Below are 138,100 nucleotides of genomic sequence, written 5' to 3'. Positions count from 1 at the left end.
TGACGCATGCGCAACTCTCTCTTACAGGTTCATATTTTTGGCGGTAAAAAACTACACGGAATTCTCTTTTAAAAAGTTGTTATTAGTTAAAGAAAAACAAATATACGTATTAAAACTGTGATATAATACATAAGACATATTGTTTTCATGAAAATGGTTACGGGGGCGGATTACGGCAACGCAACCTTGAGAAAATGGCAACGCTGCGAGCATAAGGCAAGCATTGTACAGTGTTTCAAGGTCGAGCTAAATAACGGTGCAGTAATCCGCCCCACTAGCGATTTTTATTGAATGAATAATAGTGGTATTCAAAACATTGAAACCTTGTAAGTAAGTGGGATATTTGTCGCCCCCGAAAATCTCGAAAGTGTATTCCATCATAGGCATATAAAATTCCTTGAGATTCTGCAAGATTTCGCGTCGTTGAATCCGAGCAGTGACGGTGGCGTTGTCGCTGAAGTCAATTTTGTACAGGACAATGCAGAGATCTTCAAGAAGAGGCGCTGACAAAATGCTCGAAAAAGCGACGACATCGAGGGAATAACTGCAATGATTTAAAACAATAATGAGAGAAAACAACGAAAAATTGGTCAAAAAATCAAATTTTTTTTATGAAACCTTTTCCTTTCTCTTCCTGTTTTATTTTTAAGGCCGTCTTTGACGGTGTTACTCAGCACACCAATCGATTCTATAGAGCGTCGAATTAGGTAAAATATGGATATTTTTACCGACCAAAAAGGCGAGCGCTACATATTGCGAATTTTTTTTCCGCCAAAACAATATGAGCCTATTCGCGAGAAGTGCGCATGCGTGAGAGCTGGCTCGATCTGACAAAGAAGTCATTCGTACGGGTGGTCTCTCTGCAAGAGCTTAAACCCAGCTCTTGCGCATGCGCATTTCTCGCTCATATTATGTTTTGGCGGGAAAAAATTTGCACGTCACGCTGGACTTTTATGTCGGAAAAATACCCACTCTAACTATTTTGAACCTCAAAAATCGATTAGTGTGCTTAAATTAAATTATTTGGACTGTTAAATAAAAACAGGCTTAATTAATATTTAAAAATTGGGAAATTTAAAATAAAAAAAAAGATTTTGCATGGTTTAAAACTAAAATTAGCAAAAGAATGAAAAAAATTCACATTCACGTGTTAGAAGCATAATTACCAACCAGGGTAAAAAGAAAGTTTTGTACGGCTTTCTAAAAATTCAATTTTTTTCTATAATTTCCATACCGTTTTCCAAAATTGCTCCATTCAAATCGTTTCAGTTGTTGCATCGCATCAACAGGTGCATCATTCCCAGATAAATAGCAATCAAATAATTCCAAGCACTGAAGATGAGGGCAGAAGCTGAAGATTTCGCTGAAGGTCATGTTCTCCTCGCTGTGAATACCACTTAGATGCAACACTTGAAGAGTCTCTCCGTTTCTTTCCAGGAAACACCTTAAGGCGTGTGCAGATTTACTATTGCAATCAATCCTTGCGTATTCTATTACTGGAAGGTGCGGGAACTCGACCATTTCTTCAGTATCCTCTAGGAGAATGCAATCAATCTGAAATATTAATTTATTAAAATTTACTGAAGTAAAAGGGAAACAAATTCTTACATGTATGCCCTGTAGTTTTTTAGCAAATGGTAGTGCCAAAGAAAACTCTCGAATATATCTTGGCTGATGCCTCAAAGTAATGGAATAATTCTTAGTTGAATTATCTTGGTTCTGATTTGGTTCTGTAGTATCCATGTGCAGGGATACCAAACCAACGCTCAATAACGCCTCGATGTGGACGTACGCAAAGTCATCCCTGACGAGGGTAGGAATTGAAGGTTCTTCGTCAATTCTGACAGATTTAATCACTCTGATTTTCATTAATTTTTCGCATCGTCGGGAGATGTCCAAAATTCCTGACAGAGAAACCTGAACTCTAAAAATGTCAAGGATGGTCAAATTCTTGAGCTGAACAATCGAAGCCACTTCGCGCTCTTCGAGTGAATTTTCAAAATTGCTGGAACCAATCATTTTTAATTCCTTCAGGTTCGGAGTGTTTGTCCCTAAACACCTGATGAACTGAAAAATTAATCATAAATATTACATAATGGAATTTTTAATTTAAAATGCAATTTACCTCTTGAAAGCGATAGTTGGGCCAGGTACAGTATTTGCAGCCCGTGAACGTCAAAGAGCTGATGTCAATTTTTGTATAAAATTTGGACTTGATCAAGCAAGGCAGAATTGCCCATATTTTGTCATTATGATTTGTTTCGCCGTAATGGCATTTTGAATAATGGTCCTTCGCCTTTCGGAACATATCTTCGAGCATCTCCCGCCGCACAGGTCCTTAAAATTAATTCGTCTTTAAAATTCATCATTGTGATACAGTTCAACATAATATATATTTCATTCATTTTTTGAAAGACCCTGTCTTTGACGAAGTTTCTGAGCACACCAATCGATTCTGGAGGGTCAAATTAGCTAAAGTGGAGATTTTTCCGACCAATAAGTCCAGCGCGACGTGCGAACTTTTTCCCGCCAAAATCATTTGAACGTCTTAACGAGAAGTGCGCATGCGTCAGAGTTGAATGGGTCTGACAAAGAAGTCATTCGTATAGGCAGTCTCTCTGCAAGTGCTCAAACCAGCTTTTACGCTTGCGCAGTTCTAGCATTCATATTGTTTTGGCGGGATATAAAGTTCGCAAGTCGCGCTGCAATATTTGGGCGGAAAAAAAATTATCCACTTTCCCCAATTCGACCCTCAAGAATCGATTGGTGTGCTCAGAAACTTTGTCAAAGACTGTTTTCAAGAGCAACGTTTTGAAATTTTTTTATTTTTATGTAGAAATTGCTAATGCTTACCAATACAGGTCTTAAGTAATTCCTCGTCAAAACTATCGATGTTGTCATAAACAGCTTTGATAGCCAGGCCCACTAGGCTGGGTGGCACCTGTAAGAAAAAATTAGAGGTTTTTAGCAACAAAGCGCATAGTGTATGTATAAAAGAGGAAAATAACAATTTAATTCAAGCGTTTTTGCAGTTTTTCTGCTAGCATCTGTTTGCCCATTCTTACCATGTCTTAATTTTATGTATTTAAATTTTGTAACTATGACAGTAGGAATAAACAATTAATAATAATTACGGCAGTAAAAATATTTTCTAATGGCAACGAGAATGAAAGGCCAAAGTGCAGAAATAAAATTGTTAGTCGACATTGTTTGGTGGGATTTACCAGTTGTATAAATCCTCAGTGTACGTAGCTGCCATCAGCGCAGATGGCGCCATCGTATATTTTACTTAAAAATTTAGTTTCTTTGCCTGGAAATGACTGTAAACTTCTCCGGCTATGCCCGAGTTGTAAGCCCTCAGGTGGAGGACGCCTGGCCTGGTCCAGAACCGCGAAATGACGCGTGTCTGACTCGGCCTTGCACTTATTTCATTGAAGGCTCGAGTCTTTGCCCGCCTGTCCAGTCACCGGCTGCTGCAAGCCAGTGAATGACTTGGGTACATGCGGTCGGCTTCGACCAGCCCCGGCTCTGTAGCGCGCCCGGCCCAGCTTGCAGGGCCCATGGCCCCGCTTGCGGTGCCGCCGGCGCTGCCATCGATGCCGAATGAGGGATCTAACCCGATGTTGGATGAGGAGAGCCGTGAACTTACAGAGGATGAGTGCAGGCTTTACATCCTCGAGTTCAACTGCCTGATGGCTGCTCCAGTTAATGGTCTTCTTGAGTTACAGGCTCAAGAGATTAAACAAACGGCTTTGGCAAGACCGGCGGACGAAACTAACGCGCGAGGAACGTGAGCTTATGGACCGTTATCTCTGGTGGATCTCCCCTGAGCGCAGACGGATGGCTGAGAGCCTGTCCAAGCAAAGGTCGGATTCATTAGAAATGAGACTGGCTGAAGTTAGGCAGCAAGACCCGGCTTTCGACATGATGGACGGACCGGGATGACCTGATCAGGGGCCGACCTTGTGAAGGTCTGGGCAGCGCGAGACGCGTTTGCTGAGCGTGTGAAGCGGTCGCAAAGTGTTATCCTTACGTCGCTGATGACGGTGCTGCACCCTGAGCCGCGTGGTACGCCACCTGATGTAACAGTGTGGCGCCGCGTGAGGTGCAGCGCACGGCGCAGCCTGAAGCGGCTTTGTGCGTCGTGCCCCCTGATCCTGAGATGCGTGACACGCCCCCAGCTGTGACGCTAGTGCGCCTGTTGAGGTGCTGCGCGCTGCGCAGCTTGAAGCGTTGCCAGAAAAGGAACCAGATGTTGCGCCACCAGCGCCCATTTTTCAGCCGCGCTCAGCGCCACCTGTTGTGACGCTGGCTGCACCACCTGAGACGCCAAGCCACGACCCAATTGAGGGGCTCTCTGAGGTGCTACATGTAAAGGTGCCACCTGAGGCGCTATTCAAAGCCCCAAAATGTGACGTCAAACTGGCGGAAGTGTACGCCAGGGCGAATTAAAAAGTCCCCTGCCAAGGAGCAACAGAGCCGCGGTGTCTAAAGCGGCCGCGCTCGAGCAGTGCGTCTGCTCAAACCACAGGAAGAAGACAAGACGAAACCGAAGCCGACGTGCGAAGATGACGCGTCCTCGAAGGACCTGGCCTGCTCTGGAGCCGATGCAGGACGAGCTTGATGGACGTTTGCCCAGGAGAAAGAGAAGCACCAAATCCTGCAGCCGTGAAGGAAGGAGGAGGAGTTGCAGACCACCCAGAGGCCAGCGTCAGACAAGGACGGCGGGGTCGGTGTCTAGGGGGAAAGGGTTGTCCTCACTTGGGATTCTTCGCTCGCGGCACAAATAGCTAGCTTACTAACAATCTCTAACCTGACTTAAAGCGCTACTGGAATTGAAGAAACAATTCTACCTTGTCCTGGTTTAAGGGTAAATGATTCAGAAGGGTAACGAGCAGGGTTTGGCAAAGCAAGGAAACTGATTTATTGGCAAACTAATTTAATTACAAAAAGTGAAAGAGACTCAACGTTAATGGGTAGGATATTGGGTTTGGTGTGTTCGCCGGTGACGTCCAACTGGCGGGCGCCCAAGTCAGGCGGCGGCCTCCTCACGGAGAGGCCATGCCCTGGACTTGGTGACAACGCGTCCCACGCAGGCCACACCGACTGGCACCACAGTTTCCCAATTTACAAGCCAGTCGCGGAATTCGCGGGCTTAAAACTGTGACAAAACGCGACAAAGTCACGACAGAATGCCACGATCAGTCCCGCAGCCACGCAATCTGACGCAATCTTATGCAATCCGCCGCCAGAAACAGCAGACACTTAGTCAATCATCCACGCTATATCTCGCTTAAATCGGTGAGTGGCACCCTCCCTGCTCACCACACAGCGATTTCTCTCACAAAACATAGGAAAATTCCAAAGAAAAACCGAATAATTCGCCAAACTCGCGCGGGACCACGCCAAGTCGCACTTACTTGCGTGCTCTGTCCCGCGCTATTCTCGTTTCACAATAACTCGCCAAATCCCACCAAATCCCGCTAACGTTTATCTCGCCTACGCCGGTCAGGATTCCTGGACCAACACACTTTTTTTTCGAAAATTCTTGGAATTTTATATTGGAAAAACCATATTGGGTCTTTTACAATTTAAAACGCCATTCTATTTCTAATCATTTGAACGATGAATCCTGTGAATTTCAGAAACGTTTATCGTCTATAAATCTCAATATTAAAAATCGACCCTTTTTCTAAATTTTTGGAAAATTTTCTTCCGAAATTTTCCGTGCTTAAATGAGCGAGCAACAAAAGCTTGTTTGAGCGAGCAGCATTGAGCGAAAAAGAGCAGAAACGAGTCAGAAAGCAAGAAAGAGCGCGCGAGAAATAAATGTCCAAAATACGCGTGTGTAAAATGAGCGAGTAAGAAAGAGCGGCAAAAATCCGCTCAGGATTTTCTGCTGGGTTTAAGGAACGGATTAATTTTCATACGATTACTAAAAATTAATCTTTACCATTTTCTTGTTGCTTTTTGTACACAGGGTGCGCAGGAGAAAGAACACACAAGTGGTGAGCGAGCGAGGGTGAAATCACGACTGCGAGTACGACTGCTTTTAGGATAATCCAGGGATATATTTTATGTATTTCTGTGCGCATGACGGAGTCAAGAAAAGGTTGACATAGGTGTAATATGCCGCCGGCGGTGTCAAACAATATCGCAATTAATGGTGAAATATCTTCCCTGCTCTCCTTTATCTGAGCAACGCTCACCCTGTCATTAACCCCCCACGACGTCGTTTCTTTTCTTGTATTGCACAGTGTATTTTTTGTGATTTCACAAAAACAACAACAAAAGAACGTCTTGACACAATGCGACTGACTCCTGTGGGGAATAAAAGCAGGTGGCTCGCATCCTCTCCCGTATTTACAGTCGCATGAAGGTGAGAGGGGCGCAAAACAAATTAATCTGTAAACAAAACTATAATAAATTACCGCTTATTGTAATTAAATGTGATCAGAGGGTAATTAATTTAAATTATGTTGTGAAAGGACAAGGAAAAATTCATTTGCAAGCAATAAAATTTATTTAATGTGAAAGCACTAGTCAAAATAAAATGTTTGCACAATTAATGAAAAATTGGTGATAGTTTTTTTAAATTTGATAGCGCTGAAGGCAAATAAACCGCGACTCGAGTAGTAGAAAACGATGCACAATTTTTGCAGAACTTTTTTCATTAAAAATTCGATCCAAATCAATTTTGCGTTAGAGCAGGATGCAAAAACAATAATAAATAGATATGCCGCCACTAGACATCTGAGCCGGCCGCGCCGCGCCGCGCCAGCCGATCATTTGCACGAGCCGCCATGCAGCCGCCGCGACCTTTATTATCGGCTCAGCCGCGCCAGACAGCCCAGCCACGTTTGTTTTTGATGATTTCTCAAATGGTCTGCGTTGCATATTGAATAGCATCCCTTAGTATAGTACGAATATCTTTTAACCGCCAACAGATGGCGCAACCACAGACTTTCTTAAAAATTCTGTTTTAATTAAGCGGTTTTAAGGCATTTCCGCTGCGATTTCAGACTCAATCTATCTATTTTGCTTTTTTTTAAATTAATTTGCTAATTTTAGACGTGCTAAAAACCAAAATCGGCCACCGAAGAGGGGGGCGTAACCGAGGGAATGCAATATGGTGGCGCGGACACAGCAGGTATAAGCTCGCTGTAAACTGCTCAACGGTCATAGGGGGCGTGGTAAGTCACCAAATTGTAATCACTCGGTTACGCCCCCCTCTTAGGAGGCCGATTTCGGCTGTTTTGACGCCGAATATTTCGGTTTCATGCACATCAAAAAATCGACCAAATCGACCGAGAAATCTAGTATTTTTAAATACCAAAAATAACTCGGTCGAAGGGAACATTTTCCTGTGCCGCCATTAACAAATTAGAAGAATTTTGTGCAAAATAATTTATTTTGAGGTTAATATTTTCAGATCAGATTTTGAAAATTCACGCCGTTTTATGAGGATTTTAAACAATTTTTCATTTGAAATGTTTACACTAACAATAAAAGATGGCGCCACTGTTCATTTCCCACTTTAACGCGGTTCCGTTGGTTCTGCTTCAAAAGAAAATTCTTTGCATCATCTGGGATGCTGAGGTCTTCAATTTAAATGCTCTAGCACCATCAGTTGAATACGTTAGAATATTTACTTAGTAATAGTAACCATCCATTCAGAAAAATATTTGTTTTTGCTGTCAAGGTGAGTTTGATAAAAAAAATAATTCGTGGCACCACAATATAAACTCTCATCAGCGCCAAAAAATGGCACTGTTTAACTTTGTAGTATGTAGTAATTGGCGCTATCAGGAGGTACGGCGAATTGAGGCCAACTTCAGCAGCGATAAGGAAACAAGGTCAAGTTCTTAACGGGTGTGTGTCAATGAAACCAAGGTCAATTATTATAAAGTATGCAATTTAATCATCCGTAATATTCTAGGTAACTTAGCAAGATCCAAGTAAAAATCCAGGACGACAAAGAAATTAAGGCCGAAAACAACGATCGTGCGAGTTTCAGAGTGTAGCGACCGAGCAAGCGACACTTACACAAAAAAGTAGTTGCCTAGCTTGAGGAATAATCATTGGAAAAACAAGAGGAGGAGGAGTAGTAACTTGTGAGGTTGATTGAGTCCCACTGGCTGTGATGATGAAAGCAATAAATAATATCGTTTACATAATATATTGTCGAACGCAAAGAGATTGCCGCTTGGAAATACATCATTTTTAATTTGTGTGTCGGTGTGTGTCAGTGTGGTGGTGGTGGTGTACGCGTGTTTTCATTATATTGAGATATGGTCCAATCAACACAGAGGCTTCTTCGTTCTTTCCAACAGAATTATTATTGCTGCTTGCACTCGTTGGGGTTGCCGGCGGCGGCGTTGCGCAGCGACGCCTTGTTCACCACTCCGCCGCCACCCTCGTTCTCGCCCTCCTCTTCGTCCTCGTCCTCCATCTCCTCTTCCTCCTCGTAATCCTCGTCTTCTAAAGCCTCGCCTGAAAGACAAAATAGCATTGATCAGATATTGAAAAAAATTATTATTTAAAAACGATGGGGATCATACAAAAATTGTTCCTTGGGTTTACTCTCAAAAATTAATTTAAATATTAAGAAGGTAGTTTCTGACTCAAATATAAAAAATTATTCGCGAATTTGAAAAAATTGTAATTTTTGTTCCGAATTTTCAGTGTTCCTAAACTGTAATTCAGCCGTTTCTAAACCTGAATTTAACTTAAAAACACCAGAAAACTGTTACAAACACATGTCGAAGGGTTAAAAAGTCACTTTAGGTTCAAAATTTTAAAATAATTCGCAAATTTGCAAAAATTTCAATATTTTATACAAATTTTTTGTGTTCCAAAACCTTCCTTACACTTAAAACCACCAGTAAACCAGTTAAATACAGAGGTTAAATGTTTTAAAAGGTGGCGCAAGGTTCAAAAATGAAAAAAAAATCGCAAATTTGCCAAAAATTAAATGTTTTCAGTGCCCCAAAAAGTAATTAAACCGTTTCAAATCCCTCCATTCACTATAAAATACCATAAAAACACAGTTTGAAGATTTAATAAGGTGGTGACAGGTCCAAAAATTAAAAATAATTCGCATATTTGCACAAATTTAATTTTTTCAGCGGCCAAAACTGCAATATAACCGTTTTAAACTCATTTTTTTGACTTAAAAACACCAAAAAAGTTTTTAAAAACACAGCTCAACGGTTTAAAAATGTTGTTTCAGGTTAAAAAAAATTAAAATAAGCAAATTTGCAAAAATTTAAATTTTTTTGTGGTCGTAACTGTAATTTTACCGTTCCAAAACCCCCCGAAAAATTGTTAAAAACACAGATTGAAGGTTTAAAAGGGTCTATTCAGGTTCAAAAAATAAAATTAATTCGCATATTTGCACAAATTTAATTTTTTTCAGCGGCCAAAACTGTAATTTGACCGTTTTAAATCCCTCCCTAAATTTAAAACCACCAGAAAAACAGTTACAAACAGTTTGAAGGTTTACACAAGTCTATTCAGATTCAAAAATAAAAAATAATTCGCAAATGTGCAAAAATAAAAATTTATGAGTGTCCCAAACCGTAATTTAACCTTTCAAAAACCCTCCTTTCACTTAAAACCACCTGAAACACAGGCCAAAAGTTAAAATTAGTTGTTTGTGGTTCAAAAATAAAAAAATAATTCGCAAATTTGCAAAAATTAAATTATTTCGGTGTCCCAAACCGTAATTAAACCGTTTCAAATGGCTCCTTTCGCTCAAAACCACCAGAAAAACAGTAACAAACACAGGTTGAAGGTATAATAAGGTCTGTTCAGGTTAAAAAACAAAAATAAGGCGAGCGACAGGGAGCAGGATTCGCGAGTTGACGACGTGCCACCTGCCAGATTGCGCATTTAGCCAAGCAAAACAGTGGAGATAATAAAAAAATATTCCCTGGGTGTCTATTGATAATTTTCTCGAAGTATTTAATTTAATATTATTTTCAAGTGCTTAAAAAATACTTAAAATTTATGAAAATAGTCCAAAATGTAAACAAAATTTAGCTTATAATATTCTAATAATTACTTTCAACCAGTTGATGGTTGAAAAACTAATTGTTTCCGTTCATCAGCTGATCAGAGTGAAGTTAGCTCCATCTCCGAGTACTAACTTCAATCCGATCGACTGACTCCGAGAGTTACAAAAGTGGGCGAGGCGACCAATCGGCCAAATTTCGTCGGCTCTTCAACTACTGACCTGTGAAGAATAGGACAGCGTTGGGGACAATCCTCTCGCGAATATAGTGTCCAATTTCAAAGTCGGCAGTGAGGAGCGACTGAATGTGGTCGTCCATTTCATTCTCGTCTTCGACTGCAAAATTAATTTTAATTTTAAACAAAATTGGCTTTTCTGTGAATTTCATACCGGCAGGCGGGTCGAAGAAGTTGAAGAACGAGTCATTTTGGACAGTTCTGGTGACGGTGCGCACCGAGCCTCTGGAGCGGTGCTTCTGCTTCTTTTTCACCACCTTCACAGTCACGTTCTTTCCCTTTTTCCAGTCTATTGTGCAGCCCTGCGAGAGAAAATACAAAATTAGATTTTCAAGACAATTATTTAAAACGACCTACCGTGCACTTGACAATTTCTGGGCCTTCAAAACTGAATGGGTCGCCCTCGTCGGGCTCGCACTTCATTTCATAATGCTTGGTGAGCACTGCATTGTTGAAGAAGTCGTTTGGCGCAAAGTAGAAGTCGAGGTTGAAGCCCTGAGAGTTGAATTAATTAGCTAGAGATTATTTTAAAAATAAAAGTCGCTCACCATTGGCTTGTCGGTGAGCGTAACAACGATGTCTTTGAGGTTCTTGAGGATGGGCTCGTCGTGTTCCTGCACCATTTCAGAGAGGATGCCCACGTTCTTGAAGATGGTGAGCCAGAAGTCAGGAATGCCCTTCTCCGGCTCGTTCTTCTTGTTCTTGTCCTCGGCGGCGGCGGCCGGCTTGCTGTCGGCGGCCACGTCCTCGATTTTCATCTTGGTCGTCTCCTCGCACAGATCGTCATCCTTCTCATCGTCCGACGGCCACTCCGACTCCTGGTCGGTCGGCTCGTGGGCACCGTTCACGATTTCCTTTCGCTGAAATGCCAAAAATCGAGAGTTTAAATTTATTTTGAAGCTTCAGGACGTTTTCTTTGACAAATACTATATTTTTTGTGCGTGAAACTGAATTGTTCGACGTCGTAACAGCCTGAAGGGGGCGTAACCGAGGGAATACACCATGGCAGCGCGGTCTCTGCAGGCTCTGCGCTCATAGGGGGCGTGGTTCGCCGCCATATTATATTCCCTCGGTTACGAACCCTGAAGAAATAGCCTAAATCAGCCTTCCACAAGGGGGCGTAACCGAGGGAATACAATATGGCGGCGAACGCTCCCTACGAGCAGCATATCCCTTGGTTACGCCCCCCTCTCATGCAGTTTTGACGCCAAACATTTAAGACAGATGGCACCACCACTCAATTACGACTTAGAAATTAATCAAATTTATCAAAAGGCCAAGAATTCTTGCGTTCTAGGTCTCGATTTATATTTAAAACGCGTTTAAGAGCTTGTACAGTTCAAATATTTGATGCCAAGAAACAAGAATGTTCAAGAATTTTCGTTCAAGTGCCAGAAAATTGTAAATAAACGGTGACGCCATCTGTTTGAGGCTCTGAACTGAGAGAATTTTCCAGAATTTATCCAACATTTGAAAAACGACCCTCAAGAATGTATACCTTGTCCCTGATGGGCTGGTAGAGCACCTCGTACTTCATCTCGAGCTCGTGGTACTCCTGGTAGAACTGGGCCTCCACCTTGGTCGCCTCGAACTGCAACCGCTTGAGGGCCTTGAGTCTGCGCTTGACCGACGGAGACAACGCCTGCATCATCTCGATGACGTTCTGGTACTGGTTGAGGGCTCCAAGGAGGCTGCGCTTGGACACGACCACTCCGTCGCCGGCGTCTTCTTCGTCCTCCATCTCGTCCAGCTCGACGTCATCCTTCACTTTGTTGGCAGCCATCTGCATTCACGGATTAAAATTAGAATGTGAAGCGTTGCATCCGCGATTCGCGAGCCATGCACAACAAATTATTATTTCTGGCTGGCTTCGTCGCACGTGACGTAACGAATTTGACATTGCAATGCCGGCTCGTGTGTCGAAATGACACGAATTCTGCGCCGCTTTCGACAAGAATCGGCAGAGGAATTCGGCCCGACGCGCTTTGCGCCAGACATACCTTCCACTCCGGCGGCGAATCGCCCTCGTCTCGACGGTTTTGTGGCCGAAAAAGGCCAGCCGAATTTTTAGTCCACATGGCCTTGCCAGTAATGAAACGACCCGATTCTCAGACCTTTCTACAACGAATTCCTACTGATTGTGGCTAAAAATTCCACCCGAGCCAGCCTAATCTCGAATTCTTTACGTCTGAACGGAAAGACAAGCTTACTGTGATTGATATTACCTGAATTACAAGCGCAGATTATGCGACGTAAATTTTGCCGCTCGATCTGTGATGAGAAATCAAAGATGGGGCACTTTAGCTTCCGGACTTGGCTGTTGGCTCCACTAGTCCTTGCCGCACGGCTGACGTAATTTTGTTACGTCACGTCACGTTGGTTCAAATCAACAGACCGCACCTCCAATAGTACCGGTGCTTGCAGCGCCGGTAACATATTTTACGTAGGCCTTGTTGCACCTAAAGAATTTTTTGTTTCGCGCTGGCGGTAAACAAAATAAACCTGGATGAATTTTCCAAAATGAGCTTAAATTCTTTGAGTGTTTCGAATTTTAACGCTCTTTTGAGTCAATACCATAATTACTTGCTACTATTAAGGACAATTTCTTTTATTTGAGTGTTCTCCCGTCTGATCTTGAGATTGTTTTATTTTACTTTTAATTTATTTCGTCCCTGCTTATTCTCGCTGTAAATATAAATGCATGGGGAGAGAATTCGAGCCACCTGCTTTTAATCCGCGCAGCTGCGGAGAGCTGGCTCGTGGCTCGGCCGAGGGGTTAGTCGCATTGTGTGATCTTTTGTCGTTTTCTTGTAAAATCCCAAAAAATACTCTGGAATGCAAGCAGAGAAACGATACGTGGGAGGATACAGGATGAGCGTCAATCATTGTCAGATACAGGAGAGGGAAGATTTCTCATTATATTCATTGGGAGAGCGTTTGAGGCACGCACAAGATTTTCCACCTGTCAACCCTTTTCACGACTCATGCGCACTGAAAATTAGCCCCTAAAATCTCCTGTAAAGGCTTAAGGGAGACTCGCATTCGTGTTTTCGCACTCGCTCGCTCTCTATACGTGTGTGTTCTCTCCTCTGCATCCTGCAAAGCAATTAAGAGACACAAAAATGGTAAAGATTAATTTTTAAAACTATCGCGGGGAAGTTCCTTTCCTTTATTTCTCACTGCTAATAATTTTGAGGCGTATTTTTGTACGAATAATATAGCAGCCGCGGGCTTCGATTTCAAAATTGGCTAAAGCATGAAAGGCCAAACAATCGAAAAAGTCGAAATACTGCGCTTCTTGCTAGAAATACCTCTAATATTTTTTTTCTTACAGGTGCCACCCAGGCTAGTGGACCTGGCTATCACAACTGTGTATGACAACCTCGATTATTATGACGAGGAATTACTTAAGACCTGTATTGGTAAGCATAGCAATTTCTAACATAAAAATATAAAATAAATTTCAAAATATTGCTCTTGAAAACAGTCTTTGACGAAGTTTCTGAGCCCACCAATCGATTCTTGAGGGTCGAATCGGGGAAAGTGCATATATTTCCGGCTAAATAGGTGCAGCGCGACCTGCGAACATTTTTCCCGCCAAAAGAATATGAACGAGAACTGCACATGCGTCAGAGCTAGCCGCAGTTAACTTGCTGCAGTTAACTTGTGCTAGCTCTGACGCATGTGCAGTTCTCGTTCATATTCTTTTGGCGGGAAAAAAGTTCACGTCTCGCTCGAAAAAAATATCCACTCTTAGCTAATTCAACCCTCCAGAATCGATTGGTTTGCTCAGAAACTTCGTCTAAGACGAGGTCTTTAAAAGTGAAGGAAATAATATATGTACAACCGTATCATAATGACGAATTAATTTAAAGGACCTGTGCGGGAGAAGATGCTCGAAGAAGTGCTTCGAAGGGCAAACGACCATTCTTTAAAATGCCGTTACGTTGAAAAAAATCAGAATGACAAAATATGGGCAATTCTGCCTTGCTTGATCAAGTCGAAATTTCGTACAACAATTGACATCAGTTTTTTGACGTACACGGGCTGCAATTACTCTATCTGGCCCGACTTTCGCTTTCAAGAGGTAAAATGCATTTTAAAATCTTAATTCCATTATGTTATATTTATGATTTTTTTGACAGTTCATCAGGTGTTTGGGAGCGAACACACCGAACCTGAGGGAATTAAAAATTCAAGGTCCGTTCAAATTTGAACATTCAATTGAGGAACGCGAATTGGCTTCGATTATTCAGCTCAAGAATTTGACCGTTCTTGAGATAATTCGAGTTATTGTCCCTATGTCAGGAATTTTGGACATCTCTCATCGATGCGAAAAACTAAAGAAAATCATAGTGAACTGTGTCGAGTTTGACCATATACCTTCAATTCCTGCCCTCATCAGGGATGACTATGTCTACGTCCACGTCGAGACGTCAAGAATGTTCCCTGGTGCGATATTCCTGCACATGGAAACTGAGAAACCAAAATGGAACCAAAAGTTTTCAACATATAAGGAGTATTACTTTAATATGTGGCTTCAGCCAGAAATAAACCTAGATTTTTCTTTGGCTCTACTGTTTGCTGAAAAACTGCAGGCCATACATGTAAGAATTTGTTTACATTTTACTTTAAGTGAATTTTAATAAATTAATGTTTCAGATTGATTGCTCTCACCTAAAGGATCCTGAAATGGTCGAGATTCCGCACCTTCCAGTTATAGAATACGCTAGGATCGATTGCGGCGGTAAATCGGCACACGCCGTAAGGTGCTTCCTAAAAAGAAACGGAGAGACTCTTCAGGAGTTGCATCTAACCGGTATTCGACGCAAGGAGAACATGGCCATAGGCGAAATCTACAGAATCTGCCCAAATCTTGAGCCCTTAGAAATTGGCGATGATTGCTTTTTTTATGGGAAAGTCGCTCCTGTTGATGTGATTCGACGACTGAAACGATTTTTACTGCGTAAGAGTGAGTGTTCAAGGTAAGGAAATCATAGAAAAATAATCAATTTTTGGAAAGCGCTATGCCCAGACACTTTCTTTTTACCATTATAGTTGGTAATTTGTGCTTCTAACACGCCAATAATGTACACGTTTTTTTATTTATTAGCCAATTTTAATTTTAGACCATGCAAATTTTCTTTTTGTAAGGTTTTAATATTCCCACTTTTTATTCATGAAGCCTGTTTTTTATTTTATCCTGCCAAAACAATTGAATGCGAGATGCAGTGCGCATGCGTCAGAGCTGGTTTAAGCACTTTGCAGAGAGACCGCTTGTACGAATGTCTGATCTATTAGCTAGATCTGACGCATGCGCACTTCCCTAGTTTCCCTACTTATTATTTTGGCGGGAAAAAGGTTCGCACGTTGCGCTCGAAAAAAATTGTCCATCATCAAAGATGGTCTTAAAAAATTAAAACAGGAAGAGAAAGAAAAAGGTTTCATAATGAAAATTTGATGATTTTTTGACGTTTTGTATTGTTTTGTCTTTTTATGGTTTTAAATTATTGCAGATTTTCCATAAAGTCGTCGCTTATTCGAGCATTTTGTCAGCGCCGCTCCTAGAAGAACTCTTCATACACAAAATTAACTTCAGCGACAACGCCCCCGTCATAGATCTGATATTCAAAGACGCAAAATCTTGCAGAATCTCCAGGAATTTACTGTGTATGATGGGACGAGATTTCACTTCCGAGGATTATAATTCCTCTCAATTCAAAAGTTTGAAAATGAGTTAAAAAACGCCATTCGTTCAGTAAATCACGTAACCATTGTTTTATAATCGATGCCTTTGATATATATCACAATTTTAATACATACTATAGTATGTTGTAATTGTTTTTTTAACTAATAAAAAGATCATTAAAAGAGAATTGCGCTAGGCTTGACTTGTTTAGAAAAAATTTCCAGGAATTTCCGAACAAAATAAATATTCTTGTAAAGGCTAATGAGGTAATTGCAGCTGCCTGCATGCACTTCCCAGCTATATCACGGCCGGGGGATCCTCCCCCCGGCCGTGCGGGCCTGCGGGGGCCCGGCAACGCACCGAAAAATTCCTGGTGAGTGTTCCTCGTTCCTCGTCCTCGTTTCCCGGCGACTTTTGGCTCCACTTAGTCCCTGTCCGTGCCGTTAGGCTGACGTAATTTTGTTACGTCACATTGACCAGCCAGCACCACTGGTAGTACCGGTGCCTGCAGCGCCAGTAAAATATTTTACGTAAGCCTTATTGCAAATAAAGATTTTTGTCTCGCGCTGGCGGTAAACAAAATAAAAAACTGGATGAATTTTTCAAAATGAGAATAAATTCTTTGAGCGTTTTGAATTTTTACGCCCTTTCTCGTCAATAACTTAAATATTGTCTACAATTATGGGCGGTTTCCTTTAATTGAGTGTTTTTTATGCTGATTTTTAGGTATTTTCTAGACAGTGATGACGAGAAAAATTTCAGGGTTATCAGTATTATAATTTTTTTATATTACAAAAAACTCATTAACAGATTCCATAAAGCAAAATGAGAGAAATAACAAACAGTAGAACTCCTCCAATAAACTCAGTTCCACGAAACGCATTATTTTGATTAGTGCTTTCGCATTTTTATGAATTTTTCCTTGTCTTTTCACAACATATAATTTAAATTAATTACCCTCAGATCACATTTAATTACAATAAGCGATAATATTACAATAATTTTGGTTACAGATTAATTTATTTTGCCCCTTTCCCGCCTTCTCATCACGACATGGGTCACGAATCCTTCTCGTCGGCCTCTTCTGCTTTTTGTATGGAGCCAAACTGCGTCGAAATCTGCACCAACTCTCGCAAATTCTAAAAAAACACTCAATTAAAATAAAAATCAATTTAATCATCTAAAAATAAGTACCCTGTTTTCCGTGATGAGCCTGGCGACCAGCTCTTCGTCCCGATTTGCGTCCTCCTCGTCCAGTTTGAGGGCGTGCTGCATCACGGCTGCCATTTCGGATATTTTGTCCGCTTGGTCCACGGTTTTCTGTGTTAGTTGGCTGTTGGACATTTTTTCAAAGTCGACGTGCGAGTTTCTGATGAGCTGCGAGACGTGCTGTCTGTACTTGGACATGATCAGCTCGAGGGCGTTCTGGTGCTCCTCGAGCAGGGCGCGCAGCTCGCGGTTCTCCTGCTGCAGCTCGCGCAGCTGCCGGTTCTCCTGCTGGATGCTGGCCACCAAGGCCCTCTGCGGCCGCGTCCCCGAGATCTCGCTCAGGTCGCACAGCTCCTCTTGGTACTGAGAACGGGGAATCAGTGAGGAATTTATTTTTTTATCGAAGAGAACGTATGGTTCAAACCTGTTTCATGGCGTCGATTTGCTTGAAAACGCTCTGCGACTGGGACAGCAGCTCGTCGGCGGCCGAATCGTGCTCCTTCAGCCGACAAGCCAGCCGCTTCGCATCCTGCAGGATTTCCTGTATGGTGATGGACATCTGAAAATTAGACGGGCGGCTCTAATTGATTGCGAAGGACGATTTTTAGCGTAGGCTCAAAAGAGAGAGGCCTCAATGTATGTAAACACAGAAATTCGTAAATAAATCGGTTGAAAGGCCGAGACTGGAGGAAATTATGTACAATTTTAACGAATTCGCCGAAAATTCAGGGTCGGCATACCGTGGAATCAAGCTAATTTCGGTCGAAAATCACGAATCAAAACACATGAAGAGCAGCGACGATTTATTTTGGTTCTCCAGATGATGTGTGGGAATGGGAATGGGCATTCAAACAATACCGGTAACACTCCTTAAGAACGGTTATTTTTGCCATTACAACAAGTAGTAGTCATTATTTGTGAAACCGGTTAAACAAAATGTCTGGCTATTATACCGGTTTCTCTCACCGCACCGCCTGGGCACCGCCCACCGCTGTTTCTGTTGTTGACACCCGGTCAAAGATGGCGCTGGCAAAACAGCTGAGTTTTCAAATTGCGAGATGGCTGCCAAAACTATGAGAAGATTTTAATTAATGCGTCGATTTTGTGCAAAATAATGCCGAATGTGCGGTTCATTGCGCTTGAATGCGATTTGAGTGCGATGAGTGCGGTACAGAGCTCCTAAAGTGCGCGTTAGCATGGTGAGTTGGGCCGGCGGGGCCGAATACCGGCCGGGTGACACCGATTCGTCGGTTTGTCGCGGCTTTGCTGACAATTCGCGTGTGTTTCAGGGCACCAACATCTCCCAGTTGGAGAGGGACATTGGTTCGGATCAATTTCCCCCTAACGAACACTACTTCGGCCTTGTCAACGTGAGTTCAAAACACACACCCTGCGACCGAGTGTCTTAATTAATTTTGTTTGTTTGTTTGTTTGCAGTTCGGCAATACCTGCTACTGCAATTCGGTGCTGCAAGCGTTGTACTTCTGCAAGCCCTTTCGGGACAAGGTCCTCGAGTACAAGGCGCGCAATAAACGTCCCAAGGAGACCCTACTCACCTGCCTAGCCGACCTCTTCCACAGCATCGCCACCCAGAAGAAAAAGGTCGGGTCCATAGCGCCCAAAAAATTCATCGCTCGTCTGCGAAAAGAAAAAGGTTTGAATCGTCCAGGTCGCCATGTTTTGTTTTAACTAATTAATTTGTCCGGTCTGCAGAGGAGTTTGACAACTACATGCAGCAAGATGCGCACGAGTTCCTCAACTTCCTGATCAATCACATAAGTGAGATCATTCTTGGTGAGATTTAAAATTTAAATTTCGACCTGATTTTGATATAAAACAAATTTTGCAGCCGAGAGGAATCAGCAGGGCAAGGGCAAAAGCCAGTTGACTGCCGAAACTCCAAACTCACAGCCTGAGCCGACATGGGTGCACGAGATATTCCAAGGTATTATGACTAGTGAAACTCGCTGCTTGAACTGTGAAACTGTAAGTTGGATTTGATTTATTTTAATTTTAAAAATTCTAACGGAGGAAATTGCAGGTGAGCAGCAAGGACGAGCATTTCTTTGACCTGCAAGTAGACGTAGAACAGAATACAAATATAAATCACAGCCTTAGGTGTTTTTCTAACACTGAGATTCTGTGCAGTGATAACAAATTCAAATGTGATAACTGCCGCAGTTATCAGGAAGCACAGGTTCGTCCTAAACTGAAATACCTCCTTGAATAATCCTAAAATTTTAATTCTTTTTTAGAAATGGATGCGAGTCAAAAAGTTTCCTATGATCCTAGCTTTGCACCTAAAACGGTTTAAATACGTAGAGCAGTACAACAGGCACATCAAAGTCTCTCATCGAGTAGTTTTCCCCTTCGAATTAAGACTCTATGACACAGTGAGTGTGACAATAAAGTGTTTGGACGCGATTGCCGAGCAGTAAATGTAGCCAATTCCGCAGAGCGAGGACACGGCGAACCCTCCGGAGCGGCCGTACGACCTGGTAGCGGTCGTCATCCACTGCGGCAGCGGACCCAACCGGGGCCACTACATCAGCATAGTCAAAAGTCACAGCTTCTGGCTGCTCTTCGATGACGACATGGTCGACGTAAGCGCAAACTCCATCTTGCATTAATAATTCCTCTAGAAAATCGCTTGATCTCTGTCCGTGCCGCGAAAATTTGGCCCATCAGACGCCCCGCCCACTTTTATCTCTCTCCGTGTCAGCTGATGTGGGGTGAAGTTTGTACCTAGAGAGGTCTACCCCATGGAGCTAACTTCCCTCCGATGAGTGGGCTTTGTTTAGGGATTTAAAAGTGGGCGAGGTGAACGATTGGCCAAATTTCCGCGCCAAGAATGTGATGGTTTATCGAATTATAATCACAGAAACACTTCTTTTAAGCCGATTTAATAGTGTTCAAAGCCGCCAACAGATGGCGCCACTGTGTTCATTCAATTTTAAGGCACTTCCGCTGCAATTTCAGACCCAAAAGAATGCACAGCGGCAGGATTTGAGTCTCAAATTGCAGCGGAAGTGCCTCAAAATTGAAAGAACGCAGTGGCGCCATCTGATCGTGGGCCTTCGAACACAACAACAGCAGCAAGAATTCTTTGCCTACAAAATTCTCGAATTCGCAAGTCAGCAGTTCCCGCGGTTGCCTAGCAACAGAACAACAGCGTAAAATTATATTGTAAATTGTGCGTTTTGCGGCAGCCAATCAGCGTCGAGTCTTTAAGAGCATAGAATTCTTGCTGTTTTCTGCTAATTTGCGCCTTTTTAATCTTAATGTGCGTGAAACCGAAATTTTGGGCGCTGAAACAGCTGCAGAGGGGGCGTAACCGATAGAATACAATAAGGCAGCGCACCACGCCCCCCTACGAGTTGTGAGCCGTCCAATCTTGCCTGCCGTGTCCGCGCCTCCATATTGTATTCTCTCGGTTACGCCCCCCTCTCTGGCTACAGATTTCCGCTGTTTCTTGAGGGGGCGTAACCGAGGGAATACAATATGGCGGCGCGGAGAATGCACTGCTCGCTTCTCGTAGGGGGCGTGGTGTGCCGCCGTCTTGTATTCCCTTGGTTACGCCCCCTCTTTGGCTGTTTCAATGCCGATTATTTTGGTTTCACGCAGATAAATAAATCGGCCAAAAATTCTAGCATTTATTAATACCAAAAATTCGTTTTTTAATCAAAGAGTACTGGATTTCCTTGTTAATAATTCATTTTCGGCCCTAGTGCGCATGTTTATTAAAAATGGCGTCATTCAGGGTCCTCAAATCTTTTGTGCTGCGGAAAACTGGAAGCTTTGGGACAATTTTCTCCGGAATTTCTGATTTTTGGACCCTGATTGACGCCATTTAATTGCTTAGAAATTTCGCTAATGATGGAATGAATTTTATTTTACCAGAAAATCGACGCAGCCACGATCGAAGACTTCTACGGTCTGACGTCGGACATCCAAAAGTCGTCCGAGACCGGCTACATTCTTTTCTACCAGTCAAGGGAGTGCTCCTCGTAGTGCACGAACCGCGCGAGTGTTGAATTCTTCTCAACTGTGATTGTGTTACACGGCAACTTTTGGAAATACTTGTTTCGTTTTTATTCTTTCGTAATTATTATATAGCTCACCTTGTAAATTGTACATACTGCGATTCCGATTATTATTATCACACATGGAAAAAAATATTGTTCTCCTCCTTGTTATCGTTGTAGTAGCTGGATACTACAGTTTTAATAAATTGCTGAATAACTGATCGAGTACGTAATAAATTTTCACAGCTTCTTTCCGTTGGCGTTAGCAATAAAATAAAAATATTCCCTTGTTAAAAATCTTGAGTTTTCTTTAAACCTCATAATTATTGGTTTAAATATAATAAATTAAAGGAAACTCGTAGAAAGTTACATAATAAAGTATTTTATTAACTTAGGCAATGAACTCGTATGGGATGGGCGCCAACATAACAGGCTCGACCTTGCCGCTGACAATGTGTGCTTTCCTCGGAGGAGCAGGCTGCAACAAACCAAACGAAAATATTCATTAAATCCCTTATTTATAATTATATTATTTAAAAAATTACCTGTCTCTTGAGCAGGGCCATGGTGCCCTTTTCCTTGGCCTCCTTACGCTTGAGTTCGTTCTCCTTGACGCGCCTCAAGAAGTCCTCTCGGCACTTGGAGTGCTTCACGTGCTCAATGCGGATGTTAATTCTGAGAATTCAACCAATAAACATCCTTTCTAGGGTTTTAATAAAAATTAATTACCTCTTGGGAATGATTCTGCCGCGCACCCTCTTGTTGACAATGACGCCGAGGGCGTGTTGGGTGACGTTGTAAACACGGCCGGTCTTTCCGTGGTAGATTTTGTAGGGCATGCCCTTCTGCACGGCTCCGTGACCCTGAGAAATTAATTATATAAACTCCTTTAAACCGGTGTATGTAAAAACGCTCACCTTAATGTCGACGATGTCTCCGACCTTGTAAACCTTGAGGTATGTGGACAGGGGGATGACGCCGTGCTTCCTGAAGGGCCGCGAGAACATGTCGCGGGTGCCCCGCCTGTATCCCTTGGAGTTGGTCATCTTTGCGAGCTGGAAATGCGAAATATGAGTCGGGCGAGTTGCGAGTGTCACACATGGAGCGGCGGCCGGGCGACACGTGGATCGCGGCTCGACGTAAATAAAAAGGTTCCGAGCCGATTTCGGCCCTTCCTTGACTCGAATTACGTACTCAAATACTCAAAGGGTCGGAAAATTTGGTATTTAGGGGCGGATGTGCACTAAATCTGCGGGAAAACGGGGAAAATACGGCAATGTTTTACCTGGCGGAGTTAACAAAGCTCACGGCTGTGATGGAGGAAGAGGAAACAAAACAAAAGAGCGCTGTTAACACTACCAACTTGATAAACTTTTACTTTATTTATTTTCTTTCTGTATATGGTGAAATTGAACAGAATTTCAGTTTGAACTAACTTATTTAAAAGGATTTTATGTTCTAATATTTATTTTTAGGATTTCATGCAAGACAAATCTTTAAAAGAATTAATTATTTAGTTTCTCGTTATGAGTTTTGGTTGGTACTTCTCTTTGTATCATTTTTTAAATGGGAGTGGCGCCCTGGAGGATTTGGAGAAGTAACAGAACTCAACTGCAGCTCTCAAGTGGATTATTATGGAGAAATAACGAGAATTAATTTGAATTTTTGACTAAAATTAGCCAATGACCATTATATTTTATTAGTAACACAACCAAATCGGGATCAAGTGACGGTTTTATTGCTTAAAACAACGGTTATTTTGACGAAGAATTTTTTAAAGCCCCTGTTATGATACAAAAAAAATTGGAATGGAGACGTGTTCGTGTTCACGAGACTGTAATCTGTACAAAAGTGACCTATCGTGACCTGAGTGCATATTCTGTGATAAGACCATTTTGACATTGGCCAAAGCAAAAATGAGCAGCGAACAGAGATAAAAAGTCATTCACTCGCCAGCTCTCTTTAACCATCGCTGCTTTTTTAGCGCAGGTAATGCAATTTTCGTGGCAACAAGCCGCCGAGATGAATTAGTAACGACGAATTTCCTCCATTTATTTCCAGAAATGTTGAAGATGTTGGTCCCAGCGAGATTTGTATTCCATACCCTATGCATCACGCAGTCACTAGCTCAAATACGTAAGTAAAAAAACGCGGTTTGGCCGCGAAATATTAGGCGGCGGCGTGATTTTGAATTTTTTTTTCATTGGAAGCAATTTAGAAATTTATTAATTTTGAGTGTGTGGACATTAAAACCATTAATAAACATTTATTTGAGAAATAAAATTGACTTCTTGTTAAAAGCAGTTTTAAAATTTAAAATTTTAATTCTGCGCAAAGATGGCTGCCATTGGCGTTTTTTTAAAGGAATTTTATCTGAATAATGGTCTCAGCCACGAGTTTTAAAGCAGCTGACCATTTTTACTGAAGGCTGACAATAATTTAAACGTTGAGTTTATTTTTTAATGATTTTTTTCGATTTTTTCAAAGGAAAAAAATTAGGAAATTGTTTATTTTGAGTATGTGGCGAATACAAACCATAAATAACCAGTTATTTGAGCACTTAAAATAAAATTGACAAGTTTAGAGCAGTTTAAAAATTTTATTACTGCACAAAGATGGCTGCCATTGGCGTTTTTAAAGGAATAGAGGTCTCAGCCGCGAGATTTAAGGCAACGGCTGCCCACGTGACCCAAAATTTGCCGGCTGGAGACCTTTTTGACACATTTAATTGTTCCCTGCAGCACAATCACTGCAATCTCCGCCGAGGATGGTGAAGCAGCCGCCGACGGACGAGATCCTCTTCCACGAGGCCGTTCGCCAGAGTGATCAGGACAAGCCGATTACAATCGAGTGCGAGGCCGAGGGAGTGCCGGCTCTCAAGTAAGCAGAAAATAATGCTCTCAACTCGCCCGTTGGACGATTTTTGCTAAATACAAAAAATAATTTTATTCATTTCAGATACCGGTGGATAAAGAACGGAAAGCCATTTGATTGGCGAAACTACGATGACAGAATTTCGCAAGAGCCTGGTCGAGGCACGTTGAACATCACGGTCCCTAGACACGAGGACGTAGGTGAGTGTAATATTTTGAATCTGATAGTTTTATTGCTCGTCTGAAAATTTCAGCTGGCCGTTAGAGAACCTTCAAAATTAAAATACCCAAAATTAAGTTAATTTATTCGAGAATCATCTCAGAAAAATTATTTGTAACAAAGCGAGAAGCGACAGCGGGAAATGCGTGCCACGCCCCCTCTTTTGGCCAATCAGATGGTTTTTGTCAGTTTTTTTCCGAAATTCCCATGGCTTGACCATGTTTTCTCACACGATTTGGAATCCTCTGATCGAGTTCTATCTGAAAGTGTGAGTTTTACTTCCGGGAAATCCGAAATTTAATAAAAAATCGCGAATGCAAAATTCCTTAGCGAATTCTCCATTTAAAACAATGGCTATTTCTGAAAAATTTACACCGCTATACCTAATGATTTTTTTTAAACTGAACCTAATCTGAATGCGTCTTTAAATGTTAACTCTGTCTGACAGGCCAGTACCAATGCTTTGCGACGAACGAGTACGGAACCGCGACTTCAAACTCCGTGTTCGTGCACAAAAGCGTAGAGCTTGAAAATTTCAAGACTGAAGCAGACAACGAACCTCAAAATTACGACACAAACGAAGGCGAACCCTACGGTCTCAGGTGCGACACTCCTGACGGCTGGCCGAAATCCAGCGTGTACTGGCTGATTCAGACTCCGGAAGGCGACAAGAGCATCAACAGCTCGCGCATCACACTCGATCCGGAAGGAAGCCTCTGGTTCTCGAGTGTCTCCGAGGAGGATGCGAGCGTCAACTCGAGCTATGCGTGTTCTACGAATGAGCGCAAGATTATTGGAAAGAGGGTGAAGCTGAATGTGTTGGCCAACTCCGCGTCGCAGAATCGCCACGAACCCATCCGGCAGTATGTGACGAGGAAGAATGAATGGGCTTATTTGGGCAAGAAGGCTGAACTCTATTGTATTTTCGGTGGAACGTAAGTAGAACAAATAATTAGTAAAGCGTATTCAAAAACAGATTTCCCAGTTTCGGAAAAAAAATTATTCCGGCGGTTGTTTAAGTATTCCGGTTCCGTGGGAAAAACTGGATTCCGGTTACCAGTTTCGCCGGTCTCTGGTCTCACAAAAACCTGCTTTTTCCAAAACTATAGTGCATCGCAAAAACTCTGTTTTTTTCGCGTTTTTTCGCAATTTTTCGCAAACGTTACGAATTCTTTATATATTTTAGCAGTTTTTCCTGCGTGTATTTTAGCTAGGGGGTTGAAGGGCTGGAGAGTTAGCACCCCTTAAACCCTTCAGGTGTTTAGGGTAGGTTTAGATGTGTCCAATGGTGGGTAGTTTTTGCAATTCTGATAATTAGAACCCGAGATTTGGAGTTATTAAAACATAAACAAAAAACTTCAAAAATCCCAAATTTTTCGCCTTTTTCGTATTTTACAAACTCCAAATCTCGGGTTCTAACCATTAGAATGGCCAAAACTACCCATTAATAGACACATCTTAAACTACCCTAAAGAGCTTAAGTGTTTTAGGGGTGCCAACTCTCCACCCCTTTCAACCCCCTCGCAAAAGGTATTGCAGAAAAATGTTCTCAGAAGCATTTTTCCGCGGGTTTTAAATTATTCTGGCAATTAGTGGGTGGGGGTAAACACCTCCTAAGCCCATTAGATGACAAAGGGAGGTTGAGAGGAATCAAATGGTATGCAATTTTCGGAATTCTGGTGGTTAAAACCCAAGATTTAGAGTTATTAGCAAAAAAACAAAAATCACAATTTTGTCGATTTTGTCGTATTTTGCAAACTCCTAATCTCGAGTTCTAATTATCAGAATTCCTAAAACCACCCACCATTAGACACATCTCAACCTACCCTAAACACCTGAAGGGTTTAAGGGGTGATAGCCATCCACCCCTTCAACCCCCTTGCTAAAATACACGCAGGAAAAATGTACTCAGAAACAATTTTTCGCAGAGTTTTTAAATATTTCGCAATTAGTGGGTGGAAGCAGGCAACCCCTAAGCACTTTGGTTGGTTATTGGAGGTCAAGACGAGGCTAATGGTGGGTAATTTTTGATGATGAGAACCTTTTAGATTTGGAGGTGCAAAGAACCCCAAAAAAACGTCCTATTTTTAACAGTGGAAAATCTCAAAAACTAAAAATAACACACATCTGGAATTTAAGAAATTTTTATATGCTTTTTTTCTGCGGGGCATAATTATTATTGAAAAAGGAAAACCCGGAATTTTTTGGTATATATGTTAAAAATCTTGTCCTGTCCTGTTCCGGTTCCATATGTGAAAAACCGGATTCTGGTTTTCTGTCTTAGTGATACGCTTTATTTTATCAAAAAAATCCACGCAACCACATTTAAAAATTCATTAAAGGCCTGTTCCTGAAATCCAATGGAAGAAGAATGGAATTCCTATCCCACGTGGTGGCACCAATCACGTGACCATGAGAAACTACGGCAAGAGTTTGTTCATAGATCGTGTGATTGCTGATGACGAAGGTCACTACAGCTGTGAAGCGTCCAATGGCGTTGGCTCCGCGAAGAGTTATTCCATTGGGCTAACAGTTTTCGGTAAAATGGCATTAAAGACCGTCTTTGACCAAGTTTCTGAGCACACCAATCGATTCCTGAGGGTCGAATTAGGCAAATTGGATATTTTTTTCGACTAAAAAGGCTAGCGCAACGCGCGAACCATTTTCCCGCCAAAATATTTGAACATGGCTGGATCTGACGAAGAAGTCATTCGTACAGGCGGTCTCTCTGCAAGTGTGCTCAAACCAGCTCTAGCGCATGCGCAGCTCTCGCATTCATAATATTGTTTTGGCGGGAAAAAAGTTCGCACGTCGAGTTGGACTTTTTGGTCTGAAAAAAGATCCACTTTACCTAATTCGACCCTCAGGAATCGATTGGTGGGCTCAGAAACTGTCTATATAATTTCAAATTCGTATATATTATTATATTAGCCGCCCCGTACTTCACTGTCGAGCCTGAAATAGTGAATGCTGCCGAGGACGAACGGGTCGAATTCAGTTGCGTCGCCAAAGGTGTGCCAGAGCCTCAGATCAAATGGATGTACAACGGAATGCCCATAGAACAAGCCCCACTAAACGCCCGTCGTAGAATCCAGACAAACAAAATCATCATTGACCGCCTGAATAAGAATGACACTGGCAATTATGGCTGCAACGCTACAAACAGATTTGGATATGTCTACAAAGACGTCTACGTCAATGTCCTAGGTATACTAGTTTATTCGCTGTTTTATTCGCTAAATAAAACAGCGGGGGCCAGATGTGCGATAAAATTGGATCGCACTGCGCAGATCAAAGATGGCGTCTGAACGTGGGAAACAAAAAGCTCTCTTTGGATTGCCATACGAGTGTCAAGAATTTGTTTTTACGATCCAAAAGACACGATTAGTGCAAGTTATGCAAATTATGTTTTATTTTTGTTTGTTTTATTGTTTATTCTTGCCATTATGTCACGATATATTGACCAAAACTTGCTTCACGTGACCGTTTTTTCGCGCCATACTCCACCAGACGCCATATCTGCGCGTTGCACGAATCTAGCCCCCGCTGGCCTAAAAAAAATTCAAATAATTTCAATTGTCGCCCTGTAATGATCCATATATGTTATGTCCTCTATGTTTTATAATAGCTCTTGCGCCTGAATTCACTGATATATTTTATTTGACGGTCTCTGTCGTCGACGAGGCTGCGACCCTCAAATGCCTTGTGTTTGGTGCTCCCAAACCTCTTGTCAAATGGATCAGGTTGGGTAAAGAACTGACTAATGATAGAAGGTACAGGATCGAATCAAACGGTGACCTGATTATCAAGTAAGTTACGCGCCCTCTTGGTTTTTTGATGAGTTTAGTAATGAATTTTCCTAATCAGAAAAGCCAACTTTTCGGATTCTGGTGAATACACTTGCCACGCTACCAACAGGTTTGGAAGTAACGAAGGTCATGTCAAACTGAAAGTTTTGGAGGAAGGAAGATTGTGAGATGGACGGCTGTTAGGTAAGCCGCGGTTGGAGGCCACCGGCGTTAACCCTCTGCGATTGTAATTTGGAAATTAAAACCTTGTTATATTTAATAAAAATTCAACGTGTTTAATCGCATGTTTCACATCATTAGATAGCAGCCAGAAGTTTTAATTTTATTAATCAAATCGCTCGATCGTCGTAAAAATTGCTGGTTAATTCAAATGTGTATACAAATAATTAACCATGAAATAAGAAATTAAACCTATTTTAAAGTATCGCGATAAATTTTGACTAATCTTCCCGTAACAAACACAAACTCATTTTCAAATTTCTGATGGGTAAACGCCTAACTACGCCATAGTTCAATCTGCAAGTGCTAAATTAATAATTATTTTAAAAATAAAGCCGCGCAGCATGAAAATCGGAGTTCTTTTATCACGTGCGTACGGGTTTCAATAATTTAATCTATAAAAAAGTGACCCTAAATCACCCCTGCGCGCGTGAGGACTTTTTTTGTGTGCAATCAACAAACTTTTACCATTTCCCTTGAATGTGATAAGAACAATTTGACATTAGGTCAAGCTGGCAAAACAAAAATGAGCAGTGAACAGCGCGATAAAGTCACACTCGCCGCGCTCCACACACTCATTTTAATTTTCGTGGCAAGAAGCCGCAGAGATGAATTTTCTCCATCTCTATTTCCAGAAATTAACGTTGAAGATGTGGGTGCCAGCGAGCTTTGTATTTTTTACCCTGTGCATCACGCAGTCGCTAGCTCAACCGACCGTTGAAGACGTGCCAAATCCGCCATATCTGAAAGGCATCAGGTGCAAAGAGTTTGAGGCTACAATTGAATGGGAGTCGAAAGGTGACAACAAAACCCCCAACTTACGGTACACTATTCAATACAACACGAGCTTCACCCCGGACTCATGGGACATTGCTGCCGAGAATGTTTCCGCATCGGAATCATCTTATAGGGTAAAGCTGGATTTTATTGCATAAAGACCGTCTTTGATGAAGTTATGAGCACACCAATCGATTCCTGAAGGTCCAATTAGGTAATGTGGATATTTTATCCGACCAGAAAGTCCAACGCAACGTGCGAACCTTTTTTTCCCGCCAAACAATATGAATGCGAGAGCTGCGCATGCGTGAGAGCTAGACACCGAGGTCATTATTCCTACAGGCGGTCTCTCTGTAAGTGCTCAAACCTGCTCTGACGCATGCGCAGTTCCCGCATTCATATTGTTTTGGCGGGAAAAAGTTCGCACGTCGCGCTGGACATTTTGGTCGGAAAAAAACATCCATTTTACCGGATTCGGCCCTCAAGAATCGATTGGAGTGTTCAGAATATTCATCAAAGACAGTCTTTAAGCACTTAATTTAACCGCATTTCATTGAAAACCAGGTCCCATTGAGTCCGTGGTCAAACTACACCTTCCGTGTAATTGCCTGGAACAAAATCGGACAATCTCTACCCTCTGCGGTCTCCGGAGTCTGCTCCACAGAGCCTGATGTACCTGCGAAAAATCCCGAAATCGTTGAAGCACAGGGAGACAAGCCTGACAATATGGTGATCTCGTGGAAGCCAATGCCGGAAATAGAGCATAACGCACCGAGATTCCAATACCTCGTCATGTGGAAGCGTGCAATTGAAGGCGCAGATTGGCACGGCAAATTAATATCAGATTGGAAGGTTGACAGAATCACGGTTCCCGACCTGCCTGCCTACCAGCCATACAAGATCATGGTCTTGGCCATCAACGAAAATGGCAAAGCTAACGTGGCTACGCAGGAAATCACGGGCTATTCAGGAAACCCAAGTAGGATTATTTTTCATTTCACGCAACGAAACAATTATATTTATAAATTGCTTTTCCCAGATTCACTTCCAACTCCAAGGGATTTAACCATTACTGTGATTGACAGCAAAACTGGTTTGATTCGTTGGGAAACGGCAACCGATGAAAGCGTGATCAGCCAATTCAAAGGCTACAAGGTATTTACAGAATTCCAGCGGGGGCCAGATTCGTGCGATGCGCATGGCGTCCGTTGGAGTCACGGTCACGTGAACCAAGTTTTGGTCAATATTGTGACATAATTTGCATTACTTGTACTAATTGGATCGTAAAACCAAACTCTTGACACTCCAAAGAGTTTCCCACATTCAGACGCCATCTTGGATCTGCGCAATGCGAACCAATTTTATCGCACATCTGGCCCCCGCTGTATAATTCCTTTTATTCCTTTCTATAGACCCATGAAATTGTTTTGTAGATCCAAACATGGACTGACGAGGAGGGCATGGAGAACATGCGAGAAATGTTCTCCTCCAATGACAGCAGCCGCGCACTGATCAACAAATTCGTTCCATTCTCGAAAAATTATGCCAGAATCGTTGCTTACACTGATTTCTTCGATGGACCACCCAGCGAGACCATTTCCTTCAACACACCGGAAGGAATTCCTGAAGCTGTGCCGTCTCTTCAGGCCCATCCACTTGGCTCGACGGCCTTCCTCCTCAAGTGGCAAAAACCATTGCAAACCAATGGAGTCTTGACCGGCTATAAAATTTACTACGAGGATATCAACAGCACCAAAATCGAACCTTTATTTCAACGAAGGGAAATCGAAGATCCCAATCAACTTCATGCCAAATTGGCCGGTTTGAAACCAAACACCAAGTTCAGAATCACAATCAGAGCCGCAACACAAGCTGGTGAAGGAAATGAATTCTTTATTGAAACGAGGACGTTGCCGCCCATGGCCAAGAAACCGGACGTGCCTGAATTTACATGGAAGAATGAAGCGCCCGTCAATGGATTGGCCAATGTTAGAGTGCAATGGCTTCCGAATGTCCAGGGTTACTCAGGATCGTACTTCCAAGTGATGTACAAGCTCCGCGGCGAATCCGTCTTTGAAATCTCGAAACCAGAGTTGGAAGAAGATTACATAATTTTGAGGGGGCTCAACCGTGGTGCAACATACAAAATGAAAATGTTGGCTGTCGATGGTGACTACCACACCGAGAGCAACATTCAGGATGTTGAGACTTAAAGCGCGATGGTCCAATTATTACAACACATTAAAGTGGGCGGAGCAAGAGATCTGCCAAATTTCCGCGATCGTGCACGTTTGCATGTGCAGTTTTACAATCAAATTTTCTTTTAAAATTTGCCACATATCTGCTGGCTTTTCCGTTTAATATGTCTTTGTCTGCTGTACACTTTAGATGACTAATAAAGATTTAATTAATTGACCAGTTGCATAAACCCTTAGTTATTGAAGCCGCCAACAGATGGCGCAACCACAGACTTTCTTAAAAAATTTGTTTTAAGCGGTTTTAAGGCACTTCCGCTGCGATTTCAGACTCAATCTAGCTATTTTGCTTTTTTTATTAATTTGCTTTTTTTTTGACGTGCTGAAAACGAAAATCGGTTCAGCCATTCGCCGTAGAAACGTTGGAAAAGATATTTTTATTTCAAAAAATAGTTAAAAACCTGCTCAATGTGATAAAATTCCCCGGATTTGAAAATAAAATTCCCGTTTCTTGAAGAGAACACCTGGAGAATTGAGATTATAAGGACCGAACAGCTGGCAACGCTAGCCCCCATGCTCGCCAGCGCCACCAAGCACTCCAAGCAGCTGACTAGAACTAGAAGTGTGTTTATGTTTCCCGTCGCGATCAAACGGTCGTGTGCGTGCTCGCTGTTCTGAAATAAAAATTCTCAATTCCAACAAAATTCAAGGTGAGTTTGCACTTAAAATCGATGAAATTAACTCATTGAAATCTCGGGGATTATTTTGAACGTGTAGCCGCGGTTCAAATTGCGTCAAATATCAGCCGAATTTCAAGCTTAGTCTTTGGTATGAGTAAACTCGCATAAAAACACATAACAATAAATATGGCAGAAATACACCAATGGTATAAGCTCTTGGTGTTCGAAGCGACCAACAGATTGCGCCACAGTAATAAAATAAATTTTAAGGCACTCTTCCACTGCGATTTTAGACTCAATCCTGCCAATGTGCAATTCTTCAGCACTTCATATGCTTTCTTTTGACATGCTGAAAACCAAAATCAGTCCAGTCATTCGCCGTAGAGTCATCGGAATTTATTTTTTACTCCAAAAAATAGATTTTCACGGTTTTACGGCGGTTGGCTTATCCGATTTATCTTTAAAGCACGTCAAAAGAAAACATTATTATGGCCAGATTGAGTCTGAAATCGCAGCGGAAAAGCCTTACGAGAGTATGTATACGGTGGCGCCATCTGTTGGCAGCTTCGAAAACTATATATAAGGGCCTATTCTGCTCGTGTATTTGTTGAAATTACTGAATCAGTTTTCTAACAAATAATGCCATTTATATTTACAGATGAGAGGAAAAGACTCAGAAAATATGGTGAGGAGATCCCCTGCTGTTCGTTCCCTGCAAGATTCGGCGATCAACACAATCGTCAAAAATATTGGAGGCTACAGAGACCTCATTACGAAGAAGATTTGTACTGTATAATCGTCATTTAATTGAGCTTTCCAATAATTTTAAACAATTTTTAGCTCCTCCCATGCGCAAAATATTGTTTGATGAAGCAATGGAAAGGATCAAAGAAATCGGAGAAGACCAAGTTTGGGCTGCTCTTCCATACCTTGACCAGCACAGGACGACTGAAAGTTTCTCAACCAAGGTTTTCGCTACCATTTTCCACTTGGAGGGGAAAAAAGGAGATATTTCTGAAGCTTGTGTTTCCATGGAAGAGGTACAAAATAGCAGCATTGCCAATGTACGATAAATTGTCATTATTTTTTTTTAGTTCCTCCAATATCTGGCAAAATTTGTTCCTATGCTGCAAGAGCTTGATATTGAGGACCCAAGGATGCCATGGAACAAGAGGATATACAAAAAAATACAGCTACAACCACTTGCAACTGACCTGCTGTTAAAAATGGAAAATTTAACGAACGTCAGCATCTTTGATGTTTACATCAAATTTTCGGGATTTGCGAGCGTCTGTGAAGAGAGCCAAAATTTACAGGCAATTGAAGCAAATCATATTTTGGTCGATATAGAACCAAAATCTATAAAGAAGTTGCTGAAGACGCTCGACTCCAAGTTTGACCACCAGGCATACGATGCAATGAAATATCCAAGAAAAATTGGAATAACTTTGAAGAAAACCAACGCTGATAATCCTTTTCGAGAAGCAACGGTCTCTCTTTCAAATGACCTCCATGACCTCTTCCCGTTTTTGACGACACTAGATGTAATTTATCTTTTGCCCTGCTATATATGGACCTGAACATTCAATATATTTATGTTATTTATTTACAGATTACCGGTCAGAAAGATAAAGATCTGGGTGACGACGACATGCAAAGCGAGAGAAACCGTTTGCTGCGCATCCTGAGAAGAGAGGGAGGAACTCTAAAAATTCTAATCCTCGATTACGTAAGACCAGAATTAAAAATCACGTTCAAAGATATCTTTGAACACTGCTATGAGTTGGAAATCCTAGAAATTCATCACTCGAATGTCTTGGAAGATGAATCGATAACTTCTTTTGGCCGATTGAAGGAATTCATATGGGACAAGACGTAAAAATTTCTTTCGAAACGAAAGAATTTTTAACTAACTGGATTTTTTTACAGGTTTCATGACGGCGAGACCATAAGCCTTGACGGAGTCAGTTCTGCGCCACTCCTTCAAAAAATTGATATTGTTGCCGACAAATTCGGTATGGGTATAAAAGAATCACTTTTATGCCGGATTAGAAATCGCACAATTTTGACAAACTTGACTGAACTTTATATTATGGAATTCAGTCCCGATCAAAAAGACTTGCACGAATTGGCAAGAGTACTGCGCACTTTAGGCGTTCATGTAAATTTACAATGTCTTTTCTGATTATGCCAAGAGGGACATGGGGTTGTCCAATAATAGACGAGCGCAGGAATAACTTTGATTCCATATCTATTCCAGATATTCTTTGAAAACTACGAAATTTCAACTCAATCAATTTTGGGCAAACCTGGGGTAATTTTGGAATAATCGCTAGACCGGAATGAAAAAGTTTCCACAGTGGATGAAGGTTCTTGAAAATATTCCCAATAACATGATAAGAATATCCCAAAAAGTTATTTTTTTAGTCAGTGAGTAAGAACACGTATTTTAAAAGACATTTTCAGATCGAAAAAAATAATTTCAATTGTTATTCTTCATTTAGAATTTTTTTCTTACGAAAAAATTGCTTTTGGGAATTGTTTATTAAATTCACCAGTTGTATAAGAATAACCCTTATTATTGTTAGAAGCCGCCAACAGATTGCGCCACCGTGCCCTTTCGTAATAAATTACATTATAAGAAAAATACGAATATAGCGATGCTAGCAATTAAACTAATTACATATTGTAATTTACTTTTAAATAGTATTAGGTATTTAATTCAAGGAGAAACGCTCTCCTTTTGTAATTTAATTTGGTAAATAATAAATATGAAAATAAATAGATATCTTTGTTTCCCTTTTTGTAAATGAGATATCCTAGAAAATTATTGGTATATATTTAATAAAGAAGAGGATAAACGCGATTGAACGTAAGAGAGCAATTGGTTAAGATTCTGAACGATAAAATTTTCAATAAATAAAGTCTATTAATTAACCCTATAATAGATCTGCGTTATAATAATAATTATAACGATACGTGGTTGAATTATCAAAAATGAAATCGACCTTAAACAGTTATTTTATTTGAAAATATTTATTTTTTGCTTAAAGACTATCTTTGACGAAGTTTCTGACAACACGAATCCATTCTGGAGGGCCAAATTAGGCAAAGTGGATATTTTTCCGACCAAAAAGGACAGCGCGACGTGCGTAGCACAAGTAGAACATTTTTTCCTCTCCAAAACGACGATGTGAACGAATGTTGCGAGAGCTGCGCATGAGTCAGAGCTGGTTTGAGCACTTGCAGAGAGACCGCCTGTACGAATGACTTATTCTTTGTCAGATCCAGTCAGCTCTCCCGCATGCGCACTTCTCGCATGTATACGCTCCTTTTGTTTTGTCGGGAAAAACGTATCGCTGCACTTTTTGGTCGGAACAATATAATACCTAATTTTACCTATAATTCGACCCTCAGGAATCGATTAGCGCTCAGAATTCCGTCAAATAATACAATCTTTAAATGAGTCAAGTATTTTGTTTGTAGAGTTATTTGAAATTAAATTTTTTAGACTCTGCTCAGTGTAGAGAGGGAACCAGGGACAGGGATTACGGGATTTCCGTCCCGTCCCTGAGGGATTCCCTGAGGGACGGGACGAATTATGAATTTCGGGACGGAGACGGGACGGGACAGGGACAAACTGCAGCGGGACGAGGGACAGTTTTGTCGGCAGCAATGGCAGCATTAAAATTAAAAGTCCAAAGATTCTCAGTTTGTCTGTCTGAGGAGGAAAGGAAGCAATCAAAGTTCATCAAATTTGCTATACGAAAAAATGCACCACTGGTTTTTTGCGCAAAAAAAGAAGCTGGAAAACATTAGTTTTGGTTTTATACGAATTTTTTCGGGATTTAACTTCAAAAAAGTTAAATATTCCATGCCAAAAAAGTCAACATTTTGGAAAATTACAATGACAAATCAAGTAAATAAAAGTTAAAGTTTTTGGTATCTTAGTGACCAGTACAGCGTTCGCAAAAACCCGCATTTTTCAGAAAAATCCCACTGCATTGCACAAACTTTTTTCGGGTTTTTATAATTTTTTCCAAAAAATATGCATTTTTATTGAAAATAGAAAATTCACATGATGGATGACCAAAAAAATGGCATTTTTAAAATTCAGTAAAAATGCCACTGGTTTCCACAAAAGACAGAAATTAAACCGCAATTTTCCAAAGCGCAAAATGTGACCTTTTCATGTTAAAGTAAAAAAATGTAGAAAACCCAGAACTGGTGGTTTTTTAACTTTTATGTGCGCAAAAAATCCAGTGGTGCATTTTTGCGCATTGCAAAATTGGTGAACCCTGAACCAGTGGCTTTTATACAGATTTTGTAAAATCCCTATATTTGGTCATCCATCGTGAGAATATTTTATCTTCTACAAAAAAATGCACGTGTTTCTGACAAATGCGCAAAATTGCAGGAAAAAAAGAAAAAACTTTTTTTGTAATGCAGTGGTTTTTCCCCGGGAAAATTCAGGTTTTTGGGAACCGTTGAGCAACAAATTTCCCTGATAGTGGAAAATGGCGCAACTTTCAACAACCAAACGCGAATTTTCTTGTTGCAAGAAAAGGGCAACAATCAATTCGACAAATAAAATTTGCTGGGTGGTTGTTGAGCGATGCGCAATGTTACCGCGACCTGGACTAGTAATTAAAAAGTCACCGTCTCCATCGACCTATTTTTAAAATTGAGCACTCCTGCGAGGTTACAATTTACATGCAAATGTATACAATTTTTATTTACTGACAAAAAATGACCAATTTTAAAAGTTCAGTTAAATTTTGAAAATTTACTAATCTGGTAAAGGGGTTGAGGGGGGCGGGACCAAACAAGGACAAGGTTAAGAGCTAACAGGGATAGGGACGGGATTATTTTCTCTGGGACGGGACAGGGACGGGACCAAAAACCCGTCCCTGGTCCCCTCTCTAGCTCAGTGGATGTAAAAGCAACTGGGTTAATTTAAACCCCTTGGAAATTGCAGTCAGAAAGGCTAAAATTGCACTGCTAACATTATTTTATTTGATTTAGGAGACAGATAAGTCCAGATTTTAATTCGTGACTGCGAAAAACATAAGAATTTACTCCAAGCCCAAAAAGCAACCCCTGGAGACAGGGAGTTCCATCCCCTTCCCCCAACCGGCGCTACCTCTGAATAATATTTTGTCTTGCGGCAAATCGCATATGCACCAACATCAAATCTGGGAATGCTGGTTAAACATTAAATAACGGCAGATATATATATTCCTTTGGAAATTTCTCCCTTTATAAAAGCAAAATCCTGAGTTGGTTTACAGACACTGTTTGCCGACCAAAAGAGTGTAGTTTGGTCATCGCGGCCGACAAAACATTTGGCTAATTTATATCCGAAATTGAAATTCCCATGTTAAGCTTATGGGAGGCAAAAAACCCTTCCACGCCGTACGCCAAACCTATCTCCTCCGCGGTTTTTCGTCCGATCAGGTCGAATTTGGTCTTAACATGTTCCCAGATAAATTTCTCATCGTCTCAGACAATTTTTTCAAGAAATCTTGCCCAGGGAATCAGGAATTGTGATTTTTTTATCTTGTGTAAAATAATAATCATTGCTTTAATTGTATGAGGGAGCGAAATAATGAGAAAAATGAAATTTTATACCGACTTTGGTCTTCTCTCGTACAAGCCCGCGTCGATTCATTCAAGAGTGCGGCCGGATTTTATTTTGCGCCAGATCGATTTATATTTTCGGTTCTAATTGCCGTAAACGCTTTGGTTAGTTCAATTCTTAGTTTAGAAATTAATTGGTCCTGAACAATTTTCCGCTAAACTTATTTTAAACCGAGATATTAATTAAAAACACCAATTTTACAATATTTAAAATATCAAATCAACTAAAAACACGACAGTTGTTTATCTAGTAAAAGTAATTGTTGCCTTCATTGATATGGAAATTACCACTGTCAAAAGAAAAGTTTGATCGAAATATTTTCATTTTTTATTTAAACTTCGAACTCACCCAGTTGCAGCACCCTCCCCTATCGGCCCTCGTATCTCCGGCGCCGTTGGAACTGCTTGACGGAACCAAACAAGATTTTGTAGCTGATTGCAGCGTTTTTCGAATGAAAGGTAGTTGCAGGTCCTCTCGGCCTCTGGGCCCGCGTAAGGGTCCGCCGGAATAAATAATTAATGTCCAAACCACGTTTTTGCACCTTCCGACCCTTATCTCGGAATCTATCAATTTAACGGTCCAAATCTGGTGCTCATTAAATTTGCCGTAAAATTCTGCGGGTGATATGGCTGCTTTTTATAACCCCCATCTCTCCCGCAACCCCCCGTGCCCCCGAAAGAATCGCCAAAAGTCATTTATTTTTTTTTTAAAGCAATTGGCCCGTGAGGCCTATACTCTGGTATCAAAAGAAAGCTTCTTAAATTTTAATAAGAAGAGTACTCTGAAAAAAGTCGAAAATATAATCGGAAGTGGTGCAAAGTTAGCATTTTCATGCTGGCACCTTTTTGAGTGTAGCGCGCCGTTAGCGTGGTCACGTGACAGAAATATGGCCGCCGTGCATGACAACACATGGAACTAACCGCAACAGTGCTACTATGTACGCAAACCATCGTTCGAAGTTATAAATCGTGATAGAACGTTCATCTTTCCTATTAATTACAAGATAATTAATTTATCTCGTGTTCAACAGACGGTAAAAACAAAAGGAATGCTGGCATACGAAGCATTATGTGTTATATTATAATACGCTGGCGAATGGCGAAGCTTGGTCCTCGCCAAATTTTCTGAAAAGGTAAATTTAGACTAGACCAAAGCAGAGAATGAATGTGTTTATTGACTTTTCTCATTTCTAAGACGTGTGTGAAAGAGACGCAGAGCATATTTGGCAAATTTCTGCTGCCAGTTGAGTGTGCCGCATGAAACACAGATCAAAAAAAACCGTAGAAAAGCGGATGACATGCTTCGCCACCAGTTACAAGAAGAAGAAAGGAGTTGAGCAAGGCAGGGTTTCAGTTATCATGTACTGTTCTAATTTTTCAGGGGTGAGTGAAGGAGCAGAGAGTGTTTGTGGAATTTCTGATGCCAGTGCCTTTTGCCACATGAAAAGAGATCAACAGAAAGTGTCGAAAAGTGGATGACATGCTTCGCCACCAGTTACTAGAAGAAGGAAGGAGTTGAGCAAGGCAGGTTTTCAGTTATCATGTACTGTTCTAATTTTTCAGGGGTGAGTGAAGGAGCAGAGAGTGTTTGTGGAATTTCTGATGCCAGTGCCTTTTGCCACATGAAAAGAGATCAACAGAAAGTGTCGAAAAGTGGATGACATGCTTCGCCACCAGTTACTAGAAGAAGGAAGGAGTTGAGCAAGGCAGGGTTTCAGTTATCATGTACTGTTCTAATTTTTCAGAGGTGAGTGAAGGAGCAGAGAGTGTTTGTGGAATTTCTGATGCCAGTGCCTTTTGCCACATGAAAAGAGATCAACAGAAAGTGTCGAAAAGTGGATGACATGCTTCGCCACCAGTTACTAGAAGAAGGAAGGAGTTGAGCAAGGCAGGGTTTCAGTTATCATGTACTGTTCTAATTTTTCAGGGGTGAGTGAAGGAGCAGAGAGTGTTTGTGGAATTTCTGATGCCAGTGCCTTTTGCCACATGAAAAGAGATCAACAGAAAGTGTCGAAAAGTGGATGACATGCTTCGCCACCAGTTACTAGAAGAAGGAAGGAGTTGAGCAAGGCAGGGTTTCAGTTATCATGTACTGTTCTAATTTTTCAGGGGTGAGTGAAGGAGCAGAGAGTGTTTGTGGAATTTCTGATGCCAGTGCCTTTTGCCACATGAAAAGAGATCAACAGAAAGTGTCGAAAAGTGGATGACATGCTTCGCCACCAGTTACTAGAAGAAGGAAGGAGTTGAGCAAGGCAGGGTTTCAGTTATCATGTACTGTTCTAATTTTTCAGGGGTGAGTGAAGGAGCAGAGAGTGTTTGTGGAATTTCTGATGCCAGTGCCTTTTTCCACATGAAAAGAGATCAACAGAAAGTGTCGAAAAGTGGATGACATGCTTCGCCACCAGTTACTAGAAGAAAGGAGTTGAGCAAGGCAGGGTTTCAGTTATCATGTACTGTTCTAATTTTTCAGGGGTGAGTGAAGGAGCAGAGAGTGTTTGTGGAATTTCTGATGCCAGTGCCTTTTGCCACATGAAAAGAGATCAACAGAAAGTGTCGAAAAGTGGATGACATGCTTCGCCACCAGTTACTAGAAGAAGGAAGGAGTTGAGCAAGGCAGGGTTTCAGTTATCATGTACTGTTCTAATTTTTCAGGGGTGAGTGAAGGAGCAGAGAGTGTTTGTGGAATTTCTGATGCCAGTGCCTTTTGCCACATGAAAAGAGATCAACAGAAAGTGTCGAAAAGTGGATGACATGCTTCGCCACCAGTTACTAGAAGAAGGAAGGAGTTGAGCAAGGCAGGGTTTCAGTTATCATGTACTGTTCTAATTTTTCAGGGGTGAGTGAAGGAGCAGAGAGTGTTTGTGGAATTTCTGATGCCAGTGCCTTTTGCCACATGAAAAGAGATCAACAGAAAGTGTCGAAAAGTGGATGACATGCTTCGCCACCAGTTACTAGAAGAAGGAAGGAGTTGAGCAAGGCAGGGTTTCAGTTATCATGTACTGTTCTAATTTTTCAGGGGTGAGTGAAGGAGCAGAGAGTGTTTGTGGAATTTCTGATGCCAGTGCCTTTTGCCACATGAAAAGAGATCAACAGAAAGTGTCGAAAAGTGGATGACATGCTTCGCCACCAGTTACTAGAGGTAGGATGGAGTTGAGCAAAGCAGCGTTTCAGTTATCATGTACTTGTCTAATTTTTCAGGTGTGCGTTTGAATGAGCAATGAGTGTTTGAGGAATTTCTGATACCTGTGTCTTTTGCCACATAAAAAGAGATCCAACAGAAATCGTCGAAAAGCGGAGGACATGCTTGGCCTGCGCCGGCATCTCTTGGGGTAGGATTTAATTGTACCATTTGTGATTTTATGTAGTTATATTCTCTGTATAGTTATTGATTTGAAGTTTATAACAAGGACTGTCTAATGTGTTTGGGTTTTGATTAAATCAATTATATTGTACAATTTTAACAAGTTTATTGGTATAATTGAAATATCCTCCCTTACACTATAGATTCATTGCAAGCTGTCTCTCAGCAGCCAATCTTCTTAGATTTTGATTACTCTGTAGTTCCTCTAGCCCTGGTTTTGGAACACTTACAGTCGATTTTGGAATGCTGTATGGGGGTGAAAGGAGTTTTAGTTGCTCTTCCTCACTTCCTAGGAATTCATCGGGGTGTCCTGCATACTGAAGGATGTCATGAATTAGGTCATACCTCCAGGTATGATCTTTTGTTTCATAGGTATTTTCCAGGGAAAAGGCTTTTCGTGATTTAGAATATCTTGTGTGACTCCCAGTTACTGCCCTTCCAACGTTATTGTTGTGATCCAGGATGGCAAGTATCATTCTCAGTTGCATGTTTTCGAACATATAATGGAGTCTCTTAGGGGCATAGACCAAAATTTCGTTGTGGAAGGACTCAAGTTGTCCAGTGTGAACGTAGAACCTGCAGTGTGTCAGGTCTCGCAAAAATGATGGTTTGTGTGTTACCTAAAATGAGATATTATAGATAAGACAATAAAATTTTGTATTTATTACTTTTCTTAGAGCCAAAAGCGCGTCATCATCAGTGACCCAATCCGTGTTTTGCTGGCGTTCATGATCGTAATTTGGGTGCTCACAAGACAATGCTTTCCCCTCTTTTTGCCATTCATGTTCTCCTCGGAGATGATGATTGAGTGAGTCCCACTTCTCCAGCAGCACATCAGCGCTTCCCCCACAGGTACTACTGCAGTACCAAAGGTGCTTAATGATGGAATCAAGCCATGGCTCCAAACATTTATGGGTTTTTGCAGTTTTACTTAAACTCTTCCTAAGAGACTTCGCCAAGTGCCAGACCTGTGATTAGTTTTGGAGGTGCTCTATGACATTAATTTTGCCGCTAAATCGGGTTTGTAAACTTACATCGAAAGAATGTTCAATCCCTTTGAACTGCTCCCTCATCAGTTTTGCTACAGACCTATTTCTGTCAGAGCAAAATGTCTTGATTTTCTTGGACCCAATTTCTTCTACAACTCTCTTGAACGTGTGGTTGAAAGATTTGGACTCCATCTCACCATCTTCGAACCCTTTTTGAAAAAGGACAAAGTCAACAATTTTGCTGTCTTTGTTTGACATGATGGAGTAAAGGGAATATTTGGCACTAAACCCAGGAGAATCGAACCTAGCATCGCCAGAAAATACTAGATCTTCTTCTTTTTTCAACTCTTCATAAATCTCCTGTCTCATTTTGATCCATGAATGCCTCAATACTGGTGCGATAAATGTGCTGACATGGTTGTAAAATGTGGTCTTACCCATAAAGGCAAGACCAATGCTATCAGCAATCTTCTTGAAGGCCGTGAACCCGAGGCCTGTGCAAAATATTGCAGCACTCAGCAGCAAATTGACAATTGGCATTTTGTTCTTTGTCTTTGACGACGAGTTCCAAACTAACTCGTGCTTTGAATTTTTGGTACAAGTTGTTTTATATGATACACAAGCTCCAGTGCGCACTCGTTCAACTTCATTCATTGATCCACATGTTGAACAATTTGTGAAAAGTTGATCCAATTTGCAAACGTCTACAAGCACGTGTTTGATGCCATTCATACGAGCGTCGAATTCATCAGGATCATTGTCAAGAGAGGACTGTAGAGTCGATTCATTTAATGCGGATTTATCTGGCATGTATTCAGGGTCTTGATTGTCACAAATCTCATCTTCACTACAGTCAGGTGCTGGCGATGCTGGAGGGGAAAAACTTTTGGGTGAAGGTGGAGAACAATCCACGTCATCTGGCTGTTTTCTCTTTGGAGTGCTGACTTTGGACGGACTTGGAATAAATAAAACTTCTTCTACAGATTTTGCAGGTGACACTTCCATGGGAAGAAGAATTTGTTTCCTTTTTGAAGCTCTCTTCTCTCTTCTACTCATGGTCAGCGTTGCATTTGATTTCTCTGAAGGAGATTGGTCTGTACTTGATGGAACAACTCCTGATGCGGAGGGGGATATTTCTACTATTGTGCCTGGATTTGATTCCCTTGTTTCCGGCACTTTTTCCGAGGCACTCGACTTCACACCTCTTCTGGTGGTTGTGGCTTTCTTCCCTGTCACTACAATCAAATTTTATTTCCATCAGCAACTGTCCGTAGATATTAATATTCATTTTTAATTCAAAAGTGTTGATAGAAATTCAATTCTATTCATTTTTAAACGTTATATATCAATTGTATTTGTAAAAGATGAAATGAATATATTTTCGTGATTCTTATCATTTTGTTTTTTAATTTTACTAAACAGTCTTGGAAATTAACCTTTTGTCAAATTTTGGCTTGGTACGGCAAATTCAGATAATTTGGGCCTTTTTGCCGGCTTTGGTACATCGACTACTGCATGAAAATCTGCGGGGTTGAAGTGGTCTCCACAGATGTGTGAGTCTTTTTCAATTTCAAATTTGAGCCCACATCTTTCTTCCCATTGTTGAAGCCTATTTGATAAAAAAATAATTATTCAATAAATCTTGGAAACGACAAAATTATAATAAACTTTCAAACTTACAGCTGTGGGTTAGAAAAGGGAATTTTGTAAAAATGCTTTACTCCTTTGCCTCTCCCAGAAGAAGCTGAACAGAGTACACACTTCGTTCTTCCCATGGTTGGGCAAATTTAACTCATTTTCAGCCTTCCTAAACTATGGTTTTATTGAACATAAACAAAGATGGAGTTTGAAAACAATAAATGTTCCCCAAGTTCCCCATATGTTCTCCAATAACAAAGACTTTCGACCAATGACGTGACGAGGAATATATAAGAACAACAAAAATCTCTGCTAGAGCTTTTATAGAAACGAAACCAAAATAACCCACCAAAACAATAAATGAAAACACAAAACCATGGTAATTTTTAACCAAATTGCAGATATACTTGATTGTTTTCAAAATTTATTTTTTAATACAGGCTGAGTCCATGGCAAACTCATTACATATCTTACGGCCTTTTGCACCTGATATAGAACCTCAGATGACTGAAGAAAGAAGATTACAAAAAGAACATGAAACGAACAGAAAAAAGGCACTCTATGAACGTGGTGCTCAACATTTCAGCCTTTGGTGCCATTGTGATAATTGCTCAAATTCCGGTCTCCCAATGGAGAACATTTGCTGTCGTGATACAAATGGCGCTTTATCAAAATTGAAAAAGAGCGAGAAAAAATGTGTCACCCAAACTCAAGGATTTAAAAGCACAGTTCTGAACAAGGACGTTCTCAAGATGTTGAAAAACACTTTACTCTTGTACACAAAAAATGTTGAGCATAGGCGCAAACTAAAAATGAACAATAATTCAAGCAGGCGCTTTGTTGCATACAAAAGCTACATTTCATGGATATCATCTGGAAAAAAATTGGGAAAAGGAAATAGACAAACAATCCCTGCGTGTGTAGTCAATATCATTAGAAAAAAATGGCCAGAAGCATCAGGTTCCTACATAGGATTTCAACCAGCAAGAGATATACAATAAAAGTCATTTACAAGTCAAATTGAAAATATTTTATTGCTTCATAACTGGTGATACAAAAGCTTCTCTTGTTTTACACATCTGCGAAAAAAAGACCTACTAATCACTGATACTAAGCTTATGAAATTCACGAGGCACACAAATATGGCATCAGAAATTACTCAAACACTCTGCTCCTTCACTCACCCCTGAAAAATTAGAACAGTACATGATAACTGAAACCCTGCTTTGCTCAACTCCATCCTACCTCTAGTAACTGGTGGCCACAGCAGGCGAAGCATTACATCCGCTTTTCGACGTTTTCTATTGATCTCTTTTCATGTGGCAAAAGGCACTGGCATCAGAAATTCCACAAACACTCTCTGCTCCTTCACTCACCCCTGAGACATTAGACCAGTACATGATAACTGAAACCCTGCTTTGCTCAACTCCATCCTACCTCTAGTAACTGGTGGCCACAGCAGGCGAAGCATGTCATCCACTTTTCGACACTTTCTGTTGATCTCTTTTCATGTGGCAAAAGGCACTGGCATCAGAAATTCCACAAACACTCTCTGCTCCTTCACTCACCCCTGAAAAATTAGAACAGTACATGATAACTGAAACCCTGCCTTGCTCAACTCCTTCCTTCTTCTAGTAACTGGTGGCGAAGCATGTCATCCACTTTTCGACACTTTCTGTTGATCTCTTTTCATGTGGCAAAAGGCACTGGCATCAGAAATTCCACAAACACTCTCTGCTCCTTCACTCACCCCTGAGACATTAGAACAGTACATGATAACTGAAACCCTGCCTTGCTCAACTCCTTCCTTCTTCTAGTAACTGGTGGCGAAGCATGTCATCCACTTTTCGACACTTTCTGTTGATCTCTTTTCATGTGGCAAAAGGCACTGGCATCAGAAATTCCACAAACACTCTCTGCTCCTTCACTCACCCCTGAAAAATTAGAACAGTACATGATAACTGAAACCCTGCCTTGCTCAACTCCTTCCTTCTTCTAGTAACTGGTGGCGAAGCATGTCATCCACTTTTCGACACTTTCTGTTGATCTCTTTTCATGTGGCAAAAGGCACTGGCATCAGAAATTCCACAAACACTCTCTGCTCCTTCACTCACCTCTGAAAAATTAGAACAGTACATGATAACTGAAACCCTGCCTTGCTCAACTCCTTTCTTCTTCTAGTAACTGGTGGCGAAGCATGTCATCCACTTTTCGACACTTTCTGTTGATCTCTTTTCATGTGGCAAAAGGCACTGGCATCAGAAATTCCACAAACACTCTCTGCTCCTTCACTCACCCCTGAAAAATTAGAACAGTACATGATAACTGAAACCCTGCCTTGCTCAACTCCTTTCTTCTTCTAGTAACTGGTGGCGAAGCATGTCATCCACTTTTCGACACTTTCTGTTGATCTCTTTTCATGTGGCAAAAGGCACTGGCATCAGAAATTCCACAAACACTCTCTGCTCCTTCACTCACCCCTGAAAAATTAGAACAGTACATGATAACTGAAACCCTGCCTTGCTCAACTCCTTTCTTCTAGTAACTGGTGGCGAAGCATGTCATCCACTTTTCGACACTTTCTGTTGATCTCTTTTCATGTGGCAAAAGGCACTGGCATCAGAAATTCCACAAACACTCTCTGCTCCTTCACTCACCCCTGAAAAATTAGAACAGTACATGATAACTGAAACCCTGCCTTGCTCAACTCCTTCCTTCTTCTAGTAACTGGTGGCGAAGCATGTCATCCACTTTTCGACACTTTCTGTTGATCTCTTTTCATGTGGCAAAAGGCACTGGCATCAGAAATTCCACAAACACTCTCTGCTCCTTCACTCACCCCTGAAAAATTAGAACAGTACATGATAACTGAAACCCTGCCTTGCTCAACTCCTTCCTTCTTCTAGTAACTGGTGGCGAAGCATGTCATCCACTTTTCGACACTTTCTGTTGATCTCTTTTCATGTGGCAAAAGGCACTGGCATCAGAAATTCCACAAACACTCTCTGCTCCTTCACTCACCCCTGAAAAATTAGAACAGTACATGATAACTGAAACCCTGCCTTGCTCAACTCCTTCCTTCTTCTAGTAACTGGTGGCGAAGCATGTCATCCACTTTTCGACACTTTCTGTTGATCTCTTTTCATGTGGCAAAAGGCACTGGCATCAGAAATTCCACAAACACTCTCTGCTCCTTCACTCACCCCTGAAAAATTAGAACAGTACATGATAACTGAAACCCTGCCTTGCTCAACTCCTTCCTTCTTCTAGTAACTGGTGGCGAAGCATGTCATCCACTTTTCGACACTTTCTGTTGATCTCTTTTCATGTGGCAAAAGGCACTGGCATCAGAAATTCCACAAACACTCTCTGCTCCTTCACTCACCTCTGAAAAATTAGAACAGTACATGATAACTGAAACCCTGCCTTGCTCAACTCCTTTCTTCTTCTAGTAACTGGTGGCGAAGCATGTCATCCACTTTTCGACACTTTCTGTTGATCTCTTTTCATGTGGCAAAAGGCACTGGCATCAGAAATTCCACAAACACTCTCTGCTCCTTCACTCACCCCTGAAAAATTAGAACAGTACATGATAACTGAAACCCTGCCTTGCTCAACTCCTTCCTTCTTCTAGTAACTGGTGGCGAAGCATGTCATCCACTTTTCGACACTTTCTGTTGATCTCTTTTCATGTGGCAAAAGGCACTGGCATCAGAAATTCCACAAACACTCTCTGCTCCTTCACTCACCCCTGAAAAATTAGAACAGTACATGATAACTGAAACCCTGCCTTGCTCAACTCCTTTCTTCTAGTAACTGGTGGCGAAGCATGTCATCCACTTTTCGACACTTTCTGTTGATCTCTTTTCATGTGGCAAAAGGCACTGGCATCAGAAATTCCACAAACACTCTCTGCTCCTTCACTCACCCCTGAAAAATTAGAACAGTACATGATAACTGAAACCCTGCCTTGCTCAACTCCTTCCTTCTTCTAGTAACTGGTGGCGAAGCATGTCATCCACTTTTCGACACTTTCTGTTGATCTCTTTTCATGTGGCAAAAGGCACTGGCATCAGAAATTCCACAAACACTCTCTGCTCCTTCACTCACCCCTGAAAAATTAGAACAGTACATGATAACTGAAACCCTGCCTTGCTCAACTCCTTCCTTCTTCTAGTAACTGGTGGCGAAGCATGTCATCCACTTTTCGACACTTTCTGTTGATCTCTTTTCATGTGGCAAAAGGCACTGGCATCAGAAATTCCACAAACACTCTCTGCTCCTTCACTCACCCCTGAAAAATTAGAACAGTACATGATAACTGAAAACCTGCCTTGCTCAACTCCTTCCTTCTTCTAGTAACTGGTGGCGAAGCATGTCATCCACTTTTCGACACTTTCTGTTGATCTCTTTTCATGTGGCAAAAGGCACTGGCATCAGAAATTCCACAAACACTCTCTGCTCCTTCACTCACCCCTGAAAAATTAGAACAGTACATGATAACTGAAACCCTGCCTTGCTCAACTCCTTCCTTCTTCTAGTAACTGGTGGCGAAGCATGTCATCCACTTTTCGACACTTTCTGTTGATCTCTTTTCATGTGGCAAAAGGCACTGGCATCAGAAATTCCACAAACACTCTCTGCTCCTTCACTCACCTCTGAAAAATTAGAACAGTACATGATAACTGAAACCCTGCCTTGCTCAACTCCTTTCTTCTTCTAGTAACTGGTGGCGAAGCATGTCATCCACTTTTCGACACTTTCTGTTGATCTCTTTTCATGTGGCAAAAGGCACTGGCATCAGAAATTCCACAAACACTCTCTGCTCCTTCACTCACCCCTGAAAAATTAGAACAGTACATGATAACTGAAACCCTGCCTTGCTCAACTCCTTTCTTCTTCTAGTAACTGGTGGCGAAGCATGTCATCCACTTTTCGACACTTTCTGTTGATCTCTTTTCATGTGGCAAAAGGCACTGGCATCAGAAATTCCACAAACACTCTCTGCTCCTTCACTCACCCCTGAAAAATTAGAACAGTACATGATAACTGAAACCCTGCCTTGCTCAACTCCTTTCTTCTAGTAACTGGTGGCGAAGCATGTCATCCACTTTTCGACACTTTCTGTTGATCTCTTTTCATGTGGCAAAAGGCACTGGCATCAGAAATTCCACAAACACTCTCTGCTCCTTCACTCACCCCTGAAAAATTAGAACAGTACATGATAACTGAAACCCTGCCTTGCTCAACTCCTTCCTTCTTCTAGTAACTGGTGGCGAAGCATGTCATCCACTTTTCGACACTTTCTGTTGATCTCTTTTCATGTGGCAAAAGGCACTGGCATCAGAAATTCCACAAACACTCTCTGCTCCTTCACTCACCCCTGAAAAATTAGAACAGTACATGATAACTGAAACCCTGCCTTGCTCAACTCCTTCCTTCTTCTAGTAACTGGTGGCGAAGCATGTCATCCACTTTTCGACACTTTCTGTTGATCTCTTTTCATGTGGCAAAAGGCACTGGCATCAGAAATTCCACAAACACTCTCTGCTCCTTCACTCACCCCTGAAAAATTAGAACAGTACATGATAACTGAAACCCTGCCTTGCTCAACTCCTTCCTTCTTCTAGTAACTGGTGGCGAAGCATGTCATCCACTTTTCGACACTTTCTGTTGATCTCTTTTCATGTGGCAAAAGGCACTGGCATCAGAAATTCCACAAACACTCTCTGCTCCTTCACTCACCCCTGAAAAATTAGAACAGTACATGATAACTGAAACCCTGCCTTGCTCAACTCCTTCCTTCTTCTAGTAACTGGTGGCGAAGCATGTCATCCACTTTTCGACACTTTCTGTTGATCTCTTTTCATGTGGCAAAAGGCACTGGCATCAGAAATTCCACAAACACTCTCTGCTCCTTCACTCACCCCTGAAAAATTAGAACAGTACATGATAACTGAAACCCTGCCTTGCTCAACTCCTTCCTTCTTCTAGTAACTGGTGGCGAAGCATGTCATCCACTTTTCGACACTTTCTGTTGATCTCTTTTCATGTGGCAAAAGGCACTGGCATCAGAAATTCCACAAACACTCTCTGCTCCTTCACTCACCCCTGAAAAATTAGAACAGTACATGATAACTGAAACCCTGCCTTGCTCAACTCCTTCCTTCTTCTAGTAACTGGTGGCGAAGCATGTCATCCACTTTTCGACACTTTCTGTTGATCTCTTTTCATGTGGCAAAAGGCACTGGCATCAGAAATTCCACAAACACTCTCTGCTCCTTCACTCACCCCTGAAAAATTAGAACAGTACATGATAACTGAAACCCTGCCTTGCTCAACTCCTTTCTTCTTCTAGTAACTGGTGGCGAAGCATGTCATCCACTTTTCGACACTTTCTGTTGATCTCTTTTCATGTGGCAAAAGGCACTGGCATCAGAAATTCCACAAACACTCTCTGCTCCTTCACTCACCCCTGAAAAATTAGAACAGTACATGATAACTGAAACCCTGCCTTGCTCAACTCCTTCCTTCTTCTAGTAACTGGTGGCGAAGCATGTCATCCACTTTTCGACACTTTCTGTTGATCTCTTTTCATGTGGCAAAAGGCACTGGCATCAGAAATTCCACAAACACTCTCTGCTCCTTCACTCACCCCTGAAAAATTAGAACAGTACATGATAACTGAAACCCTGCCTTGCTCAACTCCTTTCTTCTAGTAACTGGTGGCGAAGCATGTCATCCACTTTTCGACACTTTCTGTTGATCTCTTTTCATGTGGCAAAAGGCACTGGCATCAGAAATTCCACAAACACTCTCTGCTCCTTCACTCACCCCTGAAAAATTAGAACAGTACATGATAACTGAAACCCTGCCTTGCTCAACTCCTTCCTTCTTCTAGTAACTGGTGGCGAAGCATGTCATCCACTTTTCGACACTTTCTGTTGATCTCTTTTCATGTGGCAAAAGGCACTGGCATCAGAAATTCCACAAACACTCTCTGCTCCTTCACTCACCCCTGAAAAATTAGAACAGTACATGATAACTGAAACCCTGCCTTGCTCAACTCCTTCCTTCTTCTAGTAACTGGTGGCGAAGCATGTCATCCACTTTTCGACACTTTCTGTTGATCTCTTTTCATGTGGCAAAAGGCACTGGCATCAGAAATTCCACAAACACTCTCTGCTCCTTCACTCACCCCTGAAAAATTAGAACAGTACATGATAACTGAAAACCTGCCTTGCTCAACTCCTTCCTTCTTCTAGTAACTGGTGGCGAAGCATGTCATCCACTTTTCGACACTTTCTGTTGATCTCTTTTCATGTGGCAAAAGGCACTGGCATCAGAAATTCCACAAACACTCTCTGCTCCTTCACTCACCCCTGAAAAATTAGAACAGTACATGATAACTGAAACCCTGCCTTGCTCAACTCCTTCCTTCTTCTAGTAACTGGTGGCGAAGCATGTCATCCACTTTTCGACACTTTCTGTTGATCTCTTTTCATGTGGCAAAAGGCACTGGCATCAGAAATTCCACAAACACTCTCTGCTCCTTCACTCACCTCTGAAAAATTAGAACAGTACATGATAACTGAAACCCTGCCTTGCTCAACTCCTTTCTTCTTCTAGTAACTGGTGGCGAAGCATGTCATCCACTTTTCGACACTTTCTGTTGATCTCTTTTCATGTGGCAAAAGGCACTGGCATCAGAAATTCCACAAACACTCTCTGCTCCTTCACTCACCCCTGAAAAATTAGAACAGTACATGATAACTGAAACCCTGCCTTGCTCAACTCCTTTCTTCTTCTAGTAACTGGTGGCGAAGCATGTCATCCACTTTTCGACACTTTCTGTTGATCTCTTTTCATGTGGCAAAAGGCACTGGCATCAGAAATTCCACAAACACTCTCTGCTCCTTCACTCACCCCTGAAAAATTAGAACAGTACATGATAACTGAAACCCTGCCTTGCTCAACTCCTTTCTTCTAGTAACTGGTGGCGAAGCATGTCATCCACTTTTCGACACTTTCTGTTGATCTCTTTTCATGTGGCAAAAGGCACTGGCATCAGAAATTCCACAAACACTCTCTGCTCCTTCACTCACCCCTGAAAAATTAGAACAGTACATGATAACTGAAACCCTGCCTTGCTCAACTCCTTCCTTCTTCTAGTAACTGGTGGCGAAGCATGTCATCCACTTTTCGACACTTTCTGTTGATCTCTTTTCATGTGGCAAAAGGCACTGGCATCAGAAATTCCACAAACACTCTCTGCTCCTTCACTCACCCCTGAAAAATTAGAACAGTACATGATAACTGAAACCCTGCCTTGCTCAACTCCTTCCTTCTTCTAGTAACTGGTGGCGAAGCATGTCATCCACTTTTCGACACTTTCTGTTGATCTCTTTTCATGTGGCAAAAGGCACTGGCATCAGAAATTCCACAAACACTCTCTGCTCCTTCACTCACCCCTGAAAAATTAGAACAGTACATGATAACTGAAACCCTGCCTTGCTCAACTCCTTCCTTCTTCTAGTAACTGGTGGCGAAGCATGTCATCCACTTTTCGACACTTTCTGTTGATCTCTTTTCATGTGGCAAAAGGCACTGGCATCAGAAATTCCACAAACACTCTCTGCTCCTTCACTCACCCCTGAAAAATTAGAACAGTACATGATAACTGAAACCCTGCCTTGCTCAACTCCTTCCTTCTTCTAGTAACTGGTGGCGAAGCATGTCATCCACTTTTCGACACTTTCTGTTGATCTCTTTTCATGTGGCAAAAGGCACTGGCATCAGAAATTCCACAAACACTCTCTGCTCCTTCACTCACCTCTGAAAAATTAGAACAGTACATGATAACTGAAACCCTGCCTTGCTCAACTCCTTTCTTCTTCTAGTAACTGGTGGCGAAGCATGTCATCCACTTTTCGACACTTTCTGTTGATCTCTTTTCATGTGGCAAAAGGCACTGGCATCAGAAATTCCACAAACACTCTCTGCTCCTTCACTCACCCCTGAAAAATTAGAACAGTACATGATAACTGAAACCCTGCCTTGCTCAACTCCTTTCTTCTAGTAACTGGTGGCGAAGCATGTCATCCACTTTTCGACACTTTCTGTTGATCTCTTTTCATGTGGCAAAAGGCACTGGCATCAGAAATTCCACAAACACTCTCTGCTCCTTCACTCACCCCTGAAAAATTAGAACAGTACATGATAACTGAAACCCTGCCTTGCTCAACTCCTTCCTTCTTCTAGTAACTGGTGGCGAAGCATGTCATCCACTTTTCGACACTTTCTGTTGATCTCTTTTCATGTGGCAAAAGGCACTGGCATCAGAAATTCCACAAACACTCTCTGCTCCTTCACTCACCCCTGAAAAATTAGAACAGTACATGATAACTGAAACCCTGCCTTGCTCAACTCCTTCCTTCTTCTAGTAACTGGTGGCGAAGCATGTCATCCACTTTTCGACACTTTCTGTTGATCTCTTTTCATGTGGCAAAAGGCACTGGCATCAGAAATTCCACAAACACTCTCTGCTCCTTCACTCACCCCTGAAAAATTAGAACAGTACATGATAACTGAAAACCTGCCTTGCTCAACTCCTTCCTTCTTCTAGTAACTGGTGGCGAAGCATGTCATCCACTTTTTGACACTTTCTGTTGATCTCTTTTCATGTGGCAAAAGGCACTGGCATCAGAAATTCCACAAACACTCTCTGCTCCTTCACTCACCCCTGAAAAATTAGAACAGTACATGATAACTGAAACCCTGCCTTGCTCAACTCCTTCCTTCTTCTAGTAACTGGTGGCGAAGCATGTCATCCACTTTTCGACACTTTCTGTTGATCTCTTTTCATGTGGCAAAAGGCACTGGCATCAGAAATTCCACAAACACTCTCTGCTCCTTCACTCACCCCTGAAAAATTAGAACAGTACATGATAACTGAAAACCTGCCTTGCTCAACTCCTTCCTTCTTCTAGTAACTGGTGGCGAAGCATGTCATCCACTTTTCGACACTTTCTGTTGATCTCTTTTCATGTGGCAAAAGGCACTGGCATCAGAAATTCCACAAACACTCTCTGCTCCTTCACTCACCCCTGAAAAATTAGAACAGTACATGATAACTGAAACCCTGCCTTGCTCAACTCCTTTCTTCTAGTAACTGGTGGCGAAGCATGTCATCCACTTTTCGACACTTTCTGTTGATCTCTTTTCATGTGGCAAAAGGCACTGGCATCAGAAATTCCACAAACACTCTCTGCTCCTTCACTCACCCCTGAAAAATTAGAACCGTACATGATAACTGAAACCCTGCCTTGCTCAACTCCTTCCTTCTTCTAGTAACTGGTGGCGAAGCATGTCATCCACTTTTCGACACTTTCTGTTGATCTCTTTTCATGTGGCAAAAGGCACTGGCATCAGAAATTCCACAAACACTCTCTGCTCCTTCACTCACCCCTGAAAAATTAGAACAGTACATGATAACTGAAACCCTGCCTTGCTCAACTCCTTCCTTCTTCTAGTAACTGGTGGCGAAGCATGTCATCCACTTTTCGACACTTTCTGTTGATCTCTTTTCATGTGGCAAAAGGCACTGGCATCAGAAATTCCACAAACACTCTCTGCTCCTTCACTCACCTCTGAAAAATTAGAACAGTACATGATAACTGAAACCCTGCCTTGCTCAACTCCTTTCTTCTTCTAGTAACTGGTGGCGAAGCATGTCATCCACTTTTCGACACTTTCTGTTGATCTCTTTTCATGTGGCAAAAGGCACTGGCATCAGAAATTCCACAAACACTCTCTGCTCCTTCACTCACCTCTGAAAAATTAGAACAGTACATGATAACTGAAACCCTGCCTTGCTCAACTCCTTTCTTCTTCTAGTAACTGGTGGCGAAGCATGTCATCCACTTTTCGACACTTTCTGTTGATCTCTTTTCATGTGGCAAAAGGCACTGGCATCAGAAATTCCACAAACACTCTCTGCTCCTTCACTCACCCCTGAAAAATTAGAACAGTACATGATAACTGAAACCCTGCCTTGCTCAACTCCTTTCTTCTTCTAGTAACTGGTGGCGAAGCATGTCATCCACTTTTCGACACTTTCTGTTGATCTCTTTTCATGTGGCAAAAGGCACTGGCATCAGAAATTCCACAAACACTCTCTGCTCCTTCACTCACCCCTGAAAAATTAGAACAGTACATGATAACTGAAACCCTGCCTTGCTCAACTCCTTTCTTCTAGTAACTGGTGGCGAAGCATGTCATCCACTTTTCGACACTTTCTGTTGATCTCTTTTCATGTGGCAAAAGGCACTGGCATCAGAAATTCCACAAACACTCTCTGCTCCTTCACTCACCCCTGAAAAATTAGAACAGTACATGATAACTGAAAACCTGCCTTGCTCAACTCCTTCCTTCTTCTAGTAACTGGTGGCGAAGCATGTCATCCACTTTTCGACACTTTCTGTTGATCTCTTTTCATGTGGCAAAAGGCACTGGCATCAGAAATTCCACAAACACTCTCTGCTCCTTCACTCACCCCTGAAAAATTAGAACAGTACATGATAACTGAAACCCTGCCTTGCTCAACTCCTTCCTTCTTCTAGTAACTGGTGGCGAAGCATGTCATCCACTTTTCGACACTTTCTGTTGATCTCTTTTCATGTGGCAAAAGGCACTGGCATCAGAAATTCCACAAACACTCTCTGCTCCTTCACTCACCCCTGAAAAATTAGAACAGTACATGATAACTGAAACCCTGCCTTGCTCAACTCCTTTCTTCTTCTTGTAACTGGTGGCGAAGCATGTCATCCGCTTTTCTACGGTTTTTTTTGATCTGTGTTTCATGCGGCACACTCAACTGGCAGCAGAAATTTGCCAAATATGCTCTGCGTCTCTTTCACACACGTCTTAGAAATGAGAAAAGTCAATAAACACATTCATTCTCTGCTTTGGTCTAGTCTAAATTTACCTTTTCAGAAAATTTGGCGAGGACCAAGCTTCGCCATTCGCCAGCGTATTATAATATAACACATAATGCTTCGTATGCCAGCATTCCTTTTGTTTTTACCGTCTGTTGAACACGAGATAAATTAATTATCTTGTAATTAATAGGAAAGATGAACGTTCTATCACGATTTATAACTTCGAACGATGGTTTGCGTACATAGTAGCACTGTTGCGGTTAGTTCCATGTGTTGTCATGCACGGCGGCCATATTTCTGTCACGTGACCACGCTAACGGCGCGCTACACTCAAAAAGGTGCCAGCATGAAAATGCTAACTTTGCACCACTTCCGATTATATTTTCGACTTTTTTCAGAGTACTCTTCTTATTAAAATTTAAGAAGCTTTCTTTTGATACCAGAGTATAGGCCTCACGGGCCAATTGCTTTAAATTCTGCTATGCGAAGGATCCGGGCTTGCTCACCTGAAAACACGTTTGTGGGCCACCCTGCGTCGACCTCCCAAGTTTCACCCTGATCCACCCCCTTTAGGCGACTTTTTTACACGGAAGCATAGGGAGGTGATTCCGTTAAAAGGGGCCCCTGGCCAAAGACCTCTCGGGCTTTGACTCGCCTCGACCCCTCGGCACCCCTACCCCTTTCGGAGGCCCCCCTGTCGATCGGAATTATCTAGGTAGGTTCCATATATCCATAATGGCACCAATTTGCATTAATAATTGCTAACAAAATTTTATTTTAATTAGTGCTTTCGCATTTATAGCTTGCAAATGAATTTTTGTCTTGTCTTTTCATTCACAATTTAAATTCATTGCCCTGCTCAGATCACATTTAATTACATTAAGAGGTAATATATTATAATTTTGGTTACATAACAGATTAATTTATTTTGCGCCCTTCTCGCCTACATGCGACCGTAAATACGGGGAAAGCATTCGAGCTACCTGCTTTTATACCTCGCAGCTGGAGAGCCGCTCGGCTGGGGGGTCAGTCGCGCTGTGTGGTCTTTTGTCGTATTCTTGTAAAATCCCAAAAAATACTCTGGAATGCAGGCATAGAAACGACGTGGGATGATAAACAGGGTGAGCGTCGCTCAGATAAAGGAGAGGGAAGATTTCACAATTCGTTGCGACAGCGTTTTGAGGCCTCCGCCGGCATTACCACCAGGCAACCTTTTTCACTCGTCATGCGCACAGAAAATAAGCCTCTATAAATTCTCCTGTTAAAGCATAAGGGAGACTCGCAGTCGTGATTTCACCCTCGCTCGCTCCCGACGTGTGTGTTCTCTCCTCTCTGCAACGTGCACAGCAAGAGCAACAAAAATGGTAAAGAATAATTTTTAAAACTCGCAGGGAAGTTCCGTTCCTTTATTTCTCACTGCTAATAATTTTGAGGCGTCTTTTTTGTACAGCCTCGCTTCGATTTGAAAATTGGCTAAAGCATGAAAGGCCAAATAGTTGAGAAAGTCCAAATTTTCGGAGACTTTCCGTCGGCATTATCCGATCCAGGGATCATAAATATTAACAAAATTGTCTCCTGAGTCGGCGCTTTTTATCTATGTGGCGACCTTTCTCTCTGTTACACCACCAAAAATGTTATGCGTGGCTGTTCCCTGTAACTTACGATCCACGCAGAGCCAGAGGGAGGGTTGTCCGACGTGCCGACCCTCCTCCTCCGCCGCCGCCGATCTCTCTCTTTTTAATTTCTCTGTCTGCTGCTGGGCAAAGCCATTCTCAAAAGCCTCTCCTCAATATTACTTATTCTTCCTCGCTTATTATAATATTTGCTCTCTCTAATTATGATTCCAACAATATAAAACTCACCTTTCTTAAACTGTGGTCCACTGAACCATATATTATTCGACTCGGCTGATTAATAATGCCAACAATCGGTCATAATTATTTCCAACTCGGCTGCTCATGCGCGGCAGCGAGTTGGAATAAATTTGAGACTTTTAGAAGTTTTAATTGCCTCACTGCCTGTGAACAGTCCGAAATCATTAGAATAAAATCTGAGTCTTGCTGGCCTGGCAAGACTAAATATTCTCAGCAACTTCTAACCTCAAATAAACTGTCCAGATTTTCCAAAAATTAGCAAACTATGAAAATTGCAAACTGATTGACTAATTAATCTCCTTTATATAAATTACGTTATTATCTTTAAATTCTCTGTATCTATCAGATTGAAACGTAGAAATTATACGCCACCGTTTAACTGCTGTATAACAATGGTTTATGATTTTATTGGAACGTAAGTGACTCTAACAATTATAAAATTATATTTACCGTTCCGTTAATTCTTAAAACGCAGACGAGACTTTACAAAAATGCTTACAAATTACTGTGGCTGGCTGGCGCGTACGCTAGGTGTTGCTCGGCAGAGGTCGGAAAACCTTTCTCAGAGGGATCCCAGGTGCAGCCTCTCCGATAACTTAGGGGAAAGGGTGCATTTGGCCGCCAGTTATAGCTACACGCGTCAGCCAGTGGTTTTGATTCGGACAAATCGTGCGCTGAGGGAAGTTAAACAGTGTTCGTCTTACGCTTCAATAAAAATGCCAATTCCGTAAAATATACGGTGCTCTTGACTGTCGATATTTGCGCCTGGTCATGGCGCCTCTAAGGTCACTAACAGGCCAAAGAGTGTCGCAACAATCTAGATAGATTTTAAGGCCGAAAACGTGCAAAACCAATCAAGCTGCTTGTAGAGGAGATTATTTTTAACTTTCTAACACCGGGGAAAGGATTCTCGTGACGCGCAGACATGGCGTCTGGTAGAGCTTGTCGAGAAAGCTACACAAACAGGACAACAATCAATGTTTTTGTTGTTATTTCTTTTTATCAACACCTGATTGGCCCGGTAATATTCAAATCGACCGATAGATGGCACATCAGGCAAATAGAAATGTAAACAAATTACGCGGGAATGAAAAATTATTAGGTCGGCACGCCTCTTTTTCGACGATTCTGATTGGCCGCTGGACTCTCTCCTGATTGGCATCCATTTTTTCGACGCCATATTGACTTCTGACCGATGGGAACCAACACAGATCAAAACCCGGGAATTACGACTGCGCAGAAGGTTTTAATTTTGTTCACGCATGCGCAGTAATGAGTTTCAGCTTCCCTGGGAGATGAAGAAGCGATCTGAACATACTGCGCATGCTTATGATGCGCACAAAATTACTGCGCGTCTTCAAAATGGGCGTATATTCAAACAATTATAAATTTCAGTGCCATATTGCCTTTAGCACGGGCGGGAATCATCAAAGATCGCAATCTGGCCCCCGTTGACATGATATTCACTAGTCGAATATTTTTATTGTTTATTTTTGGTCCACATCAGATGCCGTTCAGAAAGCATAGAGAGAATTGACCAGCTGTATCAACCCTTTTAATGTTTGAAGCTGCCAAGAGATATGGCGCCACCGTATACTTACGTAAATCTGTTGGAGACCTCGAACACTAAGGGTTCATACAAATGGACAACCACATCAAACTACGACATTTAAAATGTTATTTCTGCACTGTGGCCTTTCATTCTTGTAGCCATTAGATATTTACTGCCATAAGTAAACTGTTATTTTCCTTTTTTATATATACACTATGCGCTTTGTTGCTAAAAACGATAAAAACCTCTAATTTTTTCTTACAGGTGCCACCCAGCCTAGTGGACCTGGCTATCACAACTGTGTATAACAACCTCGATTATTATGACGTGGAATTACTTAAGACCTGTATTGGTAAGCATAGCAATTTCTACATAAAAATAAAACAAATTTCAAAATATTAATTGCCCTTGAAAACAGTCTTTGACGAAGTTTCTGAGCACACCAATCGATTCTTAAGGGTCGGATTGGGGAAAGTGGATATTTTTCCGGCTAAATAGGTGCAGCGCGACCTGCGAACATTTTTCCCGCCAAAAGAATATGAACAATAACTGCGCATTCGTCAGAGCAGGCACAAGCCAACCGGAGGCTGACGTTACACATCTCCTCGGCCTCGACCCTCCAGAATCGATTAGTGTGCTCGGAAACTAAGTCAAAGAGGGGCTCTTTAAAAAAATATATGTTGAACTGCATCATGTAATGATGAAATTAAGCGAAGAATTGATTTAAAGGACCTGTGCGGCAGATTCGGCAGAAGATGCTCGAAGAAGTGCATCGAAAGGCGAATAATAAGAACCAATTTTCAAATTGCTCTCACCGCGATGAAATTGAAAAAAATCACAATGACAAAATATGGGCAATTCTGCCTTGCTTGATGAAATCGAAATTTCGTACAACAATTGACATCAGTGTTTTGACGTTCACGGGCTGCGATTACTGTATCTGGCCCAACTATCGCTTTCAAGAGGTAAAATGTATTTTAAAATCTTAATTCCATTAATATTTATGATTCTTTTCAGTTCATCAGCTGTTTAGGGGCGAACACTCCGAACCTGAAGAAATTATTTATTCATGGTCCCTTCAAATTTGAATATTCACTCGAAGAACGCGAAGTGGCTTCGATTATTCAGCTCAAGAATTTGACCATCCTTGACATTTTTAGAGTTCAGGTTTCTCTGTCAGGAATTTTGGACATCTCTCGTCGATGCGAAAAATTAGAGAGAATCACAGCGGACCCTGTCGCAAATGACGAAGTACCTTCAACTCCTGCCGTCATCAGGGATGACTTTGTGGACGTCCGCGTCGATGCGACAATTTTGCACCGTGGGTTCATATCCCTGTACATGGTATCTGGGAACCCAATTTTTTCAACTGACAAGGATTCCTTTCATTTGGAGCATGAGCCAAGATATATTCGAGAGTTTTCTTTGGCTCAACTGTTTGCTCAAAAACTACGGAGCATGCGTGTAAGAATTTGTTTCCATTTTGCCTCAGTAAATTTTTATAAATAAATATTTCAGTTAATTTGCACCTCTCTAGAGGATATTGAAGAAATGGTCGAGTTTCCGCACCTTCCTGTGATAAAATACGCAAGTATTGAATGCGGCGGTAAATCGGCACACGCCTTAAGGTGTTTCCTGAAAAGAAACGGAGAGAATCTTCAGAAGTTGTTTCTAAGCGGCATTCACAGCAAGGAGAACATGACCTTAGGCGAAATCTTCAGCTTCTGCCCAAATAATCTTAAGTTCTTGGGATTGTATGATTGCAATTTATCTGGGAATGACGCACCTGTTGAAGCGATTCAACAACTGAAACGATTTGAATGGAGGAATTATGAAAAACGGTAAGGAAATTATAGAAAAAATTGAATTCTTGGAAAGCTATCCAAAACTTTTTCTTTTACCCTGCTTTGTAATTTACGCATGTTTTTTCATTTATTAGCCGATTTTAGTTTTTAACTCTGCAAATACTTTTATTAGAATTTGAATTGCATTCTTTTTATTTTAATTACTGTACTTAAAACCTTCCTATATAATATGTTTTTATTTTACAGTCCATATAATTAAATTTAAAGTCCGACTTTGTCGAATTTTATGAGCTCACCAGGGTCGAAATAGATCATTATTGTTGTTTATTCTGACAGATTGTCAAATACAATCATGTTATATAGCAAGTCATTAAAAATATTTATATATAAGCATTAGAGAAAAGGCAGCACAACTTACGAAAACCCTGTCCAGGAGGACAGAGCCGGAGTGGGCCCAGACTAGTATTGAAATCACATCACTAACACTTTAAAAATTCGAAATCGCGTGTTCCTTGCAGAGAGGAATAAACTGCGCCGCACTACATGTCTTCATGACAGGCGGAAGATCGTTCAAAAATTAAACCACTCGATAGTCGAACACATTTTTACCAAGATCAGTGCGGGTGCAGCGTGAGAGCAGAGTGGACGTTTTTTGTGACCATAAAGTGCAGCGCGACTTGCGAATTTTTTTCCCGCCAACGCCTTATGAACGTTTGCGAGAAGTGCGCATGCGTCAGAGCTGGTTTGAACACTTGCAGAGAGACCGCCTGTACGAATGATTTCTTGGTCAGATCCAGCCAGCTCTGACACATGCGCAGTTCATATTGTTTTGGCGGGAAAAAAGTTCGCACGTCGCGCTGCACATTTTGGTTGAAAAAAATATCCACTTTACCTAATTCGCGACCCTCAAGAATCGATTGGTGGGCTCTGAATCAGAAACTTCCTTATTGACAATGTTAAAATTAAAAAATAATAATTAAAACAGGAAGAGAAAGGAAGGTTTTATAATGAAAATTTGATTTTTTGACTATAATTGTTCGTTGCTTTGTCTTATTATGGTTTTAAATCATTGCAGATGTTCCCATGATGTCGTCGCTTTTTCGAGCATTTTGTCAGCGCCGCTTCTGAAAGAAGTCCGCATTTGGCTACCCAAAATTAACTTGAGCGACAACGCCACCGTCATTGCTCGGATTCAACGACGCGAAATCTTGCGGAATCTCAAGAAATTTAGTATGTCTATAAGGCTTGAAATCACTTCTGAGGGTGACAATTCCTCTTGCTTAAAAAGTATCAAAGAGTTAAAAAATGCCATTCGATCGTTGAATAACTCGCATAGAAGCATTTTAGTTCTATAAAAAATGCCTGTATACCATAATTTTAATTGTTGTATTTTTTTCTTTAACCAATAAAAAATCGTGAAAAGAGAATTCCACGATTTTTTTTTCCCGCGAAAAAATACGAAAGTATATGCGAGAACTGCCAGAATGTTCCAGAGCTGGTGTTGCCAAAGAGAGGAGCGGTTGGCGTGTGTCAGCTCTGACGCATGCGCATTTCTCGGTAATAAATAAATAACCTGTTGCGCTAGACTTTTTAGTTGTAAATAATATCCATTTCACCTAATTCGACCCTCAGGAATCGTTTTTGGTGTGTTCAAGGAACTTCGTCTAAGACATTTTTGCCCATTAATTGTCGTACCGTTAACCACAAAATCGATTATTCTGCACAATTTTCTTCTAATTTGATAATGGCGGAACAGGAATGTTTCCTTTGGCCGGGTTTTGGTATATATAAAATACTTGGCCGATTTTTTGAAGTGCGTGAAACCGAAATATTCGACGTCAAACCAGCGGACAGCTGATATCGGTCGCAACAGAGGGGGGCGTATCCAATGGAATTATGGTGGCGCACCACGCCCTCTATGAGCGGTGTGCAGTGTCAAGCGAGCTTTTCTGCCATGTCCACGCTGCCATATTGCATTCCTTCGATTACGCCCCCCTCTACGGTGGCCGATTTTAACTGTTTCGACGCCGAACATTTCAGTTTCACACACAACACAAAATCGGACAAAAAATCTAATAGTATGTTACGGAAAACATCACGCCAAATCCAAAATCAGAGCTGCTAACCATATAAACAAATTAAATTTAAAAAAAATTAATTACGATTTCTGCTATGACAGAATAGAACAAAGATTCTTTTAGGAATTCCAGCCGTAATCCGCAGGCTAAGAATTTCCAGTCGTAAATGAACAGTGGCGCCATATCTCTTATTGTTAGAATCTCCAACGCAAAATTGCTTTCAATCCTCATTTAACGAATCGAATTTCCTAAAAATAAATGGTCACATTCTTAAGAGGGGGGCATTAAAGCATATTTTAATGTAGAAATTGTTGTACTTTAACCTTGAAATATTTATTGCTGTGTTTTTCAAAAAATCAAAGAATTCTTTACACTTTAAGTATTTTAAAGAAATTTTTTTAAAAAAGTTCTTCTAATAATGTATATTAATATTTACGTGAGTCACGGTTTATTTGCCTTCAGCAATATTACAATAAAAAACAAAAGCGCTTTGCACTTCGCGTCGTATTTAACTCACAAATCTCCGTCAAATAAAAAAAAAAATCCGCTGAGTATGTCTCTTAATACAGGCAAAAAATTAAGAAAATTTTGCATTGTTTGAGCTAGAATGTTACTGTGGCTTCGGCAATTGCCACAGTTACTCTAAAAAAGTGTAGAATTTTAACTGTCGTGTAAATTGTATCGGGGGCCAGGCTGCGATGTGTTCGTTCCCGCCAGTCATAATGCAACCAACTCATTAATTGTGTATCTTTAATCTCAGGGGTTGAAAATTTATCTTTTAAAATCCTTTCCGATCAATATTAAAATTTAATTTATAAAGCTGTGGCAACTTTTACTTACGCGCATGATTTTAGTTCTGTTTGAACATGTTTTCGTACTGGGTCCAGTCATCTCCGGAGGCTGCAATGGCAGACTGGAACTGCCTTTTCACCTCATCCAGGTTTTTGGCCGACTCGGACTTATTTTCATCCTCAACACTATCCTTCTTTTCAACTTCTTGTTCCTTTTCAGCTGGATTTTCAGCCTGTTCTGTTTGCACACTCTTTTCTAGAGTATTTTTCTTCATCTCCAACTTGGAAAGTTCCTCTCTAAAATCAAAATTTAAATATTTTTCAGGGTTATTATCTTTTTAAATCACCTTAAAGAGTTGATTTCCATTTTGAGGGATTCTTCATTGCTGATAGTAGCGGCCAGTTTGGCTTCTGCCGCGCTTAACTTGGCACTTGCCTCGGACTCGAGCGCCTGCAGCGTTTCCTGCGACTGCACTGCTTTGCTTAAGATGTTCTTGAGCTGCCTAGAAATTTTCCTCTCGTTTTCCAAACGCTCTTCCATGACGTCAGACTTCCTCTGCAGCTGATTTATAAATTTAATTTATTTTTTTACGAAATAAAATCAATAAAAACCTCTGATATTTTGCTAATTAGCGGATCAGACGCGGCACTTGGCTTTTTCAGCTTCACCAAATTCATTTTTAGCTCTTCAATTTGCTCTAATAGAAAATGATTTTGAGTTAGATTTAATTATGAATTTAAAACTTACTCTTTCTGTCCATGAGAACTTGTTTAATCCTGGAAAACTCCTGTTCTTGCTTGTTCCGCTGGCTTTCAAAGAGAGACACAGTGGCCTCAAAATCCACACCGTTCCGGCAGGACTTCTCCGTCTCTGCTTTTAAATTGGACACTTCTGTCTTCAGTAAAGCGGTCTGCCTGGATTTAGGAAAATTTATTCTGATTTTGTATAAAACAAAATAAAAATATTACTTTTCCGACAGGGCCATGTAATTAGTCACCTTCTCCTGAAGCCCACTACACAATTCCTTGAACGCCGTCATATTTTTCAGCTTCTCCTCCAGTTCCGCAGCTTTCTCGTTCATGTCTAAAACTTGCACCTGAGAAAAAAATTCCAATTTTTTGTTCCTCAAATTACAAATTACACAAACCTCTAAATTTTGGCACTCGTTTCGGAGGACGCCGATTTCCTGGTTGGCCAGGCCGAGCTGCACTTCGAGCATCGTGGCCTTCTGCGTGGCACTTTCGGCCTCGGACTCCTTCTTGCGCACCAACTGGGTCTGGAAGTCGAGCTGCACCTGCAGGCCGGCTAGTGAGCGCCGTTCGCTCTCCAGCATCCGCTCATTCTCGCTCGCTTTCATCGTCCACTTGCTCAGCTCCCTTTGCGTCAAATTATATTCAACCTGGAATGTAAAATGTAATTTTTGAAAGAAAAAATGGAAATTAATACCCTTTTCTCCTGCAATTCCTTCAGCATGGTCGTCACTCGGAGATGCTCGTCTTGGAAGTCATCAAAGTCTTTGTGCGGCGGTGTACTTTCCTGAGTTTGATCCATTTTTCCTTGGGGCACATATACATAATTGCGTCATTTCTGTGTAATGTAGATGTTGAACATGTTTTCTGCGTAAAATTTTATATTTTTCACGTGTCAGGGAAGAAATTCTTAACTTAAAATCTGAAGTTGCACAATTAAAAATACGAAAAATACATACATACAACCAAAATTCTTACATAATTTTTGTGTCCACTTGCGTCTCTAGGTACCTGATAATTTTTTATAATGTGCAAAAAAATGCACAAATTGCAAAATCAGTTGAAAAGAAAACAAATTAAAGTGGAAAGAATTCCGGTTGCAGCACAAAAACAAAGGAAATTTTGATACACGAAGACGAGAATCTCCAAGAATCTGCAACGAAAACGAACGGCGGAGGGGGAAGTGGGGCTCTGGTTAATGGCCGGCCAATCAGAATGCAAACACCGGCCATTGACCAATAGCGTACCAGGAACGTAATTGAACATGCTCAGCAGCTCTTAGGCTTGTTGGAATTTGCCTGGATAATTCTTGACTCTCGCCGATGCAAGGAAAAAAGGAGGGAAACAAAAAATTGATGGAGCCGTAAAGTAAGAAAAGTTTTGCCATTCACCAGCTGATCAACATCATCAAAATTCTTCTCTTTTTCCCACATTCACATTCTCACGGCCAAAATAAGAAATCATTGCAATTTGTGTCGCAATTTTCAAAATCTGAATCATTTACGCGCTTCAAAGAATTTGCTGAAATGGTAAGAATTTTCCGTTGCTCCTGCTTCTCTCACATTCTGCTTCTTCTCTCCATCCGCCGCGCGGCACCTTGCTTCCAAGCTAATTACGGAACTTTTTCGTATCTGCGCTCACACTTCTTTTAAATAAGTGTGCTTGCTTCTGCGTGTAAAACACGCATTTTATGTATTTCATTAATTTATTGAATTTGAGTCGCGATCGAAATGGAAGCCGGGGCTGAGGAGGGTAGCCGTATGTCTATCAAGGTTTCCTTACACTTGCCGGCAGGATACAAGGACTGGGAGGAGTTCATGTCCCGCAAACACATCAAAAACGAGTTGAAAGGAGCCCAACAGGAAATTCTACAGCAGGACAGAGAAGGAACAGTTGCAGAAGAGGCCATGGAAAAATCAACAAGAAGTTAAAAAAGTAAGAAAAAAAACACACATGAATATTTTGAATGTTGCAAAATTTATTGAATTAACATTTAAATAATTAAAGCTCATACATAAAATCTGGAAAATTATTGTTAATAATACAGCAGCTTTTTACGTGTCTACGCTAGGCGAGTGGCTATTATTTTTAAACCTAAGAAATGCGAGCTGCGACTGAGTTGAATAATTGACCATTTTATTTCTTTCACAGTAAGTTTGGCACCGTGGCTTTCTCCATCTCGTTGAGTGTCCTGCGCAAATATCGGCGTCAGATCTTTGGTTTTCAGGGCACGGCGGCGGCGCAGCGTGACTAGAACTCGTCGTGCCTGTTGAGCGCCTCGCCGAAGTCGGTGGCCTGCGAGCCGACGAACAGGTCGTACTTGTCCAGCACCTCGTTCTTGGTCAGCTTGCCGTCCTTGTCGGCGTCGCCCTCGTGCACCAGGTGGCGCGCCTCCGCCTCGGCGTGGTCGAACTCGGGCGGGATGATCCATGACTTGACCTCCTCCTTGTCCATGAAGCCGTCGCCGTCCTTGTCGCGGAATCGCACGAACTGGTCCTTTTCGCTCTTCACCCACTCCGGCTCCTCCTCGCCAGGGCTGCTTCTGTACATGTCCCCTGAAAAAGGTTTTAGAGGTCGTTTTAAATATCGTTCCCAACGCGCATGCTTATTCAAAATGGCGGCAATCAGAGTCTCGGTCTGCAGTGCCGATTTATGCGTCTTAAATTGCTTAAATATTTCTGTGGAGTTTAATATTGCTCTTCTAGGGTCTTTTTGACGAATTTCCGCGTGATTGCATGCCCTGAGCTCAGGGTAGGCAGGTCTGGAGGGTATCAGAATACATTTCTTTAGGAAAAATCTAAAAAAATCACATTTTCATGCCATTAGAAATCAATTTTTGGTCTCAATAAATTATCTACTGCCGCGCGGGCTATTCAAAATGGCGTCCTTTAGGGTTCAGCAAATTAATGACACGATGAATCGTGGTTTTGTCTACTTTTCAAGAGCGAGGGATGTAAAAATTGAGAAAATGCTGTATCCAGCGGCCTTGACTTTTGGTCTAAATTTTGTTCCGACTGCGCATACTTATTCAAAATGGCCTTCATCAGAGTCAAAGGCTGTTATTGGCCAAAATTCTTTTAAATTGGCAGGAAAAATACGAAATTTCCCCTCAAAGTTCTTTAGGCGGCCATGATTGCGCAGAACTCACGAAATAATTGCGTGACCTGAGCTCAGGGTAGGCAGGTTTGGAGGATATCAGTATAGCTTTCTTTAGAAAAACATCTTCATGCTATTAGAATTAATTTTTTGGCCTCAAAATAAGTTCTCTTCTGCTGCGCAGACTACTCAAAATGGCGTCCTTTAGTGCTCATCAAATAAACGACTTAATGAATCCTATTTTTTCCACATTTCAAAAGTATGGGATGCGTTAATGAAGAAAATGCTGTAAAAATTGGAGATTCTTCCAGCGGCTGTGACTTTTTCTTGCGCACATTTATTCAAAATGGCGGCAATCAGAGACCATTTGATAAAACTCTTGTTAAAAATCACTTATGTTGACGGTAAGAGTTCAAAAGTTATTTCTGCGGCCATGAGTGGGCAGACCTTACAAAATTAATGCCTGACCTGAGCTCAGGGTAAGCGAGATTAAAGGTTAGTTTTATTCCTTTAATCAAATTTTCAAGTAAAATAATTGTTCAATCATGTCAAATTAATTCTAGGGTCTCGAGTTCGCTCCTGCCACGCCCCACTATTAAAAATGGCGTCATTTAGAGCTCAGCCTATTCGAAGCAAACTCAAAAATTCCCGCAAGAATCTACTAGCAGCCATTTAAGGGACAGTTTCCAAGATTATTACCGATATATTCGTCGATGGAGACCTTTCCGTCCTTATCCTTGTCGATGTCCTCCATTGTCTCGATGACGATGAGTTCGCGCATGTGTCCCGCTTCCTCTGGGTGGATGAAGCCTGTGAACTCGTCCTTGGTCAGGGCCTCGTCCTGGTCCTGATCGGCCACGCTCCAACGCCTTCTGTCCCTCTTCAGCATCTCCTTGTACGAGAAGCCGCTGTCGTCCTGCTCCATTTCCGCTTGCTTCTCCACGCTTGGGTCCGAATCTGATGAGGTTTTAAATTTAAATGGTGATAAAAGGAAATCAATTTTGTAAATTATTGCTAACCGTCCATGAATCCGTAGACGAGCTTTCGGTACTCCTGCCAGGTGATGGTGTCCTTGTTCTCCGGGTTGTGGGCCCGCCATTGTCTCTCCACGTCGTCGATGACGTACCTCTTCTGCGTGTAGGTAATCCAGGATCGCAGCTCCTCGGAACTGACGAAGCCGTCGCCGTCCTTGTCGATTTTGTCGTAGATCAACCTTCGGAGTATCGATTAATTAGATAATTTTAATTTTAATTATTGTGCTTACCCTAGACGCCGTTTGCTCTCCTCAGGGGACAGTTGGTCAAAGGTCTTGGCCTCGTCAGGGCCGAGGAAGGCCTCATGGTCGTATACCACGTCGTGGTCTTCCTCGTTCGGGAAGTGTTCCTTGTGGCTCAGATTCTGATTTGGTTTAATTTAAATTAAATTAAATTAAATTTTTAAGGAAAATACTCACATTATCGATGACTCTGTCCTTGCCCTCTTTCTCGTCCGGCTTCGGAATCGCCGTCGCCACCACGAACGCGAGGATGGACAGGGTGAGGGTGAGACGAAGCATTTTGGCACTTTCTGAAATAAATTTAATAAAATGAATTATTTCAACTGTAAGTCCTGTGAGAACCACCCTTTACAACCCCGAAATCTTACTCCTGAGTACAGATCCGATCCTGCGGCGCTCTTGTTTTGTTCCTTCTTCCAACTCAGCAATCGCGATTTTGAAAATTTAGCTCCCGCCAGACGAAACTCGCCGCAGATGGCAGCACCAATCGAGCCGCACCGGCAGACAGGCAGACGTTTGTTTGTTTATATTCGAAAATATGAGACTCCCCGTTTAAACTCTTTTTTTTAATTATTTTTAAATTTATCGATCATGTCATCTTCCTCAGCCATGCGATTTCTGGAGGAGAGACACGTCGCCATCGTGGTCGACCTGCTCGTTTGGTCCCACAGGATGGACCTGCTCGCCCTGTCCAACGTCAGGGGTAAGTCCGTAAATTCAGGGTGATATTCTTTAAAATTAAAAATTAAATTTTCAGGCGAGGTGACCCTGCACAGGCTGACCTGGCAGAAGGTTTGGACCCTGGCGCCGCCGAGCAAGGGCGTCAAGGTGACCGCCATGGCGTGGCGACCTGACGGAAAAATCCTGGCCATCGCCTATTCGAGCGGAGATTTTTTCCTGGTGGACGTTGAGAATGCCGATGTTGTGCACAAATTGCAGACAAATGGGGAAGTGTCCTGTCTTACCTGGCAGGAAAACAAGACCTTTGAGATAAATGTGGCGAAGAAAGAGATGGTTATTATTGTTTTTGATCTATCTTCCAATGTATAAAAGCAATTTTTGAGAGCGTCGGAGGGGTCGGTCGGGGGAGGCAAAAGGGTGAAAACGATGCAGAATTTCATGGCAAATCTAAACAACTCAAGTTTTTTACTTTACGTCCCACAGAAGCCGAGTTATAAATTTTTAAAGTCGAAATAGCGCGGTTTATGATATTTCAAACTTGTTTTTGGGGCCCAGGCGGGGTCTTATGGCCCGAACGGTGCCCATTTTGGTACCCATCGATGCTCCTCGGCGAGGCGCGTCCGCCCATGTGTGGTTTTCCAAAATCGCACCATTTTTATAATTTTTACGAATTTTTTTCTGCCCATTTTTTAAAAAAAGTCACATTGTTCAAAAAATGGTTTTATTTTTGTTAAAATTCGGCCGTTTTTCCGATCGTGGACCACGACCTCTCATTGGACAGCTCTCAGGAAGGGCTTTTACCTGTTGTACCCTGAAGACCTTTTTACAGGGTGTCCTGCGACCTGAGATCCGCTCCCAGGCCGGTTTTTTATGCTTTTCTGATGTTTTCTTTAATCCTACTCTGTCAAAAACCTTGCTCAGGTCGCGTGACCTGAGGAATTTGTAGCCGTCGAATTTGCAGGACCGCCGCTGGTCTGGAAACCAGTATTCAGATTTTTTTGCGCCCATTAAAAAAATTAAAATTAATTTTTTACGATTTTTCGGCACAGTGAGGTGAAAATGGTTTTATTTTTGTTAATATTCAGCCGTTGGTTCGATCTTGGACCACGACCCCTCATTGGACAGGTCTTTGATTGGGCTATTACTTAGGATACCCTAGCGACCTTTTTCAGGGTACCCTGACCTGAGATCCGCTTCCAGGCTGTTTTTAATGAATTTTAAGCACATTGAGCGATACTAGGTTGCTATTTTTCACCCTTGCCTATGACCGACCTTCCTCAGGTCGCGCCACCTTACATCGATCGCTTAAAGAGGAATAATAATATTTACTAATCCTTTAAGATCTCATTTCTCCAGGAGGAAAATCCACAGTTACTACCCCCACTGCCAACCCTGTCGAGGAGCTTCGGTCCAATTAGTAAAGAAGAAAACGCTGAAGACTCGAAGCAGATCAACAGCCAAACAAAACCGAATCTCCTCGTCTGCGGAACAGTGGACGGAGAAATCACGATGTTCGCCCTGGGCCTGCTGTCGTGCGGCACAATCAACCTGAGCAGCCACCTGGACGGCCAGAAATGCCACGTCCTGTCTGTAAAAATGGACCCGTCCTTCAAGAACCTGCTGGCCGTGGTCGCGGTCCAGAACCCTGACCTCTCCTGGGTCGTGCAGCTCATGCATTTCGACTTGTCCAAAATTGAAAAGCATTCTGAAGAGCTGCTTATCCTGGCCAAGCAATACGGCCTCATCCTCAGCCAGGTCGGCTACCTGGGACAGACGATGAGCTCCATCACCGAGGCCTGGGAGAATATTCTCATGGAGATGGACTCGAGCCTTGCCAACTACGCCTCGCAAGTCGAACCAGGCGCTGTTTCTGCTGATTTTCTCGAGCTGCTCATGTTTGGCACCGCCAGCCCTGAATTACAAGTTGGTCAAATTAATTTAATTGTTTATACACGAGTACTGCCAGTTCAAAAGATATTTTATTTTCAAAAAATTAAAATTTCACAATAAAAAAAATTGATTTAAAATAGCGGTGGGGGCGGGCGGGGGTGGCTTTAAGGACCATTCAACGCGAAATTTTACGGCGAGTGTAACAAACTTTGGTTTTTTACTCTACGACCCATAGAAGCCAAGATATTAATTTTTAATGTCGAAAAACGTGATTTGTGACATTTCCAACTTTTTCATTGGGGCCCAGGCGGGGTCCTATGGGCCCGAGGTCGCTGATTTTTGTACCAATCGATGTCCCTTGGCGAGGAGCGTCCACCCATTTTCGGTTTCCCAAAATCGGATCATTTTTCGAATTTTAACGAATTTTTTCTTTTGTTTTTTTGAAAAAGCCGAAATTCTGGTTATAATTTAATTAAAATTCGGCCGTTTGTCAGATCGTGGACCAATACCCCTCATCGGACAGGTCTTGGACGGGGCTTTGGCCTGGGGTGCACTTACGACCTTTTTTCAGGGTACCCCGACCTGAGATCCGCTCCCAGGCCGGTTTTCAATGCTTTTTTCACTAATTTCAAGCAAATTTGGCAATATTCGTTGGCGATTTTTCATTCTTGCATGTCACTGACCTTCCTCAGGTCACGCGACCTGACATCGTGTCCTGAACTGTTTTATGCTCATTATATATTTTTTTGTTAAATTTAAATGAAATCAAATCATTTATAATTTTTGGTTCCATATTTACAGAAAAATTTTATTTTTCCTTTCAGACGTTTCTCCTGAGCGACCTGACAGAAAGAGGTTTAAAGAAGCTAGGCAACTCAATTGAAGTGTCGTACATCAACATCCAAAAGCTGGTTCTGAAGCATCTGCAGGCCGTCTCAGCCGCAATCTACTTCCACGTGACCGGTCTGTCCGGCATGGCCAACGAAAAAGCCTACCAGGAAATCGGGCTGTGCCTCGATCTCGTGTCCGAAGCGTCCGTCTCGGCCGCCGCATTTATTTCCAAAGCGACCGAGGTGCAACAGGTGATCGACTCGTCGATGAAAAACTACAAAGCCTTCTTCCGGTGGCTGTACGCGGCCATCCTGCGGCTGTCGGACGAACGCGTGCCGCCGGAAATGGTCAAGATGCGGCAGCAGGAGCTCACCTTCATCGCCGAGTTCCTCGAGAAGTTCGACGATGCGCAGGAGGGCGCCGACGGAAAGCCCAAATTCAATTTGGAGCGGCTCGGACAGTACCTGGTCGACAAGGATCTGACCACGCCCAAGGACTCGTCAGGCAACCACTGGCACCAGTTCCTCAACGGCGACCCTGAGCTCAAGAATAATCCCTTCATCGTGCCAAAGTAGGTTTTTTTTATTTTTTATTCACGAATTTCAATGAAAATTTTAGGTTTGAAAACATGTCGTTGGTGCAGCAGCACAAGCACCTGCTCTCGGCCCTGACGCGCCTCTTTGAGCATCCGTCGAGAGCCTTCGACACGCCCATTTTGCAGACTAAACGGGTCCACGAGACGAAGGATCTGGCCCAGCTGCGACTGACGACGCACTGCTTCGATCACCGCTTCTACATGGCCATGATCGACAAGCAGGAGGCCGCGGACGTCCTCAGGTACGCCGAGGTCTGCCTCAGGTCCTTCCTCGACCCTGTCCGAAGAGCCTTGTTCAGGTAATTTTTATTTAATTTAAAATTAGTTAAAATAATAATTTTTAATTCAGATTTTCAGACGAGGTCGAACACAGGGTGCTGGACGTCCAGTTTTTCTCGGAAGAGACGATCTCCGTCTTGCTGGAGCAGCAGCAGGACAATAAAATGGCAGTTTTCCTGCAGTTTCCTCTTAAAATCGCCGTCGAGCAGGCCCTAGTCTTTTTCCCTAGAGAGGTAATAATTTAATTTAACAATAAATCAGGGTCTGAAAGTCGTTATCAGGGCGTGGAAGCCACTCGACTGCTGGAACCGAACTCGTTAAAGCCGCTCGAAAACATGGTCGGTGCTCAAATTGCGGTGAATGGCGAGCGAAAGGTGGCGGTCGTCCTGAGCGAGAGCAGACGCAGGGTCCGCCTGTTCGAGATGGAGGTTGAGGAGGACGACGAAGAAGACGAGACCACCCTTAACTCCACACGGGAAAGTGATAATACTGATAAATGATGCATTTTTGTAGTTTTCTGCACACTGATAAAAAGATTATAAACTTGAAACTCGAGTTTAACTGCTTGCACCCCTTTCGCACGTGTATCTTATCAATGGAGCGGCCTGTTTCCTTCACAAGGCACATATTTTGTTCCTCTCCAGATTGACTGAGTCGAGAATAGCGCAAAAAACACAATAGGCAGGTTTTGTTGACATTTAGCTGCGTATCCCTCCGCCGTGCAGATAAGGAATTCACAAGAGAAATACTCCGGTCTAACCCTTCAAATTTATTTAAAAAGCTTCTAAAAACACAACAAAATCAAAATTCCGCGAATTCAAACCGTGTTTGACCGCGAAAACCCGAAGAGAAACAAGGATCTACTTTCTCTGACGGCGCGCGGAGGGAGTTTTTTTATCGTGTGTGGCCGAAAATTAAAGATGGCTGGCGCAGTTGTAGATCCGTCAGTGCGTGAAGAGGATATTTGACATTATTAATTCGTGTATGGCGTCTTATTTTGGTGCAGCTGCGTGCACGGAGAGTGGAGCGTGTGCCGAAGCGAGTGGTGCGTTCTTCGGGCCTCCGCCGTGATTACTAAGTGCTTTCGCAGCGCGCAAGAATCAGTTGAGCAGTCGCCGCGCGCCGTCCCTCCGTCCGTCCAATCGTACATATGTGACACACATTTTCTCGAGTGCTCAGAGGTGCGTGCGATGTCGATAATTTCCGCGGCCTGAGCAGCATGGACTCTTCGCCGCCTTCCAAAGCGCAGGACAGGTGAGCCAGGCGCCCGAAAAGGGCCCTCAAAAGGGGTTTGCGCGAGTCGAGACGATGAGAGAAAGGGGGGTGGCAACCAAGGAACGCACCTGTAGCCTCTCTTGTGTGTGTGTGTGTTTATACCGAGGGCGTTCGTCTCTTGGCGCGACCTGTCGAGGCCGCCGCTATCTATTTCCAGGCGTGATGTCAATATTATAATTTATATTGTGTTGCAGCCGACGCAAAATGCGGCCGAGAGGCGCTCGACCCGTGTCCGCGGGCTCCACCAGCTCGACGGGCTCCGGCGGAGAGCTGCCGCCGTCGCCCCTCGGAGGCACGGTCGTCGTCATCACGGTGCTCATGGACCAGAAGACGGGCTACGGCATGAAGGTGTCCGGCGACAAGCCCGTCTACGTCCAGAGCGTCCGCCCAGGTCAGTCCCATGAGTCATCAACAAACCCAGCGAAAAGAGGGTCGAACGACCTCAACCAGGAAATAAAGTTTTATTCGTATAAATGAGGTTTCCATCGAATTAATCGAAATAATTTTTCTTAAATTTTTTCTCGAGTTTAATTTAGATTTTTGGTCCAAAATTACCCTTGTTGCCATATTTTAGCAACGTTTATGTAAAAATTTGGAGAAAATTCCAGTCAAGAGAAGAGAAATATTTCAAACACACACAAATTTAATATTTACAAAGTAAATTAAATATCACCACGATTTGTTTTCGCCTCTAAATACTATATGAGTAACTCAACAAATCGTTAAAGGATTGGGGAAAACCCTGAAACACATTATGGCGTCTTCGAGGGTCTTATCTAAAAGACGGAAACTGAATTGCCATTATTTTTTTATTAATTTATTGCCGATATGGATCAAGGAAAATTGAAGCAAAATACATTATTTTTGCCTCCAAGAATATTAAATTAAAATTGTCCCTGTTTTATGTCTTTTCTGCGCACCAAAATGGCGTCTTTCAGAGAACATCCATTCAGAGATTCATTAAATGAGTCAAAAAATTAAAGTCCGAAGAAAAGATAAACAACGAAAAACACTATAATTTGCTTTCGCCTTCTAAAAGTAATTTTAGCCCAAATTATCATTCAGGATTAACTTTTAATGCTAGAAAATTACCCCAGAAACCTTAAGATTGCCAAAATTTATAAAAATTTGTCCCCTCTGCGCGTCAATATGGCGTCTTTCAGTGTCCGACCAGTAGTGAAAGGGAAAGGGGACCGAAATTCTGGATTAAATTCAAGTCCAGAGAAGGAAAAGATTGAAAAACACTAGAAAAAAAGATTTAGAAATCACGTTAATTTGTTTTTCTTATCAAAACACTCATTTTAGCTCAACAAATCGATAAAAATTAACTCTTTAATGCTTGAAAATTTTCAAATACCCCGCCAGACACTTACGGCAGCCATATTTGCGCCAAAAATTAAAATCTTATTTTCTACGCGCCAATATGGCGTCTCTCAGTGTCTGGCTAGTAGCGAAATATAGAATGGGACCGGAAATGAGGAGAAAAACGTTTAAAAATTTATTCAAAAACACGAAAACACTAATTTTAGCTCTTAAAAATGCTAGAATTATTTTAAATACCCCGCCAGACACCTACGGCAGCCATATTTGCGCCAAAAATTATCCTCTCTGGGCGCCAATATGGCGTCTCTCAGTGTCCGACCAGTAGTAAAATCAAGATGGGACAGAAAATTTGGACAAGAGAAGGCAAATATTAAAAATCACTTTAAAAAAAAATATAAAAAACCATCTATTGTTTTTCTCATTCAAACACAAATTTTTACTCAAAAATGGATCTAAATAGGCTCGTAAATACTTGAAGACACTTACGGCAGCCATATTTGCGCCGAAAATTTGGATCAAATTCAAGCCAAGAGAAGAAAATCACCCAAAAGACTAATTTTAGCTAAAATAATCGTTAAAAACTACCTCATTAAAGTTCAAAGAATTAAAATTTACCCCGCCAGACCCTAGCCGCAGCGATATTTGCGCCTGTACTAATTTAAAAAAAAATGTCGTGCAGGTGGTTCAGCTGAGAGAGCGGGCCTGAAGCCAGGAGACAAGATACTTAAGGTGAACGGTCACAACGTGGCCCAGTCGACGCACATCGAGGTGGTCGAGCTGATCAAGGCCGACGCGCAGGTGGTGCTGACCGTGCACCAGCACCCCCACCACCGACCACCCACCCTTCCGTCGTCGCCGCCGGGACTGGGCGCCGGCACCAAGCGAAAGGGCAACAGCAGCCGCGAGAACATCACCGGCCCAAAGCCGGTCGACGTAATTTCACCAAATTTAATTACGATTTTTATTAATTCATTAATTTCCAGTTGGAGGAGAAGCGAAAATACGAGTCGTCGCGCCGGCTGACGTTCCAGTTGATGCTGGAGAACGAGCAGCGCAACATCGAGACGCTGCGCTCCAAGCTGGCCGTGAGCAACGACCCCAAGACCCACGACGAACTGAGCAAGGCCGAGAACAGACTGAGGACCATCCAGGGACAGCTCTACGCGCTCATTGGACCGGTCGAGGTGAGCCCACAACCACAAGCTCACTGCTTGCACTTTTTAACCAATGCTCGAGTAACCACGGCTCCAAATAATCCGGAAAATCCCGAAATAATTCGTTTTTAACAATTTAAAAATGTAATAAAGCTCTTTCTAAATTTTTTGAGCCGGAAATGACCATTTTAATACGTTTTAAAGTTTATTTTTAAAATAAAATGTGATTTTTGAATTAATTTAGTTAGAAGGAATTTAAATTTTATTTCGAAAAGACTAATTAAATTTTTTAAATAATTGTAATATAATTTTAGTTGATAATAAATTTTCTTAATAATTTAATTTCAACTATTTTCTAATAATTCTAATTTAAATTTCATTTTTAAAATAATTTAAAACAATTTTTCTAAATTATTCACGTTAAAAGATTATTTTAAAATCATTTTATATTTAAAATCCAATTTTTAAAATAAAAGATTTTAAATTTTATTTAAAAAAAAAATTTAAATATTTCTTCTAATGAATTTATTTTCAATTTCATTTGTACAAAATAATTTAAACCAATTTTTCTAAATTATTTTAATTCACCAGTTGCATAAACATTAAATGTTCGAAGCCGCCAACAGATGGCGCCACCGTAGACTTTCGATTTTAAGGCACTTCCGCTGCGATTTCAGACTCAATCTAGCTATTTTGCTTTTTTTTATTAATTTGCTTTTTTTTGACGTGCTGAAAACCAAAATCGGTTCAGCCAATCGCCGTAGAATCGTGAAAAACTATTATTTGAAATAAAAAAATCTTTTCCAACGTTTCTACGGCGATTGGCTGAACCGATTTTGGTTTTCAGAACGTCAAAAAAAGCAAATTAATTAAAACAAAGCAAAATAGCTAGATTGAGTCTGAAATCGCAGCGGAAATGCCTTAAAACCGCTTAAAACAAAATTTTTAAGAACGTCTGTGGTTGCGCCATCTGTTGGCGGCTTCAATAACTAAGGGTTTATGCAACTGGTCAATTAAAAGATTATTCGAATTATTTCATCATATTTAAAATTCATTTTAAAAATTAAAGGAATTAAAATCTTTTTTCGAAGCCTTTTTAGTTAAATTTTTGAAATCATTTTAATAAAATTTTGGTTTATTTATAATAAATTTTTTAATATTTCTAATGATTATTTTAAAATTAAAATGGTATTTTAAAAATAATTTATATACAATTTAATTTTTAATATCATTTTAAATATCACAAAATTTAGTTTTTAATTTAAAGTGAATTTTATACCTATTTAAATTAAAATTTTATTTGAAAATGAATTTAAATTTATTTTAAATTAAAATTATTTTACAAACAAGTTAAATGAAGGCTGGGTATTATTTGAGACGAAATTATCTGATTGTTGAATACGTGATAACGATCTAAAAGTTTCGAAATAATTTCCCCATAATTTAAACCAAAAGTGAACTCGTTAAAATACCATTCCCGGTCTCAAATCATTCGAACGACGAATCAAAATAATATTCCTCTGCATTTGGAGCCAAACGTTGTGCGATTAACGCCTGTCTAACCGAGTGATTAACCCCCTTTCAGCTGTTCCATAACAACTCTGCCGTGGAGCAAGCGCCGCCGCCCCTGCCCCCCGCCCGCCCCCGTCCTTTCACCTTGACCAGTCCCATTGGCGGCGGCAGCACGCCCCCGGCGCTGCCCCCGCGCAACCCTCCTTCCTCGGCAGCGGCGCCGGCCCAGCCCTGCGAGAGTAACGGACTCGCGGCCAACAACGTAAGTCTCAAAACGCCGCTCCTTCCATTATTAATCCATCCATTCTCTGCCTGCTAACGGTCAAGCCCCATTTTTTCGACACTTTCCCAGATGAGGGAACATTTAAAATAATAATTCTTAGAAATTCAAATTTAATCATGAATAATTTGTGATTTTGCGTGAGGAACGAATATATTCTTTGACTTGATTTCTTGTGTTTTGTGCCTCGCAGCCGACATGGCTGGCCCGGTAAGTGTCTTTCTTGTGATTGTGTCTCGTTTTTCTGCTCACTTCCTGCATGGATTGAAATTTTCCCTCGAGTAATTTCTCACGATTTGAACCCTTTTGCAGCACTCGAGCACGCCGACCCACCAGCGAACCAAGTCCAGCCCTGACCCGATAGGCCACACTGCCAGCCTCGACGGTGAGCAAGCTTTTCCTTATTTTATTTCATTTTTCGTTTTGGTTTTAAGGAGACTTGATTTTTAGATACAAATTTTTTATATTAAATTTTAGAGTTAATTTCGTCATATTTTGAAACTTTTGTCACGTTTTTTTATTTAAATTAAATATCTGAGACTTTATTACGTTAATTTTATTTTTAAATTTGCATTTTGAAGGAAATGTTGGATTTATTTTGATAAAAGAATTGAAGGGGAAGCGTTTGATAATTTTCTTAAACTAAAGATAATTTTGTTTATCCAAAAATTAAAAAAATTCCTACCAAAGGGTAATTTTTTAATAAAATTTCCTTTTCATTAAAAAAATCTGTCTTTCCATTAATAAAATTTAGTTTTTTGAGAGATCCCATCGATTGAATTTTTATTTCTTTTGTTTCTTTTGAAACTATTGCTCTTTTTTTAAAAAAAAACGCTCATTTCCTTTAATTTGTGTCAGATTTTTTCATTACGTTTAAATCCCCATGAGGGAGACCATTAATTTAATTTTAATTAATTGTTATAAATCTGCGTTTTAAAGAGAAGATAAAATTTAATATCACGAGTGAAAATTGCTTTGCATTAAAAATTCCATTAATTTGCCACTTTTTTAAAACCAAAAATAGTTTCCGTCTGTTTTTATTTATTTTTTTGTTTGCTTTTTATTAAAAAAAATATTGATTTCGATTGAGAGATTTTAATTCGATTTTTCAATTTCTTTGTCAATCCTATATTTCCCATGATGAAATTTTCTAGTTACAAAAAATAAATAACCAAATCTTAAGTTTGGAAGAGTGTTGTATTATTTAATTTTCATTAATTTCAGATAAAAGAACAGTTTAATAATTGTTAGATTTAGCTTTCAAACAATACTTCGCAGGTGCGTCGCGGCTGTCGACGCTGACGTCTTCCGAGTCGGTGCAAGACTTGACCAGACGCGAAAAATCCTTCTCCGGAGGCTGGGACATGGAGAGCCCACGAATCACGCCTCCAGGGACGCCGCCGCCCCCTTACGGCGGGCCGGGCGGTGACATGTCGCCGCAGGTCACCGACCTCAATGGCCCTGTAGACGTAAGTTTGCCGTTTAATTGCTAAAGTTTTAGAAATCTCAGTCAAAAAGGAGATAAAAATGTCTTTTGGCCAAGCACTTGCCTTAAATCTATTCAGATGATGGTCCTTTAAAATAAACGCCAATGGCAGCCATCTTTGCGCAGTGTTTAAAATTTTTAAACTGCTTTAAACTCGTCTCTATTATTTAATTTCTCAATAAACTGGTTTTTTAATAGTTAAGATTGGCCATACATGCTCAAATTAAATAAATGCCGCGGCTGATACGTCAAATAAATTTCTACATTAATTTTAACGACCAATAAAATTCCGTATTTCTTCACATTCGAAAATAAAAATATATTATTTAATAAAACAATTGTATAACATCACGCGCGCACTTTATTATCTTTCTTGAACATTGACTCAAACGTAGAAACAAAATATACCAAATATAAATCTTTTTCTGTTCAAACAGGTGTCGATGATGGACGCGTCTTACACCGGGCCGATAATCAGCATGGAAGACGACGACATGAGCGACCAGGAGATGGTAAAAAGCCCCCCATGCCAATTAACAATTCTACAATTAATAATAATAAATATTCTCAGACGCATCTGGAAGACCACGGTCCGTTCAAGAGCGTCAACAAGCTGTTGCAGCACCCGGCCCACCTCTCTGTGTTCATGAACTACGTTTTGTCGAGTAGCGATCCGTCGAGTCTTGTGAGTTTTAACCTTAATCGGAATTTAAATCATTGTTAATTAATTTAATTTCAGCTATTTTACTTAATAACCGACCTGTACAAGGAGGGAAACGCGAAAGAGATGAAGAAGTGGGCGTACGAAATTCACTCGACCTTTTTGGTCCCGGACGCAGTGAGCGGATTTGAATTTTTTTGTTTTTAATTTTAATAATTAAAATTTGCACCTCGTCAGCCTCTTCGATTGTCGCACGTGGACGAGAACAACGCCAGGGAGGTGGATGAGGTTCTCTTCATCGACAGCGACAAGGAGGAAATCCTGCGCAAGGTTTTTTGGAAGCCTCGGTCCAAGGCCAAGGAGAGTCTTTCAGAGCAGCTCAACGACTTCCGACAGAAGCGAATCGCCGGTCTCGGCGCGCTCTTTGGCGCCTCCGACATCGAGCTAGACGAGAGCATCCACGACAAATCCAAGGAAATTGCCATTATCGAAGGCAGGCTGCTGCCCCACATCGAGTCCCTCATGTGAGTCCAAGTGGAAACGGAGAATTTTTAATTAATTTGCTTCTCGGAAATATTCAACCAAATTTAGGCTTTTTTTCTCCATTATTTTCTCAAAAAAGGCGGATTTCAGGTAGGGGTGCCCTGAAAAAGGTAGTCAGGGTACCGCAGGTCAAAGCCACGTCCGGGACCTGACCAATGAGGGGTCGTGGTTGATGATCAGACAAAAGGCCGAATTTTAAGAAAAATATAACCATTTTCGCTCTTGTCGCGAAGGCGAAAAATCCAGAAAAAAATTAATTGTCATTTTTCTATGGGCGTTAAAAATCTAAAAATTGGTCTCCAGACCGGCAGTGGTCCTGTGCGTGGGGTGAAGTTAGTTAAACCCTTCAATTTTGCTGCGTTTTAAAAAAATCACGAATTTTGGATTTCCCAAGTGCAAAAATAACGTTTTTAGAAGTTCTCCTTGGGTTTTGATCGGATCGGTTTGAATTTAATCTTAAAATTATCCCAGTTAAATTTAGCGTTGGCTGAAAGATCATTGTTTTCAAAATTTTGCTTAGGACTGGAGAATTAGCCAGCAGAGGTTGGAAAATGAAAAAAAAATCAACAGTTCGATCAAAGTTGATAAATATTTCACAAAATGTTTTTTTATCGATGCCCAGCTGAGATACGCTATTTTATTTATTTAAAACAAATTATTTCGTCAAGCCTAATGAGTCAAAGGTTCATTACGGAGAATTTTAAGGAATATTTTGTTTCTTCTCAGGCCTATAAAAGGCGCAATTTCTTTCATTTGGAGATTTAATAGAAAAATTTTGCTAAGAAAATAATAAAGCAGAGATTCGAACTAAATACAAAATTTAAAGCCATTAGAATTAGGTAACATTGAGCTTTTAAATTCATTTAATTTATTTGTTTTATTTTCACGTTTTAAATTTAGTTGAAAATACGTTTCAAGTCAAATGCTCTCAAATTCACCATTCATAATTTAATTTTTCGAGAATTTCCCTTTGATAATAAAAAAATCCTAATTTCTACTCTTCAAATTTCGGTTTCTAACAAGCAGTTCTCCGCGAATTTGAAAGTTTGTTTTTATAAAAAATTCCTGAAAATCGAATTCTAAACTGTAACTCTTGACTGGGTTGAGATATCACCCTGAAAATTTCACTGGCCGACCTATTTTTCGATCCTGAACAACTCTTCAATTTATAATAAATTCGCAAGTCGAAGGTCAAGGTCCGAAAAATTCAAAATTAATGGATGATAGCCTCCTCCGATGTTTTCGGGCTTCGGGACTGAAATGTAGTCCGGGAAATTCTGCGCGAGCACACCAAGTTTCAAAGATAAAATCGCGATACAATTGCTACAATTTGAATATTAAAAACCGGCTCGAACGCGCACGACCAATAAGATCTCGCCTCTCTTTCGATTTTCGCATTGAATTTGCTTTGAAATCTACTTTCAGGGTCTGACCCTGGGATGAAAAATTTCGATTATTTCCAATTTTATCAAATTTAGTGTCTTATCTCAGGTTTTTACCACTGTGAAGCTCTAAAAAAATCAAATCAGCCGAATTACTACCGAATTGAAACCTGTACCTGAAACCGTATGTTACAATTGGTTAAAATTTAGAACAAATTATTTTATTTTTAATTTTTTTCTAGTTAAAAAGTTCCAAAAGTAATTTAAAGAGAAGTGGTAAACTTTTTGCATGTGAAAAGCAATGAATCTGTCCTTGTAAATAAAAAAATTCTTGTTATGCGGAGGCTCTGATAGCCATAATAAGGGAAAAGAAATTATTAAAATGATAAAGATATTTTTTCTGACATGATTCTCGAATAAATTAACTTCATTTTGGTTATTTTGATTTTTCCCCAAAAAAAAATTAAAAGGTTGTCTAACGGCCAGTTGAAATTTTCGGACGAATTTTGTGTGAAATTGGTTAATTTGAGAAACATTTGCTCAGTGGGAAAAAAACTGGGAATTTAATCAGCTTTCTGAATTAAGGCAGTATTTGACGCTACTTAAAACTGCTGAATTTTAATCAGGCCAAACACAGACCCCTTTCGAAAATCTGCAATTTTTTAAAAAATAAAAAATAACTTTCAAGACTCAAAAGAACAACTTTTATTTTTTCACTATTAAATTTTTACAATTTTCTTCACCCCAAAAGCAATAAATTTCCTTTGCTCCTAATAAAATTCGAAAAAAATCGATTTTCGGGGCACTTTAGGTAAGAAAATGTCGTTAAGGGTTCAATTTTCAGGTAATATCATTTAAAAAAATAAAAAACGACTATAATTCCATTTTAATTGTGTGCAAAAAATGAATTCCAGGCCGAGGATCGAAGTGGAGGTAGACGGGCGGAGCGAGGAGGAGGTGAAGGCGTTCCAGCGCGCCTCGTCGATTTGCTCTTCGCTGTGCACGTTGGCGTCCAAGCTGTTCGGGCTGCGCAGCGCCAACTCGCACTGCGAGCGGGTGCCCAGCTTCGTGTGCAAGGACAAGAGCAGCAAGCTGAAGCTGCTGGCCAGGAACAACCGCAAGGTCAACATGCTGGGCCACACGCTGCACGCGCACCACTACTTCATCGTCACGCACTGCAACCACTGCGGACGCATCATCGGCGGCGTCGGACCACAGGGATTCCAGTGTTCCTGTGAGATTCGCTTCTCTTTCCTCTGATTAATTTCTTGAAGGGGGCGCCAATTTCCTGCGCAAGAAATGAATTTTCCCATTGAAAATCTAAATTTTGCGGTTGGTGTGGTCGAATTTCTTCCTAAAATTGATTTATTTTACAATTTTCAAGTCTGCTCATTAGCTAATAAATTGAAAATTATTAAAAACTCAGGTACAGACTGCAAGAAAATATTTAAAAAATCACCAGTTGCATAAACCCTAAGTGTTCGAAGCCGCCAACAGATGGCGCCACCGTAGACTTTCGTTTTTTTAAGGCATTTCCGCTGCGATTTCAGACTCAATCTAGCTACCGTGCATTCTTCAATTAATTTGCTAATTTTTGACGTGCTGAAAACCAAAATCGGTTCAGCCAATCGCCGTAGAATCGTGAAAAACTATTTTTTGAAATAAAAAAATATTTTCCAACGTTTCTACGGCGAATGGCTGAACCGATTTTGGTTTTCAGCACGTCAAAAAATAGCCAATTTATTGAAGAATGCACAGTAGCTAGATTGAGTCTGAAATCGCAGCGGAAGTGCCTTAAAACCGCTTAAAACAAAATTTTTAAGAAAGTCTGTGGTTGCGCCATCTGTTGGCGGCTTTAATAACTAAGGGTTAATGCAACTGGTCAATTAATGCAAACATTTTTAACATTGCTCTACTTTTTTAATGCAGGTTTTTTGCTTTCCTACCTAGAAATTATTATTTTATTATAAAAAATTTCATGGTTGATTTATTAATTTTACAACAAATTGGGTTAAAATTGGTTTTTTATTTCTTTTCTCTGGACGTTGAAAGATATTTCTACAATTATTTAAGATATTTGAATTTCTTTAATTCCTGCAAATGCGAAAGGGGATTTTTTTCTGAGCAATAATATGACCTGCTTAGATTTTAAAAATTTTATTTGCGTTTTTGATTGAAATTGCCAATTTTCATTTAATAAAAATCGTGCACTATAATTCTTCTGCTACATTCTACAAAAAAAATAACTGAATTTGCTGAAATTATGTGAAATTCGAGGTCATAAGTAAATAATTATATTTAAATTATTGAAAACTATGGTGGAAAATTTAAAAAAAAACGGTTCATACCACTAAACTGTATTTAAACACAAAATATGGTTCTTAAAATTGCTTTCAAATGTTTTTACGTTAAATTTGCGTTTCTAGAATTAAAAAAAATTGTTCACGGAGACAAACAAAAATTTTCACGGATTTCTTGCGCTAGAAATTAATTTTTTCCATTTTCCCCTTGTGAAAATCTAAAATTTGCGGTCCTTGAGTCCAGATTATTTATTTAATTCCTTTTTTAACCTTCACCGGCAACCCAACGAAATACATTTGGCGTTAATTATTTTTCACAACCAATTGTGATGTGAATTTAGAAATTAAAAAAATTCAGGTTCTTTCTCAGCTGAAAAAAATACAAATTTAAATAAATTAACAGCATTTTTTTACCACCAGCTTTTTTCCGCCACTCAATTTTTGCTAAAACTGTTGCTCAAGAAATAAATTTTTCCAATTTTTCCTTGTGAAAATCTAAAATTTGCGGTTATAATTCCCAGATTATTAATTAAATTCCTTTTTATATTTTTATCGGCAACGAAACGAAAAAAATTTGGTGTTAATTATATTTCACAGCCAATTTTGATGTCAATTTAAAGAGTGTAAAATTCTGGTTCTTACTCAGCTAAAAAAATTACAATTTTTAATATAAATTAACAGCATTATTTGCTTACCACCCGTTTTTTTTTATTGCCGCTGGTGTTCTCCAATGAATTTTCGCCAATTTCTTGCACAAATTTTGCCTCAATTTCTCCAAAAATTTATCTCTGACAATTTTTTAGTGCAGGTCATGCTCAAATAATTAGGAAATTATTGTAAACAGGTTTTTACCATTGCATTACTTTTTTATTATTAAAAGTTTTTTTTACAAAATTTCGTTATTGATTAATTAATTGTTTTTCTCTATTTTTTGGATATTTTAATTTCGCGTGCTCCTGCATATACGTAAGGGTATTACCAGAGCAAAAATACAGACTGCATAAATTTCAATTTATAAATTCGGGTTTTAGCTAAAAACTGCCAATTATAATTTAAAAGAAACATCACTGCTGCATTCTTGAATTCACTCAAATTATGTAAAAATGTCAAGATCACAATCAAATAATTAAAGAAAAAAATATTGTTGAAAACCAAGGTGCAAACCATTGCTTCAAAAAATCTGGTCAAAATTTTAAAAAACGGTTTTTACCACCACTGCATTTATAAAAATAAAAATCTAGTTCTCCTGATTTGTTTCAAATGCTATTTTTAAGTTAAATTTGCGTTTCTGGAATTAAAAATATTGTTCATGGAGATGAAAATTTATTTTTTGGGCAAATATTTATTGTTTTTGGCAGGGTTGCATTTGCTTTCCACCCCTGGTTTTTTGACGTTTTTTACTAATCACTTTTGATTAATTTCTAGCGCAAGAAATACAAGTCTTTTCCATTTTTCACATGGGAGAATCTAAAATTTGCGGTCAGAGTGGTCAAAATTTCTTCTTTCTTTCAAATTGCCAATTTCTCCAAAAATTTATCACAATTTTTCAAGAGGTCATGAGATCAGATGATTAATAAAACTATCAAAAAATTGAGGTGCATTAGAAGCTGATACTGAAATGGTTTTACCACTGCATTTTATTTTTTTAAGGAAATGCAGTTTATTTGCAACACTGCTGAGAAATTGAAATTAATTAATTTATTAAAAAAATCTCTTGGTGGGTTTAATAAATTAAAAAAATGTGCTAATTTTTTCTCTCTGGACGTAGCAAGATTTTACTGCAATTTTATTTATTTAAATTTCTCGAGGTTCTCCCAAAATCGAAAGGGTTATTTTCATAACAAAAATACTGACTACATAAATCTTTATTCGCGGTTTAATTAAAAGTTGCCAATTTTAATTTCCAAGTTAGTCTGTCCAGTAAAATTAAACTGCGGCATTCTAATAAAATTTATATGTATTTGCTAAAATTATGTTATAGACGAAAATTGTTGATAATTTAGGTGAATACATTGCCTCCAAATACTGTCAAATATTGACAAAATCATTTTTACCACGGCACTGCATTTAAAAAAATTGGGTTGCTTTCAAATGCTATTTTTACGTTAAATTTACGTTTCTGGAAAAAGACGTTCATGGAGATGACAATGAATTTTGGGTGCAAATTTTAATTGTTTTTGGCATTGCTGAATTTTTAGTTTTTTCACCACTAAATTTTCATCATTTCCCCCCTCAGAAAACATAAAATTCGCGGTCGGAGTGATCTAAATTTTCTCTTCTGAGCAGATTTTTTTCTTTAAAATTGCCATTTTCTCTAAAAATTTCTCTCTGGCAAATTTTTAAGTCGAGTCCATGAAAATTATTAAAAACTAAGGTGCAAAAATTGCCTGGCAAAAATTAAAAAAAAAATAGTTCAAAATTTGAAAAAAAAATAAAACGTAAAATCGATCAATTTCCACCACTGAATCCACATTTTCTTATATTCCAATCGATTCCTGAGGGTCGAATTATTTTTCAGGTCAAAAAGCTAAATTATGATGGGAGAAATTTATTTACCGTGGATCTTTAGTAAAAAAATCAGGTTTTCTGGATATTTAACGTTTTTATCTGCTGCACGCCACTGAAATTAGTGTTTTTAAAGCTTCTTTAACCTCTCCAAGAGCAAAGAAATTATATAATTTGATGTAATTGGTCTTAATTCTTCTGATCTTGAGAGAAATAATTAAATCCTCATGGTTATCCCCACCCTAAGTCCAATTTAGACTCGATTCGAGTTAAATTTTTTTTTTAATATAATCAAGAATTTTACCCAATTTGCAGCCTGCTTGTTGAACATTCACCGGTGGTGCGTGCGTCCCTTGGAGGAGGAGTGTCCAGGGCCGCTGAAGAAGGACAAACACAACGACAACCGCATCAGCAAACTCATGGAACGCATCCGTCCGGAACGCGAAGCCCGCCGAAAACCAAGCAGCCTCAATTGTACGTCTCTTTCTGTTAATTTAAAATTTTGAGACTAATAAGAGGAATTTCTATTCTAATGTTGCAGTGGAAAAAATCAAAAAGTCTTCCGAGGAGCGTGACGAGCTTGGAAATATGCTCAACGAATCGGACTTTGCCGGTGAGTTGGAATTTTTTTATTATTTTAATTTAAATAATTCAGCAGTGTACGGATGTGCGATAAAATCGGTTCGTACTGCGCTGATCAAAGATGGCGTCGAAATAATGGAGGTTTTCAAGGTGCTTAATTTTATAGTTTGAATTTGAAGCTGCGCAGTAAACTTGTGCGCATCTTAAGCGTGCGCAGTACGTTCAGATCGCTTTGAAATCTCACAAAGAGGCTAAAACTCACTACTGCGCATGCTTGAACCAAATTAAAACCTTCTGCGCAGATGTAATTCCCACCGGGGGCCAGGGTTGCGATCTTTGTTGGTTTCCGCCGGTTTGGAAGTCAATATGGCGTCGAAATAATTGAGGCCAATCCAGTCGGCCAATCAGAATCGTTGAAAAAGGGGGCGTGCCGACTTAATAATTTCCTTCCCGCGTATTTTGTTCAATTTCCGTTAGCCTGAAGTGCCATCTAACGGCCGATTCGCCATTTACCAGGCTAATCAGCTGTTAATAAATACAAAAAATTCAAATTTCCCGCCGTACTCTACCAGACGCCATATCTGCGCGTCGCATGAATCTGGCCCCCGCTGAAAAACATTGATTTTCCCGCGCTGCTGCGCATTTTCTGGCCACCGAATCGATATTTCGCGACTTAATTAACAAGATTAGCAAGGAGCCTTTTGTCTTGCCGGTATTGATCACGTTGGGGTGGTGTTAATCTGCTTTTCTCGCGAGTTTCGTTTGGTGGCGAGCGCGGGCTGAGCCGCCGCTGGTGCCGGTGCCGGGGGAAACCACGAGGGGCGGCGCCTGGTGGTCCGGCACCGAAGCGGCCGCCACACGCAGTCGTACGTACGTTCGTTCGTGAGTGTGTGTGTCTTGCGAGCGAGTGAGTGAGTTTGAGTGTTGTGTTGCTGGTGGTCGGTGGGTGATCAGTTGAGGTGTGGAAAGGATGCTGCGATGAGCGATGATGGCGAGCCCGTGCGGCGCAGCAGTAGCTTCAAGAAGCTGCTTAAGTTGCCCAAATTCAATGCAGGTATTTATTTATTTCACCTGGAAGCTGTCATTTCTGGTTTTACGTCGAAATTGTCAGGAGGAATTGTCGTCTTATATTTAGATCATGTCTGGAAAGGGTTAATCGTCTATTTGTGGTCGTTTTCGTCTTAAAATTAATTTTCAAAAAATTGTGTAAGGCGCAATTGTCATTTTGGTGGATTTTTTCATTCGGAAATTTTTTAAAAATGTCCCTTAAATTCTAAAAGGGTCTAATTTCCGAAAAAAATAATCCTTGTCCTCAATTTGATGGTTTAATTAATTTTTAAAAAATTCTAAAAGGTGTTAAATTCTATTTTCCGGTTAAATTTGGTTGTTTTCTTCATTCGGACCATTTTTAAAAATTTAAGCAAGGTCTAATATTCGTCAAAATGTGGTCATTTACTTGAATTTGGTGATTTTATTAATTTTCAAAAAATACCAAATGATGGAAGGGTCGATTTTCTGCTGAAATTTGGTCGTTTTCTTCAATTTATGATTAAAAATTAATTTTAAAAAGTTCTCTTGGTCTTTTTCTTCATTCGAACGATTTTTAAAAATGTCCCGTTAATTTTAATCGTGTCGTTGTCTTCAATTTGATGGTTAAATTAATTTCTAAAAATTCCTAAAGGTGTCAATGTCCATTTTCAGCTGAAATTTGGTTGTTTTCTTCATTGGGACGATTTTTAAAACGTCCAGTCTTGGCCTGTGTGCTTCCTGTCTAGCTTCTGGGCATTTCGGACCTTTTTCTGGTCGGTGGCCGGGTTGTGCTGTGGCGGCGGCGGCGGCGGGGCTTTCTTTGTGTTCGTTCGTTCGTTCGTTCGTTCGCATCCCGAGCGGCCGGCCGTACGGCGGGTCGATACCTGCTCCTCGTGACTGGATATTTAAAATATTGCCCGCATCCCCGGCTGCGAGTCTCATTTCTGGTTGGCGTGCTGCCTCGTCGGTCGTCGATGGCCCGGAAATTGCGAATTCGCGTCTTTTGGTGGCTAATTGGCGCAACTGGTCGATCCAACCAACGAACGAACGAGCCCGACCGCCCAAGGATTCAATTCCACATTTACGACTATTGATTTATCGCATCTGTGTGTGCGTGTGTTTGTGTGTTTGTATTCACGCTCAATTCAGCTACAAATATAGCCAGCCAGCTTATTAAGTGGCACAATCTGGGCACATGCTTTGCCGCCACCGCCGTTACCGCCGCCGCCGTCCGCGAGTTCTTACAAGTACGCTTCTTGCAACGGCTGATTTTTATCCGATTTGCTTTTCATTCCTCGAGCGGCTCTGAAGACGCGGCCGGTCCAAAATAATGTCGCTTTGTCTGAAATTTCTCAAGAAACGTATGTATGTATGTATCGCTAGTTGGCTTTTATTGGACGAAATAACGAATCTACTTGCTTCCTTCCTCGGCCAGCTAATGTAATTTGTTCGGCATGCACATAAATAGCGGAAGTTGCCTCGCCCACTTGCAAAAATTCATCATGTCGCTTCTTGACCCCTGAAAATTACATGAATTCGGTTACAAAGTCCGTTTCTTATCACTAGATTTTAATTAAAAATAAACTCGTGACGTTGGTTAACCTCTCTTTTGTAATTTTCCTCATTGCATTGCTGGCATCTTATCAAATCCTTGGTTTTGTTGGTTAATTTATTATTATTTCTTACAAAACAAGAAAATGTAATTGAAGGTGTCGTCATTGTTTTGGTTTTATTCCGTTAAATTGAAAGGCTTTTTGAGTCACAATTTAAACTAGATTTTTAAATTTAGAACATCGTAGAATGTCTCAACCTGTTGTTGCCAACTTTTTTTATCCCTTCGTTATTTTGGAAAAAAATAGTCGCTTTAAAATAGGCCCTCTGAAGTTTTTACAATTAAAATCCCTAAAAATCCCGCAAGTAACAAAATCTTGTATTAAATTCTACACTTCATATTTCAATTTTAACAGGCAAAAATTTTGTTTGTAAGGAGGTAAAGAAACCCTTCCCAGGTTCTATTTAAATTTAGGGAGGGCGATATAAAAATTTCGACAGCTTTAAGTGGATTGAGAATGGACAGCAATTAAAAATTATTAGAATTGTTGGTTTGAAATTGTTTTTTGACCTTGCTACAGTTGAAAATTCGACAATTTCTGGGATTTATCTAAAAAGAAAATGTGCCTTCACTGCCCTGAGCTACTTTTTACCCTGGAAATTCGGTTTGAGGGACAAGAAACTCCTGAAATTTAAAAATTGTTGAAAACCAAATATTTAATATTTTTTAGCCAAATTTTTACAATCTAGAAAAAGCGAAATTCGAAATGAATAAATTAAAATTGAGAAAAATGAGCGTAATCGAGTAATTTTAAGCATTAAGAAATACTTTGAAAATTTTCAAATAAATAGGGGCGTAACCAATTATGTTTGCAGTGATTTCCCGAAAATCCAAGCATTTCCACACCTTGCTACTGTTGAAAATTCGACAATTTCTGGCATTTATTTAAAAATAAGATGTACTCTAACTGCCCTGAGGAAAAAGAGGGCAAGAAACCACTGAAATTTAAACATTGTTTAAAACCTTTGCTAAAAAATTTATTTTAATTATGTTCTTGCGAAATATTAGCAATCTAGGCTCCTCAAATAAGCAAAATTTGAAAGAAATAAAATTGAGAAAATAATCCCTGAATCAACGGCCTGCAAAAAATGCCAAAATTGCGATTTTTAAAATTAAAAATGTATTTCTCGGATAATCAAAAATTTAGGTCAGATTGAGGTTAAAAAATATGCAATCTATCCCTTGACTCCAAACAAACTTCGTATTTTAAAGGGCAACGATTAAAAATCAGGTCGAATTTTTAAAAAATAAAATATGGCATGCCGTCTAGCACGTAAAATTTCCAAAAATGTTAAGTAATTAGTTGCTCTTTTTTGATCTGATTCCAAATTAAAACAGTAAATTTTAACGTCCTTTGGAAATCGTGCATTGTTTGCAGATTTGGAGGGGATTAGACATCTCAAATAAGGTACACATTAAAATTTAGAGAAATTATTAATTTTTGCAAGTTAAAAAATATTTTAAAAATTTGAAATAAATATAGGGGCTTAACCGATTATGTTCCCTGGACCAGGAAAGGGATTTCCCAAAAATCCAAGCATTTCCAGCTTTTAAAATTAATTTTTACACGTTTTCTAAAATTCCCGAATCAGCTGGACGTAAAAATAGGTCAATTTTAGCTTGCATCGGCGACAAGGAAATAATAATTCTTGATTTGCACACAGATAAAATAAAATAAATGTATGAACTCTGGGAAAGTGCTGTTAAATGGCGCCAGCTGTGAAGAAACCTGTTGGAAAGAGCCCTGGTGGCGGCGGGTGGCTCGAATGTTTTGACACTATTTCCATCACAATCGGCGAAGGTCGGCTCGCGTGCGATATTATAGCTTGGCAAAGAAGCAGCATCTCTGCAGTGTGTCTCTGGGGTGGTGCGAGCGAGTGAGTGAGTGAGTCGGCCGTTCGTATTTATACATCGCCGGCCGGCACAGGCAATTTATTTACGGTGTCGTATTTATTTATTTTTTCTCTGCGAGTGCGGAGCGCCAACGCCAACCTGCGGCCCGAGCAAACTGCCGTTGGTTGTTGGTCGAGGTCCTTGCGTCCTTCGGTGGTGCTGCCCTCTGCGCGCCGAGCGCCGCCGAGGGCCGTCGCATGAATGGTGCGCGCTGCTCTAAAAATACTGCCGCGGCGGCCTTGTAAAATAAAATCTCGTCGTCCGTCGCTGCTCGCCGCGCGGCCATCGCTCGCTGCTCCTCCATGTTCCAGCTCGGCCCTTTGCAGACCTACCTGAAGGTCGCCCAAGGTAGTATGCTCGAGATTTCGGCCCCGTCGTGCGATGCGAACGCGCCCGCTGATCAATATCACGCTTTTGAGGTTTGGGGACGTGGAAAACCGACTGTGGCATCGTTTCCAGCTGATTGGGCCTTTGAATACGTTCGCAGAGAGCTCGAAATGCTTGCAATTGCGGGAGATCACTGCCCTGGGCCAGCGATCGTAATCGGTTACGCCCCTATTTTTATTTTGGAATTAGAAAAATATTCTTAATGTGCCAAAATAACTTTTTTCTCAGTCTAGGATGTCGATATTTTGCTAAAAATAATTTAAAATTCTATTTTAGCAATTTCAGGGGCTTCTTTTCCCCTCAAACAATATTTCCAGGGTATTAAAACCTGGCTCAGGGCTTTTTTTAAATGAATCCTAGTTACTGTCGGATTTTTAACAGGAGCAAAGCCTGGAAATGCTTGGATTTTCAGGAATAAACATTAATTACGCCGCTATTTATTTTAGAATTAAAAAAATATTCTTAATATAACCCGATATTCCTCATTTTTCCTAATTTAAAAATATTCCTTTTGAATTTTCGCTTTTATTAGTTTGTTACAATTTTGCTAAAATTATTAAAAAAAAATATTTTTAAAATTTCAGGGGTTTCTTGTGCCCTCAAACCAAATTTACAGGGTAAAATCTACCTCAGATGACACATTTTACTTTTAAATAAATCTCAGAAAATATTCCTTTTTGCCTAATTTTCAAATTTCCCGCGAGAATAACTTGCCCTGAAAAAGGGTTTGTCAATTTTGCAAGGCGAAAAATGCACCACTGATTTTTGCGAACAAAAGCAAGAAAACGTAACAAATTTTAGGGTTTTCCGCATTTTCCCGAATTTAGCCCAGAAAAAGGTTCTGTTTCGCGCCGAAAAAGGCAGAAATCTTTGGAAAACTTCGATGAACTAATTTGTATCTTCTGATTTGTAAAAATACCTAATTTTTACCATCCATCATGCGCAGATTTGCTGAAAAAAAAAACATTTTTGCGTTGCAATGGGTTAATTCCAAAAAAGGTCGGGTTTTTGCGAACCCTGCCCTGAAACCAGGGCGGCTGATAATTAAAATATTGTAATTTACCTCTTGGAATTAAATGTATTCCAAATTGTAGGGATCACCAGAAATTCTCAGACTGTCCTAATATGAAATTTCAGGGTTTAAACTGCCCTCACTTATAAATCAACCCTTTTTAAAAATTATAGATCGCTTTTAACGGTCTGTAAATTCCTGTTCTTAAGATTGTGAAGGTTTAAATCTGAAATTTCAGCTCACCGATTGTCCCAAATTTAATTAGAAAACGAAAAAGGAAGAAATGCCTTGAATTTTCAGGAGTAGGGCAAACCAAAATTACAGAAAAACATCCCTAAAATCATTTGGTTTCTTTTTAACTGATATGGCGTCCGGTGGAGTATGGCGCGAAAAAATTGTCACGTGAAAATGCGCGAAAAGAAGCAAGTTTCGGTCAATATTGTGACATAATTTGCATTTTTTTTTGTACTAATTGTGTCTTTTGAATCGTAAAAACAAACTCTTGACAATCGCACGCCAATCCAAAGAGAGCTTTTTCAGACGCCATCTTGGATCTGCGCGGTGGGAACCAATTTTATCGCACATCTGGACCCCGCTGATTTAACTAATAATTTTATATTTAATTTAAATTGGCAGAAAATATGTTTATCCAGAAAAATATAACCAAACGCTGGCGCCATCTGAAAGCAGCAACCAAAATTTCTCCTGAAAAAAAACATTTTTTTCTGATGATTTTTTTTAATATCCCCACGTCAGCGGATTGTCTGGTTTGCACGGCCGCCGCTGGCTGTGTGTCTGCGTTCTCCGATTCTCTCTCTCTCTCTCTCTCTCTCTCTCTCTCACACTCTCTCTCTGACGGCGCCGTTCCTTTTTGGCATGTTGCAGGAGGGGCGAGGCGCGCAGACCTCAGTGGCTCCTCGGATATGGCCGAGCACAGCGCCGCAGCAGCCGCGGACGCCGCCAGGTAAGAATCTTAATATATTCCACCCCAACCCTCTCTCAAGGATAACCAACCCTCGGGGTTAATTTTATTTTCTCCTATTTCCCGTTTATAAACAAAAAAAAACTCCCGGAAACGGCCCGCGGACCGGCCGGCGGAGGAGGCGGCCCAATCGGCGCCCCTATTGATTTTCTCTCTCTCTCTCTTGCTCTGCGGAAAGGAGCAACCCATTCCGAGAGAGAGAGAGACAGGTGCGCCGCCCCCCGCCCCCGCCCCCTGCCGCCTCCGAGAGTGACCCTTATTCAGTAACGGGCAATAATGAGCAGCCGACCGACCAGATATTGACGCATTGTCTCTCTCCCGCAAACTGCCCCATCATGCGTGCTTTCACGCACGACAACCCCCCACCCCCGCAAACACCCCCTCACTCTTCTGACCTACTTTCCCGATTTCTCACATGGACCCAACCGATTGTTTTCGCACCCACACCTCTCGATAAAAAATATAAAATGGCTTGAAGCCAGGGTTGTTCCATTTTTTGTGTGGCTTTCGAGGCCCGATGTCAGGTCGCGTGACCTGAGGAGGTCGGTGACGACAAAGGTGTAAAATTGTTACCAATTGAACTCGAAATTAATGAAAAATCATTGAAAAACTGGCCTCTTAACGGATCTCAGGTCGTGGTACCCTGAAAAAGGTCGTCAGGGTACCCCAAGTTAAAGTCCAATCAAAGACCTGTCCAATGAGGGGTCGTGGTCCATGATCGGACAAGCGGCCGAATTTTAATAAAAATAAAACCATTTTTTGACTTTTTTTAAGTTGGATGGAAATAAATTCGTGAAAATTCGAAAAATGGTCTGATTTTGTAAAATCAAACACGGATAGCCGCGCCGCACCAAGAGGCATCGATTGATACCAAAATCGGCGCCATCCGGCCCATAGGGCCCCGCCTGGGCCCCGAAAACAAAAGTTTGAAATGTCACAAATCGCGTTTTTTCGACTTTAAAAATTAATAACTCGGCTCCTATGGGTCGCACAATTATAAACCAATATTTATCAGACTCGCCGTTAAATTCTACGTCTTTCATGCCCTTTTTCTATACAAATCTCCATTTTCTTCTATTTTAAAACAACAACTCGAGAAAAAAAAGTCCTCTACCTTTTAATCCCAAGCGTTTATTTTTTTTAAATTTATTTACTTTCCCTTCTGCTTTAATCGTGTGTGCCATTCACGTGACTGCTCTTGTTCCTTGTCGAGCTAATTAGCTGCGAAAAGGTACAACTCTTGTCGCAGGCGAGAGGGCCCTCTATTTGCGCCTTTTGTCGTGTCGTCGTTGGCGGCGGAGGCGGCGGCGGCCACTCGACGCCCCGCGCGCTCACCAGCCAGAGAGAATTATTTCGGAAAAGGGCACACTCGGCACTTGACCTTTTTCCGAGTGCCGCGCGCTCTTAGTGACAGAAAGTGCTGATTCCGACGTCGGCCTGGCGCCCCCCAACAACGAGAATGCTTCTGCACGCACATTTTGCCAAGCAGAAAGAAAATACATACTCGCATACTCGAGTGCTTATTTCAGCACAAAATTAGATTTACTTTTCTCTGAATGGATTATTGACAATTATTTAAACCCGGAGAAGCGTACTTTCATGTCGAAAACAGAATCCGGCATATTAGTAAATTTTAAAATTATTTATCGGAAATTTTGGGGGCGTTGGCGGGGGTGGTTTTTTGGGTTATTTGGACGCGAAATTTAATGGCGAGTCTAAAAAACTTTGATTTTTTACTCTACGACCCATAGGAGCCGAGTTATTAATTTTTAAAATCGGAAAAACGCGATTTGTGACATTTTAAACTTTTGTTTTCGGGGCCTAGACGGGGTCCTATGGGCCCGACGACGCCGATTCTAGTACCACTCGACGCCCCTTGGTGAGGCACATTCGCTCGTGTGCGGTTTTCCAAAATCGGACCATTTTTCGAATTTTTATGATTTTTTTCTGTTAAATTTTCGAAAAAGTCGAATTTTTTGATACATTTTTATTAAAATTCGACCGCTTGTCCGATCGTCGACCATGACCCCTCATCGGATAGGTCTTTGATTGGACTTTTACTTGGTGTAACCTGACGACCTTTTTCAGGGTACCCCGACCTGAGATCCGTTCTGAGGCCAGTTTTTAATGCTTTTTCACTAATTTCGAGTTCATTAGGCGATACTCGGCGACGATTTTTCATCTTTGCCGTTGTCACCGATCTTCCTAAGGTCACGCGACCTGATATCAGACCTTTTTTCATAATTTCGATGGTTTTTGACATTTTAAACTCATTTTTGTCACTTTCTAGTCTTCTCCTTTGACCAAAATTAATCTTTGCTGCTCATTTAAAATTAATTTGGAACAAAAACAAATCCTTGGTCTCACTGTGGAGAAATTATTAATCATTTCTAATTAATACCAATAGGTCATTTCTATTTTGAACCATTTAGTCACTTTCTCCCTCATTTTCCGACAAATTCCGGGAAAAAGACCCAGTCAGGCGGTAAGATTAAGCGAAACCGCGAGCGACTTCCTCGACTTCCCCAAAATTCGGTGCGCGAACGAACGAACGAGCGAGCTGCGAGTGCGGATGCGTTGTCGAGGCGCGAATACGCATAAGTAATCGCGCAGCTTGTTGTTTCCTTCCGGCTGGCCTGGCCTGGACGTGATAAAAGGCGTTTTCTTTCTCGTTTGCGCTGCCGCCTTTCCCTTTTTATTGCACCCTGAGGTTGATTTGGCGCGTGTGTCGCGTGTTGCAGCAGCAGCGGAGGCGGCGGCATCACGCCGCAGCCGCAGTTGGGGGCCCGAAAGCAGTCGGCCACCTCCATCAACCGCTCCGAGAGCTACAAGGAACGAGTTCAGAAGGTGAGTTTTCCTCTCCCCAGGCTTTCCCCCGATTATTTCATTGTTTTATTGCACCGGCCACCGGCCACCGTCCGTCTTTCACTCCGACCCAATCACCCAGCCATTTGTTCGTGATTTTTTATTTATTTATTCAAACTCAATTACACTTCACACCATAATTACAGCCCCAAAAAGGCCCAAATGATCTTATAAAAAAAATTGGGGCCATAGTAAACGATAGTAGTGGAAATTTTCGGTTTTTACGACTATTTCCGACTACCGGTCGCCATATCTCGCGTTCGGGGAATAAATTTGACAATCCCCCACGGTAAATCGACGCGAAATTTATCCTGAAACAATTTGAGACCAAATACGAGCCAATCGGGTCAAAATTCTAGGACTAGATAATTTTTGAAAATTGAAAAACGTGATTTTTGCACTTTTTACATAAGCCAATCGAAAATTCTCGATTTTTTTTAAACGGAGTAATTTTGAAGGGTCTTAACAACTCTATCGTGCGCACAGGTCCAACGTCCGTTAGGAAACCGATTTTCAAATTTTTCGGTGCCATAGAAAAATTAAAATTAATTTTTTTCCATTTTTCACTTTTTCGTGCAAAAATGGTTTTATTTTTGTTAAAATTCAGCCGTTCATCCGATCGTCGATCACGACCCCTCATTAGACAGGTCTCGGGAAGGACTTGGACCTGGGGTACCTTAACGACCTTTTTCAGGGTACCCCGCGACCTGAGATCCGGTGTTTTTATGTTTTTCTGGCGTTTTTTATCCTAGTCTATCATCAACCTTGCTCAGGTCGTGCGACCTGACGATTTTTTCTGTCGCACGCGTAGGTCCAAGGCAGATCTGGAAACCAATTGTCAGATTTTTCGTGCCCATAGAAAAATTAAAATTAATTTTTTTCGGTTTTTCAACTTTGCGAGGCGAAAGTGGTTTTATTTTTGTTAAAGTTCAGCCCTTTGTCTGATCGTCGCCCACGACCCCTCATTGGACAGGTCTCAGAAAGGGCTTTGACCTGTGGTACCCTGATGACCTTTTTCAGGGTCCCCGCGACCTGAGATCCGCTCCCAGGCCGGTTTTTAAAGCCATTTGTGTTATTTCGAGCATATTTGGTGATTATTTTGACTCTTGTCTTTCACTGACCTTTCTCAGGTCGCGCGACCTCATATCGGGCCACAGATTGTTCTTGCTAAAGGGGCGTAAGACTCTTTTTTTACGGATTTTTGGGACGTTTTCAAATTTTTTGCATTTTTACGCGTTTTTACGTGTAAATTAAAAAATAAAAATAGCAAAAAGAGTTCGGTTTCGACCACGAATTTAAATTCAAGGGACATTTAAAGTTTTTTAAAACCATTTTGACGGCTTTATCTCAATTTCTAATGCAAAAATCGACAAAAATAAAGCTTCAAAACATTTATAAATTTTGTATTCCTATTCCTATTGAACTATTGATCTATAAAAATGCAACCTGAACGCTTAGGGTAAAAAAATTGATAAATTATGGTCATTCTTTAGATGCTAATGTTCAAAATTCTTATATTTTTATCCGTTTTAAACCCAAAAATCGAATTTATTTCGTTAATTTTAATTTACAGCAAGGTAAATTAACTAAACAAAAATAAATAAAAATTAACGCATTAAATTTTTTAATAATCCCTTCATAAATCATAATTGTCATCTGTTTCTGCCCAAAGCCCTATTTCCCGATCAAATTAGAAAAAACCGATTGGCAAATTTGGGCATGTCTTTGAAGTTTGACGCGTTTGCGGCTGCGAATTATTACGCGTTGGGCCAGGTGCAGCCCATAGCTCGGCGGCGGTCAGATGAGTGAGTGTATTGATCGGGTCGCAACCGGGCGGGCGGGCTGTTAGGCGCCGCGCCCTTTGCAGTTCTCATCACCTTTGCACACACACACACACACTCACATAGGACGGTGGGTGCGAGATAAAGCCGGTCGGCCGGCCGAACAATAACTCACCACCGGCGCCAATAATTGACTCGCCGAACGGCCGGCACCCAAACTCATCCAACCCCTCTCAATCTTTATTTGCAGCGGCAGTTGCGGGAGCGGCGCAAAACCAGTGATCCCAACCTTGGCTCCAAGAGCGCCAATAAGTGAGTATATTTTCTCTCTCTCTCTCTCTCTCGCACTTAGACGTACGCCTGCCGCGGCTTCCGCTTTGCTCAGAAGCCGCCGGCCGAGTCGAGTATCCGCCGCCGAACACTAGCTCGAGGAAACCACACGTCACAAATTTTAATCGCAATTTTATCGACGTGCTCCGCTAGGACCTAAAATGTTTTTCCTATCCAGGGTTTTAATTTTTTACGAACGAAAATTGTATTTTTCCCACTGCAAAAAATTCCTAAATTGCGATTTTTATTATAAAATTTGGGGGCATAGGTGGGGGCGGTAAAACGGACCTAAAAGACGCAGAATTTCACGGCAAATCTTATAAACTTTGGTTTTATATTTTACGACCCATAGGAGCTGAGTTATAAATTGTTTAAGTTTGAAAAACGCGATTTGTGACATTTCAAACTTTTGTTTTCGGGGCCAGCCGGGGTCCTATGGGCCCGACGGCGCCGATTCTATCACCAATCGACGCCCCTCGACCAGGCGCGTTTTTTCGTGTCTGGCTTTCCAAAATCGGACCATTTTTTCGAATTTGTACGAATTTTTTTCTGCTAAGTTTAAATTTTCAGAAAATGGTTTTAATTTTTATTTAAATTCAACCGCTTGTCCGATCGTGGACCACGACCCCTCATCGGACAGGTCTTTGATTGCACTTTTACTTGTGGTACCCTGACGACCTTTTTCAGGGTACCCCGACCTGATCCATTCAGAGACTATTTTTTAATGCTTTTTCACTAAGTTCGAGCTCATTTGTCAATAGTTTTTGACAATTTTTCACCCTTGCCTGTTACCGACCTTCCTCTAAGTTTTAATTATTGTTGGCTAGGCCCTAAAATTTCATTTGATTTGAGATGCAAAAATGCTATTGTTTCACGACGAACTAAAAATCCTAAATTGCAATTTTTTTTAAATTCTATTAATAATCAGATTAAATTTAAATTTAATAACTAATTTTAAATTTTAAATCAGACTAGAGTAGATAAAAAATGATGTCGTTGCTGAAAGGTTAAAGACTAAAATCAGGTTGAATTTTTAACAATAAAATATAGCATTCCCCCTTGTACTTCAAATTCGAAATTAAAAACGAAATATCTCAGGTCGATCCTGTTTTGCGGTAACATTAACAATTAAGAATGTATTATTGGATAAAAATCGAGTTCATAGTAAAAAGGTAGTTTTTAACACCCTGAAAATTGAGATTTTTTGGAGGCGATTTGACTTGTTTTAGTGAAATTAATTAATTAAAATTTTTCCAAGTCGTTGTCAGGGCAGAGATCCAATCCCTTATTCCTAAAGGTCAAATTGTATTTTTTAAATTGCTTTAGAAATAGAATTTTCTAGAATTATTTCACACTTTCAACTTAAAAATAATTTTTTCCGCCTTAAAAAATATTTTCGACTCAAACTTTAATTTTTTAAACCAGATATAAAAATAAATTTCAGTATTCAGTCTTTTAAGGAGATTTAAATTAAAAAAATTTGGTTAGAAATACTCAAAAAATTGGACTTATTCCCTAGTTTTAATTTAAAAAAGTCTGCTTGATTCTTGATTGGTTTTTTTTAATTGAAGCAAAATGGAAATTTATGTTGATTTTAGTTAAATATTTAAATACAGAAATTATAGAAATAAATAAAATATTTTCTTTTTTAAAAATTTTTGATAGTATTTACTACGGAAAATCGGGAATTATTTAACCGCAAAAGCTGATTTTTGAGCCGTGCCACAGCTACAACAGCGAAATATTCCTGCCGCCGCTCGTGACCAGCTGATGTTTCTCTTTTCCGGTTTGGAAAATTCTGTGCTGCCAATTTATGAACCTCATTTTCCCCCTTTTTAAACATGGACTTTCGAAAGTAAATCAAATTAATTTTATTTAGGCAGCTCATTTTATTAATATTAAAAATAACTAAATGTTTTAATTTTTATTACTGTTTTTTCGAGATTAAAAGAAATTTTCTTGCCTAAAAATTTGCAACCATGGCCTGTTTAAAATAAATTAAATATCATGGCCGAAGGATTTGTGCCTTGTGTGATATTAAAAAATCCTATTGACTAAAGTCGAATTGTTTCTATTTTTTATTTCAAATTAGAAAAATAATTTCCAGGATTCATACAACTAAAGAAATCATTATTTCCTGGATGGTTGGGGATTCATTCTTCTGCGAAACGCATGATTTATTTTGGCTGAAAGTGTAGTAATGTGTCAGGTAGTGGTGCTTTTGGGCTGTTTGCGTGGGCCGGCGCGCCGTTATTCGGGCTGCTGCTAAACTTAGACAGATTTTAACTTGACGTCAGCCAGCCAGCCAGCCAGCCAGCGCAAAGCCAACATTATTATTGTGGTGGCACACCCCCTCGTTTCGCGCCATCTTTCTTGATATTCACGGCGGCGGCCACCACGATTATGACACTGTCGTCACACGATCGTCCGTCCGTCCGTCGTGACGCCCAACGGACCCACCGACTCGGAGAAAACTTTTCGTCTTGCCTGCTGCTCCAGCTTAAAGGGGATGCGCCACGCCGGGCCAAGCCTTAAAAATAAATATTTTGCACCTCTCGACTCTCCGACCAACGCTTCAACAGGATTAATTTTTAAAAAAAAAAATATTCCTTTCCTCGAGCTCGTTTCACGTCAAATAAAAATTACATAAAAATCGCCTATTTCCTATTTCCTATTTCGTCATTTTTAATTAATTTATTTAATTTTAATTTCAGTGATAATGCTGATGCGGATGCCTTACAGTTCAACAATAATTCTGGCAGTTCTTCCAACTCAACTCACTCTCTCAGGTAATGTTTAAATTATTTATTTCTGCCCCAAATTAATTATAATGTCGTTTAAAGGAGCCTGGACAGTCCGTCCACCTCGATGGAGATGGTGACAGGGTCGATCGCGCCTGGCACCGAGACAGTCGACGTCTGGGACAGTGATATCGACACGGAGCCCGACCCGCCGGACTGGATGCGCTTCGTCGAGCAGGAGGATCTGCGCAAACTCACCTTAAGAGAGAAAAAGAGACAAGAAGTCATCAACGGTACGATTTTATTTCATTTTCCAGCCCTAAAACCGTCTCTGGTAATTGCCAGAAATTTAAAAAAACAAATTCTGCTACCAGATCCACGCCCCTATTTATTTCCATGTTTTTTTAAGTCGAAACCATTAACGCGGGAAATAAAACAACTGAAAAATTCGCTCCTAGAGGGATAATTTCGAAGAGGGAGGTGTAACCGAGGGAATACAATATGGCTGAGCACCACGTCCGCGGCGAGCAGTGTACTCTCCTCGCCGCCATATTGTATTCCCTCGGTTACGCCCCCCTCTTCAGCTGTTAAAACACCGAATATTTCGTTTTCACGCAAATAAAAATCAAGCAATTATAAATACCAAAATCCCCGGTGCCAAAAGTCCATGGAAAGATCCCTATTAACCGTTTTAATGGAGCGAAAGTTCGCAACGGTTATTACCGGTCAGAAAACAGAAATTCTTTGAAAAAAATAGATAAATCGCAGGAGTCTCTTTGCTAACTCCCTTCCATACTATGCTCTTGGCCAATGAGATGGCAGGATTAAGTCACGTGACTGCTGGAACTTGTTGTGGTTCACTGCTCTTGCTGGGTATGCGCAGATGTCTCCACTGTCGCTAGTTCCAGCTGTAGTAGAGATCAGAGAAACAGACACAGTCACGTGGCCCAATCCCGCCATCTCATTGGCTAAGAGAAAGCACGCGAATTTCTTGCTCTTGTAATATCCCCACTCCACTCCAGATAAAGTGTGACATGCGCAGTAGAGAGCGTTCCACTGCTTGGAGGGAGTGGGCACTAGCTCTTGGCCAATGAGATCGCTGGATTGAGTCACGTGACTCTTAGAACTAAGTGTGATTCACTGCTCTTGCTAGGTATGAGCAGATGTCTCTACTGTCGCCTGTAGCTTCCTTCCCATACTAAAAGGGGCGTTTTTTGAACGCGAATTTCTCAGTTGTTAAGTTTCCCGCGCTTTTGAAAACTCTTTTAACATGGATCTGCGCATGGCAAACGTTCGTCTTTTAATATAAACACTCTAGTTTACAGTCTTAATTGGTCTAAAAATCAATCAGAATTAATTTATTCACGGAATTCGCTATTGCAGAGCTGTTCTACACGGAGCGGTCGCACGTGCGCGCCCTGAAAGTGCTGGACCGCGTGTTCTACAAGCCGCTGCTCGACAATCAGTTGCTGAACCTGGATTGCCTGGTGCTGTTGTTCCCGAACCTGGGCGAGATGCTCGAAATCCACGGCTCGCTCAACGCCGCCATGAAGCAGAAGAGGAAGGAATCACCCATCGTGGGCGACATATCAGAGCTCCTGCTCAACGTCGTGAGTTTTCTCCTCCTTAAATCTGATTCTTTTACTAATTCGCACTCAGTTTGACGGGCCGGCGGGCGAGCGGTTCCAAAGAGAGGCAGCGACTTTCTGTGCGAAGCACCAACTGGCGCTGGAAATGCTCAAGGAGAAGCGGCGGAAGGACCAAAAGCTGAACAACTTCATCACCGAGGCCGAGGGAAAGGCTGTCTGCAGGCGGCTCCAACTTAAAGTCTGCGAATCATTTTAAATTCAAATCCGAAAAATAAATTCTTCGTTCGATTCCAGGATATCATACCTTTTGGCTTCCAAAGGCTGACCAAGTATCCGTTACTGTTCGAGAATCTGGTGAAGAATTGCGAGGGCTCGGAACGCGCGGGCGTGCAACGGGCCCTGGAGCGCAGCAAGGAGATTCTCAGCCTGGTGAACGCGTCCGTCAAGGAGGCCGCCGACCAAAACAGACTGGCAGAAATCCAGCGAAGACTAGACAAAGGACCCTTTGAGAAAGCAGACCATTCCTTAGCCGCCGAGTTCAAGGTCAGCCATCAAACACTTCCTGCTTCTTCAAATCGTTATCGGTCAAATAAGTTTTCAGTAAAAGTTGTAAATTTTTATAATTTTTAAAAATCGGCTGAAAGTAATTCAGGGTACCCTGAAAAAGGTCGTTAGGGTACTCTAAGTAAAAGTCCAATCAAAGACCTGTCTGATGAGGGTTCGTGGTCCATGATCGGACGAATGGCCGAATTTAAATTAAAATAAAACCAATTTTTTTACTTTTTCAGAAAATTGGACGAAAAAAATTCGAAAAATGGTCTGATTTTTTGAAACTACATACGGGTTGACGCACCGCCCCAAGGGGCATTGATTTTTGCCTGAATCGGCGCCACGCGGCCCATTGGGTCGCACCTGGGCCCCAAAAACAAAAGTTTGAATTGTCATAAATCGCGTTTTTTCGACTTTAAAAATTTATAACTCGGCTCCTATGGGTTGTAGATTAAAAAATCAAAGTTTATGAGACTGGCCGTTAAATTTGATGTCTTTTAGGCACTTTTGCCACCCCCGCCCACCTCCACCGCGGCCAACGCCCCCAAAATCTGCTCTATTTTTAAGTTTTCCCTTGTACAAAATCTGCTAAGTTGCGCATTACGGAACAAAGCCTGAGCAATCGACGCGTTTTGTTGCTGGGAAGCGTATTTTCAAGTCAGAAACCAAATCCATCCTGTAGGAGAATTAAAAAAAAATAGAACCAAAGACTTAAAATTGGCGCAAATTTTGGGGGCGTTGGCTTTGGCGGTAATCGGGCTTAAAAGACGCAGAATTTTACGCCGAGTCTAACCAACTTAAATTTTTTACTCTACGACCCATAGAAGCCGAGTTATTAATTTTTTAATTAAAAAAACGCGATTTTTGACATTTCAAACTTTTGTTTTCGGGGTCTAGGCGGGGTCCTATGGGCCCGACGGCGCCGATTTTGGTATCAATTGATGCCCCTTGTTGAGGCGCGTCCGCCCATGTTTGGTTTCCAAAAATCGGATCATTTTTCGAATTTTTATGAATTTTTTTCGACCGGATTTTCAAAAAGGTAAAAATTTTCCAAAGATTGGTTTTATTTTTATTTAAATTCGGCCGTTTGTCTGCTCGTGAACCACGACCCTTCATCGGACAGGTCTCGAGAAGAGCTTTGACCTCCGGTACTCAAACGACCTTTTTCAGGGTACCCCGACCTGAGATCCGCTCCAAGGTCGATTTTTAATGAATTTTCATTACTTTCGAGCACATTTGGCAATACTCAGCAACAATTTTTCGCCTTTACCTTTCACTGACCTTCCTCAGGTCGCCCTTTCTCGAAGCCACTTCTTAATTTTAGAAAATTAAAACTGAATTCACATTTTTCAGAACTTGGACCTGACGAAGCATCGACTAGTGTTCGAAGGCATGCTGAGCTGGCGGCAGAGCAAGACCCAGAAGCCCCTGGACCTGCACGTGGTGCTGCTCGAGGAGATCATCGTGCTGCTCGTGCGGCAGGACGAAAAGTTTGTGCTGAAGTTTTTCTCGGGCATGCCGGCCGGCGCGGAAAAGTCGCTGCCCTACAGCCCCATCATCAAGACGGCCACCGTGCTCACGCGGCCCGTCGCAACAGGTAATTTCAATTTTTAAATCAAATAATGAATGGAATTATATGGATTATTTTTTTATCGGATTTCAGACAAGCGTGCCTTCTTTCTGGTCAATATGTCGCATGCCTGCGCGCAGATTTTAGAACTAGTTGCCTTATCCAACAGCGAGCGCAAAACGTGAGTTTGGGACTTTAATATTTTTCTGGATTTTAAATTAAAATTAAAAAATATATGCGAGTTCGGTGCGAAAGAATATTTTTTGTGGTTCAATTTTAAATTAAAAAAGGGGCTAAGCTCATTAAAGGCCAATTTCTGCGATTAAAATTTTGTTTTGGCTTTTGAAAATTTAGAAATGCAATTTTTTGAATTTTTTAAATCGTGAAATCTCCGGTTGTGACCGTCAGAAACGCTAAAATTTAGTCTCATTTTACGCGTCTCGACCTGCCCTAATTAACTGAATGGTCTAAAAGGTGCTCTCCTGGCATTTTGGCTCAGTAACCTAGTGGGAGAACATTCTTAAAAAAATTATTTATAAATCTTAAAATAATATAAAACAAATCTTTATGTATCGGTAAAAACGATTTTCTTTTAAATTTTAATTGTGGTAGAACATTTCTAACTACATTTTTACGCTTCAGACACTTGTGGCAGCCATGTTTGCGCAGAACACAATTTCAAAAAATGCAAATATTTTTTATTGATTTGTTTTTTAACATTATCATTGCATTTAATTTAAATTTTCTTATTGCCTTTAAATGGATTAAATTAAATTTCTTCTTAAAGCTCTTTTAGAAATAAATTTAAATTTTTTTTTTATTTTTGCTGGAATTTTAACCATTTAAAAAATAAAATTAATGTATTAGAGATTATTTTTTTTAATATTCATGCCAGGACAAACATTTTGACGGAGATTAATTATTTGAATAATTTATTCGGGAAATGAGTTTTTTCATGCAATTAATTTTAATGTTCGAAATGTCTTAAGATTCATTTTAATTAATATTTTAAGGTTAATTTCTATTAAATTATTTAAAAATCTAACAAAAACCCAATAAAAAAATGCATCGATGAAATCTTTCAGCCTTGCCTGCAATTTTCAAACTAAACATTCGACTTAAAATAATTTTCTCCTTTCGGGGCGTCGTGCGAGAGTATTATTTTTTATCTTTGATGGGCGCGGGCGGGCGGGCAGGCGGGCGTTTCTGCATTCGCGTTGCAGATGATGTGTTTGGTTTGTTGGCTTTGTGTTGCGGTGCGTTTTGCTCTCTCCCGCTCTCTCTCTACCTGCTCTAAACATAGCGGCGGCTAAAAATAGCCGCTTAGCTGCGGCGCGGCATCTGGGCCGCCGCCGAGAGGGAGCAGCAGGACGCCTCCGCCGCCGTTGCCGCCGCCGCTGCACCTCCTCGGCAGGGTGCGCGTCACTCCACCCCTGCGTAAACAAGTGACGCGCGCCGGCAAACCAAAACTTTAAGCCGCCGCCGCCGCCGCACATGTAAATTTTCAGTCTGGCAGTTATGTCTGGGCCGAGCAGTGCGTTCAAAACATTCCTGCAGATGCAGGCCTCGAGGTAAATTTTAATTTGATTTTTTTTTTCTCTCGGAGTACATAATGGCGTTTCTCTGTTTATCTCTGCTTATCAAAGCGTGATAAATGGGTTGAAAAAGTGTCAGAGCGAACGATCAACTCGGCCAGATAATCAGCCCTTTGATCTCGAGTTCTCGGCACTCGCGCCAAAAATATTCGCCTCTCGAAAGGGTGAGAGAGAGAAAGAGAGAGCCCGCTCGGACTTTGTTTATCCTCTAAATCGGACCAGATGGAGCGGAAAAAATTATTTACTGCTCGGTTTTTATTTAAGAATTGATGTACTCTTAACCACGGAAACAATTTTCATAGTCATTTCAATTTTTTTGTTTTTTAAATTAGAAATTACAATTTATTTTTCACCAAAAAATTGTTAAATTTATTCAATTTTATGTTTGCCCCGGAATAAAGTTTTTATTTTATTTTAATTTGGATGGAAGTCTGGGAGAGAAACCCGATAGAAAAAATAATATTAATTTTTTTCCGTTTTTCACTTTCGAAAATGGTTTTTTTTTATTTTTGTTAAAATTCAGCCGTTCGTCCAATCGTGGACCACGACCCCTCATCAGACAGGTCTTGGACGGGGCTTGGACCTGTGGCACCTTAACGACCTTTTTCAGGGTACCCCGCGACCTGAGATCCGCTCCCAGGCCGGTTTTTAATGCTTTTCCGATGTTTTTTAACCTAGTCTGTCACCAACCTTGCTCAGGTCGCGTGACCTGACAATTTTTTATGCCGTCGAACGCGTAGGTCCACCGCAGATCTGGAAACCGATTTTCAGATTTTTCGCGCCCATAGAAAAATTAAAATTAATTTTTTACGGTTTTTCGGCTTTAAGAGGCGAAAATGGTTTTATTTTTGTTTAAATTCAGCCGTTTGTCCGATCGTCGATCAAGACCCTTGTTGGACAGGTCTCGGGAAGGACTTTGACCTGTGGTACCTTAAAGACCTGTTTCAGGGTAACCCGACCTGGGAGAGAACGTTCCCAATTAAAAATAAAAAATACGGTAATTTTTAAAAGAGTCCAGACGAGATATCATCTTAAAATCCCGTACATCCAACCTCCTTCTTTATCCTGAACAAGTTTCCGATTTATTAAAATTCGCAGGTCTAAGGTTAAGGTCAAATTTCGTAACCTTTTTCATGAAATCCGATTTTTCAGGGTGAATAAGCTTGTAATTTATTCGATTTTTTATTCAGGGCCGAAATATAGCTTATGAAATTCTGTATTATTACTTACATGGCCATTTGAAGTCAATTCTGACCTTCAGGGTGAGACCCTGAAGTGACCCTGAGTTTTAAAGCAGGAAAATATGACCTAAATCATCGAGTTTGGTGTCTTTTGATAGGTTTTCAAACCTTTAGAGCTCATATTTAAAGTCTAAAATATAAAAATATGGTTTAAAAATAAGTTAAAAATAATTTATTTTAGATTTTGAACAAAAATTTTCGAGTTTTTGCATTTCTGACTTCAAATTTGAATTCCAGAGGATGGTAAAACTAATAAATATCACCAAATTTGATGATTTAGGATGATTTTCCATATTCTGACCCTCAGGGTCACGTCAGGGTTGGACCCTGAAGGTTTTATTATACATAAATTGGATAAATTCGGTTACCAATTGTGCGCTGTCCAAATTTTTTTTCTTATTTTAATTAATTGACGAATTTAAATCACTTGCTAGGTGAACAACAAATATTTTAATCGAAAAATAAACTGTATAGTCACTTAAAATAAATTTAGCAAGTCTTTTTAGCCGATTTTCCTGGTTAAGCAAGCGCGTTAAAAGTAAAAGAGCAGTCGGCCTGGTTTCTGCTCGGCGAATCGGATCGATTATCGGTTTCTGGAGTGTCCGAGGCTTGTTGTCGGACGGACGGAAGCAGGCCGGCCCACTTTCGAAATAGCAGAACGACTCGCAGATATTTTTAACCAGCGCCGCCGCGCGCACGCCGCGCATTCAACGAACGAAAGAAAGAGTCTTATTCGCGTGCTGGATGCTGAGTAAACCCGAGTTTGTTGTTTTTGTTTCAGGTGGTCCAAACATATCACAGACACGGCGGACGCGAGCCGCCTCAAGAACCAGCGGCCCCGGCCGGACGCCGCCACCGCCGCCGCGCCCCTCTTCCCGCCGCCCGACGCGCCCATTCCCGAAGACCACAACAAGTAAGCTACCTCTTTATTCCTCACAATACTCTTTGTAAGTATTCCTTTTCGCCTCGATTTATGTTGGCTTTCATTTTTACTCACACTTTTTAAAGGATTTTGAATTTTTAAAATGGTTTTTTTTATTAAAATTTCTTGAAAAATTTATTTTTCTGCCGGAATATTGAAGTAAACACATTTTTGTCTATTCCAATCGATTCCTAAGCCGGATTCGAAAAATCTCGAGTTTTTCGGCAAAAACCCCGCTGTCCCACTGCATTAAAAAATATTTTTAAAGGTTTTTTCTTCACTTTTTTCCGAATCAGAATGACCAAAAGTAGGGATTTTATTTCAAAAGATAGTAAATTTAAACACAACACATGATTTATTTTAGCATTTTTAAATATTTTTTACGCGAAATGTTTTGAAATATTTTTATTTCTCTTAAAATCTACAATTATAATAAAAAAAATGTAACTTAATCTACCGGTAGAAACGATTTTCTTTCAAATTTTAATCGTGGTTGAACATTTCCAGCTGATTTTTTCCGCCAGACACTTATGGCAGCCATATTTGCGCACAAATCCATCCAAAAATGTGCAAATATTTTTTTGTGAATAGTTTGTGAATGGATTTTATTAAAATTCTCAAATTACCTTAAAATAAATTTAATTATGTATCTACTTTGAGCCCGCTTAGGAAAAAATTGCACGAATTGACCAGTTGCATAAACCCTTAGTTATTGAAGCCGCCAACAGATGGCGCAACCACAGACTTTCTTAAAAATTTTGTTTTAAGCAATTTTAAGGCATTTCCGCTGCGATTTCAGACTCAATCTAGCTATTTTAATTTTTTTTAATTAATTTGCTATTTTTTGACGTGCTGAAAACCAAAATCGGTTCAGCCATTCGCCGTAGAAACGTTGGAAAAGATTTTTTTTATTTCTCAAAATAGTTTTTCACGATTCTACGGCGATTTGCTGAACCAATTTTTGTTTTCAGCACGTCGAAAAATAGCAAATTAATTGAAGAATGCACAGTAGCTAGATTGAGTCTGAAATCGCAGCGGAAGTGCCTTAAAATCAAAAGTCTACGGTGGCGCCATCTGTTGGCGGCTTCGAACACTTAAGCTTTATGCAACTGGTGAATTGGTGAATCCTGTTCCCGCTCCCGAGGGTTCAGAAAATCCTCTTTTGGCCATCCATCAAAATAATTTTTATCTTTAATTAAATTGCATACGTTTCGGGAAAAATCTTAAAAACTGAAAAATTAGTTTTCTGCAATGCAGTGGATTTTTTTCCGGGAAAATGCAGGTTTTTGCGTTGCAAACCGTGCTCAGGAACATTAATTATGTGATTTCAGTGGTGATTTTACGGTTTTAGTAATTTTTATAGATTATAAATTATTTTTAAAATACATTTTTCGGTCAAATTGAGCTGAAATTTGGTTTTCAACCGATTTGTTTGTATTTCAAATATTTTTTTCAATTTTTCCATTAATTTTCTAGGCTCTGCGGTAAGTATTATTTTTTCTAGAGTATTTTTCGTGTCGTAACTAACGTTATCCGGCCTCAAAATTCAAATAATTATAATTTCTAAATGTTTTTATCGGCTCTTAAAATTCACAGATACAAAAACAGGAATTTATCATAAATTTTGAAAGAGAAAATCCAAAACAAACACCAGTGGTGTACAGTTACAGTTGTGATATTGTTTCTTCTTGTCAAATTCCTTTAAATCTTGATTTTGAATTAAGCAACCGACAGCGTCTCTCCCTTTCTAATATTTTCATGTCAATTTCATTTTATTTCACCATAGTAATGAATCTTTTCTCTCGCAGAGACAGCGGCGAGTCGTCAGCGGAGGCGGCAAGCGGCGAGAACGCGGAGGCGGCGACGCCGTCGACGCCGCAGGAGCCGGAGAGTCCGTCGAGCAGCAACCCTGCGGCGCCGGCCACGCCGTCGACGCCGGACGAGAAACTGGTGGCGACGGCGGCGTCGACGGCGTCGTCGGGCGGGGTGGTGCGGCGGAGCAGCAGCGCCGCCAGCAGCGCCGCCAACCGCGACAGCATGCCGCGCATGGTGCAGGAGTCGTCGCTCATCCAGCCCAGCGAGGTGCGCGTCTCGCAGAACCAGGTGCACGTCGCCGAGCCCGTCTACACGCCCATTGGTGAGATATTATTTCATTTCTTTAAAAAAGTGGTGCGAAATTAATCCAAATTGGCGTTTTCTCAGGAGGTCAGGGGCATTTCTGGGAGTTTACTAAGTTGAGAATTTCTCGAGTTCTTATGAAGCTAGAACATCAAACTTTGTGCCTTAAGATGCCTCTATAGACAACCAACCAACAACCTTTATTTTTGCTAAAATTCTCTGGGAGTAATTTTATATTTTTTTATTAAATTTTTGTTTTGTTTAAGAAACGTCTGATTTAATTTTTTCATCAGTATGGAATAAAATGTTCTCCTAAGCGTAGGAAATTTTCTGTAGGTAATTTTTTAGTAAATTTAAATCATTTTTGGTTGAAAATGTGCCTCTCGAAGCTGACAAAATCGTGATTATCTCGAGTTCTGATAAAGCTAGAACTGCAAAATTTGTGCCAAAAGATGCCTAATTGAATTACCAACAACTTTTATAATTGGAAAAAAATTTGAGCAATTTCCTAAATTTGAGTAATTTTACATTTTGTTATTAATTTGTGTTTATCTAAAAAACGTCCAACTTAATTTTTTCTTCAGTATGGAATAAAATGTTCCCCTAAGTGTAGATAAAGTGCCTGGAAATTTTAAGGGTGGTAAAACTTTCAGGCTTTGAATTACAAAAGGTCAAAGGGTATTTTTAATTCAGGTCGAAATTGTAAAATATTCAAATTTCACAATCTGCACATTTTAGTAGCGTAAATCGCTCTGGGACACCTCTGAGGTCGGATAAGACCATCTGAATAGGTAGAAAAGTCAAACCCTGGCGTCAGGGTAGCCCTGGAGCGAACAAAATCATTAAATTAACATTTTTGGCCACTTTAACGACACCTGACGGGCTCTGTAATGGTTCGATTTGGAAAATTCGCACACCAATGGAACGGCAAAGTCGAGAGCTTTCAGAAAATGTGCAATTTGACCCTTTGGAAGTCATCAGGGCGCTCAGGAACGAGATTTTCGACATATCAGGGTGCTTTTCAGAACAAAAAATGGAAAATTTCCAAACTCTAGAGGAAATCCCTAAATTTTAATATTAAATTCAATTAATACCACGCTTCAGATACATCTGTAGATCTCTTAAAATAATCTGAAAATGTAATGCAAACAAAAATATCGAGTAAAGAGCGCGAGTTATCATTTTCAAAATTGAAATTTTCAGAGCTGCTGCGGCGGGAGGACGACGCGATCCAGGCGGCGATCAGGCGGAAGCAGAAAATCGTGGCCGAGCTGCTGCACATCCCGCTGGAGCAGTTCGACACGATCGCCGAGCTGGCCGCCGAGCCGGGCACCGCCGACAAGGAGCAGGCCGAGCTGGCCTTGGCCTGCTTCCACCAGGGTCAGTCACCTTCCTCCTCTTCCCCCCCTTTCAACGACTGATTTATTTATTTTATTTTAATTGCAGTTACCCGACTGACGAATATGCTGAACGAGAGCCTGCGGGTCAGCGAGGAAGACTCGATCGCCGCCACTGCCAGCGGCTTGGTCGGCCGGCAGTCGCCGTCCCTCAGCTTCAACCACGTGCAGGAAATCACCACCGCCCTCACCTCGCACGTTACCCAACTCATGGTTAGCGAATTTCTGAAAATTCCATGAAAATGTTAAATAATTGGAAGAATTTGTTCATTTTAATCAAATTGATCGTTTTGAGTTGGTGCAATTTTAAATTTAAAGTGTGTTTTGAACTCCTCTCGTCTAGCCCGATCCAATGAGACCAAATCGAGGTCATCTGGAAAGGTCAAAGGTCATTAAAAGTCATTTTTCAAAATTTCCGGGTGTTTTTTCGGATTTAAAAATTTTTAAAATTCGAAAAACTCCTCAAACTTGGTCTTGTGAATAAATTTGGAACTAGAGTTCGCTTTTCTCCAAATTAAATTTTTTTTAAAAAAATTTTGAAATTTTAAATGATGATTTTCGCACCAAATCTCGGGTTCTAAGCGTGAGAAATGCAAAAACTGCATACCATTCGATTTGGCTGTACCTCTCCTGGCGAGCCGGATGGTTTTAGGGGCGCTCACCACCAACCCCTTTTCATCCCCTTAGTCGAAATGTGAAGATTTTTAACCGTCGTACATTTTTCTAATTTTTACCATTTAAATATCAGAATATAAATTTTTGTCCTGTTGTTGTTGCAGAAAATGACAAAAGATCGAGAGGAGGAGCGCGAGCTGATCAGGCGGGAAAACATGAGGCTGAGAGAACAAGTCCACGCGATGCTGGAGCAGCGGAGAAGCGGCGCCAGCAGACCCAAGAGACGGGCCACCTCCACCGGCTTTTCGCGCCAAGGTAAGCCGACGAATTAACCGTCGAGAATTTTTGATAAATTTAAATTAAATGCTTCCAGCATTTTAAAAATACTACGACCAATGAGAGATATTGTAGTTTGATAACAAAAAATATCTGAAGCAGGAAATGATGATTGTTCATTGCGTGTGGCGCTCAGAATGTTATTTCCTCATATGGCAGTGGAAAAATACAGCCCGGATAGCTCAGTCGGTAGAGCATTAGGCTTTTAACCTAAGGGTCCAGGGTTCGAGTCCCTGTTCGGGCGTTTTTTGCTTTAGAATTTTCCAGTTTTATTTTTTAAATATTGTAAATATTTTAATTTTTAATTGTCAAATTTTTTATTTATCAAAAAACAGCCTAACTCTTTGGAAAACTGTATCTGTGTCGAAATTACGCAACACAAGTCGACACCATGACCGTGGGAAATAAATCAACGGAGAAATTCGCGATCAAAGAGTGCCTTTTTTATTTTTTGGAAGAAAGCCACAGCTGGAGCAGCCGACAGTAGCGACATCTGCGCGTATCTAACGAGATTAAAGAAGCAGCAGTCACGTGATTCAATCCAGCAATCTCATTGGTCAAGAGCAGGCGCGCATCACTCTTGGCTTCCCCTTCCACTCCCTCCAAGCAGAGGCAAGAACTGTACTGCGAAAGTGCGAATGTCACACTCCTCAGTCAGAGTGGGGGTATCACAAGAGGGGCGAGAAGCGAGTAATTCGCGAGCCTGATCTTAGTCACGTGACTGCTGGAACTTAGTAGTGTGCTTGACTGCTCTAGCTGGTTATGCGCAGATGTCACTACTGTCGCTTGCTCCAGCTGATCAACAAAAAGGGAACTCTTCTGACGCGAATTTCTCGGTTGGCAAGTTTTGAAATGTTTTTTGGGTTTATTTTTATCCATTTAAGTCAGAATAAGACTTCGACGTGTCAGTCATTTTTTTTATCAACCGATGCATAGAATAAAAAGTGCCCCTCCCCCTTTTTTCTACTGAATTTAAATTAGAAATTCAAACAATTTCCTTTTCAGTCGGTTTGAACGCGGAGGAGAGCGGCGGAGGCGGCGACCATTCGGAGCACGAGGACGAGGAGCTGGAGGAAGGAGCCGAGGCGAGTCCGTTGGCTCCTGAGGAGTGCTCGAACGGCGCCGAAAAGGAGGATCTAGTCGTGGAGGGTGCGAACGTCTAGTGCGTCGGTCTCATTCCAAAATGAACTCGTTCGCAGCGCCGAGAATCAGATAGAAGAAAGAAAGAAAAGAAGAAGAATTGGTTGGAAATGATGGTCGTGATGCATTTATTTACTGTGCTTTTATCGATGCCTTACGGATACAAAAAAGAAAGAAAGAAAGTAAGAAAAATGATGGAAAAAATAATCAAATGATACACATAGTGACTAGTGACGCAAGACTGGCTCATAGTGCTACTGCTGCTACTCTTTTTCTCTCTCTTACACACGCATACACACACAAACAACACACAATGTCTCTCTCTCTCTCTTTGAACCTTTCTCCGTGGCCTAAGAGACGAGGTGTTGTCACGACGAGCTCCCTAATGAATTTATTAAATATTTACACGGGAAAATTATTAATAAATTGGAAGCTTTTGGCGTTGAAATCGAGGTGTCGGTCGGAAAAAGAGTTTTATTTTTGATTTGTTTTAATCTATATATATATTTGTATTTTAAACTGAATTTGCTACAAATTTTCAACCTAAATCTATGTCAAATTTTACTTAATTCTGTGTAATATTTTAAATTTTCATTCAAATGTGATCTAAAGAATTTGTAAAAGTCGAACAAAATTGTTTCCTGAGGCTTTAACGTGTCCTTGCGCCTTTTTACACGAGATCATTTCGAACTAAGCCCAAAAATAGACGTTTTTTGGTCAAAAATGAGGTAAATAAAAAATGGCGGGAAATTCGCATGACCGTTTAACTGATCTGACGGTAAAAATTACGTGTAAAAAACGTTTTACTAAAAAGTTCTTACCGAAAAGCCAGTAAATTGACCAAAAAGAAAATGGCGGGAAAATATTTTGGCCGTTAGTAAACCGGAAATTCGCAGGGGTTTATCATTTCTGCCTTTAGATAGACCGATCTGACGGAAAATACGAGTACTCCATTTTTTAATTGGTCCTTTAAAATCTGAGAGAATGAAAATTCTTTTAAAAAAACGCCCTTTAACGCGTTTACTCGCGTCAGGAGAGAAAGCGGTTACCTTTTTTACCTCAAATCAGGCCTGAAATGACGTTTTCGGCCAAATTCGAAAATGGCGGGAAATTCAAATTTGGCACATTAAAGCCTCTGAAGAATTTTAGACCATTCTTGTCTTTCAACCGTGATTCCGCCATTCGAAATGGCTTTTCTGCAAAAAAAAACGACACTAACTTGTTCATCCCGAAACTGTCCCATTTATTAAAATTTTCCCGAAACTGTTGACCCGTTAGGCCAGGGAATTTGGAAAAATAAACTGTTGAAAACCCAGGTTTGTCGCGCCGACGGCGCTTTTCCGGTCGAATTTTAGAAAATTTTGGGAAGAAGTGTTCCTACATGAAAGAAGTGCAGATTTTTGTGTGCCGCTGCTTGTACACTATTTTGAAATGAACGATTTTTACCGGCTGCGGCGCGCTTGGTTGATTGATTGATTGAAATTGTGTGTCTTCTCGTCAGGAAACTCACACACAATTCACTCAAGATGTGCCTTTCCTTCTTGAGATACAAAGTGTCTTTTTTGTAATAGGAGCAACAAACAATAAGAATTTATTACCCACCACCTACGTGTATTGATGAAAAAAAAACAGTAAAATAAAATATAAAGTGCCCACATTTCAACACACACGCGCGTTCACATACATTGCGTGTCATCCCGCGGCTGGGAAACTATAACTTTGTCACACACACAACACACACACACACACACACTTACACTCTTTGCGCGCGCATTGATGGAGGAGGAAAGGAAACAAGAAAGAAAGAAAGAAAGAAGTGTAATCGTGTATCTTCCAATCAAGCGAACGTTTTTGTGCTTGATCCGAGCTGTCGCTCCGAACGTTACAAGCAGACATTCTCAAATATTTCTGATTGTATGTAAATAAACCATGCATAAATATATAAATATATATTGACATACCAGAATTTTCCTGAATGAGTTTTATTTTATCAAAAATTAATTTGTATTGCTGGAAACTATTTTAAAACTTTATAATTTTTTGTTCGTGAAGCGAACTAGGAGACCGATAAATTCCGGCCGAAGCTTTATTATTCATTTAATATTCAAGTAAAACCTCCACTTCAACCTAAAAAGGCAGTTGCATAAACCCTAAGTGTTCGAAGCCGCCAACAGATGGCACCACCGTAGACTTTCGATTTTAAGGCATTTCCGCTGCGATTTCAGTCTCAATTTGCATTCTTCAATTAATTTGCTAATTTTTGACGTGCTGAAAACCAAAATCGGTTCAGCCAATCGCCGTAGAATCGTGAGAAACTATTTTTTGAAATAAAAAAATCTTTTCCAACGTTTCTACGGCGATTGGCTGAACCGATTTTGGTTTTCAGCACGTCGAAAAAAAAGCAAATTAATTAAAAAAAAGCAAAATAGCTAGATTGAGTCTGAAATCGTAGCGGAAATGCCTTAAAACCGCTTAAAACAAAATTTTTAAGAAAGTCTGTGGTTGCGCCATCTGTTGGCGGCTTCAATAACTAAGGGTTTATGCAAGTTGCATCACCAAATGTTTTTGACTATCGATACATATCGTCTGAAAAATATCGATGCTAAAATATCGTCCTATCTAACCAATGTAAAGCTTCAGAAAATATCGATAAATATCGTCTGAAAAAGTATCGATGGTAAAAATTGATTTTTATTTGACCATGTCTAATGAATGCAACTGGTCAAATTAATAATAATATGTTACACATTTATCTTCCAATGAGATCAAATTCGCTTTAAAATGGTTTTCCCGCGGGTCCGATCCAAGATGGCGTTGAAATTAAATGTATTGGCAGCCATTACCAGATTTTACGATTTAAAGACCGTGTATTTTTGACGAAGTTTCTGATTCTCAACGGTCGAATTGGGTAAAGAGGATCATTTTCCCACCAAAAACCGCAGCGCGACGTGTGATTGAGCTTTAGCCCGGCAAAAAAAAAGGATTGATACAAGAGACAAAATAAAATGCTTGCAGAAAAGTTGTTTGTGTCATCATGCAGTTTATTTCATTTTCACAAATTGTGGATAAAAGTCTTACATTGAATTTCTAAAATTTCTAGATCCGATCCATGTCGGAGAGTGTCACACACACACCAGAGTAAATTCTATAAAAAAAGAACATTCGGAATTTTAGTTTCTTTGTGGGCTTCGCGCGGATTCAGCAGATTCTTCGGATTCTCCTTCATCTCGTCCGTGCAATTGCGGCTGAGGCTCATCTTTGCTTTTAGGCTGCCTCTTTTTCTTGTTCGTAGCTTCAAACTTTTCTTTCAACGCGTCATGCAGCTCCTTCTTGGTAGGCTGTTTCCCGCCTGCCTGTTCAGCCAGCTCAAATTTCGTAGCAGCCCTGTGTACGTTGCGGTATTTGTCCGGATTCATAGCGCAGTTGATTTGAAACCGACGACACTAAAAAATATAAATAAAATATGATTTTCATATCCATATTGTTAATTTAGAAAGCGATAGGTTGAAATTAAACAAAATAAATGCATAAAAATAACTTACAATTTTAAACAGGGGATTGATGAGTGTTCACAAATTGCTGGCGATGAGAGCAGGAGCAGAGCGTCGCGTGTGCCTTTGGACGCAGAGACAGAGAGTATTTTCTTGCTTGGCGAGTAACACAAACACACATCACCGAGAGGGAAAAATGCTCGAAATTCTCAGCATTCACTGCGCACATCTAATAAAAATTTCCATCTTTCTTTCTCTTGTGATGGCATGCGGCCCATCCTGTTTATGCATGAAATTTTTAACATAATAATCCTCCCCTTCACCAATGCTGACAATTTTAATGCTTTTTTTAAGAATTTGATGGTGCACCAAATAATAGCTTTTTAAGGTGCTAGCAAACAACGTGACCATCGGTTAAAAAATAAAATAAAAAGTTAAAGAGTTTTATTAAATTTGCAAAACATGCAAAACTTTTGTGTTTCAAATTGTTCTACTTAAATAAATTTTGTTCTTGCAGAATTAAATTTTGGGGAAAAATTCATCTTCTCTTCATCCTTTTCAGCGGGGCCACATGTGCGATAAAATTGGTTCCTTACTGCGCAGATCCAAGATGGCGTCTGAAAGTGGGAAAGAAAAAGCTCTCTTTGGATTGCCGTTCGAGTGTCAAGAGTTTGTTTTTATGATCCAAAAGACACAATTAAATAAGAGTAATGCAAATAATACTTCACAATATTGACCAAAGCTTGCTTCTTTTCCCGCATTTTCACGTGACAATTTTACGCGCTACACTCCACCGGACGCCATATCTGCGCGTCGCACGATCCTGGCCCCCACTGATCCTTTTTATAAACTTAACTGAATAAGATGCTGCGCACTTAAAAGTCAACATGGCTTCGAAATTTATAGTTGTGTCAATATACGCCCACTTTAGAGCTGCGCAGTACACTTTTGCGCAGCTTAAGCATGCGCAGTATGTTCGAATCGCTTCCTCATCTTAAAGGAAGGCTGAAACTCATTACTGCGCATGCGTGAACCAAATTAAAACCTTCTGCGCAGTCGAAATTCCAATCGAGGCCTGGTTTGCGATCTGTTTCTTTACCGCCATTCAGAATTCAATATGGCGTCGAAATATGGAAGCTTTGCAGGTGCTTAAGTGAACATTTTTATTGTTGTTTCAATATATACGCCCATTTTGAAGCTGCGCAGTAAACTTGTGCGCATCTTAAGCATGCGCAGTATGTTCAGATCGCTTGTTCATCTCACAGGAAGGCTGGAACTCATCTCTGCGCATGCGTGAACCAAATTAAAACCTTCTGCGCAGTCGTAATTCCCACCAAGGGCCAGGAGGTGGCAAACTTTTTTACTATCGCCGCGATGAGAAGTCAATATGGAGTCGAAATAATGGAGGCCAATCAGAAGCGTCGAAAAAGGGGCGTGCCGACCTAACAATTTCGTTGCCACATATTTTGTTAAATTTCCGTTAGCCTCTTGTGCCATCTAACGGAAATATTCATTGTCCTCAAGCTCTAGTTTCATTTAATTATCATTTTGCAAATTTATCTTTCTCAACGCACTCTACCAGCCGCCATGTCTTCGAGTCGCGTGAATCCGGCATCCGACCCCCGGTGATATATATTTTCAACTTAAGTATTTCTCATTATAATGGTTCTTGATGTATATAAACATATAGGCAAAGGGTTTAAAGTTTAAACAACAAAATAGAACAAATAAAATTTAAGCATTTATTTTCGAAGGAATTTCAAGCTGAAACATGAACCCTATCCCCTATCCATATTAAACACACAGCTGGCTGCAACGCACGTTTCCCGCCAAATACCTCTAGACTATTTTAATTTAGTTCATCCCCCACTCGAGAGAGCGTAAGCCGCGTGAGCCACCTGATCGTTGCACAACAGATGTTCTCTCTGAAGCACGCGTGGGACATTCAAATACCGAACTGTTTGTTTCATTTTCCAAACATTTTATTCGCAATGACGAACCAGGATCTGGCTACGAAGTGGACCAAGAGCACGCTGTTACGTGCGCCCTACTGCGGAGACCGCATTCGGCGAATCGCAATGAGTTTCGGCCTCTCACCATCGGTCGCGGCCAAAATTCATTACATCACAGACTTGCGTGAGTTAAAAAAATTGATCTCTTAACTTTAATATTTTCAAAAAGATGACCAGAATCGTGTCTCTGCTAAAATTTTAAAATATTAATTCAGCAGGAAAATTTCAATCTCTGATTTCTTGGGTTTGCTGTAGAGCCCTGCACGGGTGGATTTTTTATCACCCAACACACCCACGGAATTGTAAATTTGAACCTGCATTCGCGAGTTTTTAAACCGTAAACTTCATATTAATTATAATTTTTTGTAAATCGCCAGTTGCATAAGTTTTGAATTTTCGAAGACGCAAACAGATGGCGCCACCGTATACTTCAGTAATAAATTTAATTTATTTTCCGCCTGGCATTGCGTTACTATACATGAAGCTCATGCGGTTGAAACCTCTAATGAAGCAGCTCTTATGCCGCTGTCGAAATAAAAAACCATTTAAATATTTACAAATGAAACTGATAACATATTATTGTCTTAGATCAAGTCCATAACCAAGTGAATTTTTCATTAATTTATCAAAATATTTTCAGCTTCACCCTTGCTCGTGAAGGTTGTGAAATACATGATGACTACTGAGTGCACGAGTCTAATTCGGGTGGAAAGTGACATGCAAATCTTGATGTTCCCGGCTCTGAAGCTCTACATGGCCCTTGGTCCCAAGGTCATCGACTTGACCGCCTTTTTGTCTTTCTGTCCGATTCGACTGAAATATCAATATCTAAAATCGGTATGTATTAATATTGTCTTAGATGGAGTTTCTGAGCACACCAATCGATTCTTGAGAGTCGAATTAGGTAAAGTGGATATTTTTTCAGACCAAAGAATGCAGCGCGGTTAACGATTTTTTCCCCGCCAAAACAATATGAATGTGAGAACTGCGCATGCGTCTAGATCCAGCCCCTGTTCACTCACATGGCGCGTAAATGCGCAAGCCGAGATGTTCTGCAACCACTCAAGTGGAAAGTCGATTGCTTTTTCAGCCCTTCAGAGGACGTCTCGGATATTGTTGCCTGTTACGCCCACTTGCAGAGGGAGGCGAAAAGGGTCGTGTGTGTGGATTTTTTCGTAGACTAGATCTGACAAAGAAATCATTCGTACAGCTGCGGTCTCTCTGCAAGTGATCAAACAAGCTATGACGCATGTGCAGTTCTCGCAATTATTCATATTGTTTTGGCAGGGAAAAAGTTCACACGTTGCGCTGCACTTTTATGTGAGAAAAAATATCCTTTTGCCTTTTATTCGACCCTGAGGAATCAATTGCGTTGTACACAGGAACCTCGTCGCAAAGAACAAATTATAACCTTTCAATAACATTTGGAAATTCTACTCTTTGCAGGCAGTGATTAGGATTTCGCAGTTCTCTCCCGACATCGAAGAGCTTTTGCTGTCGAGTAAAACTCCTCGAAACTACAAAAAAATCGGTTGGATCGTGGATGCTGCGATGCTGAAGGCGCTTTACAGGCTGAAAAATCTGCGGGTCCTTCAGCTGGATGAAGGGTGCTGCTTCGAAATCGAAGACGTCTTCCAGCTGTGCGAAAATCTCCCAGGGTTGCAAATCCTAAGCATCAACTTCCCAGACAGCTTTCATGATTTCGACGAATATGATGATGATCCCGACAAATTTGAAGCAGATTTAAAAAGATGCATGTCGAATTTGAAAGAATTTATCTACACAGCAAGAATGAATTGCACTCTTAGATATGAGTGCATCAAGAATCTTCCGAATCTGCAAGTTTTGAAGGGGTATTCTGATCTCTTCCACCCAATGGAAGACTACGACCCGTCAACTCCAAATGAAGTAGTTCCTGGATACACGAATCGGCGACACTTAATGATTAATCTTGATATGGAAATCCTAGGAAATATACACTTAAAAAATCCTCACGTCAGGCACATAACGGTAAAAAATGAAATATTATACTTTTAATATATTGATTACCGCATTTTATACAAATTTGTAGCTATATATTTTGATTAATATTATTAAAGTCCGTCTTTGACGAAGATTATAAGCACACCAATCCATTTTTGAAGGTACAGTTGATATTTTTTCCTACGAACCAGTCCAGCGCAACGTGTAAACTTTTTTCCCGCCAAAAATATGATGAACGTATTTACGAGAACTGCGCATGCGTCAGAGCTGGCTGGTTGTTACAGAAGTTATTCGTATAAGCGGTCTTCCTGGGTGTTCAAACCAGCTCTGACGCATGCGCACTTCTCGCATTCATATTTTTTGGCGGAAAAAAATTTTGAACGTCGCACTGGACTCTGGTCGGAAAAAATATGAATTTAACCTAATTCGACTTCAGCAATGGATTAGTGTGCTCAGAGACTTTGTCAAAGATGGACTTATCAGTTTTTGTTATTTCAGATCTTATGGTTCTATGATGAAGAAGACCCAGATTGGGAGTGGCATGAATTGCATTGTGTTTTGCAGTTCTCCAATATTGAGAGCTGTACTTTCCTCAACTTCCCACCCGATGATTTGTTCCACTTTATTCGCATCTATGGAGCTAAATTAAGCTCACTGAACATCAGTCACGAGAACCGCGATATGGAACCATTCTTGAATTTAAATCGACTGTTCACTGCATGCCCATTGCTTGAGAGACTACGATTGTGTCTCGTCATCAGTGACCCAGAGCCCATCACCTTTTACGCCTGTCTCAAAGAAGCCGAATTGAATGTTTCGTTGTAAGTATTATTTACAATTACAAGGTTGGGAATGCGCATGTGTGAACTAAGTTAAAACCTTCTGCGCAGTCGTAATTCCCACCGAGGGCCAGGTTGCAAATTTTTATGATTCCCGCTTGTCAGAAGTCATTATGGCGAAAAAAACGAAGGTCAATCAGAAGACAGTCCAGCGGCCAATCAGAAACCTCGAAAAAGGGGCGTGCCGACCTAATAATTTCATTCCCACGTATTTTGTTACAATTTCCTTTAGCCTGTTGTGCCATCTAACGGTCTATTCGCCAATTATCAGGCTAATCAGGGTGTTACTAAAAAATAACAACAAAAATATTCATAATTCCCGCCGTAATCTACCAGACGTCATAGCTGCGCGTCGCATGAACGTGAATTTGGCCCTCGGTGACACAAAATGGACTAATTAGTTGATGTAAAAATGTTTTTAAACAAAATTTTGCATTTTAATATCTATAGCGCTCTTGAAATTTATTATTTTAAATGTGTTTTGGATTAACAGTTCATATAATTTCACCTTTTCCTATTCATTCACAGCCCGAACGGAAGCAGGAACGAGGTGGTGAATCTTCTGAGTGCCCCCGACTTAGAGAAAGTCATCTTGGTCAACCCTTGCCTTGAAGATCTGCGGAAGCTCACTTCCAAAATGGCAGATAAAGAAATCCTGCAGAAGCTTAAGACTCTGGTCATTGAACTGGAGGTCGATTCTTTTGCAAATTTGGTCAATGTGGATCAGTTTAACGGAATCGTTGATTTCATTAAACGCGCGGCAGCTTGCCTTAGTAATTTGACGTGCCTGAAATTCTACTTGAATAATCGAAGGAGTGAATACGCCAAACTTGCAAAAAGTTTGAGAAATGGAAGGACGAGAAATGGAGAACATCCAGACGTGACTGCCTTTTTCTTAGGCGCTAATCTTAATGACGAACCAACCGGCTGGTTTGTGGATGAAGAACTCATAAACATTCTTGAAAGTTATACTAAAAGTGGAATTTTGACTGGAGACAAAATTAAATACGTTCCTTAAAACGTATTGACTAATCTAACCCTTTTTGTACATATTTATGCAATAAAAATTCTTTTCAAAGCCTAATTTTTTGTGAAATTTTTGTGTTCAGCGGTACAGAACTTTTTAACATTATAATTCAACGGGACGAATGTCTAGCGTTTTAATGCAGTCTTATCGGTGCGGAGGCAAGTGGCCCTTGAGTGGGCTGGGTTTCCGCGTGGCCTGGTGCACCCATTCAATCCGTTTGCGGTGTTATTGGGACCAGGGTTTCAGCATTCGTGCCACAGCAGTGCGCGCCCTTCCCAGTCCAAGGACAAGGATAAAAAGACAAAAAAATTCCCACCTGACAGATCGCCAAAATGCAGTAAAAATTGTTGCAGTCGAGAGCAAATTTTGGGTTTTATGACTAATTTAAGGATGGTTAATTCAGTTTGGGGTGGTTTGAAACGCAATCTTGAAGAAGTCAATAAAGACATTCTTATTATTTTTTTCTGGCTTAAAACTATTAACTCTCGTGCTCATTTTTGTTGTATATAGAAGACACTGGTCATCATCTAAAATAGGAAAGAATATCATATTTTTTTATTCAAATATGTGAGCCTCTTTTATGGAATTTCTCTAAATTAGAAATATATAAGTAAATAATTTTGTTTTAGCAGTAACAATTTATTTTTGGTGAAATATAAGCAGCAAAATTGTTGTGACACTCTTTGGCCTCTGTATCTGACCTTAAGTGACCTTACAGGTGCCATGACCAAGCAACAATATCTACAGTCAAGAGCACCGTATATTGCGTATTTTGGTACATTTCCGTTAGCCTGTTGTGCCATCTAACGGAAATATTCATTGTCCTGAAGCTAGTTTCATGTTTATTATCATTTTAAAATTTTTCTTTCTCTCCGCTCTCTACCAGCCGCTATTTCTGCGCGTCGCGTGAATCCAGCCTCCAGTGATATATTTTCAACTGAAGTATTTCTCATTATAATGGTTTTTGTGATATAATCAAATAGGAAAAGTGTTCAAACAACAAAATAGAACAAATAAAATTTAAACATTTACTTTCGAAACGATTTCATGCTGAGAGATGAACCCTTATCTGTTTTAACACACAGCTGCGGCTGCAACGCACGTTTCCCGCCAAATACCTCTCGACTATTTTAACTTAGTTCATCCCCCCACTCGAGAGTGCGTAAGCCGCGTTAGCCACCCGCCCAGAAATATTTCACCCCAATTTATTCGAGATTATTCCGGAATATTCTTAGCACATTCGAAAAGATCAACCATTTAAATTATTCTAAGAGTATTCTAAGAATAACACAAAAATATTCTTTGAACATACTTAAAGAATGAACTTTTGGAATATCCTGGGAATATTCTTGGAATAATTCAAATTGGATAAAGTTTTAAATTTTTCTCAATTGTGCCAAGCATATTCCAAGAACATTCCCAAGAATAAATCTTGAAATTATTCCAAGAATATTCCAAAAGTGGAAGTGAACTTAGAAAATTTTCAAAAATTATTTTTTCCAAAGTCAAAATTTAAGAAAATTACGCGGAAATATATTATGGCCCTAAATATAATAAATGATAGTTATTTTCTTAACATTTTGCTAATTTCAAAGAATTATAGTTAATTCAAAATTATTTTAAATTCATGCGACAAAGTTTTTACAGTGAGAAATAAAATTATTTGGTTCCGATAGTCAATTATTCCATATTATGCAGTATTATTTTCAATTATTTTATTGAAGCGCTTAAGAGAGCGTGGGAAAGTGGAAAAAGAAAACTAATGGAATGCAAGGGTAGGAGGGAGAGTATAGTCAGCGTAAGCAGCGGCGGGCAAGCAAGCACCGGCAGCACAAGGAGGGGGGAGGGAGTAGGCGGGCAGGCAAGCACCAAGCAGACTTCTGTCCTGCTTCGCTATCAGGACCCTCTCCCTAATTCCAGAAGCTTCCATTAGGGTTGGGTACTAGCTCAAAAATCGATATCAAATATCTGATATTGATATGATATTTAAAATATCAAAAAATTGATATATCATGGGGCGGATCACGGCAACGCAACCTTGAGAAAAAATGGCAACGCTGGGCATAAGGTAAGCATTGTACAGCGTTTCAAGGTCGAGCTAAAAAACGGTGCCGTGATCCGCCCCCAACCAAAAAATATCAGAATTTGATATATCAACGTTGATATTTCCAGCTGATCAAAAAATGGCTGCCGGACGAACCGAAACCGGTTATGGCTATTTAAAAGGCTTAAAAACCGATTTTTAAAGCATTTTTCACCGATTTTTTCATAAATATCGGTTAAATGAGAAAACTTTTGAAAAATGGCGGTTTTCCGCAGTCATGTGATGAGTATTCAAATAATTTAAATATTGCGCGCCTTTAAAACTGATGTTTGATAAGGGGTGTGTCGGCTCCCACCATATGGCGCCAAAATTTGCATCTGGCTGCTTTCCCTTCCCCCCTCCCCGCCACATGGGTGTCTAATTAATTAATTAATTAATAGCTATCATTAGGTAATTAATAAAATATTATATTTTAACTGTGCCATTTTAAAATTAATTTTAAGTTTGATGTTTACATTATCAGCTGATAATTTGAGAGCGTCAATTTATCTTCAAATTAAAATATTGGAGTGTTTTTCTCCATATCATATGTGCTCTTCAACCTTCATCTGGTATTAAATAATTGAGTTTAATAGATACATATAAGAGAAATCACTATGAAAATACCTTAAACCGTAGCTGTTTTGTATTAAGTATTTCAATTTGTAATTTGGGGCTATGCCATCAGCAGAGCAATGTTCGCAATAATATTTGCGTTATTTGTACTCATTTTGATTGGATTAGTTACAATAAGTTCTTAATTGTTCACCATTCAAATCAAAATTAATTGTTTACAAACAATTTATTATCATTTTAATTCAACAAGTAAATGTGGTACTGCCAGCTGACAGAGGTCATCTGTGACCGATCAGCTGGCGTGGGTGGCCTTTATTGTTGTCAGGGTTTAACCTGACCTACCTGACGTTGCTGGCACATTTGTTTACAAACAATTTAATTTAATTTTCATTCAACACAAAAGCTACTATAAGCTGACCACAGCTGATGGATCATCTGTGATCGATCAGCTGAGACATTTTTCGCGCCTTTTGTGCATTGCGAAAACTTCAATATCGGTTACGCCCATGTTTGGGGACGGAAAGTACAGTTTGATCCTAAACTTTTATGCGAAAACCGGCATGAAAAATGCCATCTGTCGGTCAAAAATGTCAACTGATATCAACCTTGATATCCGACTTAGATATCAATATCAGCCTGATATGATATATCAAATATCAGGCTTGATATTGATATGATATTTGAAATATCATATCAACTTTGATATATCAACGTTGATATACCCAACCCTAGCTTCCATATTCTCCAGCAGAAGCCAGAAAATTCGCATTAGCATTACGTCAGCCGCGTCCCAACCGTCAACCGTCAACCGCGGCAGTGTTAGTTAAGTCATTTAGTCACTAAATTTGAGCAGTTTGGCCAGTTTATATTGTGTTCAGTGCAGAAGATATGGCCTCGACTTCAAGAACTTCCATACGCAGGTGTGTAAAATGTGTATTTATGTATGTATGTACGAATTTTGCGGAATTTTGTGTAAAAATTACATGTTTTAGCTGTCATCCGTTATTCTTTTTAATAAATTTTCGCAACCTTTGTGGGGTATCTAGATTTATGTATTTATAATATACATATTCACATACATACTTCTGACAAAAAAAACCTACCAAGAAGAGAAAACGCGGCATAAAAACTACATGTTATTAATTTTTAAAAATACATTTTCTCCCGTAAATTTAATAATCTGTCTTAAAGCGGGATTATGTAATTTATGGGTTTAGTATAGTAAAGTTACATACAGTTTCTGCCGGGTTATGTACACACACATCGCGCCAGTTCTTTTGAGACTCCCATACATATTATGTAATTTGCAGGGGTGGCGAAAATTATATGTAATTTAGCGGCGAAAAGTGTAATTTTTCCACACATACACAAATCCATAAGCTAACGCATGCATGCATTTATCACTATTAAATAAATAATGACTCTCTAAAAATGCGTTTGCATGCATATAGACATAAATATTTATGCAACCATCTAAAAACACTTATGGTAAAATTGCACTTTTCACCGCTAGTTTATACAGCTTTTGCCAGCCCTATAGTTTTTTTATGGCATTCTTATAAGAACTGGCGAGATGTGTAGCCCGGAAAACCCCGAATTTTTATCATAATTCAACGAAACGTTTGATGTAAAAATATTAAAATATGTATGTATGTATTTAAATTTGCCTACTTAAAAATTAAATCTCTAACCTAATTTCGTTTTTAAAATATCTTCCTCCCCTCCTCATTCTGATTTTTGTATTGTATTTTGCAGAAGCGGTCTTGACTTTCTGCTCCTCTACCTCTATCTTAAATTAAAGTGTGATGACCGGAGATGTGGCTGCACCTCTACCGAAGAGGCTTCGGTTAATCTTGCAGCAGAGCAGAATAATGGCATGCAGTGGTCCGAAGGATACGGTATGTATATTTATATTCTTTCTTAATCGCCATTTCATTTTTTGGCCTGGCCAGGGTTTTGTATAACAGAGATAATAGATATTATTTTAATTTTCTTTCATAAAATATCCGCTATAAAAATATCCAAAAAATATTAATGTAAATTTGAGCACTTGTTATCCATTCGAGGTGTTATTGGTACCCCAGTTTTAGCATTCGTGCCAACAACGTGTGCGCCCTTACCAGTCCTCGGTCAGTAGGAACAAAAATTTTACAAATTTTTTAGACTCCTTTAAAATGATTGTATACCTGTAATTTTAGTTTTTTCAAGAATGTAAATAACAGACAATATAAATTAAAATGCTCACGTGGCACTCCCCGTATTTAAAAAAAAGAACCATTTTTACATGTTTTACATTTACGATCAACTCTATATATCGTTACTTTTACATTTTCTAGTTCAGTCTAATAAAAATGACGATAAGAAGCTGCAGCCTGTTCCGGTAGGAGGAACGTAAAGAATTGGGAGACCGCAGCCGCATTAGAGTATCGGACACAAAGAAGACTTCAGCGTGATCAACAAGGCTGTCACCCTCATCATTGACTTTAAGCTACAAGAAGTGAAGTTTAGTGAGTGCGACGCTAGTGTATGTGTTCCAGTTAACAGTTATGATTTAAAATCCTGCATTGGATTTGGAGGTTTATCCTTTCATAGTGTGGACGCCCACTGATTAAGTTTTTTTGCGTATTTCAAAATTTTACCAATTGTTTTCTATGAAATTGTTATTAGAACAGCAATTTTAGTTTAATATTGTTGGGCCATTATATCCCTGTGTATGAAATAAGTTATGTCTATTTAAAATTCTTTGTGTAGTTTGAAATTGATTGTTAATTCACCAGTTGCATAATTAAGCGCGCCGCCTTTGTGCTCGAAGCCGCTATTAAATGGTGCCACCGTATACTTCGGTATTAAATTTTAATTTAAGGCACTTCCGCTGCGACTTCAGACTCAATCCTGCTGCAGTGCATTCCCCTATTACAATTCTTCACTAAAATGCTTTCTGTAGACTTGTTAAAATCCATCATCGGTTAATCCATTTGCTGTAGAAATGTTGGATACGATTTTTTATTTCAAACAATAGTTTTAACGATTCTACGGCGATTGGCTGACCTGATTTTGGTTTTCGACACGCCTAATGAAAGCATTTTGATTGAAGAATGCACATCAGCAGCAGGACATGGTCTGAAGTCTCAGCAGAAGTGCCCTAAAATAAAATTTATTACTGAAGTATACGGTGGCCGGTGTGCCACCAATTGTTGGCGGATTTGAGCACTAAAAAGGCTTATTAAATTGGTGTATTCTGAAATTTCTTCCAAGTTCTAACACTTTTGGAAGATTTTTTGTATAGTTATCAAATTTGTTATCTGAAAAGGTACCTGAAATATTCATTGCTCAATTTACGCAAATACAAATTATCGTCAAGGTAGAAATCTTCCAAAATACCATTTCTAAAGTTTGTTCGAAGGATTATTTTTAGGGTATTATTAAAGATCAATCTGTTCAAAATGTTCTAAGAATAGTCCAGAAATAATCTGTAAAAAATTGTAATTTGAATTTCCAGGCGGGGAGTTTTCTAATCTGTGTAGCCTAATGCAAATTAATTGTTGTGTATGCAGTTTATTTTCCTCTTTCTATGGCCGTATGTATACTTTTGTGTTGAAAATTAATAAATATCAATTGAGATTATGTAACAAGATAATTGTGTTATTAAATTAAAAATAATAACCAATTAATAATTTTCTAGAAATATTTAAAAGAATATTCCTATAATAAATAAAGAGGATAAAAAGGAATATTCTTCAGGAATAACTTTGTTTTAAATAGAAGTCACGCCTTTATTTCGCCCAGGAACATTCCTGGGAATATTCCGTTAGGAATAATTTGGGAATGTTTCTGGGATATTCTTTGGGGGTCATGATGAGCTTTTTGAAAATCCCACCAAGAATATTCCAGAAACATTCCCAAATTATTCCTAACGGAATATTCCCAGGAATGTTCCTGGGCGAAATAAAGGCGTGACTTCTATTTAAAACAAATTTATTCCTGAAGAATATTCCCAGAGGAAGTTGATATATTCCAGGAATATTCTCGGGCGAAAAATTTCTGGGCGGGCAGCACCTGATCGTTCCACAACAGATGTTCTCTTTGAAGCACGAGTGGGACATTCAAATACCGAACTGTTTGTTTCATTTTCCAAACATTTTATTCGCAATGGCGAACCAGGATCTGGCTACGAAGTGGACCAAGAGCACGCTGTTACGTGCGCCCTACTGCGAAGACCGCATTCGGCGAATCGCAATGAATTTCGGCCTCTCACCATCGGCCGCGGCCAAAATTCATTACATCACAGACTTGCGTGAGTTCAAAAATTTGATCTCTTAAGTTTAGAGTTTTAAAAAAGATGACCAGAAACGTGTCTCTGCTAAATTTTAAAATATTAATTCAGCAGGAAAATTTCAATCTTTCATTTCTTTGGGTTTGCTGTAGAGCCCTGCACGGGTGGATTTTTTTATCACCCGACACACCCACGGAATTGTAAATTTGAACCCGCATTCGTGAGTTTTTAAACCACAAACTTCATATTATAATTTTTTTGCAAATCACCAGTTGCATAAGTTTTGAATTTTCGAAGACACAAACAGATGGCGCCACCGTATACTTTAGTAATAAATTTAATTTATTTTCCGCCTGGCATTGCGTTACTATACATAAAGCTCATGCGGTTGAAACCTCTAATGAAGCAACTCTTATGCCGCTGTCGAAATAAAAAACCATTTAAATATTTACAAATGAAACTTAAAACATATTATTGTCTTAGATCAAGTTCATAACCAAGTGTATTTTTCATTAATTTATCAAAATATTTTCAGCTTCACCCTTGCTCGTGAAGGTTGTGAAATACATGATGACTACTGAGTGCACGAGTCTAATTCGGGTGGAAAGTGACATGCAAATCTTGATGTTCCCGGCTCTGAAGCTCTACATGGCCCTTGGTCCCAAGGTCATCGACTTGACCGCCTTTTTGTCTTTCTGTCCGATTCGACTGAAATATCAATACCTAAAATCGGTATGTATTAAAGATCGACCGTCTTCGACGAAATTTCTGAGCACACCAATCGATTCCTGAGGGTCGAATTAGGCAAAGTGGATATTTTTTCAGACCAAAGAATGCAGCGCGATTAACGGTTTTTCCCCCGCCAAATCAATATGAATGTGAAAACTGCGCATGCGTGAGAGCTGGCTGGCTCTGAAAAAGATATCATTCGTACAGGCGGTATCTCTGCAAGGGCTCTAACCAGCTGTGACGCATACGCAGTTCCCTCATTTATTGTTTTGGCGGGAAAAAAGTTCGCACATTGCGCTACACCTTTAGGTTAAAAAACATCAATTATACCTAATTCGACCCTCAGGAATCGATTGGCGTGCTCAGAAATTTCGTCAAAGAACAAATTAGAATCTTTCAATTAACAGATTTGGAAAAAAATACTCTTTGCAGGCAGTGATTAGAATTTCGCAGTTCACTCCCGACATTGAAGAGCTTTTGCTGTCGAGTAAAACTCCTCGAAACTACAAAAAAATCGGTTGGATCGTGGATGCTGCGATGCTGAAGGCGCTTTACAGGCTGAAAAATCTGCGGGTCCTTCAGCTGGATGAAGGGTGCTGCTTCGAAATCGAAGACGTCTTCCAGCTGTGCGAAAATCTCCCAGGGTTGCAAATCCTAAGCATCAACTTCCCAGACAGCTTTGATGATTACCACGAATTTGATGATGATCACGACAGATGTGGAGCAGTATTAAAAAGATGCATGTCGAATTTGAAAGAATTTATCTACACAGCAAGAATGAATTGCACTCTTAGATATGAGTGCATCAAGAATCTTCCGAATCTGCAAGTTTTGAAGGGGTATTCTGATCTCTTCCACCCAATGGAAGACTACGACCCGTCAACTCCAAATGAAGTAGTTCCTGGATACACGAATCGGCGACACTTAATGATTAATCTTGATATGGAAATCCTAGGAAATATACACTTAAAAAATCCTCACGTCAGGCACATAACGGTAAAAAATGAAATATTATACTTTTAATATATTGATTACCGCATTTTATACAAATTTGTAGCTATATATTTTGATTAATATTATTAAAGTCCGTCTTTGACGAAGATTATAAGCACACCAATCCATTTTTGAAGGTACAGTTGATATTTTTTCCTACGAAACAGTCCAGCGCAACGCGTAAACTTTTTTCCCGCCAAAAATATGATGAACGTATTTACGAGAACTGCGCATGCGTCAGAGCTGGCTGGATGTTACAGAAGTTATTCGTACAAGCGGTCTCCCTGGGTGTTCAAACCAGCTCTGACGCATGCGCACTTCTCGCATTCATATTTTTTGGCGGAAAAAAATTTTGAACGTCGCACTGGACTCTGGTCGGAAAAAATATGAATTTAACCTAATTCGACTTCAGCAATGGATTAGTGTGCTCAGAGACTTTGTCAAAGATGGACTTATCAGTTTTTGTTATTTCAGATCTTATGGTTCTATGATGAAGAAGACCCAGATTGGGAGTGGCATGAATTGCATTGTGTTTTGCAGTTCTCCAATATTGAGAGCTGTACTTTCCTCAACTTCCCACCCGATGATTTGTTCCACTTTATTCACATCTATGGAGCTAAATTAAGCTCACTGAACATCAGTCACGAGAACCGCGATATGGAACCATTCTTGAATTTAAATCGACTGTTCACTGCATGCCCATTGCTTGAGAGACTACGATTGTTTCTCGTCATCAGTGACCCAGAGCCCATCACCTTTTACGCCTGTCTCAAAGAAGTCGAATTGAATGTTTCATTGTAAGTATTATTTACAATTACAAGGTTGGGAATGCGCATGTGTGAACTAAGTTAAAACCTTCTGCGCAGTCGTAATTCCCACCGAGGGTCAGGTGGCAAATTTTTATGATTCCCGCTTGTCAGAAGTCATTATGGCGAAAAAAACGAAGGTCAATCAGAAGACAGCCTAGCGGCCAATCAGAAACCTCGAAAAAGGGGCGTGCCGACCTAATAATTTCATTCCCACGTATTTTGTTACAATTTTCTTTAGCCTGTTGTGCCATATAACGGTCTATTCACCAATTATCAGGCTAATCAGGGTGTTACTAAAAAATAACAACAAAAATATTCATAATTCCCGCCGTAATCTACCAGACGTCATATCTGCGCGTCGCATGAACGTGAATTTGGCCCTCGGTGACACAAAATGGCCTAATTAGTTGATGCAAAAATGTTTTTAAACAAATTATTTCATTTTAATATCTATAGCGTTCTTGAAATTTATTATTTTAAATGTGTTTTGGATTAACAGTTCATATAATTTCACCTTTTTCTATTCATTCACAGCCCGAACGGAAGCAGGAACGATGAGGTGGTGAATGTTTTGAGTGCCCCAGACTTGGAGAAAGTCATCTTGGTCAACCCTTGCCTTGAAGATCTGCGGAAGCTCACTTCCAAAATGGCAGATAAAGAAATCCTGCAGAAGCTTAAGACTCTGGTCATTGAACTGGAGGTCGATTCTTTTGCAAATTTGGTCAATGTGGATCAGTTTAACGGAATCGTTGATTTCATCAAACGCGCGGCAGCTTGCCTTAGTAATTTGACGTGCCTGAAATTCTACTTGAATAATCGAAGGAGTGAATACGCCAAACTCGCAAAAAGTTTGAGAAATGGAAGGACGAGAAATGGAGAACATCCAGACGTGACTGCCTTTTTCTTAGGCGCTGATCTTAATGACGAACCAACCGGCTGGTTTGTGGATGAAGAACTCATAAACATTCTTGACGGTTATACTGAAAGTGGAATTTTGATTGGAGACAAAATTAAATACGTTCCTTAAAACGTATTGACCAATCTAACCCTTTTTGTATATACTTATGCAATAAAAATTCTTTTCAAAACCTAATTTTTCGTGCAATTTTTGTGTTCAGCGGTACAGAACCTTTTAACATTATAATTCAACGGGACGAATGTCTAGCGTTTTAATGCAGTCTTATCGGTGCGGAGGCAAGTGGCCCTTGAGTGGGCTGCGTCCCTCTGCGGCCTGGTGCGCCCATTCAATCCGTTTGCGGTGTTATTGGGACTCGAAATTCAGCATTCGTGCCACTGCAGTGCGCGCCCTTCCCAGTCCAAGGACAAGGATAAAAAGAAAAAAATTCCCACCTGACAGATCGCCAAGATGCAGTTAAAATTGAGGCAGTCGAGAGCAAAGTTTGGGTTTTTATTACTAATTTAAGGATGGTTAATTCGGTTTGGGGTGGTTTTAAACCCGTTTGATTGAGCGAATAGTTTTGACACGACAGGAGGCAGCTCTGAACAGCTCTATTTTTGAGCGGGGAAAATAACTCAATTCTTAAATCTTTTGGATATTTATCAGCTTGAAAATTAAAAAAACAATATTAAAGCAACTCAAAATAAAAATTTCACCCTATCAAAGTGCTATTATAGTTTTCCGTTTCATTTTCTAGTCCTGTGAAAAACTGAATAAAAATAACAAATGCTGCATCTTGTAATTGGTGGTCTGAATGCATTCGGTGTCGCAAAAATACAAAGTAAATTGTGGATTTTAATTTATTTGACCTTCCTGGTGAGTTTCGACCAGCTGAATAGTCCAGTAATTGACGAATCAACCGTTATATTGCTACTAGAAATGTAACAAAATACGCTGGAATGAAATTATTAGGTCGGCACGCCCCCTTTTTGACGATTCTGACTGGCCGCTGGACTGTCTCCTGATTGGTCTCAGTTATTTCAACGCCATATTGAATTTTGACCAGCGGAAACCAACAGAGATCGCAACCCGGGCCCCGATGGGAATTTCTACTGCGCAGAAGGTTTTAATTTGGTTCACGCATGCGCAGTAATGAGTTTCAGCCTCCCTGTGAGATGAATAAGCGATCTGAACATACTGCGCATGTTAAAAATGCGCACAAGATTACTGCGCAGCTTAAAAATGGGCGTATATTTCAAAAACTGTACATGAGTTAATTAAAGCACTTTGAAAGCCTCCATTTATTTCGACGTCATCTTTGATCTGCGCAGAGCGAATTATTTCGATTGCACATCTGGACCCCCAATGTTAAGCAACAATGAGTGCAGTCAGTAGGTGGATGGGTGACCGCCCGGCTGCCTGCTGCACGAATCTAGGCCGACTCGCTACTTGCTGCTTTGTACCTTTCCAGCATCACGGGATGAATGTCTAGCGTTTCAATGCAGTCCTCGGTGCGGTGGCAAGTGGCCCTTCATTGGGCGGGGTCCCTGTGCGGCCTGGTGCGCCCATTCAATCCGTTCGCGGTGATATTGGCACCAGGGTTTCAGCATTCGTGCTAGTGCAGTGCGCGCCCTTCCCGGTCCGAGAGGAAAGGAATAACAAGAGCAGAAAACAGCATTTTTTTAATTAGACATTTACTTTATTAAAAAGTATTTTGCAACATTTTACGGTTTCAATTCTTGGCACTGAACATTGCTATTTGTATTTTCCTCATAATAATTGCAAATACAATTAAATCGAGTCAACCACTTGTTCGTTCATGCCTACAATCCAATCCAATCCATTCCATTAATCGGATGAGTCAATTTCTGGTATGCGTAATTCAACACCTACAGAGCGCAGTTCAGAAGCCAATTCATTCAAGTCTTTTTCACAGTATTCTTCGAGACCCACAATCGCAAAGTAAGTCAATTGGGTCAAAATCGTGCGATTTCTTATCCGTTTTAAAACTGAAACTTTGTCATCCAGATGGAACTTTGAGGCAAATATATAAATTTCTTGAAGAAGCGGTGCAGATAAAACTCTGTTGTCAAGCCTTATGAACCCATCGTCAAACCTGCGAGAAAAAATCCTGTTGGTTAAAAATTTTTTCGTTTCAAAAGTAGGTATTTACGTATGACGCCATTCGAAATTCTTCAATTGACCAAAAGAAGCTATCGGTTCAGCACCCGACACATTCGAGTGACGTAATTCTAGGGTTTCCAACTCAATGCAGTGTTCAAAGATTTGTTTGAACGTCAAATTCAATTCTGGCCTTATTGATTCAAGGATAAGAGTTTTCAGAGATCCTCCTTCTCTTCTCAGGATTCCCAGCAAATGGTTTCTCTCCATTCGAGTGTCATCGACCTCCAGGTCTAAATCACTCAGGGCCCAAATCTGTAAAAAAATGAACATTGAATAGCAGTCCAAAGCAGGCTAAAAATAAATTACTTCTAGTTCAATCAAAGGTGTGAAGATGTCATGCATGTCGTTTGAAAGAGAGACCTTTGCCTGTCGATAAGGTACATCATCCTTTGCCTTCTTCAAAGTTATTCCAATTTCTCTTGGATATTCCCTTGCATCATACTCTTGGTGGTCAAACTTGGATTCGAGCGTCTTCAGAGACTTT

The 138,100-nt window shown here is 40.5% G+C and overlaps 12 protein-coding genes, 2 long non-coding RNA genes and 1 other non-coding gene across 29 annotated transcripts; 9 read left to right on the top strand and 6 right to left on the bottom strand.

The window, feature by feature from the left end:
* Positions 1-7,898: 7,898 nt before the first annotated feature.
* Nap1 (Nucleosome assembly protein 1) lies at positions 7,899-12,630 on the bottom strand. Of its 3 annotated transcripts, XM_065476537.1 has the most exons (7): positions 12,252-12,433; positions 11,750-12,034; positions 10,800-11,111; positions 10,609-10,746; positions 10,406-10,553; positions 10,238-10,351; positions 7,899-8,493 (listed from the first exon to the last, which is right to left on the bottom strand). In XM_065476537.1, the coding sequence occupies exons 1-7, from the start codon at positions 12,327-12,329 to the stop codon at positions 8,339-8,341; spliced, it is 1,230 nt and encodes a 409-aa protein (XP_065332609.1). In that variant the 5' UTR covers positions 12,330-12,433; the 3' UTR covers positions 7,899-8,338. The 3 variants fall into 3 exon arrangements, with proteins under 3 accessions (XP_065332609.1, XP_065332610.1, XP_065332608.1); XM_065476538.1 differs by lacking the exon at positions 12,252-12,433 and adding an exon at positions 12,477-12,630 and having other exon boundaries at positions 10,238-10,553; XM_065476536.1 differs by having other exon boundaries at positions 10,238-10,553; positions 12,252-12,436.
* Positions 12,631-16,704: 4,074 nt separating this feature from the next.
* Positions 16,705-17,990, bottom strand: Fgop2 (Fibroblast growth factor receptor 1 oncogene partner 2). The gene is made up of 4 exons (XM_065476539.1): positions 17,890-17,990; positions 17,574-17,708; positions 17,135-17,512; positions 16,705-17,079 (listed from the first exon to the last, which is right to left on the bottom strand). Exons 2-4 carry the CDS (start codon positions 17,706-17,708, stop codon positions 16,999-17,001), a joined length of 594 nt encoding a protein of 197 aa, XP_065332611.1. The 5' UTR covers positions 17,890-17,990; the 3' UTR covers positions 16,705-16,998.
* Positions 17,991-18,172: 182 nt separating this feature from the next.
* On the top strand, positions 18,173-21,471 carry Usp12-46 (Ubiquitin-specific protease 12/46). 2 transcript variants are annotated; one of them, XM_065496709.1, is made up of 9 exons: positions 18,173-18,348; positions 18,439-18,519; positions 18,587-18,803; positions 18,863-18,943; positions 18,999-19,135; positions 19,191-19,346; positions 19,405-19,542; positions 19,606-19,752; positions 21,050-21,471. In XM_065496709.1, the coding sequence occupies exons 1-9, from the start codon at positions 18,346-18,348 to the stop codon at positions 21,158-21,160; spliced, it is 1,071 nt and encodes a 356-aa protein (XP_065352781.1). In that variant the 5' UTR covers positions 18,173-18,345; the 3' UTR covers positions 21,161-21,471. The 2 variants fall into 2 exon arrangements, with proteins under 2 accessions (XP_065352781.1, XP_065352780.1); XM_065496708.1 differs by having other exon boundaries at positions 18,176-18,348; positions 19,594-19,752.
* Positions 21,472-21,540: 69 nt separating this feature from the next.
* Positions 21,541-22,515, bottom strand: RpL21 (ribosomal protein L21). The gene is made up of 5 exons (XM_065496711.1): positions 22,460-22,515; positions 22,092-22,229; positions 21,904-22,037; positions 21,720-21,849; positions 21,541-21,652 (listed from the first exon to the last, which is right to left on the bottom strand). Exons 2-5 carry the CDS (start codon positions 22,218-22,220, stop codon positions 21,566-21,568), a joined length of 480 nt encoding a protein of 159 aa, XP_065352783.1. The 5' UTR covers positions 22,221-22,229; positions 22,460-22,515; the 3' UTR covers positions 21,541-21,565.
* A 539-nt stretch (positions 22,516-23,054) lies between these two features.
* Positions 23,055-31,492, top strand: LOC135942884 (neuroglian-like). The gene is made up of 13 exons (XM_065489228.1): positions 23,055-23,163; positions 23,236-23,310; positions 23,916-24,054; positions 24,133-24,248; positions 24,716-25,202; positions 26,610-26,806; positions 27,199-27,474; positions 27,896-28,076; positions 28,135-28,239; positions 28,885-29,206; positions 29,637-30,051; positions 30,112-30,227; positions 30,506-31,492. Exons 2-13 carry the CDS (start codon positions 23,238-23,240, stop codon positions 31,283-31,285), a joined length of 3,207 nt encoding a protein of 1,068 aa, XP_065345300.1. The 5' UTR covers positions 23,055-23,163; positions 23,236-23,237; the 3' UTR covers positions 31,286-31,492.
* Positions 31,493-32,460: 968 nt separating this feature from the next.
* Positions 32,461-34,707, top strand: LOC135947892 (uncharacterized). Of its 2 annotated transcripts, none has more exons than XM_065496872.1 (5): positions 32,461-32,737; positions 32,788-32,987; positions 33,042-33,491; positions 33,560-33,822; positions 33,877-34,707. In XM_065496872.1, exons 1-5 carry the CDS (start codon positions 32,587-32,589, stop codon positions 34,130-34,132), a joined length of 1,320 nt encoding a protein of 439 aa, XP_065352944.1. In that variant the 5' UTR covers positions 32,461-32,586; the 3' UTR covers positions 34,133-34,707. The 2 variants fall into 2 exon arrangements, with proteins under 2 accessions (XP_065352944.1, XP_065352945.1); XM_065496873.1 differs by having other exon boundaries at positions 32,462-32,732.
* A 3,633-nt stretch (positions 34,708-38,340) lies between these two features.
* On the top strand, positions 38,341-39,930 carry LOC135948574 (uncharacterized). 3 transcript variants are annotated; one of them, XR_010575833.1, is made up of 5 exons: positions 38,341-38,720; positions 38,783-38,919; positions 38,969-39,101; positions 39,151-39,829; positions 39,879-39,930. It is a non-coding gene; the product is annotated as an uncharacterized LOC135948574 (long non-coding RNA). The 3 variants fall into 3 exon arrangements; XR_010575832.1 differs by having other exon boundaries at positions 38,783-39,101; positions 39,151-39,465; positions 39,515-39,829; XR_010575831.1 differs by having other exon boundaries at positions 38,783-39,101.
* A 1,155-nt stretch (positions 39,931-41,085) lies between these two features.
* LOC135942874 (uncharacterized) lies at positions 41,086-44,756 on the bottom strand. Its single transcript, XM_065489217.1, has 3 exons — positions 41,983-44,756; positions 41,617-41,916; positions 41,086-41,568 (listed from the first exon to the last, which is right to left on the bottom strand). The coding sequence occupies exons 1-3, from the start codon at positions 42,991-42,993 to the stop codon at positions 41,086-41,088; spliced, it is 1,794 nt and encodes a 597-aa protein (XP_065345289.1). The 5' UTR covers positions 42,994-44,756.
* Positions 44,757-63,622: 18,866 nt separating this feature from the next.
* LOC135946952 (myosin-9-like) lies at positions 63,623-65,477 on the bottom strand. The gene is made up of 8 exons (XM_065495458.1): positions 65,343-65,477; positions 65,062-65,171; positions 64,763-65,014; positions 64,584-64,711; positions 64,363-64,529; positions 64,227-64,312; positions 63,962-64,176; positions 63,623-63,911 (listed from the first exon to the last, which is right to left on the bottom strand). Exons 2-8 carry the CDS (start codon positions 65,164-65,166, stop codon positions 63,674-63,676), a joined length of 1,191 nt encoding a protein of 396 aa, XP_065351530.1. The 5' UTR covers positions 65,167-65,171; positions 65,343-65,477; the 3' UTR covers positions 63,623-63,673.
* Positions 65,478-65,739: 262 nt separating this feature from the next.
* On the top strand, positions 65,740-73,562 carry APC4 (anaphase-promoting complex subunit 4). 3 transcript variants are annotated; one of them, XM_065488638.1, is made up of 9 exons: positions 65,740-65,893; positions 66,159-66,299; positions 69,344-69,439; positions 69,494-69,750; positions 70,759-71,340; positions 72,132-72,709; positions 72,757-73,032; positions 73,083-73,245; positions 73,294-73,562. In XM_065488638.1, the coding sequence occupies exons 3-9, from the start codon at positions 69,346-69,348 to the stop codon at positions 73,510-73,512; spliced, it is 2,169 nt and encodes a 722-aa protein (XP_065344710.1). In that variant the 5' UTR covers positions 65,740-65,893; positions 66,159-66,299; positions 69,344-69,345; the 3' UTR covers positions 73,513-73,562. The 3 variants fall into 3 exon arrangements, with proteins under 3 accessions (XP_065344710.1, XP_065344701.1, XP_065344694.1); XM_065488629.1 differs by lacking the exons at positions 65,740-65,893; positions 66,159-66,299 and having other exon boundaries at positions 69,252-69,439; positions 70,774-71,340; XM_065488622.1 differs by lacking the exons at positions 65,740-65,893; positions 66,159-66,299 and having other exon boundaries at positions 69,252-69,439.
* Positions 66,323-69,192, bottom strand: scf (Calumenin scf). The gene is made up of 6 exons (XM_065488651.1): positions 69,105-69,192; positions 68,914-69,026; positions 68,725-68,858; positions 68,480-68,673; positions 68,160-68,417; positions 66,323-66,919 (listed from the first exon to the last, which is right to left on the bottom strand). The coding sequence occupies exons 2-6, from the start codon at positions 69,013-69,015 to the stop codon at positions 66,615-66,617; spliced, it is 993 nt and encodes a 330-aa protein (XP_065344723.1). The 5' UTR covers positions 69,016-69,026; positions 69,105-69,192; the 3' UTR covers positions 66,323-66,614.
* A 343-nt stretch (positions 73,563-73,905) lies between the features above and the next one.
* RhoGEF2 (Rho guanine nucleotide exchange factor 2) lies at positions 73,906-117,685 on the top strand. Of its 7 annotated transcripts, none has more exons than XM_065475496.1 (30): positions 73,906-74,266; positions 74,482-74,678; positions 76,290-76,543; positions 76,594-76,794; positions 78,350-78,538; positions 78,869-78,941; positions 79,835-80,025; positions 80,480-80,554; positions 80,614-80,727; positions 80,782-80,880; positions 80,941-81,227; positions 83,543-83,862; positions 87,749-87,907; positions 87,975-88,046; positions 94,834-94,912; positions 97,672-97,777; positions 99,827-99,888; positions 102,621-102,695; positions 102,750-102,940; positions 104,031-104,257; positions 104,307-104,474; positions 104,531-104,779; positions 106,139-106,382; positions 106,449-106,536; positions 109,973-110,104; positions 111,922-112,250; positions 113,435-113,611; positions 113,678-113,841; positions 114,408-114,558; positions 115,585-117,685. In XM_065475496.1, exons 1-30 carry the CDS (start codon positions 74,232-74,234, stop codon positions 115,740-115,742), a joined length of 4,866 nt encoding a protein of 1,621 aa, XP_065331568.1. In that variant the 5' UTR covers positions 73,906-74,231; the 3' UTR covers positions 115,743-117,685. The 7 variants fall into 7 exon arrangements, with proteins under 7 accessions (XP_065331568.1, XP_065331560.1, XP_065331553.1 ...); XM_065475488.1 differs by having other exon boundaries at positions 79,814-80,025; positions 97,675-97,777; XM_065475481.1 differs by having other exon boundaries at positions 79,814-80,025.
* Positions 114,751-114,823, top strand: TRNAK-UUU (transfer RNA lysine (anticodon UUU)). The gene has a single exon. It is a non-coding gene; the product is annotated as a tRNA-Lys (tRNA).
* A 3,516-nt stretch (positions 117,686-121,201) lies between the features above and the next one.
* Positions 121,202-125,062, top strand: LOC135942866 (uncharacterized). The gene is made up of 5 exons (XM_065489206.1): positions 121,202-121,346; positions 121,863-122,059; positions 122,669-123,232; positions 123,704-124,026; positions 124,573-125,062. Exons 1-5 carry the CDS (start codon positions 121,202-121,204, stop codon positions 125,060-125,062), a joined length of 1,719 nt encoding a protein of 572 aa, XP_065345278.1.
* Positions 125,063-128,466: 3,404 nt separating this feature from the next.
* Positions 128,467-130,655, top strand: LOC135948445 (uncharacterized). The gene is made up of 3 exons (XR_010575818.1): positions 128,467-128,650; positions 129,486-129,628; positions 130,067-130,655. It is a non-coding gene; the product is annotated as an uncharacterized LOC135948445 (long non-coding RNA).
* Positions 130,656-138,100: the final 7,445 nt, after the last annotated feature.

Source organism: Cloeon dipterum, chromosome 1 (assembly GCF_949628265.1).
Source record: "Cloeon dipterum chromosome 1, ieCloDipt1.1, whole genome shotgun sequence".
NCBI lineage: Eukaryota > Metazoa > Arthropoda > Insecta > Ephemeroptera > Baetidae > Cloeon > Cloeon dipterum.
This window is presented reverse-complemented; position numbering and strand designations above follow the sequence as displayed.

What these genes read in the sequence shown, in the direction of transcription:
- Nap1 (XM_065476536.1), bottom strand. Translation starts at nt 12,329, where the DNA reads ATGTGGACTAAAAATTCGGCTGGCCTTTTTCGGCCACAAAACCGTCGA. An exon ending in ATTCGCCGCCGGAGTGGAAG is followed by an intron (nt 12,035 to 12,251) that starts GTATGTCTGGCG and finishes CCGTGAATGCAG; the next exon opens with ATGGCTGCCAACAAAGTGAA. An exon ending in ACCAGCCCATCAGGGACAAG is followed by an intron (nt 11,112 to 11,749) that starts GTATACATTCTT and finishes TTGGCATTTCAG; the next exon opens with CGAAAGGAAATCGTGAACGG.
- Fgop2 (XM_065476539.1), bottom strand. Translation starts at nt 17,708, where the DNA reads ATGTCCATCACCATACAGGAAATCCTGCAGGATGCGAAGCGGCTGGCT. An exon ending in AAATCGACGCCATGAAACAG is followed by an intron (nt 17,513 to 17,573) that starts GTTTGAACCATA and finishes CCCCGTTCTCAG; the next exon opens with TACCAAGAGGAGCTGTGCGA. An exon ending in GGCTCATCACGGAAAACAGG is followed by an intron (nt 17,080 to 17,134) that starts GTACTTATTTTT and finishes GTGTTTTTTTAG; the next exon opens with AATTTGCGAGAGTTGGTGCA.
- Usp12-46 (XM_065496708.1), top strand. An exon ending in TCGTCTGCGAAAAGAAAAAG is followed by an intron (nt 18,804 to 18,862) that starts GTTTGAATCGTC and finishes TCCGGTCTGCAG; the next exon opens with AGGAGTTTGACAACTACATG. An exon ending in TCGATGACGACATGGTCGAC is followed by an intron (nt 19,753 to 21,049) that starts GTAAGCGCAAAC and finishes TTATTTTACCAG; the next exon opens with AAAATCGACGCAGCCACGAT.
- RpL21 (XM_065496711.1), bottom strand. Translation starts at nt 22,220, where the DNA reads ATGACCAACTCCAAGGGATACAGGCGGGGCACCCGCGACATGTTCTCG. An exon ending in GAGACATCGTCGACATTAAG is followed by an intron (nt 22,038 to 22,091) that starts GTGAGCGTTTTT and finishes TTAATTTCTCAG; the next exon opens with GGTCACGGAGCCGTGCAGAA. An exon ending in GGCAGAATCATTCCCAAGAG is followed by an intron (nt 21,850 to 21,903) that starts GTAATTAATTTT and finishes TTGAATTCTCAG; the next exon opens with AATTAACATCCGCATTGAGC.
- LOC135942884 (XM_065489228.1), top strand. Translation starts at nt 23,238, where the DNA reads ATGTTGAAGATGTTGGTCCCAGCGAGATTTGTATTCCATACCCTATGC. An exon ending in AACGGTGACCTGATTATCAA is followed by an intron (nt 28,077 to 28,134) that starts GTAAGTTACGCG and finishes TTTCCTAATCAG; the next exon opens with AAAAGCCAACTTTTCGGATT. An exon ending in GCCAATTCAAAGGCTACAAG is followed by an intron (nt 30,228 to 30,505) that starts GTATTTACAGAA and finishes ATTGTTTTGTAG; the next exon opens with ATCCAAACATGGACTGACGA.
- LOC135947892 (XM_065496872.1), top strand. Translation starts at nt 32,587, where the DNA reads ATGCCATTTATATTTACAGATGAGAGGAAAAGACTCAGAAAATATGGT. An exon ending in CTTGTGTTTCCATGGAAGAG is followed by an intron (nt 32,988 to 33,041) that starts GTACAAAATAGC and finishes ATTTTTTTTTAG; the next exon opens with TTCCTCCAATATCTGGCAAA. An exon ending in CGTTTTTGACGACACTAGAT is followed by an intron (nt 33,492 to 33,559) that starts GTAATTTATCTT and finishes ATTTATTTACAG; the next exon opens with ATTACCGGTCAGAAAGATAA.
- LOC135942874 (XM_065489217.1), bottom strand. Translation starts at nt 42,993, where the DNA reads ATGAGTAGAAGAGAGAAGAGAGCTTCAAAAAGGAAACAAATTCTTCTT. An exon ending in GGATTGAACATTCTTTCGAT is followed by an intron (nt 41,917 to 41,982) that starts GTAAGTTTACAA and finishes AACTAATCACAG; the next exon opens with GTCTGGCACTTGGCGAAGTC. An exon ending in CGCTTTTGGCTCTAAGAAAA is followed by an intron (nt 41,569 to 41,616) that starts GTAATAAATACA and finishes ATCTCATTTTAG; the next exon opens with GTAACACACAAACCATCATT.
- LOC135946952 (XM_065495458.1), bottom strand. Translation starts at nt 65,166, where the DNA reads ATGGATCAAACTCAGGAAAGTACACCGCCGCACAAAGACTTTGATGAC. An exon ending in AGGAATTGCAGGAGAAAAGG is followed by an intron (nt 65,015 to 65,061) that starts GTATTAATTTCC and finishes TTTACATTCCAG; the next exon opens with GTTGAATATAATTTGACGCA. An exon ending in TACATGGCCCTGTCGGAAAA is followed by an intron (nt 64,530 to 64,583) that starts GTAATATTTTTA and finishes TCCTAAATCCAG; the next exon opens with GCAGACCGCTTTACTGAAGA.
- scf (XM_065488651.1), bottom strand. Translation starts at nt 69,015, where the DNA reads ATGCTTCGTCTCACCCTCACCCTGTCCATCCTCGCGTTCGTGGTGGCG. An exon ending in GAGAGCAAACGGCGTCTAGG is followed by an intron (nt 68,674 to 68,724) that starts GTAAGCACAATA and finishes GATACTCCGAAG; the next exon opens with GTTGATCTACGACAAAATCG. An exon ending in CGTCTACGGATTCATGGACG is followed by an intron (nt 68,418 to 68,479) that starts GTTAGCAATAAT and finishes AAACCTCATCAG; the next exon opens with ATTCGGACCCAAGCGTGGAG.
- APC4 (XM_065488622.1), top strand. Translation starts at nt 69,328, where the DNA reads ATGTCATCTTCCTCAGCCATGCGATTTCTGGAGGAGAGACACGTCGCC. An exon ending in CCGCCAGCCCTGAATTACAA is followed by an intron (nt 71,341 to 72,131) that starts GTTGGTCAAATT and finishes TTTTCCTTTCAG; the next exon opens with ACGTTTCTCCTGAGCGACCT. An exon ending in GTCCGAAGAGCCTTGTTCAG is followed by an intron (nt 73,033 to 73,082) that starts GTAATTTTTATT and finishes TTTTTAATTCAG; the next exon opens with ATTTTCAGACGAGGTCGAAC.
- RhoGEF2 (XM_065475481.1), top strand. Translation starts at nt 74,232, where the DNA reads ATGGACTCTTCGCCGCCTTCCAAAGCGCAGGACAG. An exon ending in CCCCACATCGAGTCCCTCAT is followed by an intron (nt 81,228 to 83,542) that starts GTGAGTCCAAGT and finishes AATGAATTCCAG; the next exon opens with GCCGAGGATCGAAGTGGAGG. An exon ending in GAGACAAGAAGTCATCAACG is followed by an intron (nt 102,941 to 104,030) that starts GTACGATTTTAT and finishes TCGCTATTGCAG; the next exon opens with AGCTGTTCTACACGGAGCGG.
- LOC135942866 (XM_065489206.1), top strand. Translation starts at nt 121,202, where the DNA reads ATGACGAACCAGGATCTGGCTACGAAGTGGACCAAGAGCACGCTGTTA. An exon ending in AATATCAATATCTAAAATCG is followed by an intron (nt 122,060 to 122,668) that starts GTATGTATTAAT and finishes TACTCTTTGCAG; the next exon opens with GCAGTGATTAGGATTTCGCA. An exon ending in CTCACGTCAGGCACATAACG is followed by an intron (nt 123,233 to 123,703) that starts GTAAAAAATGAA and finishes TTGTTATTTCAG; the next exon opens with ATCTTATGGTTCTATGATGA.